This window comes from Podarcis liolepis (genome assembly GCF_965112155.1).
Source record: "Podarcis liolepis genome assembly, chromosome: 9".
Taxonomy (NCBI): Eukaryota; Metazoa; Chordata; class Lepidosauria; order Squamata; family Lacertidae; genus Podarcis; species Podarcis liolepis.
In genome coordinates, this window is record NC_139564.1 from 66,787,536 (window position 1) to 66,931,714 (window position 144,179).

The 144,179-nt window shown below is 43.1% G+C and overlaps 1 protein-coding gene across 8 annotated transcripts; it reads right to left on the minus strand.

The window, feature by feature from the left end:
- Positions 1–6,039: 6,039 nt before the first annotated feature.
- Positions 6,040–97,381, minus strand: RBPJ (recombination signal binding protein for immunoglobulin kappa J region). 8 transcript variants are annotated; one of them, XR_014515835.1, is made up of 12 exons: positions 50,595–50,695; positions 28,778–28,816; positions 25,297–25,392; positions 22,295–22,460; positions 21,029–21,203; positions 18,209–18,346; positions 17,990–18,102; positions 17,098–17,238; positions 14,843–14,998; positions 14,279–14,382; positions 8,431–11,826; positions 6,040–8,308 (listed from the first exon to the last, which is right to left on the minus strand). XR_014515835.1 is itself a non-coding variant. In XM_083460024.1 (12 exons), exons 4-12 carry the CDS (start codon positions 25,383–25,385, stop codon positions 11,511–11,513), a joined length of 1,398 nt encoding a protein of 465 aa, XP_083316150.1. In that variant the 5' UTR covers positions 25,386–25,392; positions 28,778–28,816; positions 46,259–46,301; positions 50,595–50,636; the 3' UTR covers positions 6,040–11,510. The 8 variants fall into 8 exon arrangements, 7 of the variants coding, with proteins under 7 accessions (XP_083316150.1, XP_083316149.1, XP_083316151.1 ...); XM_083460024.1 differs by adding an exon at positions 46,259–46,301 and having other exon boundaries at positions 6,040–11,826; positions 50,595–50,636; XM_083460023.1 differs by lacking the exon at positions 50,595–50,695 and adding exons at positions 46,259–46,301; positions 46,970–47,923 and having other exon boundaries at positions 6,040–11,826.
- Positions 97,382–144,179: the final 46,798 nt, after the last annotated feature.

A 144,179-nucleotide genomic window follows, 5' to 3' on the forward strand; every position in this document is an offset into this window, starting at 1 on the left:
CCTCGCACGACGGAAAACTCGCAAAACGAAAGGGTTTTTGATTTTTTGAGTTGCTTCGCAAGACGATTTTCCCTATGGGCTTGCTTCGCAAGACGGAAACGTCTTGCAAGTTTGTTTCCTTTTTCTTAAAACCGTTAATACAGTTGCGACTTGACTTCGAGGAGCAGCTCATAGCACGCGGTGTGGTAGCCTTTTTTGAGGTTTTTTGAAGACTTTGGTGATTTTTGAAGCTTTTCCAAAACTTTTCCGACACCGTGCTTCGCAAGACGAAAAAAATCGCAAGACGACAAAACTCGCGGAATGAATTAATTTCATCTTGCGAGGCACCACTGTAACGTTTATTATTCCTACGATCCTTGTTTATAAAATCCAATAAAAAGTTACTTTTTAAAAAGCACCTGAAACTGTCATCAACGCCGGCAGCAGGTTGTCTCACTGTTCCGTTTTCTTCCAAAACAACTCTGATTCTGTGAACTCTCAAAAGGAATGTAGCACAAAGACCAGAGGACGATGACCAACAGCGGCGATTCCAATGAATTGAAAAAAATGTCGAAATATACATTTATCAAGAAACCAGAAGCCTTTCTTCTTGAATTAACAGGATTGGATTAGATTATTTTTGTATGCCACAACGGCTGCTCGAATTTTAATAGCCAAGAATTGGAAAACACAAGAAATACCAACAGTGGAAGATTGGCAGATGAAGATGATGGACTTTTCAGAGCTGGCTGACCTGACTGGAAGAATCCGTGACCAGAAAGAAGAGGAATACCAAGAAGATTGGAAGAAATTTAAGGACTATTTGAATAAATATTGTAATATAAATAATTAGAAATTACTTGAAAGTACCAAATTGACTTAGGATCAAATTAGGTTTTAATTTAATAAATGGGATTTACAACCGTAAGAAAAGTGAATAAGTTAGAGGACAATTGGAAGTATTTTTGCTTAATAATGATATTGGAAAGCTGTTACATCCAGATACAAGGAAACTCAGAAGGAAGGGATTAGGGGAAGTCAATAATATGTTTATAAGGTTGGATCTTTAAAGAACTAAGTTTGTTTTTATTGTTTATTTGTGTATTGTTTTCTTCCTTGATGTACTTTGCTGTCTTTTGTTTCTGTTTTTGTTTGTTAGTTTGTTAGGAGATATTTGTTATAATTGTGGAAAACTTAATAATTTATTTATTTAAAAAAAGAGCGGCGATTCCAGACTAAACCCCTTGTGTGGAAGCACCCGGCTTAAAACACGAACTTGCAACCATGAAGCAGACAGGGTAGTTACAGAAATAAAACAGGGGAAGCATATTCAAGGGACCACCACCAAAACCAAGATAAAAGTTGCCCTTTCGGAGGTCTGGGGGAGAAGCAGGCAGCGTGCTTGAACAGCACTAGTTTGGGATGGAAAATATCCTTGCCAAAAAGCTAGAAGATCTGCTACAGGCAGAGGAGACAATACAGTGGTACCTCTGGTTAAGAACTTAATTCGTTCCGGAGGTCCGCTCTTAACCTGAAACTGTTCTTTACCTGAAGCACCACTTTAGCTAATGGGGCCTCCCGCTGCTGCTGCGCCGCCACACCGTGATTTCTGTTCTCATCCTGAAGCAAAGTTCTTAACCCGAGGTACTATTTCTGGGTTAGCGGAGTCTGTAACCTCAAGCGTCTGTAACCTGAAGCGTCTGTAACCCGAGGTACCACTGTACTAAGCTAGGCAGATTTAAGAGATCACTTTTCGCCTCCAAAATGAGTAGCTCCTCTGCCCCACGGCACTTTAGTATTGTGTTCACCAACGGCACTTTTCTTATTTTGCTTTTTCAGACAGATGTGGTCTAGCTTAAAAAAAGGTAAAGGACCCCCGGACAGTTAAGTCAAAGGCGACTATGGGGTTGCAGCACTCAACTCGCTTTCAGGCCAAGGGAGCTGGCGTTTGTCCACAGACAGCTTTCCAGGTCATGTTGGCAGCATGACTAAACCACTTCTGGCGCAACGGGACACTGTGATGGAAACCAGGGCGCACGGAAATGCCGTTTACCTTCCCACCACAGTGGTACCTATTTATCTACTTGCACTGGCATGCTTTCGAACTGCTAGGTTGGCGGGAGTTGGGACAGAGCAACGGGAACTCACTCTGTTGTGAGGATTTGAACCGCCAATCTTCCGATCGGCAAGCCCAAGAGAATCAGTGGTTTAGACCACAGCGCCACCTGCATCTAGCTTACATTGTACAGTGGTACCTCAGGTTAAGTACTCAATTCTTTCCGGAGGTCCGTTCCTAACCTGAAACTGTTCTTAACCTGAAGCACAACTTTAACTACTGGGGCCTCCTGCTGCTGCCGCGCCGCCGGACCCCGATTTCTGTTCTTATACTGAAGCAAAGTTCTTAACCTGAAGCACTATTTCTAGGTTAACGGAGTGTGTAACCTGAAGCGTATGTAACCCGAGGTACCACTGTATATAGACTATATGGGTCAGTCACTGTCTCAGCCTCAGCTACTACACAGAAATGTTGTGAGTATAAAGTGATTTGGGAGAATCACATGCATAGCTACGAAATTCTTGGAGGTATGGACAAAACTAATGCAGTGAAGGCTTAGGATTTATTTTTAAATGGCCATGTATCAGGTGACATACTCTTTGACAGGGGTGGCTGGGTGGATGGAGAGGAAAGGGTGTTAAAAGCAACTGCAAAGCCATTGCTTGCAACACAAGGCATGTAATCATCTAGCTCTTCTCAGCTAATAAAGCCAGTAATATCGTGTGGTTACCTCGCAATAAGCCCATTACCACCATTTTATTCATTAACAATAATGGAAGCCTGCCATTCACGACCAAAATCGAGTTTCTCCCGCATAGCAGGGAAGGGAATAAATTATGAAATGAAAATAAAAGCAGTAACAATGACCCCAGAGTACTTTCGTGCACTTTGCACAAAACCTCGATTTTTGTTAAGCGCAACGGGGAAATAGTATGTTAAGATAGCTAATATTTGAGAAAGGCTACACTTCAGTTTCACAGAATTTTAAAAGGATAAAAGCCAGGATGATTTATGCAGCCAAACAGGATAAATACGACTCCCTGCCTCCACGTTCCATAAAACGTCAGGCGCATTATTTTTTAGCATGAAAATGGCTTACCGTATTAGAGCTGGTGTAGTAAAGGGAGCATTTCGGGCTAGGAATTCTCCCAGAGTTTGCTCCAGCCACATAAGCGGCAAACAGGATAAAACAAGCTACTCTTGAAATAATACTGGCCTATATTTAAAGGTTATTAATAGGATTAGTAAAGGTAAAGGGACCCCTGACCATTAGGTCCTGTTGCGGACGACTCTGGGGTTGCAGCGCTCATCTCGCTTTATTGGCCGAGGGAGCCGGCGTACAGCTTCTGGGTCATGTGGCCAGCATGACTAAGCCACTTCTGGCGAACCAGAGCAGTCCACGGAAACGCCGTTTACCTTCCCACTGGAGTGGTACCTATTTATCTACTTGCACTTTGGCGTGCTTTCGAACTGCTAGGTTGGCAGGAGCAGGGACCCAGCAACGGGAGCTCACCCCGTCGCGGGGATTCGAACCGCCGACCTTCTGATTGGCAAGTCCTAGGCTCTGTGGTTTAACCCACAGCATCACCCGGTCCCTGCATTACTAGGTGAAAAATACGTACAAATTGCTTTGATCACTTTAAAGTACTCTATAAATGTGCGTTATTCTAACATCACATTCACTGACTTCTCTGACCCTCCTTAGAAATAAGAACATAGTGCATTAAGATGCTGTTTAAAACATGTACCGTATATAGCCAAGAAAACTTAAGTGTAACTGTAGTGTATCAAGAATTCATGAGTACAATCACAGGCTGCTGGTGCCTATGTACTTTGTTGGCAAGACTAGTACAAATATGGCTTTGAACACATGGAATACCCACATGCTTTGAAATGTTTCAACCAGAAGAGAAACCCCACTGCCTGACCATTGATGGTTCTAGCAAGAAAAGACCAAAGTACAGTGGTACCTCGGGTTACATACGCTTCAGGTTACAGACTCCGCTAACCCAGAAATAGTGCTTCAGGTTAAGAACTTTGCTTCAGGATAAGAACAGAAATTGTGCTCCGGCGGCGTGGCAGCAGCAGGAGGCCCCATTAGCTAAAGTGATGCTTCAGGTCAAGAACAGTTTCAGGTTAAGAACGGACCTCTGGAATGAATTAAGTACTTAACCCGAGGTACCACTGTATTAGCAATGGCCAATGTTCCTCTGAGCAGCAGTAGCTAAGGTGCAAGATAGTTGTCATTTGCAGATGGAATTTGAATTATAAACTCTATTTAAACATTTGAAAAATGCTGAAAATAACTGTTTCTTAAAAAAAACAACCACCTGAAGCCTTTCTTTTAGGAATTTTAGGTGCCGAAATCACAATGGAGCAGAAAAGACTATTTATGTGTGTGGCAACAGCTGCGTGGGTGTTATTGGCCCAGAGATATAAAGAAGACAAAGTCCCGACCGGAGAAGAATGACAGATTAAATTGATGGATTATGCCGAAATGGCAAAAATGACTTGAAGAATTTTAATTCTTCATTTTAAATTTTAATAAGGAATGGGGGAATTTTTATAATTTACCTTGAAAACCATAGTAAACAGTTCAAATTGTTATCAGGATTGGAAGAGCACTTGCAGTTTAATGGTGAATTTTGGATATAATGGAGATGTAAAAGATTTGGATTAGTATAAAAGATGCAGGAGGAAATGACTAACAATAGGACCCATAAAGGGTAGGAGGCAAGGCCAGGAGATTCTATGGAAGCTTGTTTTCATGTTGGATGTGTGATTGTCAAATTCTAATTTGAAACACCAAATAAATAAATACTCTTTAAAACATGGGTAGGCAAACTAAGGCCCGGGGGCCGGATCCGGCCCAATCGCCTTCTAAATCTGGCCCACAGACGGTCTGGGAATCAGTGTGTTTTTACATGAGTAGATTGTGTCCCTTTATTTAAAATGCACCTCTGGGTTATTTTTGGGACCTGCCTGGTGTTTTTACATGAGTAGAATGTGTGCTTTTATTTAAAATGCATCTCTGGGTTATTTGTGGGGCACAGGAATTCATTCATTTTTTTCTCTTTTCAAAATATAGCCCGCCCCCCCCCCACAAGGCCTGAGGGACAGTAGACTGGCCCCCTGCTGAAAAAGTTTGCTGACCCCTGCTTTAAACTCTATGAGCTAAAAGTGTGCATTTTACTCCTGCTATGCAAGCATGCCTAGAAAAAAGCGTGTGTGTGTCAGGTGCTGATGGCTCAATTCCATCTTCAAGCAATCAAGTCTGACTGACAGGGAGCAAAGTGGAATGCAGTATTAATTGCATGTAAAAAGGTCAGGACTGACAGATTTCTGTATTATGTACACAAGTGATTCTGTATAAAACACCAGAGGTCCCACAGTTCCTTTTCTAATTCCAGATCTTCATGTTGCCTTAGTTACAAATATGGACCCCCTTAAAAAAAAAGGAAAAAAGCCAACCTTTTGAGAACAGGTTTCTGGGGTTTTAAAATCCCCCACAGTATGCAGACACAGCTGTTTGTATCCCAGCCACATGTTCAGAAAAAAATAGTTCCTTCAGGTTAATCATTGTACAGTGATACCTCTAGTTAATGAACTTAATTCGTTCTGGAGGTCTGTTCTTAACCTGAAACTGTTCTTAACTAGAGGCGTGCTTTTGCTAATGGGGCCTCTTGCTGCCGCTGTGCCGCCGGCGCACGATTTCCGTTCTCATCCTGGGGCAAAGTTCTCAACTCCAGGTAACTCTTCCAGGTTAGCGGAGTTTGTAACCTGAAGCGTTTGTAACTCGAGGTACCACTGTATTCATTTCATAAATTACATTCCAAGGGGTTGATTAATTTCCCTTTCTGCATTATATCCGAACCAGAATTTCAAATGCAGTTGTTTTTTTAAAGTTACCATCTAAACCCAAACCAGAATTAAACCCAAGTTTTCTATGTTTCAACTAGCTAAAGCCAACTTAATTAGCTATTAATTTAAATGAAATTAAACAGTTCGTTTTTTCCTTATTTAATAAATAATATCAAAAAGTGAACTAGTTCATATTTACAGTATTTGAATAAAAAAACAGTCTTGTCTAACTTCTGCAATTTTTTACAAGCTGTATGAAAAGAGATTCCATATCCAGTTTGAGTGGAGTCCAGAGTGCAGTTCCTCACAGAGTTGACTTCTTGCATGGGTATGTTCTGCTCTTCTGGTTACACAGATGACTTCACTGTCAACCAATCCCTTGTGTGCAGAAGCGCACCCAAATTTTAACAAGTTTGCAATCATCTCAGTGTCATACATTTTTTTTTGATTAATTAGTCACAGGAAGAGTAACAGAACATTAAATTTAATCTTGACACAGTTGAGTGAAACGTTTTAAAATCAAATATTGAACGAGCTAATTACACACTCTGTACATGTGACAACACACTTGGTGTGGCATACATTTCACTTTTATTTATTCCTGGAAACTGCTGATTATTTGCAGGCTTTAACTGATGAATTATAAAATCTGAGCAGATTCGTTTTCCTACAAAAGGTATAGCAAAGACTTGATCAGCCTTCTATCTTATTGCTACCAAGTTTGACAGGTGCACGGTTTGCAAAATAAAACCCTTTTGAGGACTGAATGGGCACATACATACACACATACAGATAAACATCACCACAAGAGGCCTGCAACCAATGTTTCGTCTCGGGAATTCCCCATTCCCTCAATCATACGCAATCTTACTCAGAAGTCTTATCAACAGGGGCTTTACTACTGATGCGTGCTTGCAGCCCAAACTGTTTACTTTAAGACTGCATTCCCCGTCTAGGGAAAACTGTGCTCTTCCTGTCTACTGATGTATCTGGTCCTCAGCCGTACAAAAACTCTTAACAGCAGCCAACATCAAGAGATTGCTGCCAGAAGAAATGGCTTCTTAGCAGAGAGCCACAAACAAGCACCAGAGAAGTTCTGACATTCTACGCATATCGTTGAAAGAACATGAAGGGCATTGCGGGGAATGCACCGATGCCTTCAGCCAAGTGATGGAGGAGTTTGACACATGGAGTGTTTGGCTGCATTGCATGTAAGTAGGAAGCTGGGAGAGGGTTATCTAAGGGGCTCTGACTGAGGAAGGGTGCACAAAATGCCAATTTCATTCACAGCAAGAAGAAACTCCCAACTCACTTCCAAATGCACATGTGTATAAACAGATTTCCAAGTAGACATGAGCTGTGAACAAATCTCTCTCCTTCCAGGATGCTGAATGTCCTGTTTGTGGTGATGCTCTATTTCCAAAAGCACAATACAACGTAAGAAGAGTATCATATAAAGCTCCACAAAACAGAACAGAATATTGGGGGGGGGGGCACACATTCACGATATTGGAACAGCTACTCAGTACTGCAGTTTCCACAGAGAGAGAAAAACCTCAGTCCCAAAGGCGTTTAGGGAAACCCAAATTTTGCTTCTAACGCCAAGCTGCCACCCAACCCCACATTTACAGTGTTTGAAAACAAGTTAAAACACCTGGCACAGGAAAAGTACAGACGCTCTACACTCACATAAACCGGTTTTCTAAAGAAAAAATAAATGCCATGATTCATAAGTTAAGTGTTTTGTTTCAGAATGGAAGCCGCTATGAAGCTATTTGGTCTGAAACAGGTTGCGCTAGTGTCGGAGGTGCAATCAAACACATTCTACTTAAGAGATGTATTGAGAGATTTGTAGACGACTTGTACAACCCCTCGAGACTGACCTGTAGAAAATATGTTCCGGAAGGTTTAACGGTGACCTAACATGTAACAGCAGCACTCAGCTGCTTTTTCCATACAAAACAGAGCCTACTGCTTGCTCTCTCACATTGTTCGGAAAGCAATTTAAAGCAATTTAAAAAGTGGTCTGAATCAACTCAAAAATGTTACTTATCCTCCCCAAAGATGCAAGAATAAGGACCAGGTTAGAAAACCAAGTCATATTTCTGCGATGTTCCACTACAAGAGGGAAGGACTGCATGTCTGAATGCTGCCACAGAGGGTGGAGAACTCCTTGAATGCAGAAATATAGTATGAGCATGAGAAAAGGCTGAACCCTCTCCCCTCCATAAGCTGGTTTTATAGGGACTTAAGGTATTTAAAAGCCAAAACAGTCCCTTCCACCTATAGTAGTGCAGTCTCAGAAAAATTATATTCTGATTGTATAACATGGCCCTTAACAGGGTTCAAAGACTATAGCATAACACTCTTATGCCAGCTATGATCATTTTGACTGGTTATTCTGAGGTAGCCCTGTTTAGGCCAGTGACCTTATTCCGAAAGCATTTTGTAGACCGCAGTTTCATTCCACCCCCCCCCCTCAAGTACTGCACATTAGCAGGCAAATTTAGCTCACTACGTTATGGAAGCTGAACAGCCAAACCCATTTATGAAAAAATACGTATCCATCCATCAGCTAAAGAGATTTAGAAAATAAAACGTACTCAGAGCAATGAAAGATTATTTCTAATTTTAGTCTGGAAGACTATTTCCAATATACCAATTTTCCTACCTGAAGATAACAGGACAGCTAGTCCAGAAAAAAAAGGTTACAAAAGCCAAGTGTCCTAAGGTTACAAGGTACTGCTTAAAAGTGAATTTATCTCTCCCCCCCCAAAAAAAAACACTCTCTCACTATCCTGTAGTGTAGAGAGAAAGGCAAAAAGTAGATATAATTCCTTCAGTTCAATTCCTTAAGAGATACAAATATTGGATATATGCCATTTGGGCAACGCAGGGCAAAGAGATTTAAAAGGATGAGATGCAGCTATATGCAAAAATGACGACACTCGGGGTACTGCGAAAGCTGATAAGCTTGTAACAGTTATCAACTGTGTATGCAATTATTAGTTTTGATTTTTCTGAAAACCTCAAACACTAGCATGTGTTGATCCCAAACACATTGAGCGAAAAGTCCGTGAACGAACGGCGCTGCGTAAGTCAATACCTCTTCAGCACACACTATGAAGCAATTTGCACTATGTTACAACCGGGAGAAAATTAAGAACAGACAACGTATACAGGCTTGCAAGTAAATGCCAGTAAACAGCCAGAGATAAGGCCACAGTGAATCCTGCCCTTGGTCACTAAAAAGAGAGAGAGAGAGATGAGGAGAGGCAGTAACTGGCTAAGTATTAAGAACCAACGGCTTGCGACAATGTTGTTGGGGGCGAGTTACACAGTATGAAAAGACAACACAGCGCACTTCAAGGCAGTGGCACCGATTTAACTGGATGGGTTTAGAAGCTACAGCCTTGATGTGGAAAGAAATCTACTCAAAATAAGTAACAGTGCTGATTAAACTTGAGGACTATGTGGAAGTCACTAACATTGCTTACTTGTGTAGTCAAACACTTCCCTTGTGTTTATGGAAGAATGTAATTTGAGGATGAGAAATGCACGCCAGGACTATATCCTAGGAAGTGTAACGGTACTTCTGTGCGTGGAACAAATCAAGAGAGAAATCGCTTCAACACAACCCGTCAAAGTGTGGGTGGGGTAGAGAGATAAGACACGACAACTTCCAAATTTAAGTACCGCCAATATCCAACTAGTGCAACTCAAGATCAACCACTTCTCCACTCCCACTAGTGGGGCTTGGAAATCCTAGCCGTGGGCAGAAAGGCTTGCGACTGGGTCTACTATGTATTGGGTCTTCTTCGCCACCTCAGCCCAACAAATCTTCATCCAATAAACCTCAATCACAAGGATTCCCAGGCATAGGATGGCAGGGGGAAACCCTGTGGCCATATAAGACGGGGGCTTTTCATCCCCTCCTTCCTGAGCAACTTTTGGTCCTCTCAAAAGCTGCTCCTAAAGGTTAGGACAGGCTCTGATGTTTGATGCTGACAGAAAGGGATACCCGCTGCCTCCCTATTGAGGGTGCGGAAATACTGCACATGCACACTTTCCAGAGTGGTAGCCACGTTAGCCTATGTCAGCAAAGACAAGGGTCCCTGTGGGACTCCATCTCCTGTTGCTTTCAACACATGAACAGGTATTTAAGATCCTGGCCCTGGTCACAAAAGTCCCTATGGAGCGTTCCACAAGAAGCTTTGGAAAAGGACTTTGGAGAGAAGCAGTAGTGTCAATTGGCCCTCCATTAACGTGCAATCGGGGAAAGATATGAACCTTGCAGTAGATTATTGGCAACGGAGAAAAGGAAGGAAGAAGTGTAGTCCATATCAGTGCTTTTGCAACCAGCCATTTCTAAGTACTATCATTTAACTGTACAATGACTTCACACTCAAAGAAAGTAATATCATACAAAAGAAGCAGCTCATTAGGTTGGCCTGACGTCTGAGGATATAGCCATGATGGTTTGTGATGGCTCCCAACTCGCAAGGAAGAGATGCACCGACCAATCCTGTTTGTGGCTAATGCTTCGGGGGGGGGGGGAATGTTGCCATATGCCAAAGAGACAGACAAACATGCTGCCAAATGAAGTTATTGGGAACAGTTCACTTAAAAAAAAAAAAAAGAATCACGCACACATTTAACTTACACTTAATAGCAAATTATGTACAAGATTAGCAAAAAATAAAAAAGCCAACCTGAATGCATGTATTGACCGTGAAAGGAAGAACCCTCCGAAACACCAACAGATGCCAGTAGCATGAGCAGTTAAGAAAAACTGCACGAGGCCACATTTGTAATGTAAAAAACCTCATGAATCAACACTATAAATACATAACAAAGGAACACATAGAAAGAGCTGTCCACAATGGCGGAAAGAGGAGCTCTAAAGTTAACATACATTGCATGTATTGCAGGCAAGGCAGAGGCATTTTTTAAAGCTTTTGCACAAACTTCATATCATCTTAAAAAAAATATGCTGGCCTTTACAAGGTTCTACTTGGTGAAAAAAAAAAAAATCAGTTCATAAAAAGTCACAAGACTTCAGTTTAAAAAAATGCAAGTTCCAGCCACAGACCAAAAATATATATATTTTTTAAAAACTGGAAGAGTATGGTGATTATACAAGAATGGTCAGGCTTGGAACCTGAGTATACTTCAGAGCAAACGCTCAGAGGAAAAAAAATAATATATAAACTATTTGGTAACAAAAGCATACTATATGTTGTGATACAAAAAGGTATGGTGAAAATGTACCTTTTATACTAAAGCGTTTCCTTGGTCCATAAAAACTATGTTATGTCCATGTTTTCGAGTTCAACTTGTATCCCAGCCACTTTTATTTTATTTTTTTAAGTTTTGAGCCCATTTTTAAAAGAGACAACTAAAAATAGATTTTGAGTATGAATAGAAATGGGCCTTTCCTCCCCGCGATTTTTTAAGTTGTGGCTTCTACTGAGATCAGCACTTGTAGGTGAAAGACGTTCAAAGAGCAGTGAAGAGTTTTTTCCACCCCACCGGGAAACCACAAAAGTTGTTCAGTTTCATTGTTCGAAGCACTTGAGTTTTTTTTTAGAAGTTCCACATAAAAGAGCAGTGGTTAGGAAACTACTGTTGCCGTGGATGATGTGACGTTGGTTGGATTTGTGCTGACGTTTGTGTAGCTTCCCTCGCTGTTTGTGTTTGTTTCGTTGGACGCCAGGAGACTGGAGTTGGCTCTGAGGATTGCTCCAGCGGCACTACAGTGGGGTCGGGGTCCTGGCTCTGGCGTGTAGGTAAATGTAAGGCTGGTAGAGTAGATTATGCCATCATTGCGCACCAATGTGACTGGGACTTGGACTGGCTGGCGGACCCACCTCCAGCCTTCCCGAAATGCGGAAATGTCAGGAACGACACACAGCATGCTCTCTGCACACCTGGGGAAGAGGGAAGAGACATTAGCTGTCGGAATATGCAGAACTGGCAAATTCAGCTATGGAAAGTAGGGATCAAGGAGAGGCAGCCTTTAAGGAGGACTGGAAACCTTTTGTAGATTACCGTATTTTTCGCTCTATAGGATGCACCGGACCATAGGAGGGGGAGAACAGGGGGAAAAAATTCTCCCTCTCTCTGCTCAGCGCCCCTTCAGCGAAGCGGTAGGAGAAATGGAGCCCCTTCCATTTCTCCTCCCGCTTTGCTGAAGGGGCGCTGTGCGCAGAGGGAAAACTGTGCAGCGCCTCTCCAGCGAAGCGAAGCCTGGAGAGCAAGGGGGATTGGTATGCACCTACCCCTCTCGCTCTCCAGGCTTCAGACGGCTATCCGCAAGCCTTCGGAGCGTAGCGGGAACTCTTGCTGCGCTCCGAAGGCTTGTGGATAACTGCCTGAAGCCCCAGGAGCGCAGCAGGAGTTCCCGCTGCGCTCCGGAGGCTTCAGGCGGCTTCAGCGAAAGCAATGCGAAGCCTCCGGAGCGTGGGGGGAGCTCTCCCTCTGCGCTTCGGAGGCTTCGCGTTGCTATCGCTGAAGCCAAGGAGCCTGCATTCGCTCCATAAGACGCACACACATTTCCCCTTAATTTTTGAAGGGGAAAAAGTGTGTCTTATAGAGCGAAAAATACGGTATTTAAAAAGTGATTGTAAACTTGTGAAAATGCAAGTGGGATTTGAATGAAAAACAGCAGGCACTATGCACCTGAGAATAAGCAGAAAGGATAGGGCACAGAATAATCAAAATACGCAGCAGCACCAGAAATTATGGGGAAACCATGGAGGGCAAGTCAAATGGTAACTGAATACTAATAGGGAAGTGCGTATTTTGTATTAAATTTGTAATAATTATTGTTATTTTATTATTTATACCCCACCCATCTGGCTGGGTTTCCCAACCACTTTTAAAATTTATAAATAAATATTAAGAGCGAGAGAGCGAGAGTGCATTAGCTGACAAACACCTTTATTGCCAAAAAAGAACTATGCAAAGTTGTGGATACTCCATACGAAGTAAAAAACAAAACAAAACAAAAAATCTGAACCCAGGCAATCAAAATTCTCCAACAGGAAAAAAATTGATTCTGCAATCACCATACATTATACCTAGAAAAGCGATCTTTTTCTATTTCACTCTCTGTAAGAGAAATTGCAGAATTTTTTTGTCTTAATTTGTTCTGGCTTTGCTTGTACTGTGGAGCAGGGGACTGGAGTCAACCCCGCCCCCCAAAAAACTTAAAATAAAAATTCCAGCTGTTGTTTCTAGCATGGTTGCCAGATGCTTCTCCAAAGAAAAGTTATTCACCACTAACAAAGCCCTATGAGTCCAGAAAGTATCAGCTTGTTTAACTGATACACCTCCCCCCAAACTGACTTAATTAATTAATTAATTTGGTTTGGGGAAGGTGTATTTGCTGGGAAAACTTTGGTGGGTTGGCATGGCTGTACAGATTACCAGTATACAGTGGTGCCCCGCAAGACGAATGCCTCGCAAGACGGAAAACTCGCTAGACGAAAGAGTTTTCCGTTTTGGAGGTGCTTCGCAAAACGAATCTCCTATGGGCTTGCTTCGCAAGATGACAATGTCTTGCGAGTTCCTGCTGGGGTTTTTTCCTTCCCCCCCCCCTTTCCTAAGCCGCTAAGCCGCTTACCAGCTGATCCGATCAGCAGATAAGCCGCTAAAAGCAGCTAAAAGCCGCTAATAGCGCTAATCCGCTTACCAGCTGATCCGATCAGCAGATAAGCCTCTAAAAGCCGCTAATAGCGCTAAGCCGCTTATCAGCTGATCCGATCAGCAGATAAGCCACTAAAAGCCTCTAAAAGCCGCTAATGGCGCTAATCCTTCAATGGGCTTGCTTCGCAAGACGAAAAAAACTGCTAGACGAAGAGAATCACAGAACGGATTCTTTTCGTCTTGTACACGGAAAAGGATGATCACTGAGGACCAATGGATTGCACTGTAAATCATCGGGAACACCACCATTCTTGCTATGAATATGAAGCTAACTTGTCTTTTTTAAGGGCCTTGAAAGGACTTCATCACAAAAGGCGGTATAAAAGTATTTCAAGCAGATAAACGATGCTTTGGGCAAAATTTTAAGTGGCATGATGAAAGATAAAAGCATTTTTGGTTCCCTGTTTGCTATTGTAATGGGAAATGGAAAAGAATGTTGCAAAGATGGCCTCCTAAACTGTAATTTACTTCAAAAGCAGGCACCTATATTGAAGTTTTGGTAATATGCAAGTTAATTTAAAATTGATATATTATTCAAGGCTAAGTGGTTAATTAACTCTCACACTTACGGTACCTAAACAGATGACAGACTTATCTTTAGAATCCACAAAAAACCCCAACACATTCTGAACTTGATGTGTGAAAAGAAATATCGTAAGTGTGATACCGCACCTGTACATTGTTTCCGCTTCCACATCTCCAAACCAGACGCGTAAATTTGGAGTGAAGTTCTGTCCAGTAAGTTCCAACATTGCTACATCCCCTCCTCCATTCAACTAGGGGGTGGGGGTAGGGAAATGAGATATAAACTTATCAGATACTTGTGAGAAGTGTACAAATCACTCGAGAAATGCACAAAATGCAGCTATGTGCAATAAAATGCAACGTTTTTGAGACCAAGGAGGAAGTTAGCTGAAGTACCAATTAGACTCGATAGAGTAATGCAGTAAAGAAGCAAGAAGCAAAATGGTTACGGCCGATAACCAGTGGCGGCAGCCAAATTGTGCTAACCACCTTTCTATTCTGCTAGTCCTGCTTTTAGTGTAGAACTACAACCCAAGCCAAAGGGTGTCTTGCACTTGCAAAAGACGCTGTGCAGCCCCTAGCACAACTACTGTTGTTATAATTTGGAAGCTACTCCCGTTCTACCACTCGCAGAAGGCCAACTCTTGAACTTAGCATGCTAATGTCAGGTGGGAACTAAATCCCACGATGAGCGCAGGGACGTCAACTCACCTGGAGACTTTCTACAACAGGCACAGGTGTTACTGGAGCGTGGACAGGTCCCATTCCCTCATAAAAGGTGTACTCTGCTTTATCTGTGCTAATGATTGTCCATGAAGCTCCGTCATTAATCATCTCTTTATTTGGTTCTTTTGGACATGGAGTGGCCTTTTAAAAAAACAGAGAAGTAATCAGGTGTCCAAGAATGCTTCATGTTAAAACAAAAACGGAGAATGAATCAACTGTAACACATCAAGCCACCTTTGTCTGGGGAGAGGGGCTCCCCCCCACACCTATTGCAAAAGCATCATTCACATACTAGTTGTGCTCACTTGCAGAATTTGCAAGCTAGGATCCTCAGGGAAGCCCCCTCTACTGTAGTTCCCAAATGTTAAAATTAGGCTGCTTAGCAGTGCACTATACTGAAGCCTAAGTTCAGTATAATGAATACCATGTTAATAATAATAATGATAATAATAATAATAATAATTTATTCTTTATACCCTGCCCATCTGGCTGGGTTTCCCCAGCCACTCTGGACGGCTCCCAACAGAATATATATATATATATATAAATCAAACATAAAAAATTTCCCTAAACAGAGTTGCCTTCAGATGTCTTCTAAAAGTCCTGAAGATAGTTGTTTATTTCCTTGATGGGAGGGCATTCCACAGGGCGGGTGCCACTACTGAGAAGGCCTTCTGCCTGTAACCTCACTTCTCACAGGGAAGGAACTGCCAGAAGGCCCTCGGAGCTGGACCTTATTAGGCCAGATATACAGAGGCTGCAGATAGCAAGTCTCTGGCCATCTAGATATTACTGGACTCCAGGCACTGCAACCAGTATGGCCCAGTGGTCAGGGGTGGTGGCTGTTGTCGTCCAGCAACATTTGGAGAGCCACAGTTACCCCACCACAGAAATCCACCTTCTCTTTGGTCCTTGCTTCTTACTGCAAAGTTTTCCCCAGCCCTTTGCCTCTCCCCGCCCCCAGCGCGAAGCCTCTTCAGGGCAGTACCGTATTTTTCGCCCTATAAGACGCACCTTTCCCCCTCCAAAAATGAAGGGGAAATGTGTGTGCGTCTTATGGGGCAAATGCAGACTCCTTGGCTTCCCCCCACCTCCCGCAAAAGCAGGCAAAAGCCGCGCGCTCTTTAAAGGGGCTCCGCGGCTTCTGCGGGCTTTTCTAGGAGGTGGGGGAATTTCCCCACCTCCTAGAAAAGCCCGCAGGAGCCGCACACCCTTTAAAGAGCGCACCGCTCTTGGGGGCTTTTCCCTGAGGAGGGAGAAGGGACTGACTGGCCGTTTCAGTCCCTTCTCCCTCCCGGATCGAAAAGCCCGCAGGAGTCACGCGGGGCTCCTGTGGGCTTTTGCGGGAGGTGGGGGAATTCCGCCACCTCCCGCAAAAGCAGGGAGAAGGTCTTGGAGTAGCGCACAGGCTGCGTGCAGCCTGTCCACTGCTCCCAGAGCTGCGGGGGGAAATCATATTTTTCCCCTTGATTTCCCCCCCTGGAAACTAGGTGCGTCCTATGGGCCGGTGCATCCTATAGGGCGAAAAATATGGTATTTTTCGCTCTATAAGACGCACTTTTTCCCTCCTAAAAAGTAAGGGGAAACGTGTGTGCGTCTTATGGAGCGAATGCAGGCTGCGCAGCTATCCCAGAAGCCAGAACAGCAAGAGGGATCGCTGCGCAGCGCTCCCTCTTGCTGTTCTAGCTTCTGACTTAGCTGTGCGAAGCCTCTTCAGGGCAGGGGGAGCCTTCATCCCACTGAAGAGGCTTTGCACGGCTATCCCAGAAGCCAGAACAGCAAGAGGGATCACTTGCTGTTCTGGCTTCTGGGATTCAGAATATTTTCCTCCTCCAAAAACTAGGTGTATCTTATGGTCTGGTGCATCTTATAGAGCGAAAAATACGGTAGTTGCATCCATTTCAAGGCAGCTCTCCACCACACTCTAAGCTCCTAACATCTGCCATGCTATGCATCAATTTGCAGCTCCACAGCTAGTTCTAAAATACTTTGCAGGATGAGGCAAGCTTCTGAAACCTCAGTAAACGTATGATCGGCAACAAAGGTGTGCAGTGCTACGTACAATCTTTGCCGCTAGCAGCGAATCTGATCCAGGAATTGCTGAGCCCTGCCACCCCGCTCCTTTCAACAGCTCCAGACCAGGAGCTGGAACTTTGTGTACTCTGTTCCCTTTGGATCGGCACTGCTGCAGTGTGAGATTATGCCGACGTGTAATATTACCCGTTTGTCAACTAACTCACTTGAAATTGGATGATTCGCTCCTGGGAAAGGCACAAGTACATTCGTTCGGTATCTTTAAGGTAGAACGCACACTTATGGAGCTGTGACACTGGATCGTCTGCATCTAGCAATGCGGTCTGTTTGTCCACTTTTCGAATTATCTGTAGATAAAAAAAAGTGCACATAAGACACACTTGGAATCAAAATGCAACTTGTTTCTGGGCACTGAAAAGCGGCAGCAGTGAACTTGTATGTGAATATATTTGGTATCAAAAGAGTGCTTGAGGGATTCTAACTGTGGGAGGGATTCATCAAGTATCAGGAGCCAGTTAAACACATCATCCGTGTTCATATGAAGCTTCTATAGTTCATCAAACCTAACAAACTACAGGAGGCACTTTAATTTAAGCACAATTTAATTTAAGTAAATTGACAATATGGATTTGGACTTTGAAACAGTGCCTTATACTGTTCTACATTGGTATAGCTTGCACAAAACCAAATGTATATCAAAACATACTATAGTTTACAACCATTAACAGCTATGCATAACCAGCCTGGTAGCTTTTAAAGACTGATTATCAGTTAAAAACTATATTCTCAGTTCTCTATTCTTTAACAAGTGTGTGTGTGTACACACACACACACACACACACACACACACGTTATCAAAGGAGTAAAGATCCAGTGTGGTGTAGTGGTTAGCTTGTTGGCCCAGGATCCGAGACCAGGATTCATATCCCTACACAACCATGAAGCTCCCTGGGTGAGCAGCCACTGTCTTAGCCTAAACTACCTCTTGGGGCTTTGTTGAGAGGGTAAATTGGAGAGAGGGAGAACCGTGTACCTTTCTTTGGAAGTAAGGTGGGATATAAATATAATACTAGATCTAAAAATTAAAAACAAATATACCAGTCTTGGGAGTGCCATGCCAGTGACGGAACAAACAAGTTTAACCGTCTGCCCATAATGAATGTAGCCATCTCGAACTGTGAATTCTTCACCTTCCGATTCATCATCATCCACTGCAGAGGAAAAGAAAAGGTTTTAGTATGCAAGGAGATCAATAGATTCCAAAAGCAATCACACAGCACAGACAAGTATGGGTTTTCAATCGCAAGCTTTACTTACAGAGGTGAATGTAAAATGCTCCCCACTGTTGCGAGCTGGCATGGAAGTTTCCTCCCTCCACGTGCAAGTATCTCGTGCTAACTGTTTGCGACCGAAGTCTATTGAATAGTGCCACTTTTGTCCCCGATGCAATGCACACTGCAAAAACAAACCAACAAGCCAGATATTTAAATATGTCAGTCTTTAGAACAGACTGTTAAGCTATAAAGATTTGCATGAAAAGCCCATGCATGCAAAAATAATCTAGGCAGCAACTCTAATAATCTATTGCTACATATTCCTTCCAAAAGTACTTAAATGTTTTTAGTTGCAAAGCTAAAATCCAGAGAATTTGTATATGTAAGAAAGCGCATTCCTGACGGCAACCTACTTCAGAAATTTGGAATGTATGCTTTATTTTAAACATATATAAAATTAAAATTCCTTAAATGTGGCCATAGTAACAGATTCACAAGCCAATTGCAACGGACTGTTTTTCTCCAAAGCAGCAAAAACAAAGCATTTCCTTCGAATTCCAGTGTTTGAAATTAATATGCCAGGTATTCCTTTCAACCATCCTCTGTAGGCCTTATTCCAAATCTTGGCACTGTTTCCCCTCCACCTCCTCCTCCTCTTCCTCCTCCAAATACTAAAATTGTAAAATCAAGTGGCTTCTTTGTGTGCAGCTTTGCCTAGCTGTTTTCTCAGAGTGTCTGGAACCAACCAAAATAGAGGTCAACATGGTCAATATTCTGCACCACACCACCATTCTAACACATCTGAGCACTAGCTTAGAAGTTACTACATTTAGTGGGAAGCAGAAGGGAAGTGACTGACACTTCTGCACTTCCCACTTGGGCTGCAATTTATGATGTAGGATAACAGATCTGATCATCTGCAAACGTTACGAGCTCCAGCTTTGCATTTTATGTGAGTAGCAGGGAAGGCAGCAATATTAGCTATGAGACAGCAACGTCCTGTCCATCTCCCTGGCTGAAATGAAGTGTCACACTTGGCACTTACACCTCTTAAGAGGGTTTCCTACAGGGACTATTTCACCTGGTAATTATGTAACGCTACAGGTAAAATTACATGCTGCCTTACAGGACATCTTCAGGAGAAGAAAATGCTTAGGAGTAAACGCTACACAAATCCAGAATGGAGTCCCTAAGATAGTTGGGTGGCGTTTTGTACGCCGCCTCCTGGCAACTCCAGCAGGCAAGCTGGTGCCAAAGAAGGGGGTATTGTCATCTGGGCAGCCCAGGATCTCCATACACACTGCCCAGTCTTGTGCCCCAGAGGTCACTTTGGTGCTGCTAATGCAGCAAAAGCAACGCAGGAGGCAATTACAGTGGTACCTTGGGTTACATATGCTTCAGGTTACAGACTCCGCTAACCCAGAAATAGTGCTTCAGGTTAAGAACTTTGCTTCAGGATGAAAACAGAAATTGTGCTCTGGCAGCGCGGCGGCAGCAGGAGACCCCTTTAGCTAAAGTGGTGCTTCAGGTTAAGAACAGTTTCAGGTTAAGAACGGACCTCCGGAATGACTTAAGTACTTAACCTGAGGTAAAGGTAAAGGGACCCCTGACCATTAGGTCCAGTTGTGACCGACTCTGGGGTTGTGGCGCTCATCTCGCTTTATTGGCCGAGGGAGCCGGCATACAGCTTCCGGGTCATGTGGCCAGCATGACTAAGCCGCTTCTGGTGAACCAGAGCAGCACACGGAAACGCCATTTACCTTCCTGCCGGAGTGGTACCTATTTATCTACTTGCACTTTGACGTGCTTTCGAACTGCTAGGTTGGCAGGAGTAACCTGAGTTACCACTGTACAATTAACTGGCTTCTGCAGCTACAGCAGTAGCTGTGATTCTCCAGCGGTTTGGCTTCATTCCTGGATGTGCACTCCATTGTCTGTTGAGAAAGATGGATGCCAACAGATGGACCCAGGCATCCACCAGTGGAATGGACACCACTGGTCCAATGGATTTCCCCTACCCCCCCCACACCATCGCCAGTCTGCCTGAGGGCAAGGTGATCTGCTCAAAAGCTGGGCATGTGGAAGGCTACTGGGGGTATGGGAATGACAAAAAAAGAAAACCTGTTACGCAAGCAGTCATTCACTCACACAGCACTGGCTATCACCCTTTGAAAGTCCCGAGTCTCTTAATTTGCTTTTTTAAAAGTTCATTCAAATAATTTCAAAGACTGTAAACTATTTTTTTGGAAACAGATAAAGTACTTTGAGTATTTTGGGGGTGGGGTGGGGGTGGAAGCTATCTTACCAACTTATCCATGTAGTTTTGTATACATAGGGAGCATATTATGTGGGGCAACATTCTCACATTTGACCCTCCCTATAGTCTGAATTGGGTTCTGCCCAGCAAACAATGCACTGCATGTTCCAGAATACTGTAGTGGCAAGTTGAAGAAATCACCCTTTCAAAAGTTAAAGGGTGTTATTGAGGTGTATAGCTCAGTTGGGACACAAGTGTCACTGTGGTCTAAACCACTTTTTTTTTTACATTATTTATAGCTCAGTTGGTTAGACCACAGTACTGATAATGCTAAGGTTTCAAGTTTGATCCTCATATTGGACAGCTCTATATCCCTGCATTGCAGGGGGTCCTCAGGGTCCTTTCCACCTCTACAATTCTATGATGTATTTGTTATAAAGGTTCATGCCCTTCTAAATTGCTAAATCACGTTATCATATGGCAGCACTGCTGTCCCTACATACACACCCAACGCACGATTAAGGGCATTTTCTCATTTGCAAATTATGACATACAAATAAAGGTGGCACTGTGCTGTACAAAGCAGCTTGCAAAATCAATACTTACAATCTGCATTCTTCAGGGACTGTTTCTTTTTAGATGGTTTGGAAATTACTTTGATTCGTTTACTGAGGAACACACCAATATCATCGCTATTGCCATAGAACATTTTTACCGATAACATGAAGTGCTTTCGCTTGTCGGAGTCAGATATGTACAAGGTTTTAGCTGTGCAATAGTTCTGTGGATAAGAACAGGAATCGATTCATTAGAAGTTTTAATTACAACAGAAGGACAAATTATGACTTCAAAGCATTACGTGCTAAGGCAATTTGTTAGCTGATCTGTTCAGAGTTCTGACCGGGCTTTGTGCTCTTCTGAGGGCTTATACAAGACTGGGAGGACTGACTCCAAACGTCACGAGGAATGGAATGGAGGAAATGATCAGTCATGTTCTATGGGATTGTCTGAAGCATATGGGACATATAGGTGGCAGTAACAGGGAAGTAACAGTAAGAGAACTGGGCTGTGGTACCCATGATTAAAGGAAAGCATGGACTTGACTTATTCTGGACTAAGGCATCTCCCTATAATGCAATCAATTAACAAACCCTAAGATTTAGGCAACTAACTACCTACAGGCACAGAACTCTGTTCAACCTTTTTTTCTCTCTGGTTGGTCAGGGAGTGAAATGCTTCTTCATAGAGAAAAGCTAGGACTATGATACTACAAGAGACTTCAATTAATCCCCCTTGACATCTAGGGATGTAAGCAATTTCCCCAGCATCCCAGGTTGCCGTAAATATACCAACATTATTATGAACTATCTTCGTAAGGTCTACGCATGCTGCTTTAAAAATCATACGAAGCTTTTCAAACACTTCAGGGCGCTGTATACTTCCTTAGCAAGCATCACAGATGTGTGGCTACTGAATTATGAGACGTCCAGTTTTTATGGACCCAAGTACAGCATGCTTGGCTGCATTTTTGTTTGCACTAATAGCATTAGAAATACTCATATGTGGAATCTTAATTTTAAACAGATCAGGTCCATAAACGTTCAAATTCTGAAATGCGCCCCCGATCCAAACAGGCTAGTGTCCCCTACTCCAGGCAATCCTTACAACAGGTTTACCCATAGGATGAATTCTTGTACATAGTCAGTATCTACTCGTTTTCCTGGGAACGAAAAGAGTGACCCAGTCAATGACTTACTCCCAAGAAGGAGCGCCACATTCTATGTTTTATCTTCTTAAGCTGGTTTATTGCTCAGAAGGCCTTCAATACATCAGTGGGCTAGCATATAAAATACAGATTTGTACTCATCCTACCTTTCCTTCCAGATTTAACTGCTGCATTTCTTGGTCACTATTACCTATCCCAATAAAGGCGCATGGTTGAGACTCTTGTTCAGAGCAGCCATCCCGTTCCATCTGTTCTTTTTTTTTCTTCCACCCACTACCCATAAGATAGACACAGGGAGGGGGGCAAAAGAACCTGAAGGTGAAAAACAGAGTGTTGGGTTCAAGCTCAATGCATTTGGTTAAAGCTGTGTGCATTCTGTACAAAATACATACAATTCTGAACAAAATCTGAAGCAAGAGAAACTGGGTTCTGTGGTGCACTTGTAAAAGAGTATTGGAAAATGATCCATAATGAATTGAAAAAAATGATTAAAAGTACCTTCCAAAAAACAACAACAACAGAGTCCTTTCTGCTGGGGATAATTCAGACTGAAATTCCCAGGTGTTAAAAAAGGTTATTTATGTATGCTACTACCGTGGCCCGTGTTTTGTTAGCCCCAAAATGGAAAACGAGCGAGGTGCCAACCAAAGAAGAATGGCAACTTAAGTTGACAGAATATGCACCACTTGCAGACTTAATATATAGAACAAGAGAACAAGAAGAACATACGTTTAGAGAAGATCAGAAAACGTTTATTGAATATATGGGAAATAATTGTGTACAACTGAAAATGCTAGCAGCATTAAGATAAATTCAACAGTGTAAATAGGTTTTGATGGATGGAATAATGGAATACTGAATGGTATAGTTTTTGTAAAATATACATGGATTTATGATATGTAAAATGAACCATGGAAAGAGAAAAAGGGAAGTCATATCTTAAGGATGCAAAATGAGTATTTTAAATTGTAAAACAGAAAATTTAATAAAAATTATAGAAAGAGAGAGAGAGAAACTGGGTTCTGTGACCTACATAAATGATATGGCTTGCAGAGATTTACAGTGGTGCCCCACAAGACGAATGCCTCGCAAGACGGAAAACTCGCTAGACGAAAGAGTTTTCCGTTTTGGAGGTGCTTCGCAAAACGAATCTCCTATGGGCTTGCTTTGCAAGACGACAATGTCTTGCGAGTTCCTGCTGATTTCCCCCCTCCCCCTTTTTCTAAGCCGCTAAGCCGCTTATCAGCTGATCCGATCAGCAGATAAGCCGCTAAAAGCCACTAAAAGCCGCTAAAAGCCACTAAAAGCGCTAATCCGCTAATCCGTCAATGGGCTTGCTTTGCAAGACGAAAAAACCGCTAGACGATGAGAAACACAGAACGGATTCTTTTCGTCTTGCGAGGCACCACTGTACTAACTATACATAGTTTTATTTTGCTCCTGCTTAGCCATAAGGAACTAACTATGCAGGACACTAAAACTCATTTCCTACTTTGCAAGGATTTACGAGGCATTTCTCACATTTTCCAATATACTGTGCCAGCTATCAGTATAAGAATAACTATTCAAGAATCAATGTTCTGAGTTTGATTCCCCCCCCCCCCCGCCCCGGCCACTTTCTCCCTGTCTGTTTTCCCTTGTGTCTTTTTTATTATTATTGTAAGCCTGAGGGAAGGGTTTTGGTTTTTTTATTGACTGTATATAGTCTTATGTTAATTGACTGGAAATAAGCCACTCTGGGGACACTTTTGGCTGAAGAGCTCTAAATGCTTAAAATAATGATGATAATATTTTTTCAAAGAGCAATCGCTACAGTTTTAGGATGAAGAAACACACTATTTTTAAAACGAAAACTGAAATTCCTGGATACTCTGTTTTCAGAATCAATAGGAGGCGACTGTGGAATTACAGAGGAACACAGCCTTGGCTCCATAACAATATAAAAGGTATCTGCACTACTGCTTATTGCATGCTTCTAAGCCTGACTGATTTCTATTAGAGACATCAAACATGTACTTAATTTTCCCATTGAAGAAAGACAAATGTAAGACAGGAGTAGGGAGTCTTTGCCATCCCCAGAACTGCATTTTCTTGGAGAAAATCAGTCAGGGGCAGCAGGTCCATAGGGGGCGGGGCCAATGTCAAAAGTGGATCACTCCTCCATCTCTCTAACATCCCCACTCCCACCAAAACCATATTATCTTGGAAGGTGGCAGACTCTCTTTCACTGGAGGGTTTTAAGCAGAGTCTGGATGACCACCTATCAGGATGCTGTGGTAGTGCTTTTCTAGCACTGGCAGGAAAAATATGAGATTTGATGTCCTTTCCAATTCTTATGATTCTATGATTCATTCATTCATTCATTCATTCCATTCCAGTCTCTCTCTTCCCCCTTTCACTTTATCACCTTCTCTCTCTTTCTCTCCTCTCCTTGTCTCCCTGTGCAGCAAATTTATGCTTTTAAAAAAAACAGCTTCCATTGGGGATAATGCAAGCTGTTTAATTGATGCCAGGATGGAGGGTGGGGAGATTGGGATCACAGCATAGAGTTGTAACACCTCCAATAATAATTTTTAAAAATCACCCCCAAAATCACAAAAAACACCTGCTTTTATTCTGTTTTGTTAGGCTGTTTTTGAGCCTAACTGCTGACTTTTAAAGCTATAGGAACAAGGGGAAAACCGGGGAAAAAATTCCAGAGAAGTTAAGATTCTATCTAAAATATCAACTGATACTAAAAGTATCCCCAGAATAATCTCCACTCCAATTTTTCACTTCAGTATACTGAAAACATTTTTGTAAAAAAAACTAATATAGGTTTCATTAGCATTCCTCATTTGGCCAGTTGAAGAACGTCTAAACACCAAGCCAGCCTTTATGTGTACACTAGGTGGAGCTCCACCCAAAGCAAATTTCAGGATTTCGAAGAACCAAGGACACAAACTTACACTGTACAAGTATAACAATTTTAAACAACCTGGAACCAAGCTTACACTGTATTATAGAGCTTTTGAGAAGGCACTACTGAAATCTGGAGAAAAGATACTGTGGATGCCTGAAGTTCTTCTAGATCAGCCAAAGATTGTTTTATGTGTGACATTTCCCATAATGTCTCAAAATGGCACAATAGAGAGCACACAACACTAACCTCTTTTCATTTCCATACGATTTCTGTGCAACCTTTGCATGAAGGATTAGGACTGTTTGATCACCACGCTCCTTTAAATAGTTTCTCATTGCTTCCCTGAGAATTAAAAAGGCACAATAAAATTAATAGAAATACTCTTCATTAAAAAAAACAAGCTGTATGGCAAAGGTAGTCTCCAGGCGTTGCAGCTGTCATTGTCCCTGACCAGTGGCTATGCTGGTCAGGGCTGATGGGAGGTGGGAGTCCAAAAACTTAAGGAGGGCACCATGTTGGCTTTAAGTTTTGATATTTAAAAATATTCCGGCAAAATAAGCAGCCCAAGTGCGTGGAGTACAAGATATCTGCAAGCACATACCTTTATAACCTCAAGTAGCTCACTGGCGGGGCTTACAGAGTTGCCAAGGAGCGTGTAGGTGGCTTAACCTAGTTTCTGAGTCCGTCCTCCTGCAGAAAGCACCTCCCTGTCCTCAGGCAACAGTAGTGAAGTGAAAGTCTAAGAGTTATCCACCACAAGGGTTATAATTAGTGGAATACATGATTTAAAGAAGGACTTGGGATCTGGCCCTTACTTTCTAGCAGAGCTGGAAAAGACATCAGCCTGCCTTTGGACAGTGGTGGATTTTGGGAGTAAACACTACTAAGATAGATGGATCAAGAACCTAACACAGTTGAGGCACTTTCATTTGTTTTGTCTTCACAAGCAGTAGCCTATCTACAAAATCTAGCTCTACTCGGAAAGGATAAACAGCCTCTTTCAAGAGTCGAATATAGTGGTACTTCTGGTTGCGGACGGGATCCGTTCCAGAGGCCCAGCTGGATCCCGACATTTTCACAACCAGAGAGATCACTTCTGCGCACACAGGCATGGCGGAAGAGTGCTTCTGTGCATGCGGCAAAATCCCAGAAATATACTTCCAGGTAGGCCGCTTACCGGGTTATCCCAAAGTTTACGTAACCAGAGGGATACGTAACTGGAGGTACGACTGTATTTTTAAACCTTTTTTTTAAAAAAAGGAGAAAAATGTTAAACTGTTAAATTGTTCAGCCTCAAAGTATACTCTGGTTGGAATTACATGCCTTTTAATGGCTTAACTACAGAGCAAGCAGGAACTCATTCCAAAATACGTTCCTGGATGTATCCCTAATTCTGTATTTGCTAGAAATTTTTCTAAATGCACATGAACCAAAAGCAGCTAAGACAAAGGTGTTAGGATGCTGACATCTGCCTATAGTTAGGGGATTTGCCGCTTAAGATTACCAGTACTTTCCCATTTCATTTCGAACAATATGAAGTTATCATAGGGCAGAACCTGTGGAAATGATTACTTTTCAAAGGCTTCCCTAGTAGGCTACCAAGAGAGGGGAAGAAGCAATAACATGCATGTTCCAGTCCTTCTGAAAATTATGACTAGCATTCCACACTGGTGCTCCAGGGAGTGGGAACAGCCTCTGTTCACAGAACAAAAGGCTGCTTCCATTCACAATATTGAATGCCACCCCATTGTCACGAACTGTAAACTTTAGCTTTGTCCTTGGCTACTAGGAGAGAACCCGCATTGCAAATAATGCTAACATACAGATAAAATAGAACATTTGTCTGCAGGAGGACTGTTTGGAGAATACAAACTAAAGCAACAGGAATAAAGGATTCAAAATCTAGTGTTTTGCCAAGGAACAGGGTATGATTTAACATTGGAAAGACCAGACACAAAATGTACTAATAAAATTGTGAAAGTTACAACTTTAAAAAAGGGGTAGCTGAATATTTCAACAACAGTAAAAGGCATCAAGAAAGTATATATTGTCCAATGGTAAGAAATTCTCATCCAGTTCAAGCTCTTTAGCCCTTTATCAGTGAGTGGTCTAACCTAAGTACAGTGGTACCCCGCAAGACGAACGTCTCGGAAGACGAAAAACTCGCTAGATGAAGGAGTTTTTCGTTTTCTTAGCCGCTTCGCAAGACGCATTTCCCTATGGGCTTGCTTTGCAAAACGAAGCTTGCCCCGCAAGCTCTGGGGATAGCGGGGAAGCGCAGCGCGTCTTCCCCGCTGTCCCCAGACCTCTTTTGAAGCAAGGGCGGCGGGGAGAAGATCGCTTCTCCCCGTTGCCAGCCCCGCAATCTCCGGGGACAGAGATCTCTCCCCGGACCCCTTTTGAACCAAGGGGCGGCAACGGGGAGAAGTGATCTTCTCCCCTCCGCCCCTTGCTTCAAAAGGGGGGACAGAGGGGAAGGCGCGCGCGCCTTCCCCTCTGTCCCCGGACCCCTTTTGAACCAAGGGGCGGCAAGGGGGAGAAGCGATTCTCCCCGCTGCCCCTTCCCTTGCTTTAAAACAGGTCCGGGGACAGAGGGGAAGGCGCGCGACGCTTCCCCTCTGTCCCCGGACGGTCTCCATAGGAACGCATTGATTGATGGGAAACCGTGCTTCGCAAGACGAAAAACTCGCAAGAAGAAAAAACTTGCGGAACGAATTAATTTCGTCTTGCGAGGCACCACTGTATAATGAGGGATACCTAGGCCACTCTGGAAGCTGTTTTAGATGAGGAGAAGATCTACATAAGTAACTAAATGCCTGGATTGTTGTGTGTTTAGAATTTCCATTATTTAAAAAGGTCAAAAAGGCAATCCACAGTGTGTAGGTGCATGCATTTGTGTAATCCAGTTGTAGTCAGGTGATCCAGCCCAGATTAACATGCCGTCACTGTATTCAGAACTCCCCCCAAAAAGGAGTGCTTTTACTGCGCTGGCCTACTGACTTTGGAAAAACCTGCATTTAAACAGAAGGGCTGCAAGACATTTTGTTGTTGTTGCAAACATTTCATAATTTTAGTACTTTATGGGCTGTGAACTGCCTCGGGATCTTATGATGAAGGGTGGCATATAAATCTAATAAATAAATAGATAAATAAATATAAAACATTATATGACTGCATCTTATTGTGCTGTTTAATAGCACACTCACTTTGAAGGCTGAAAAAGATGTCTATAAATATTGAAAATTAATAAATGTGGTACCTTTAGGTTGAAAATTGACCTAATAAAAATGTAGAGGTGAAGAATTATTCCATAGTTGGTTTGACTTGACTTCACCATTCTTTTTACAATACGTTGTCATAAAATTTGTATTTTCAAGATGGGACAAGAAAGGAATCCATTGTGTATTTAGGTCTAGTTCATTCCAATAACAGATGCAATAGTAAAACTGTTCTTAGAGTGTATCACTTCAAATTACAGCTAGGAATAGAGTTACATGGTCAAATGTAATTTCTCCAGGGGGGGAAACATACTTGCACAAACAAATTTAGCATATTGGGAAAAGGCTAAGCTACAACCTGTTTTTATGACAACTAGATCTTCATACATAGTTCAAAAAAACAATGAATTAACAACAGTGAACCATGCAATTGCCTGCCCAAAGTCTGAAGGAACTAAGACACTAATTGCATAAACTAGGATCTAGCAACACAAATAATTATGTCTTACCTGGTGAGCCGTTTAGGTTGAGGTCGCTCACCAAATTTCCTGTAAGCAGAAAAACACACAAAACAGTCATTTGTAACATTTCTTACTCAGAGGTATGGCTCACTGTGTTGAGTATATCTTCCTCCAAGGTATACATGTACAGATTGCAGTTTCAGTCTGTCCACCTAACAGAGTATATGAACTTTTAACTCGATCTGCAAGCCTAACAGAGCAGCACAATCCTGCTAAAGAAGTTTTTAAAATATGCAGTTCTTTACGCTTTCCTGGGTCTCTCCAAACTTTAAAGCCCTATTAAAAATGGCAGATCTAACTTTTTCCAATTAAGCCATTCATTATAGCATGGATGTGCTATGCAGCATAAGTTTTTTTTTAAGACATATGAAAATTCACATTGTTAATGATTTTTTAAAAATTGTGCTTTCTAGATGAATAAAAGAAATCAAAATTTTATGCCTGTTAACATCAGTTAGCAGTTCAAAAAATAGTAACTGCAGTAGAAGAAAACCCAGGACTCAGCTACATTAGTAAAAAAAAGTGATTTGAATGCATTATAAACACGCAACACCAGATGACACCAGAGAGCACAAACCTTTCTATAGGGTTTTTACATAGGGTTTTTCTTTTCTTTTCTTTTGTTATAACGATTTAATTTCTGACTTATTTATAGCGGGGGTTTCCCCCCTGTGTGTAGAACCACCTCCAGATGCATGGCTATTATCACACTATGGAAACAGAACAAACAAACCCCAAGACCAAATTTATACGAAAAATTATTGGGAAAACCTGTTTTCAATACATAGAATAAATATAATTTACAGAAATTCCTTTGCACTAACAAATCCATATCAGAAAAGTAAAGAGCACGAGAAATAAAAAGGAGAATATTTGCTTCACTCCGTAAGCAAGCAAGCAAATGTATGGAACTGTCACTTTGTTCCTTTCTTCACATGAGCAGGCAAATAACTCAGAAAGCCATGACCCATAGCTTTCCACTACGTCTAAACCAGGAAAATGTGGTTAATGGCTGCCAGACATGGAGGCCCTGGCTCTTTTTATTTATAACCAGTGCCAGAAACTAAAGACATATAAGCTAGGTACAAAATTGCTCCTTAAAATAGGGTTATAGTCACCAAAACGGATTGTTTATTTGCCATTTTTGGATGAGATGGCTCAAATATCAAATTTCTCAATACAAGGTTTGGGTTTCTGAAATTCATTCTGATTGTACAGATAAAACATAACAGGATTCTACAGGATGTGTTGCTAGTGTGTGAAAACAGTTAAGATTCAAGGATCCCCAGGGATGCACCTTCAAATGGTGGAGACTTCAGGCACCACCCTGGCACCCAGGCATCTTCACTTGGTCACAAGTGCCTGAAAGCCAGGTGCAAAATGCACCTGTCACCTTTTGAACACTGTTTATAACTATTAACCAAGTTGACCATGCTTTGGCTAACAGAGGTTCCTGGCTTATTTGCTAGCTTGAGTGAAGGACGATGGTAAACAGGTGTGTGGTGTTGCAACCTGTTTATATCTTGGCTTCAAATATAAGATTTGATTGTCTGAAATGCAGCCAATTATAGCCTCTGTTAAATCTTCAACTTTCCCTGTCATTAGGGTGTTTATTCGTCCTTATTCAGTGACTGCTGCTGCAGCCTGGGCTCTGTCAGTCTTAATATCCGTTAACTAATTCCTGTATGTCAGCTATAATCCAATCTTTCTTAAGAAAAGCCTGTAACTTAACAAAAAGAAGATTATGGGGAATATTAAACACTAGTCCTACTCAGAGCAGACCCACTGAAGTTAATGGACATGACTTAGGTTCATTAATTTCAATCTGTCTATTCTACATAAGACTTAATACAACCCTATGCCTCGAACATTTAATTCTCAATCTCACTGAATTTTCAGAGAGCGAGTGTTCAGAAAGAGTTCTGGTGTAGATCTGGATAGATATGTTGATTTCTTACTCATAAAGGTTCACAGTTAGGAAGCTTATGCCTTATTACAGCTTAAATAATATATAATATATTATACCTTAATATAATATATTATACCTTATGACTTATTATTGCTTAAACTGAATCCCAACATTTAAATATTAAGTGCATTCTACAACTATAGTCTGATCCAAATTTTAAATATCCTTTAAAAGGTGGTGTTCGTCTTATGGGATTCTTGTTAATTTTAAGATATATCCTGGATCAAAATGTATTTTCTCTTCCTTTCATTAATGCTTCTATAGTAGCATAGTTTTCATTCTTCAATCAGCTTTCTCTCTCCTTTCACTCAAGCAGTCTACCTTTGAGGCTGAAGATTGTGTTCAGCTTTTAATAGTTTGTTTCCTAGTCTTAAATTTGCTCAGATGAAGTTTTATTTTCTAATTCTCTCTCTTTCATCCAATTTCATTTGCTGCCTCCTTTCTCTCACACAACTATTCTTCCACACCTTTTCTCTCTCTTCAACATCTCCTAAGGGGCTCTGGCCTTGGAAGCTTTTAATTTAATAATAATAAGATTGTACTCTGTTGAAAGTTTTCCCTTGATGATCCTCTTAGACAGTTATTTCTACCTTTTGGGTCATATTTCAATCACCTATTTGTCTCTGAGCTTTATATAGACATCGTTAATTCTAATAAATCAGTTCATAATTCAGATTTTTGACAACCAAGACAAATAATGCAGTTCTAATCAACTACATAAATTAAAACTAGAACTCTCTTAAATTAGCAATTTTAATGACTCCTCCATTTTCATGCATAATGAACTGATCAATTTCCTGACATTTTCTTAACCAAGTAAAAATTGGGAAAATAAAGTGTAAATTCAATTATCTTTATATAAATAATATGTATCCTACCAATTAATCTGTTACTCGTATCCTAGGATTCCTATGTACTTAAATACCACGAAACTCCAAAAATTATCTGTGGTGAAATAATCTATATATGCATACAATATGCAGACATACACCAGCTCAACATATTGACAGAACTTAGTTCTACAACTTGCAGTCCTGTGTGCTAGAGACCAGCTGTGTTAAAACGTACTTCTATAATGTTTGCATTTTTGATAATTTCTTGCAAACAGTTCTGACTGAGTTAAAAATCAGTCCAAATATTTTGGCTACCTCACCTACTCATTGTGACAAACAGATGACCTAAATAAATTTCCAGTTCACCAAAGCTTTCCAACTTGGTCGCCTGAATACACAAGTAATCTGGAAAGTATCTTTGTCATCTCTAAACAGTGTACAAAAAAGAAGCAACAACAGACAATTTAAACAAAACATTATAAGAATAGAGTTACATATTTTAAGTTACATTAATAAAAAGTTGCCAATATATAAAAATCAGTATCAATTCATTTTCCTTCTGATACAACCATCCCCCCAGTTTTTACCAAGGGTCTAAAGAAACTTTCAGCTCACCCACAAAAGTCTCACAATGAGAAGAGTTCCTGCAAACAGCAGACATCACCCTAGTCTCTTACTCTAGACTTGCTTTTTACAGGCAGGCCCAAGGTGGATGGCAGTTCCTTAGGCTGCCCACAACTGTGTCCTATTCAGCTGCACCCAGTTCTAGGTGCAGAAAGTTTGCTGAGATTCCCAGGGGGTCCAAAGGACGGAGAAAGGGGCCCTCTCCACTCACAGCTCTTTCTTCACCCTCTGCCTTTGCCTCCTCCTTTAGCTGCTTTGTGAAAAATAAATGAATGAAGAGTTGTATTTTGATGAACACCAGTGCCTTTGTTTTTTGGATATTAAAAGCCAACACCAGGAAATTACACCCTCTGAATGGAAAGCTGCAAAACCTAGACGGCAAAATAATGACTGCATTGGAAAGATTCTTAGTAAAAGGATTCCAGAAATTATTGATTGATACTGTTTGCATATTTCACCGCAAGTCACTTCAAACAGGGCACTGCAAAGATGCATAGGACTGATTCACACAACCATACTTAAATGGTAACTGTATTATGCTCATTAACATGCCACGTTTCATATAGAGAGCATATGAAGTGTGGTAATGAGTTCAGATATCATGTAAATGCCTCCTACACGTATAACATCACATGTGACACAAGCATTTGCAAATATATAACAATGACAAAATATATTATTACAGGCGAGGTGCATATAACCAAAGTCTTACGTCATGCTTGACATGCAGTAGGCAAGCAAGAACAACCTGAACCCCATTTTTCACAGTATTTTAAAAACTTAAAACAGACATAGTTTCTGCATCTCAGGGAAATTTCAGGAATATTTTCATTCCCCTGTTCAGTTCCAATTGGGAACTATCCCTTCTTTCCCAGCTTGAAGCTTCCCCAAAATTTGTTGACCTCTTGAGAGGTTTCATATCCCACCCATACATATATTTTATATTTTATCTACATAAATCAGACTTGAACAATACGGATAAGCTAACCTGATCTTCCACCACTGCTATTTCAGCCCCAGAAAACAACAGGTTGCATACACAGACAGTTATGTTCAGTTTTGTGGGTCGAACATGTATATCTGAGACAAAATTTACAAGAATAATTCCAGGACTAGAAAAATATAACATCTACCCTGGTTATTAGGAAATCTTCTGGAAATTGTTGATACAATGCAACTAATCAGTTGAAATTAATTTCCATAAACAGTTTTTTTTTAAAAAAGAAGAAAGCAAGCTTAAATAGAAAAGCTGGACAAATTTGAAGATTAGAAACAAAATAAATCAAGACAAAGTATTTCAGAAATCTTTCTCTAAGCTGCATCCTTATTTTCAATATTCCAGGATAGCTGACTTTATCATAAGATTACTCTTTTCTGTGTAACCACTGCAATATAGTGGACAATTTTTAATGTTTTTAATGTGGGAATATCTGGATTCAAATCTCTGTTCAGCCATGAAGTTCATTGGTGGCCTTGAGCAACTTATTCCTCAATACCTCATAGAAATTATGTAAGATAAAATGGGAAAGGGGATTGTGAACCTAATGCATTCTACTTAAACGCCTTGGGAAAACGATAGCAAGGCATATCTAATCAAATAACATTGTGTCCATCCACCTGCTTTACTCAATGTATACTTAAAATCAGTAAGCGGAAAAGTGGGTAGTTTGTATACTTTTGGTCCCCACTCTGCACTCAGCTCTCACCTCCATTGTTCTGTCCGGATACTGAGGTCCAGTGCCAAGGGCCTTCTGGTGGTTCTCTCGCTGTGAGAAGCCAAGTTACAGGGAACCAGGCAGAGGGCCTTCTCGGTAGTGGCACCCATCCTGTGGAATGCCCTCCCACCAGATGTCAAAGAGAAAAACAACTACAGTATTCCAGACTTTTAGAAGACAGCTGAAGGCAGCCCTGTTTAGGGAAGCTTTTAATGTTTGACCGACTACTGTATTTTAATATTTTGTTGGAAGCCACCCAGAGTGGCTGGGGAAATCCAGCCAGATGGGCGGGGTATAATTTTTTTAAATTATCATCATCATCATCACCACCTGTGGCTCCTAGAAGCTCTCAGTATGCAAGAGTAACTATACCCCAGGAAACGGCTCCAACTGGCCAGCTAAACCAGGTGAGGGTAACCAATGGGTCTCAAACCCTCAGATAGGATCTTTCCCTGCATGTAAAGACAGACTCTGGTGAACTGAGCAGACAAGACCGAACAGTGGGTCCAATGGTCAAGAAGGCATTTTTTGAATGAGGGAAGTGAGGGGCAGGTGGGGCTTGCCAGACTGGGAAGGTAGCCCATCTAGGAGATGGAAAACTCTGATCCTAAACGTCCGCTGCCTTGCAGGATATCTTCCGAGAAAAGAAAAGGATAATAATAATAATAATAATAATAATAATAATAATAATAATAATAACAACAACAACAACAACAATTGTAAACCCTACACTAATCTGGAGAACAGTCTCCAAGATGGCTGGATGGCATCTTGTAGCCCTATTTCTGGCAACTACAGAGCCAAGTTGGTGCCAAACACATTGATCTGCTTTCCTTTAGACCACATCAGCGAGGCCAGGACCTCCATACATACTGCCCATGCTTGCACCCCTTGGAGGTCACTTTAGTGCTGGTAACACAGTAATTTGACTTCACCCCTGGAGGCGAACTCCATTGCCTCTTGAGACAGAAGGATGCCAAGAATTTAAAAATCATTTTTGCATTTTAAATTTCCACCCCTTACAGTGGTGCCTCGCAAGACGAAAAGAATCCGTTCCACGAGTCTCTTCCGCAGGAACTTGCAAGACATTTTCGTCTTGCGAAGCAAGCCCACAGGAAATTCGTTTTGCAAAACACCTCCAAAACGGAAAACCCTTTCGTCTAGCGGGTTTTCCGTCTTGCGAGGCATTCGTCTTGCGGGGCACCACTGTATTTCATTTTCCATGTGTAAATCAAATAACCATAGAATGAATATAGCAGTTTGAACATTGTTAATATGAGAAAACAAGAGTGATGATCAACAGTAAGGCCTTTATTTCAAAAGGCATTTTTGTGCATGGCTTGTAAAGATGTCTTTTCATCATTTCTTTGTGGTTTCAAGTGAAAGTCAAGAGTTCACTGTTGTGTGATATTAATCAAATACTACACATACTGAGAGAGAAAGCTCTCTGTCTCATTTAAACCACAAAAAAATTTAAAAAATTGGACTACATGCCCATGTCTATCATAAGATCCACTACCATTTCTATTAAACTGCACTAACCTTTCTATGACCATGTCACCTCAGTCATTTTAGAAGTTCATGGACAGGCAAAATGTCACATCACGGCACTATGTAAAGACAAAAGGACAACAACCGCCATGCCCCAGCAAACTTTTACTCTTACTACAAACAAGTTGAAAAGTCCAAGGCTCCATTTACGTAAATGGCTGCTGTTTTGCTGGAGAACATCAATGCAATAGTAGTGTGCTTTTCACCTTTATTTACGATGGTGTGTTTATTTTTTCTCCCATGGTCCAATTTATTTCTAATGCTACATATTCAAAGGCATTCACTCGTGCTTTAGAGAAGTCACTTTTTCCTCTGCCTGGCATTTAGAAATTTGCCAAAGAGTTCACAACATGTGGTGGTAACGTCTAAAGTGCCCCAGTGGAATTGATCGTGCACCTGTGATCTTCTACAAAACTTAAATATTCTGCAGCAGGCATGGCAACATGGGAAAAGGTTAATCAAATGCAGAATAGTTTTAAAATTACTGCAAAAGGGAATGGAAAGATTAGCAATTGTCTTTTTGTCTTAACAAATGGTAACTAAAAATTCAAAATAAAAAAGTCTTACACATGCTTCCCTATCTCAAAAAGGTGTATTATTTATGGTTTTAGTAATATGCAGTGTACGCTTGAGCCCAAATGCCCCCCAAATTTTGAAGTCCCATTCACTAGTGGTGAAATGGAGAAGCATTCCCCCAGGTTTTAAGAGATATACAGCAAAGTAACCGCCAATGAGAGAGGTGGTTTTTTTTTCAAACCTTTAACAGCTGCAGCAACTTTGTTGTTGTTTACATTATTTTACCACTGGCAGAGGTGGCAGGAAGAACCTAGCTCCAATCTCACTGTCTTAACCACAATTGTCTTTTGCCTACTATACCCTGGATTCACATCTGTATGTCTCACAAAATCAAAAGTCACCCAATAAACCTGAACTAGTTGGCCTAGATAACTGAGCTGATTGATCTGCAATAATATTGGCATCAGTGATGTGATGAATGTCCTCAAAGTGCTTAGCAAACATGATGCAGTGTGCCTCCAAGGGATGTCCAGGTTGCAAAGGGCCCCAAAACACTTGGAAGTGCTTCACTAGTGGTGGACAAAAACTGCTTCTTCACCTCCTTCATGACACAGAATAGGCAAATAGATAATGTGCTCTTGTTTTTGTCTGATTGAACTTATTAGTCCTTCTCCATCTGCATTCTTGCTGTCACCCAAACTGCTTCCCTGCCCTCAGCTCAGGTGTATACTAAGGAGCTTAATGGGCTCTGCTCCTTGCAAAAGGGCACTTGGGAGCGATTATGCTAACTGCCCAAGTCCTCCATCTATATTCCAGAAAGTAATCAGGACTCTGACAAAAATACCAGCCACACTAGCTGAAAATCCCTCAGAATCCATTAGTCTCTGGGATTGACTATTCTAATAGGTTCCTCCAACCATGGAAGGGATAAAGCAACAAGCTAAACCTCCACAGAATGTGGTCCAGTCATAACAAGGGAGTCAATATAAAATCCACCTTTAGACCACCATCCTTCTGTCCAGGATGTGTTAGGCTGATGACATGTTGTAACAGCCCCACAACTGTCATGGCACTCATGAATTTTTCAGCCACCATAGACAAAGCACTTAGCATGGGTGCTGAGCTCCCCCCCAGGGCAATCATCCCAGCAGTCCTCAACCCCAAATCTGAGACTATGACTCCCAGCTCAGCTAAAGAGACTGGTGAGCAGTGGAGTGGGTGATATTCTAATAGGATTCTAATGTTTCCTGAGTATGTAACATAATATATGAACACTCAAAACTGGCACTCAAAGCCAACAGGAAGACTGGAGAGGCAGAATTCTTGTAGAAGACAGCAACTGCTTCTCCCCAACCCTCTAATCTATGCTGATTCTGAAACAAGCACCCAGAAGACCAGAACTGAGAGAGAGCAACTCCATTCAGCTCACTCACCCACATCTTGGTAAAACAGCAACAAAATCCAGCAGATGAAAAAGGAATTTAATCCTAGACAAAGCACCCAGTGAATCACTCCAATAACTACTTTAATTTTTTAAAAAGTGGCAGTAGAAGTTCCAGTGAACTCCAAAAGCTTTGCCACCTCATTCATGCTACAATTCAGCCCAAGGCAGAGAGCGCACACTGCTCCAACCAGAAACAATTACATTTTTTTCAAGACAAAGCACCCGAGTTAATCAAATAATTCATCTACACTCAACCCATGACCCAAAAAAGTAAATGAATGTTTGAGTGAAATAATTAAAATTGGTCTGAAGTGGTAGTACTTGTACAAGCAAAGCAATATATCCGACAATAATTTCATTAATTTCTAATCCATGTTGTTCAACCAGATAAATATTTTTAAATGCCAGAAATGTTTAAAATGACATTACTTATTTTCCCATATTCAACTTTCGCTGTAGGTAACAGCCTTTAGCACATAAAGGTAAATGGACCAATAATGACATGCCATGCTCAGTAATTCTAAATTCATTCAAAATATTGTGTAAAAACAGTGGCAATATCAGAGCTCTTCTCTTTAGCTTCCCCCACCCCCACCCCCACCTGTCAACACGCTTCCCCCAACTTTCCTGAATGCAGTATCATTCTAGGAATTTCGGGGGGGGGGGGGGACAAGCTTTCACAAATAAGCAAGTGGCTAATGCATCTAGGACTTTCTGAAGAAGGAAACTAGCAGCCGCCCCATGCCAGCTACTGAGAGGAGCTCCACTTGTAGCAACTTGTAGCTGCAAAGTTTTTTTAAGCTAAAGAAAAAGGATCCACAGCAGCTGAAATGTTTCCACAAAATTCACCATTTTCAATGGAGCACAGAAATGGGGTGGCACTTGTGCTCAACCCTACCCTTCCCTCCCTGGGCGCAGTGCACCATTCTGATCAGCTGTTAATCACCTGCTTCCTACACCTTGTTGCTGTACCCAGCTGACTGGAAACCCAGGAATTGCATAGCAACAAGCAGTCACTAAGTACAGCTGGAACAAGACAGCACATGTCTCTATCTGAATGAGGGGTTAATGTCAACCCAGACAGACAGGAAGGGAATTCCTGTCTAAAAACAAAACGCCAGCTGTCCAGGGAAGTCTTAACACATGTTGCTGGCTGAAATTAATTGGAAATCAAAGAATCATACAATCATAGAGTTGGAAGGGATCCTGAGGATCATGTAGTCCAACCCCCTGCCATGTAGTAACATACAGCTGTCCCATACAGGGATAAAACCTGCAACCGTGGCATTACAGTACAGTGGTACCTCGGGTTATATACGTTTCAGGTTACATATGCTTCAGGTTACAGACTCCACTAACCAAGAAATAGTACCTCGGGTTAAGAACTTTGCTTCAGGATGAGAACAGAAATCGGGCTCCGGCGGCGCAGCAGCAGCAGCGGAGGCCCCATTAGCTAAAGTGGTGCTTCAGGTTAAGAACAGTTTCAGGTTAAGAATGGACCTCCGGAACGAATTAAGTACGTAACCAGAGGTACCACTGTATCAGTACCACGCTTTAACCAACTGAGCTATCCAGACACAGGCCCCATTCTAGGACCAATACTTTAAACAAAAAATTCTGAACCAGACAGACAGTAATTCCTGACTTCATCTACCTGCGACCTCCCCAGTACCACCTGAAGCAGGTCATTTCACCTTGCTGCATGACTAATCCAGCACTGGAGCAGCTCATCCTCTAACCCGAATCCAAATATTTCACTAAGCTCTTAAAAGTGCTTGGAAACCTAACAGGTTTCCTGTGGTCGTGGTGGTGCAGTAATGTAATATTATAGAAAGGAATTTGCTACCAACCACTGTCAGATGCAGAAAGCCAAGAAAAGTGCAATGTGTTGCCAGATGGGGGAGCTTAGACACCAAAGGAAGACAGAATATCAGCAAAAGCAAGCTCCAATAAAAACCAAAAATTATTTCAACCTAAGCCTGTTTAACTTATTCTTCAAGATCCCACTACAGAAATGATTATATTTTCCTAGCACTTTCAGAATAGTATTTAAAAATAAATAAATTTATTGTTAGTCACTCCAAGGCCTCTTAGGACATGAAGACAGTAGCAATTTGAAAAAATTAAGTCCATTATGGCAAATAAAAGCCACCCAGGAACAACTTGAGAGTGGGTCTAAGGAGTGATTGATTCTCTGTGATGAAGAGGGTGCAGCCAATTGCTCTGGAGATGGTGAGGCTCCTTCTCAGGAGGTCCTACATGGATATAGTGATATTAGGTAACTACCACACAGTCAAAAATGCCCTTTATGGGAGAAAGATGATTGAGAAGGTAGTGATTAGTCAGTCCCAGGTGTGTCTGGATGAAGCAGTTTATCTAGACCAGTGTTTCCCAACCTTTTTTGGGCAAAGGCACACTTGTTTGAAGAAAAAAATCTCGCGGCACACCACCATTACAGCCCCGTGACGTCAGCGCGCAGCGTCACGCCGGGAGGGACGCACGAAAGTGAAAGTTTTCAATTTTTTCCCCTCCCCCTTGCCGGGCAACCTCCAAGCTTTGGGGGTGGGGGGGGAGGAGGCAGCGCAGCAAAGTGAGGGACTGAGGGACGGCGGCAGCTGAGGCAGCGGCGGCTGTTGTGGTGGTGGCGGCAATAGCGGGCGGAGGAGGGGGCGGCGGCGGGGCCGAGGTGGCCGGCGGCGGCGGGTGGAGCAGGAGGGCGGCCGAGGCCGGTGAGGGAGTAGGGTTGCCCGGGGCTTGAGGAGCCGTCGCCGGGAGTTGCTGCTGCTGTTGTTGCTGCTGCTGCCCGGACATGCCGGCCTCCTCCTCGTCCGCTGTCTCGCGCTCCTCCCTTTTGCACGTGCTGCCCCGCCGCCGCCCCATTGGCTGGGTCCTGTCAGCTGATCTTCCTGTGTGTGTGTGTGAGGGGAGAATGGAGAGAGAAACCTCGGCACCACCACCGCGGAGCCGCCCCCGGCTCGACGCGGATCCTCGCCGCCGCCGCCTCTCACCGCCCGAGTCGCCCGCCTCCCTCCCACGGCACACCAGCCAACCTCTCACGGCACACTAGTGTGCCGCGGAACACCGGTTGGGAAACACTGATCTAGACCAGTGTTTCCCAACCGGTGTTCCGCGGCACACTAGTGTGCCGCAAGACGTTGCCTGGTGTGCCGTGGGAGGGAGGCGGGCGAGTCGGGCGGCGAGAGGCGGGGCGGCGAGGAGAGGCCGCCCAGCGCGGGGCTCTCGCCGTCTGCCTGCCTGGCTGCCTGCGTGGCGCTGACGTCACGGGGCTGTAACGTGCCCCACATAGGCACACGCGGGGCGGCGAGCGAGCTCCCTCCCACATCCCATCGCCGGCTCTGCACCAGGTGGTAGAGCTCGGCGAAGTCGCCGCGCTGGAAGGCCAGCAGCACGCGCGCCTTGGCCAGGCTCTCGCCCGCCTGCGCCTCCAGGCACGGCGCCTCGGCGTCGGGCGGCAGCGAGCCCAGGAAGCGGCCCAGCCGGCCGGGGTCGCCCGCCTGCAGCAGCGCCTCGAACACGCACGAGACCTGCTCCGCCGAGAAGCGTGGCGAGCGCGGAGGATCGGGCGCGGCGGAGGCCAGCCCCGCGCTTGGAGAGGACGCAGCAGCCGTCGCCAAACCCGATCCTCCTCCTCCTGCTCCGCCACCGTCCTCTGGCTCTCGGCCGGGAGGAGCCTGCGGCGACGGGGCGGGCGCCGAAGTTGGCAGAAGTTGGCGCGCCTCCTCGGCAGCACCTTCGTCCTCCTCCTCCTGCCTCTGCTCTCCTCCGGCGGGGGGCTCGGCGGGGCCTGCGGGGAAGGAGGCCATGTTCGCGGCGCGCGGGATCGCGGCCCCCCTCGCCCGCCTCCGGCCCGCTCCCCTCCCCCTGCGCGCTGCCCTAGCCGTGCGGGTCTCCTCCCCCTGCGCCGCCGTCCCCTTTCCACATCCTAGCAGCCGCGGTCCGCCTACCGCCCCCGGGCCACGGCGCGGCTCCCAGCCCGGGCTGGCCTCCGCCTCCTGGGACGCGCGCCCACCCCCGCGGCCCCCCAAACTTCGGAGCAACTCTCCAGACGCTTCTCCCCCGCCTCGGTCTCCCTCCTTTCCACTTCTCTTCCCCCTTTCCTTCCCTCTTTCTTTCTCTTTCTCTCCCACCCGCCTTTCCTTCTATTAACTTTCCTTTCCCCTCCCTTCGTCCTTCCTACTTTTACTCCTGGGCTCCTCCCCCCTTTGCGCAGCCACAAATCAATCTGTCTCTCTTGTTTCCCCCTCTCTCTCTTCTTTGCTCAGACGCAAAAAAGCGCCACTTTTTGGAAATCCGGACTGCTGTCCCCGCTGAAACGATACTTTAAAAAAGGAAGAACTCACTGGCTCTTATTTCTGTTTAAAGCAGTAGATCCCGAACTCTTTTGGCCCACTGCCCCCTTGGTTCCACATCCCCCAGTGTCCCGTATGCTTACTCTATAGAAAGCATTACAGGGGTTAACGCGGCTCGCTAAGGAAGATATTAATAGAATTCTGCATTTGGGGGGAGACCCTAACAGTCATCTACCATTACCTTCTATGCTGTTACTATTTTTTTTTTTTTTTTTACATAAGTAAAAAGTGACCTTTCCCCATCTGGCATGGTGGTGTGCCTCAAGATTTTTTTCATGAAACAAGTGTGCCTTTGCCCAAAAAAGGTTGGGAAACACTGATCTAGACCCATTTCATTCTGGCTTCAGGCCTAGGTTCAGCATGGAAATGGCCTCGGTCACCCCGATTGGTGACCTTTTTATCAGAAGAGTGAGACCATGCTAGTTCTCCTTGACTTCTCATCAGATTTTGCAAGAACCAACCATAATATTGACTGGAATGAGTTCTGTGGATTAGGAGCTGGAGGCACCACAATACAGGGCTCTACTCTTCTTATCTGCAGGATCAGTACCAGACTGTAGCAGCTCAGCTCCCCAGCACTTGTGCTGTGGGGTTCCATAAAGTACTATTTTGTCCCCAATGCTTTTTAAAGTTTGTCATCCCGGGTTCTGAAGTACTATGTCATCAGTAAAAACATAAAGGTAAAGGACCCCTGGACGGTTAAGTCCAGTCAAAGGTGACTATGGGGTTGTGGCGCTCATCTCGTTTTCAGGCTGAGGGAACAGGCGTTTGTCCACAGACAGCTTTCCAGGTCATGTGGCCAGCAGGACTAAATCACTTCTGGCGCAACGGAACACCATGACGGAAACCAGAGCACACGAAAATGCTGTTTACCTTCCCACCGCAGAGGTACCTATTTATCTACTTGCACTGGTGTGCTTTCGAACTGCTGGGTTGGTGGGAGCTGTGACAAAGAAACGGGAGCACACCCTGTCGCGGGGATTCGAACCACCGACTTTCTGATCAGCAATCCCAAGAGGCTCAGTGGTTTAGACCACAGCGCCACCCGCATCTGGAGTTGGGTAGAGTGCCCTTTCTGGATTGAGTTGTACTCACCCTGAAGGAGCAGGTAAATAGCTATTGGCAAAACACTGCTATCACTTGAAGCCCAGATAGCGTCAAGGACTGCATATGTCCTTGAAGCCCAGATGGCAAGGACTGTGTATGTTCAGTTCTGACTTGTTCACCAGCTACAGTTGTTCCTGGACCTTGATAGCTCACCTATGTAAATACATGCTCTGGTAACCTCTCATTTAAGCTACTGCAATGTGCTATTTGTGAGACTTTCCTTGAAGTCTGTCCAAAAGCTGCAGGTGGTGCAGAGGAGGCTGCTGACTGCCTATTTGCTACCTGAACTACCGTATTTTTCGCCCTATAGGACACACTTTTCCCGCTCCAAAAATGAATGGGAAATCTGTGTGCGTCCTATGGGGCGAATACAGGCTTTTGCTGAAGCTTGGAGAGCGAGAGGGGTCGGTGCGCCGGGCAGACATCCGCAGCATGGGGAGCCCTGCGGGAGTTCCCGCAGATAGCAGCTTGCTGCCCAGCGCGCGGCGCGCCCTGAAGCAGAGCGCCCCTCGCGCCGGGCAGACATCGGCCAGCCCCACAAGCTTGGGGGACAGCGGGGAGGCGCAGCGCCGCCATCCCGCTGTTCCCCGACCTGGTTTTGGGGGAGAAATAAAGGAAAACATTTTTTCCTTTATTCCCCCCCCAAAAAAAACTAGGTGCGTCCTATGGGGCGGAGCATCCTATGGGACGAAAAATACGGTATTTGCTACCTGAACTGTCTGCCTATTTGCTACTGAGTCAAATTTAAGGTACTAACATTTGTCTATAAAATTCTATACAGCTCCCCTAGTACCTACCAACCAATGGCTTAAGATCTGGAAGAGACCCTACCCAATAGTTCTATTTACAGCTATTTTCTGCAGTGTAGTTATGAAGAACAGGCCTATCTGTTGTGGCACAAAAGATATGGAATTCCTTCTCCATGGGGATAAGATTGTTCCTTATGCTAGCTAATTTTAGGCATCATATTGTGATGCATTAGTATTCTTAGGCTTATAGAAATGATTACTCAAAGAGCTAGGCTGTTGCTGAATTATTATATTTTTAGTAACCTCCGGATATTCTGATCCTTGTTCTATGCATATTTTTGGTTTTATGGTTTTCTTGTGTTAAAGTGTTATTTTAATGGATTGGTGTGTACCATCCCAGGTACACACCTGGAACCCTCTAATTTCTACAGCTTGTATTTAAAAACAGAGCAATGTAATAATCAGTAATTCAGAGTTGACATCCAGGTTCTGCCATCCAATTATGACCAAAATCCTAAGGTGTCTTAGCTCTTGCGCATATTTCCACTCCTGCAACATAAAGTAATATCAATGTTGTACATATAATGGAATGTTTCAGGATCCCAATTAGCTAACACACTTCTTCAAAGACACACAACAGGCACGTTTTAAAGTGATGGTTTTAAATTAAAAAGCTGTAAATAGCTTGTGAACTTTATACTTATAAGCATACTTCTTGCCCCAGTGTATTAGAGTGATCACTACTTCAACATGGCACAAGGCAATACAGAAGAGTAATTTTTTTAAGGATTGCTTCACAATGGTGAATACATTTATTAGTACAAATTCTGAACAGTACATTAGAGAGAGCATGTTTCCTGCCGGTTTTATGTGGTGTAACCTGCCTGAGCATTCCAGAAGCTATTTAAGTCAAACACTGAAGAGCTTTCCATAGCAGGTTACAAAACCTAGTCTCTAGTCACCAACTAAGATTACCAATCCAAAGAACAAGACAAAAGAAATAATAGTTCATTATGACAACACCTGCCAATCTAAATCACCAATGACAACAATAACTAGAAGCAGCAGAACAGGCAAGGTGATGTTAATTGTGTTTATGAATTACCAATCCACTTTTAAGTGCCCGAGATGATGTGCAACAATACACAAGGATGTGTATCACTTGAGTTCAAAAACTTTGTTCCAACAGTTGCCACCTTGCTTCTCAGATGCTAATGAAAAGCATACATATACACTCTTGCCTGCTCCATTCATACCTGCTCTTTAATCAGGTACTCTAACAGTCTGTTCTGTTCTCTATTCCCTCAGGAAAGCTTTCCTTATAACGCTTCCTAGTTTTTACAGCATTTAATAAATATTAGTTCATAAAGAACTTTCTAAAAAGAATATCATGATAACCAGCGTTCTAGGCACATTTTGCGACAAGGAATTTCATTAGCGTGAGCAGTTTCTGAGCTTTGGGCACAGTACTGTGCCTAAGATTTCAGATTAAAACTGCAGAGTGGAAGGAAAGGAGGATCTTTTTCTGCTTCCCCACTTCCAGTCACTCTCTGAAGACTATAGAAGAGACCCTCTTAAGAATATTAGTGGGGTGGACAGGGGAAGCATGGCTTTCTTTTTTGCAGTCTTCAGATCAGGACTAGAGCGTGTGAAAAATGAATATTAAGATTTTAGCTGTTCATTCATTTTCTGCTTTGTATTCTTGTTGTAAAAGAAGTGTGCCTAGACATTCCATTGTTGCGCCCATAACCTAGGTTTAAGGTGCCATTCAGCTGCTAGCTTTCATATCTCAGTCTCTAACACTGATGATAACCTGTAAGATGCATATAAAGCTTACCCAGCTTCAGTGGGGAACTGAATCTACTTCATTTGACAATAGTTCAGTTATTTTTTCTAAAGCCACACTAGATCAGCCATAAACCCATTCTCCCGCTTTTGCTAATTCCTCCCCATTCTGTACTGTTTAATAGAAAGTGGGGAGGGAAGCCTATACCAAATTAACTGTCAAAGCAATGGCTCATGACTTATGCTACTGGGAAGAAGATTTAAGGTCAGAATTTCAAAGGATTGTGTAAATATATTTTTGTTCACAAGGTTTTGTTCCAAATGCAGAAGCAAACAGGTAATACTATCATATTTTTCAGTGATAAAAATTATCTACATTTGAAGACAGAAAAGGTAATAAGTTTGGTAGTAAGTTTATACTGTGGATCCCACAACTACTGCTGCTATCAAATCCACTCTTTAGCACATCATCTTATTTCATTCATTTGTTTTACTATTATTATATTCAGGAATATATTCAATAGCTTTACAGTACCTAACACAATAAAATACCAAGTAATCAACACTTGTAGTACTGTACAGCCAATTTCCTAACCATTCCCTTTGAATAAAAAACAGAGGTGCTTATTTGTTTATTCACATTTTTAGCATGACGAACTACAAATCTCAGTGGGTAGCCAAACGTAATTCACAGTCAATTCAACTTGTAATGGGGTTTTATAACAGAAAGAAAATACATGCAAATAAGATCTGTGCTACCTAAACTCAACTATCAAATAGCAGACACAATAATGATGAAGACTTACTTAGTATTTCTGAAAAATCCTCAGTTTAGGCTCCAATAAATGTCTAGGAAGAAGAGATTCCTAGTTATGAGTCAAGCAATGAAACTCTTTATAAACACCCTGATTCCATGGCACAAAATTAATTCAGTCAGTAAAATATTCTTGATAAATCTTGGTGTGCAAGACAGAACATAAGGAAGGAGGATATTTCTTAGATACACTGGACACAAACCATTATAAAGGCTCGCAAACAACCCCACAAGAATTACAAGCCTACCTGCTTGCCTCCACATGGCAGTATAAGTAATCTGTGATGTATCAACAGCCTGAGAAAACACAGAACTACTGATCCAGATTATAGAAGCCTTCTTATCTCTTCACACAAAGGGAATTCATATTTGCCATGTAAGACATTTTTACAAATGTGGGTCAATACTTAAAAGGCTACAAACCACTATCTATTCCACAAACTTGGCAGTCTCTAAAAAACTTTGAGACATTTTTGTATGAGTTTCATATAGATGTGTAAAGGATTAAGTGGCCTATAAATTAGTTAAGTAAATAAGAAGAAACCAATGCCTTTTTAAAAAAACTGAACCAAGTCAAGATTTATTTGGAGGGAAGTAAACCAATTCAATACAGTATTCTGATCAGAGAGGCAACTTTTACAAACAACACATCACAAGTTTACAGCTATAATTTTTTGTTCTAAGCAGTCTCTTAGAAGCTTACCAGTATCAAACTTCCGTCACTTGGGCTATTTAGAAATCTGGTTACTCTTTCAGGTGTTAACTCTTCAAGCACAATTGACAGAGTCCAGTGCCCTTCATCTCTGTGTGCTGTCACCCCCTCTACCTGTATATATGCACAAGTTGTACTTTTATTTGGGGCATGTAGTCAACTTGCCTGATGACAGATACAGGCAAGGAGAAGTAATACTTGCACTCTCATATTATTTCTTTGCTTCCAAATCCCCTTCCACTGAGGAAGCTGTTTCTTTGCTGATAAATGACTGGTGGGCCACTAGAAAAGGAACACAGAAGAGTCCATCCTCAAGTATACCATGTCTTCAAATACTTTAGAGCAGGAGTGGACAGACTTGAGGTTTGTTGGGTCTACTTTGTTCTCTGTTAGTGCCACAAGATCTACTCAAGAGAGACATAGGGCTGTTTTTTTTAAAAAAAATAGGGGGATGCTTCTGAACACATTCTAAACCTAGGCAATGGTTTTCAGTCAAAAACAAAATTGATATTTTAACCCTTTCCTGCAAAAATACATTCCCGGTTACTTTTATTTATTTCAGCAGTCTTAATTTAGCAAAGAAACTAATTTTTGGTGGTACTGTTAAACAACTGAAAGTACAAAACCCTGACAATCAGTAGATCTACCAGTAGATCTTGATCTACCTTCGGCCCACCCTTGCTTTATAGGGTACAGTTGCCCTAGGAATATTTTGCCCCAGGAACCCCACATTGCAAAGCGGTTTTCTAAGCTTCCAAATGTCCCTCTTCTCTCTGCAACCTGTCCAAGTTCTTCACTGTTGTTTCCACAAGTTTACAGAGGGTACAGTATTCAAACAAACACCGATTATAAAAAGGTAAAGGTAAAGGGACCCTTGACCGTTAGGTCCAGTTGCGGACGACTCTGGGGTTGTGGGGCTCATCTTGCTTTACTGGCCGAGGGAGCCGGCGTACAGCTTCCGGGTCATGTAGCCAGCATGACTAAGCCACTTCTGGCGAACCAGAGCAGCGCACAGAAACGCCATTTACCTTCCCACCGGAGCAGCACCTATTTATCTACTTGTACTTTGACATGCTTTCAAACTGCTAGGTGGGCAGGAGCTGGGACCAAACAACGGGAGCTCACCCCGTTGCAGGGATTTGAACCGCCAGCCTTCTGATTGGCAAGCCCTAGGCTCTGTGGTTTAGACCACAGAGCCACACATGTCCCTAGAAAAATGTGGTATCACCAAATTAAATCCTTAGATGCATCATATAAAAGCCATGGCAATGATCCCCCCCCCCCAATATTCCTGCTGGTGTCCATCCTCCCTCTTAAGTGTGTATCTGCCATGCATTATTTTTCACTGGATGGAATTTCTCCTTAGGTTTCAAAGTAAATTTCAAAGCCTCCCATCAATCAAAGTTTCTCCAAATATGCTGCACTGCTGCTTAAGAAAATGATACCCATGTCTCTAATAATGGTCTCAGCCTAGCATCTGCACAATGAAAGTGTTACATAAAATATTAAATTATGTATGGCAAAGTGCCCAATAATATGTAAGTTATTTTTACAGTGATAAAGCAGCAACTAAGATCCAGCCAGAAGAGGCCCAAAGTGTGAAGAACAGGGTGGGAAAGGAGTTAAATTCTGTCTGCACAAAACAATAGCTCTCAATTAGCAAGGTACTACAATACTGTAACTCCTCTTTTTATGACTTTTCAATGTACTGACAGAAGAACATATTCCACAAGATTTTTGATGTTAACTTTGTGTCAGAAATAGATTAAGGAATATTAACATCATAATAATTAACTGTTCAGTGCAATACTCGATACTTATTCAAGCAGAGAACTAGATCCTGAGGAACACATTTACCTTGCCTTCACTTACAAGCAATTGGAATTTGTAACAATCTAAAGCTAGAAGGAACTACTTTTCAGTTCAGAATGTTAGCAGCAATTGATACTCAACAGTAAAAAAGCGTACCCTGAATACAGGACCAGAATAAAAAGAATCTATAAACCACAGAAAAGCTGAATCAAATAGTCCAAGCCTATTTTCATCTTGACACCCCGACCCTAAAACCTTAAATAATTTGAAATTTGTAAGAAACAATTCCTGCTTTCTTTGGAGAGGAAGGGAGCAACATATTAGTTGCATACTGTGATACTAAAGTGTGTTAGAAAGTGACTTTATTGAAGGAATTTTCTGATATTTTCAACCAAGCTATCAGTGCACTAATTTTAAGATACTTTGTAGAAGTAAATTCCATAATTAATAGAGGTGGTATACTTTCACTTCGCAAATTATAGCGTAAGACTGCAGACACATTCTGAGTTTGGAACAGGATATTGTTTCTGTAATGTCTGAACAACAGAAATCTCTATACAACAAATTCCTACCCAATCACCAAAAAGCATTTGCTTTCAATGAAATCATGTGACCTAAATGACACCGGCTACCTTGAAGGCTAACTCTAAGCCCCAATGGACTGATGCTGTTGCCAGAAGACAACCCATAACTTAAGTCAAGCACAAGTGTGATATGCCGCAGCAACCTTTAATAAAGCCTGGAGGGCCTCGTGAAGCAACACAAAAAGGCATCATCAGCTTCTGAGACAGAATCACAGAGTCCAACCCCCTGCAAGGCAGGAACCTTTGGCCCACTGTAGGGCTCAAAACCACAACCCTGAGAGTAAGAGTTAGGGCCCCTTCAAGGAAAACCGGAACATGCTCAGTATGTCACTAAGACCCAAAGCTCAACTCACCTAGGGGGACGTTCCCATTAACCACACACCACAAAGCAAAGATACGGAAGCCTTTGCTTTCAATCCAACCAACTTCACGCAACAACCTCAGGCACTGCAAGGAAGCTGGGGAAGTTAGTTATGCAATGCAACACAACACACAAGAGGACAGCTTAACCATGCAGGGCATTGGTGGGGGCTTGAAGTGACAGCTCTCACTTGAGGGGGGGGCTGCGCCTCATTCCAGGCACCACCAACACGAGCACCACGCAAGTGTCAAGGCAACGCGATGCAATTCCTCCTTGCATAAGTCAGAAAGGCAGAGGGTAAGATGCACCCCCGAAATAAAAGCAGTCAAGAGCGCGCAGACGTGCCAAGTTCCTCAGAGCCCCTGAAGTGACTTTTACTCCAGACCGCTTTTTACCCCCCTCTCCTTTTTTTGGGGGGGGGTGTGTTAACACCACTGAGCCGGAGACACGCAGGACCAGGCAGTTTTCACGTGTGGGGGTGTTTTGCCTCTTCTCCCCACAGAAGCCCCCCGCTTCTCCCCACAGCGACGAGCTCCGCGCGTCAAGAAGCGCTTCCCCACAGCGACGAGGCTCGAGGCGGGACTTTCCCGCCACCCGGACCCCCGGCCCTTCGAGGGCCCAGGCGACTCGGCCTCCCCACAACCACCGACCGACCGACCACCAGTACCAACCACCGTTCCGGTTCCCCCGCAACCGGAGAAGCGGCAGCGGCCGTGAGAAGAAAGGAGACCCCACCCGAATCCGCAGCTCGAGGAACGGGCGGCGGAGGGGCGAGAGCCGGGCCGGCCGGCTGAGGGACGGGAAGGAAACGGGCCCCTGAGGAACTATGTCGAGAGAGCCACCCCCCCCCCGCACTCACCCTGTCACAACAGGCGCCATCTTCCACAAACTCTCGCTAAAACTCCTATTCTCGCGAGAAGGTAGCCGAGATAGCCGTCGCGCGCGCCTCCCCGCGGAAACCAGCAGCGCGCACGCGCACGCGGGGGAGAGGACAAGCTTATCGCAACCGCAAAGGAGCGAAAGGGGGCGGGCGGCGGGAAACCCCGCCCACTCGCTCACGTCACTTACACACACACACACTGACGGGGGTCTGTGTCGCTCTCGCGTCTCAGAAGTCAGACACAACAGGCGTGGGAACTCGGCCCGAAGACTCGCGAGATCTGTTCGAGGGAAGCGGAGAAGGGATATCGCGAGAAGGGCGGTCATAGGAAGGAGGAGGGGCAGGAGGGGGATTCCCTTTACGCCTGACCTAGCGAGCGCAGAGGCTTCATCGTGGGAGAGAACGGACCGAACCATTCGCGTAGGGCCGCGGGCGAGACCATTTCATTCATTCATTAAAATATATGTATATATATATACTTTTTAGGTTTATGGCATTTCACTGATTTTACAATCATTTTGACATTTCAAAACTTGACCTCCTTCCCCATCTTTCTGCTGTTCCTTAATTTTATTTTTAGTATCTTCTGCTTATTCCAAATTAACTTAATTTACTCATTTATTTATCTTCTTTAAATATATACTCTTAATGAAACTGCATGTTATTACAACAATCCTGCCAATGTGCTTATCTGTTTACAATTTATCTAAATATTCCATAAACCATTTCCATTCCTTTATAAAAAAAAATTTTATCTTGATTTATTCTTCTTCTGGTAAGTTTGCCATTTCTGCATATTCCATAAGTTTTTGTATCCATTCTTTTTAGGGACTTCTGCTTCTTTCCATTTTGGGGCAAGTCGCATTCTTGACGCTGTTGTCGCATACATAAATAAATTTTTATACAATTTTGGTAGTTCTGTCCCTATAATGTCCAAAAGAAAAGCTTCTGGGTTGGTTTGTTTTTTTACAAACATTATTTTAAACATCCTTTTCATTTTATTATATATCATTTCCCAGTAAGCTTTAACCTTACTACAAGACCACCGCATATGATAAAAAGAACAGTTTTTCTCTTTACATTTCCAACACTTGTTTGATTTAGATTTATACATTTTTTGCCCATTTACTCGGGGTTAGATACCATCGATGTATCGTTTTCATATAATTTTCTCTTGGACCATAACATGCTGTAAATTTTATATCCATGTTCCACAATTGTTCCCATGCTTCCATGTCTATATTAGATGGGACCATTTCAGACAGCATGAAGGGGGGCAGGATGGAGTGGACTCCAAATTGCGAGCAGGAATTGCGAGCAGGAAGGCAGCAGCCTGAGGTGTTTTAGGAGAGAGAAGGAAACCAACAATGAAAAGGAGCTTAAATAAACAAAAGGCTCCTTTGTGTGTGTTTCTTAAATCTGCATTTTGCATCCCTCCCCTCAGGTTACCACAGACTACCCTGGTGCATTTTTTAAAAAATGGATTAACTGGTTTTTAATTACATTTGGGTAAGCCTGCATGCGTTGTGCATCATTTGGGTCACTGATGAATTGCCTCTAAGTCAGCCTCGTTGGTTGCAGTAGGGAGAGTGAGCTCAGTTGGGCGTGGGGAGCGATCCTCAATATCTTCTTCTTTGGCAATCACTCTTGGCAAGTAAGATTGTCTTCCATGATCACAATCTTAACAGTGAGTCTGTAAGTGACTGCGGAGGCCAATTCTGGATCCACACGTCCTTCCACAGTAGGGAAATAGGTTTCCGGGTCGAGTTGATCTTGGTGAGGGTTTCCTGAACGTGCCATCCTCCTAGCAAGTTTCTCCCTTTCGTCTTGAGTTCGAGCATCTTCAAAGTCCATGACACCTAGGTAAAGGCTGTTCTCCAATTGGAGCACTAACAGCCAGTGTTTCCCAATTGTCTGTGTTTATACTACATTTTTTTAGATTTGCCTTGAGAGAGTCTTTAAACCTCTTTTGTTGACCACCAGCATTACACTTTCCATTTTTAAGTTCGGAATAGAATAGTTCCTTTGGAAGACGATGATCAGGCATCCACACAACATGACCAATCCCAACAAAGTAGATGTAGAAGAACCATTGCTTCTTCCAAAAATCCATCCCAAACCCCAAACTTACTCGCTGGATCATCACCTTCTTGTGGTGAGTGGGCTTGCACGTTCCTATGACCCTTGTGAGCGAAGCCCTTGGGAGTCTCCTACTCCCAGCAGGGTCACCCAAGGCGGTAAGGTCAAAGGGAAGGAGCTAGACAAAGAATGATCCAAGAAGTCCTCAATTGCAAGATAGGTGGAAGATAACAAGTGGTATATTACAATGGCTGGTAAGGCAGATGAAGGCTGCAGCAGATAAGAATCTACTAGTTGTCATGATGCTCATGCCATCGGACCCTCAATATAATTACCAGAGAACAGGCTCCACTTATGGCGGAAAGACTAGACTTTTACTTTGCTATTACTATTATTTTTAGATTTGTTTGCCGCCCTTCATGTGAAGACCCTGGGGCGGTTCAAAACAGAAAAATACGAAATGAGAACACAGGACATATCGTAAAACAAAAACAAACCAATAAGCTCCACAAACACATTAAAAAAGCCATAAATGTTCATCAGATGAACGTCTGGTTGAAGGGAAACGTTTTAGCCTGGCACCTACAGATATACAACGAAGACACCAGATGAGCCTCTCTGGGGAGAACTTTCCCCAAGCTTAAGAGCAGCAGAAAATAACTTTTAATACTATTAATTGAGGAGAAAGTGAAAGGTGTGTGGGTTTGTGTTTAAATACATTAAAAAAATAGTAGACTTGAATGCAAAAAGCCCCTATCAATGCACTTGTGTTTTAAAAAAAGACACTAATTTGTGTAATGTCTGTGAAAAAACTTGTATTTTTCCTATATATGTGAACTGTGCTAAAACCAATCCTATTTAAGGCATTAAGTCAAGCTAACCAACCTCGATTTTCCCTCTATTTTAATTTACGGGTGAGGTGTAAATATGTAAAATGAATAAAATGAAGTTTTTCTCACTCTTTGTCGTATCTGCATTACTGAAGTTTGTTCCATTCAACGAACATTTCCTGCATTCAATGGACTTTTGCAAATCCTCTATTTAAAGTTCATGAAACAATCCATAATCCTTTTAAGTTCTCTTTTTGAAAATATGTGTCCCTCCCTCTGGGCTCATGCTGCTTCAGTTCAGCTATGAATGGCTTCTGGATTTTTGCCATAAACTGTCTCTAGGTGATAACTTTAAGGGGCCTTTAATTTATGTGTCTTAAATCCAACTGGGAGGAAAACAGGATGAAAAAAAATAGGTCAGCCTTAATACATTTCAAACATTACACACATACCCCAACACACACACACACAATACTAGCATTTATTCATTTGAATGTTTGCTTGTTATTGAAAAAAGCATTTGCCCTGGAAGAATTTCTCAAACTGCAGGGCACATAAAATAAATCTGATGCAAGCCCCAAGTCTTTGTCTGCCAAGGAAAGTTCCTGCTTCATCTATGCAGGATTCATTGCTCTTAACTCTTTGAATGAGACTCAATGGGAAAAGCAGGTAGTAATTCTGCCTTATTGTTATGCTGGGTGTGATTGGATTTTTCAGTCACTCTCAGAGCAGGTATGCAACCTGGTTACTTGCTTAAAGGTAAGGAACGCAGGTAGTGCTGTAGTCTAAACCACCGAGCCTCTTGTGCTTGCCGATGGAAGGTTGGCGATTTGAATCCCCGCAACAGGGTGATCTCCCGTTGCTTTGCCCCTGCTCCTGCCAACCTAGCAGTTTAAAAGCACACCAGTGCAAGTAGATAAATAGGTACCGCTGTAGCGGGAAGGTAAACGTCTTTTCTGTGCACTCTGGTTTCTGTTGCTGTGTTTCCGTTGTGCCAGACGCGGTTTAGTCATTCTGGCCACATGACCCGGAAAGCTTTCTGTGGACAAACGCCAGCTCCCTCAGCCTGAAAGCAAGATGAGCACCGCACTCCATAGTTGCCATTGACTGAACCGTCCAGGGGTCCTTTTAAAATACTCATTTTACATCCTTAAGATATCAGTGACTTCCCTTTTTCTCTTTCCATGGTTCATTTTACATATCATAAATCCCTGCATATTTTACAAAAAACTATACCATTCAGTATTCCATTATTACATCCATCAAAACTTATTTACACTGTTGAATTTATCTTAATGCTGCCAAACGTTTCACAATCTTCTTTAAACATATGTTCTTCTTATTCTCTTACTCTGTATGTTAAGTCTTCGAGTTGTGCATATTCTGTCAACTTGAGTTGCCATTCTTTGGTTGGGACCTCGCTCATTCTCCATTTTTGAGCTAACAAAACATGGGCCGCAGGAGTAGTATACATAAATAAACTTTTTGGACACCTAGGAATTTCAGCCTTAATTATCCCCAAAAGAAGGACTCTTGAGTTTTTTGGGAAGGTAAAGGTAAAGGGACCCCTGACCATTAGGTCCAGTCGTGACTGACTCTGGGGTTGCGGCGCTCATCTCACTTTATTGGCCGAGGGAGTCAGCATACAGCTTCCGGGTCATGTGGCCAGCATGACTAAGCCGCTTCTGGCAAACCAGAGCAGTGCACGGAAACGCCGTTTACCTTCCCGTCGGAGCAGTACCTATTTATCTACTTGCACCTTGACGTGCTTTCGAACTGCTAGGTTGGCAGGAGCAGGGACCGAGCCACGGGAGCTCACCCCGTCGCGGGGATTCAAACCGCCGACCTTCTGATTGGCAAGTCCTAGGCTCTGTGGTTTAACCCACAGCGGCACCCACGTCCCTTTTTGAGAAGGTACTTTTAAACTTTTTTTCAATTCATTATGGATCATTTCCCAATACTCTTTTACCCTTTTACAAGTCCCCCACATACGAATGAATGTTTCCAATGGGTCTCAAACGTTTAGTGAGTCGGGGACTTCCCTGCATGCAAAGACATGAGTTGACAAGACCAAGAGTTTGTCCAACGGTCAAGAAGGTGGTTTCTGCATGTGCTGTAGGGGGAAGCAAGGGGCAGATGGAACTCATCAACCTGGAATGGTCACTCATCTAGGAGAAGGAAAACTCTGCTCCTAAGCCTCTGCTACCTTGTGGAGAAGAAAAGGCTAAGGAGTTAACACTACACAAATCCAGAGTGGAGACCCTAAGACAGTGGGATGGTGCCTTAGAAGCCAGATACCAGTATGGTGTAGTGGTTAAGAGCAGTGGACTCGTAATCTGGTGAACTGGGTTCGCTTCCCCGCTCTTCCACATGCAGCTGCTGGGTGACCTTGGGCTAGTCACACGTCTCTGAAGTCTCTCAGCCCCACTCACCTCACAGAGTGTTTGTTGTGGGGGAGGAAGGGAAAGGAGATTGTGAGCCGCTTTGAGACTCCTTAGGGTAGTGATAAAGCGGGATATCAAATCCAAACTCTTCTTCTTATACTTCTCCTTCCAGCAACTCCTGCAACCAAAGCTGGCACCAAACATCTTGCTCTGCTTTCCTTTGGACCCCATCAGCAAGGCCAAGAGGGGGTTCTTGTCTTCTGGGTAGCCCATGACCTCCATACACACTGCCCAGGCTTGCACCTTGATGAGGTCACTTTGGTGCTGCTAACACAGCAGTTTGATTTCATGCCATTGTCTCTTGAGAACTATGGCAACCACCGCCGTTGGAGAATCTTACTAGTGCAGCACTGCTCAAAGTGGTGGTCTGCAGAATGGGTCTGCCAGTCCTCAGTGACCCCACCACAGCCCAGGTTGGGCGGGGACCAAATGTGGTATGGGTCCTCTGCACATTGCAGGAGGGAAGATGGCTTCACTAGCCAGATAGTCTGAGAAGCACTGCGTTGAGGGGGAGAAGTTTAAGAAAGATTACTAGTTACCTCATTATGGTGCTGAATAAATTTTCCTGTAGCCAAGGGTGTTGTCAAATCTGTCACGCTCTGAGCACCCATTTGCAGTAATTATGGAGCCTTTGCTGCTGCCAACACACTTCCAATTCAAATGCCCTTCTCTTGTGGTCCCCAAATCCTTCTGTCAAACACAAACACACCAGCTGTCTAGAAAGAATCTGGAATTCACAGAGGTGCAGGTTTTTAACCTGGCATTTTATGGAATTTAACAATTGTAATTATTACATGTTATAATGCTATAGAACAACAGATCATTATTTGTGATCATAATCTTGTGGAAATTTAAGGCAAATCTAAGGCCAAGGCAGAGGACAGAGTTAGAGCAGATAGTCTGGAATGCTAATCTCAGCACTGGTTAGCAGATCCACTGTATACATTTCAAGCATATTCAACACATTTAAAGCACATGCCCCCCCCCCAAATATGGGAAGTTTCCACCACACAGAGCTACCATTTCCAGCATTCTCAACAAATTACAGTCCTTAGGATTCTTCAGGGCGAGTTATGTGCTTTAAATGTGAATCAACTATTCCTTAAAGCCTACTGAGGGTTATGTGTATATATTTTAATTCCACTGATGTTTAATCGTTTTTTTGATTATTGCTTTTTAAATATATGTTTTTAGTTGTTTCTATTTTAGTTGTAAGGAATCCTGCCGGGAAGTAAGGTGGGGAAACAACAACATCTGAAGTGAGATATGTATTGCTGTTCAAGAGAATCCTTCGTTTTGCGTTCTGGCAGGACAGTAATGGATTCGGTGCCTCAGGCTTTTCAAATAATTTCCCAAAGAGAAAGGGCACAGCTAATGCTGAAACGGTTTATTGCGGTCTTCTAAAGCTGCGAAGAAATATTATGCAGGAAAGGGGAATGCGTGTGGTGGTTTTCATTTCTTTCTCCTTTTAACACCCGTCGGTTTGGACCTGAGTTGGGAAGCGATCCCCAGCCTCTTACCCCCTGTCCCAGCTCACAGTGTGAAGAACCACAAGCATCCGCATCAAATTTGCTGGGACGAGTTTTTGACTGTCCAGGAGTTGTTCTTAATGGCAGCGCAGACGCCCCTGAAGTGACAGTTAGCATTTTGCCAGCTTTTGCCATGTATACAGCTGTTGTCACAGAAAGGAGGGCAACTCACAGCCCGGCTTCTTTTCAGAAACAAAAAGAGAAGCAGCACAGGCTATTAGTTCCAGCTCGATGGAGACCCTGTACCACCATCTGCTGGGGGTCTGAGCAGTTGTCCAGGTCAGCATCAGTCAGGCACAAACTTGATGGCTTCCGCTGAGCTGCACCCAGCAGTACAGATCCGCAAGAACAATAAAGCAAACCTGCTCCTGGGACACAAGCCGCACGTCTCCAACAAAGGAAACATAACCCCGAGTTAATATGCATCACAAAGGAGGTGCACAAAGCAGGGGAGGTAATTGTGGCCTGAACATTTCAGGCTCTAATGGGATGGAGAGAGGAGCAAAGTGTCAAGGTAGGGACGGAGAAGGGGGAAATGGTCCTCAGCTAGAAATTGGTGGTCGCAGCCATATATACATATATAGGGCCGTCGTGAGAGATGTCTTACCCTAATGATAAGGCTGGCTCTGCAAAAAGAAAAGAAAAAAGGCTGGTTCTGCTGACACCCAGATTAGATGCCCCTGGGAATGCACCCCGCATTTCAGCATATGAACTTAACACAGACAGACATAACTGAAATTGCAAATATTCAAATGGTTGTTATTTCATGAGTCCCTATTGGGTTTTCTATACATTGCTGTTCAAATTCTCTTGTAGCTAGGTAAAGGTAAAGGGACCCCTGACCATTAGGTCCAGTCGTGGCCGACTCTGGGGTTGCGGCGCTCATCTCGCTTTATTGGCTGAGGGAGCTGGCGTACAGCTTCCGGATCATGGGGCCAGCATGACTAAGCTGCTTCTGGCGAACCAGAGCAGCGCACGGAAACGCCGTTCACCTTCCTGCCGGAGCGGTACCTATTTATCTACTTGCATTTTGACGTGCTTTCGAACTGCTAGGTTGGCAGGAGCAGGAACGGAGCAACGGGAGCTCACCCCGTCGCAGGGATTTGAACCGCTGACCTTCTGATCAGCAAGTCCTAGGCTCTGTGGTTTAACCCACAGCGCCACCCGCGTCCCTCTTGTAGCTACCATGCAGCTAATGCTGTGTTTCCTTTTTGTGTGTGTAATGATTTTTATGTGATTTTACAAGTGTAGAGTTATAACAATACAAAATACATATCCACATTTAGAGATTTCTAGAATCTCCGGACTTCCCACCATCAACTCCATGGGTCCTTTTGTCAACCTTTTCAACTGCATATTATTTCATAATCCATGTTTTATATCTCTCCATATTGTCCATGATAATTGCTACATTACAAGTTACAAACATTACTGCTAATGTTTTCATCTGCTTACAGTGGCCTCCCTAACAAATTATAATTTTCCCCCCATTCTTTCTTGAAGTTTTGGTCTTCTTGGTTCCTGAGCTTTCCGGTCAGTTTTGCCATTTTGGCATAGTCCAACAGCTTAGTTTGCCACTCAGTCCAAATCTGAAGGTTCGGTTCCTGCCCCTGCCCCAAGTTCTGATCCTGTTCCCGTAGATGCACCCCCTGAACCAATTCCTGCTCCTGTGTCAAATCCAAAATCCCTAGCTTTCTTTTCCAAGAATCTTATCTGTTCTTCAATTGACCTGATTCGATTTTTCCTTTGCTGGTACAGTGGTGCCCTGCGAGACGAATGCCTCGCAAGACGGAAAACCCGCTAGACGTTTTTCAATGCGCTTCGCAGGACGAATTTCCCTATGTCTTGCGAGTCTTGAGATTTTTTTTCGCTTCCCCCCCTTTTTCTAAGCCGCTAAGCCTTTAATAGCCTTTTAGCCGCTAAGCTGCTAAGCCTTTAATAGCCGCTAAACCGCTAATAGCGCTAAGCCGCTAATAGGGTTGCTTCGCAAGACGAAAAAACTGCTAGACGAAGATACTCGCGGAACGGATTAATTTCGTCTTGCGAGGCACCACTGTATTTAAATGAAAGGCTTGTGGAAATTCCCATCGAGAAAAGAAGTTTTTTCTTCTCAAAGCACTTGTAACAGAGCCTAGGGCTTGCCGATTAGAAGGTGGGCAGTTCGAATCCCCGTGACGGGGTGAGCTCCTGTTGCTGGGTCCCTGCTCCTGCCAACCTGGCAGTTCGAAAGCACGTCTAAGTGCAAGTAGATAAATAGGTAAAGGTAAACAGCGTTTCCGTGCGCTGCTCTGGTTTGCCAGAAGCGGCTTAGTCATGCTGGCCACATGACCCAGAAGCTGTACTCTTGCTCCCTAGGCCAATAAAGCGAGATGAGCACCACAACCCCAGAGTCAGTCACGACTGGACCTAATAGTCAGGGGTCCCTTTACCTTTATAAACAAAGCAATTGAGTGTTGTACTTCAAAATTCTTCTTGTAATGCAATCCCAGAATTTTATCTCTTTGATCCTTTGTTTGGAAGACTACCATGCAATCATTTAAAATTTTCGAGTCCTTTTTACCTCTAGATCCAAATCTATAGGCCTTTACAATTGTAGATTCCACCTCCTCCTTTGTTAGATCCCAAAAGGACACAAATTCCTGGACCAAACACTCTTTCAAATCATAAAAAGTCTTTTCTACTCCTTTTGGATAACAGTACCTACAATTCCTAATAAAAACACTTCTGGTTTATTTTTATAAATGTTATTTTAAATATTTTTAAAATTCTTTATATATCATTTCCCAAAATGCTTTTATTACCTTACACATCCACCACATGTGGTAAAAGGTACCTTCTTTCTCTTTACATTTCCAGCAGGTATTTGTACCCCTAATACTGTGTTTCCTTGCATCTACTCAGTATGTGTTGCCTTAGTAAAGAGCATCTGCCCAGTTTTCAAGTTCATTTGTTGCTCTTGCTGAGGCTGCTGCGAATTGCATAAATTATATTACCGATCGACTGTAATGATTTTCTCTGTCACGGCCACCTGGCCACTTGGAAGGACTCTGAGAGAACAATGAGTCCTACCTCAGAGGCGACTGAACAGACATAAGATGGTAATGACTTTCAGCCGCTGTGCATTCTGGCCACATTAAGATCAGTGACCTAGAGGTGAAAGGCCCTTTATCCTATTACCAGTCCCCAGGGAGAGTCCGTCTGCAAGGCTACCCCCCTTCCCTGCTCCTGTTCAAAAGGAACTATCTAATTTCTTAATTTCCATTCAGAGCATCAGGCTATGCAGGGTAAAAATCTATGAGCACTTAATTTTTTAAAAAATTGATTTTACAAGTATAAAATTATAACAATACAACCATAAACATCCAAATCTCTGGACTTCCCACCTTCCCCTCTGTGGGTCCTATTATTAAACCTTTTCTACTGCATCTTTTTCAGTTGTCCATGTTTTATATAACGCCATTATCCCCATAGTACTTGCTACATTATGAGTGTTATTGCAGTCCTGCTAATGTTTTCATCTGCTTACTGTGGTCTCCAAGGTAAATTATAAACTTTCCCCATTCTTTGTTAAAGTTTTGGTCTTCTTGGTCCCTGAGCTTTCCGGTCAGTTTTGCCATCTGGGCATAGTCCAACAGTTTAATTTGCTCCCTTGGAATATCAGCACCTAGAATTTCTAATAGAAAAGCCTCTGGTGTGTTTTAAATAAAAGTCTTTTCCAGCTCATTATATATCATTTCCCAGAATGCTTTTATAGTGGTGCCTCGCAAGACGAAAAGAATGCGTTCTGTGATTCTCTTCTTCTAGCGGTTTTTTTCGTCTTGCGAAGCAAGCCCATTGAAGGATTAGCGGATTAGCGCTATTAGCGGCTTTTAGCGGCTTATCTGCTGATCGGATCAGCTGATAAGCGGCTTAGCGCTATTAGTGGCTTTTAGCTGCTTTTAGTGGCTTATCTGCTGATCGGATCAGCTGATAAGCGGCTTAGCGGCTTAGAAAAGGGGGGGGGGGAGGAAAAAAAACCCAGCAGGAACTCGCAAGACATTGTCGTCTTGCGAAGCAAGCCCATAGGAGATTCGTTTTGCGAAGCACCTCCAAAACGGAAAACTCTTTCGTCTAGCGAGTTTTCCGTCTTGCGAGGCATTCGTCTTGCGGGGCACCACTGTATTACCTTACAAGACCACCACATATGATTAAAGGTGCCTCCTTTTTCTTTACATTTCCAGCAGATATTTGTATCTGTCTTACACATTCTGCGAACTTACTGGGAGTCAAGTACCATCAGTACATCATTTTTATATAGTTTTCTTTCAACGTACAGTACGCCGAGAATTTCAAATCAGTTTTCCATGACCTTTCCCAATCTGAAAGTTGGATATTAAGCCCCAAATCTCTCGACCCAGTGTATCATTACAGATTTAACCTGTTCATCCTTTGTATGCCATTCCAGAAGCAATCTACAGTGGCACCTCAGGTTAAGTACTTAATTCGTTCCGGAGGTCCGTTCTTAACCTGAAACTGTTCTTAACCTGAAGCACCACTTTAGCTAATGGGGCCTCCCACTGCCGCCACGCCGCCGGAGCACGATTTCTGTTCTCATCCTGAAGCAAAGTTCTTAACCTGAAGCACTATTTCTGGGTTAGCAGAGTCTGTAACCTGAAGCATATGTAACCTGAAGCGTATGTAACCCAAGGTACCACTGTATACATTTTCGACCAAAAATCTACAGGCACTTTGATATCACCTCAAGCCTTTCTGTTCAAAATGGGCTCTGGATGTTTTGGATTAATCTAATCTATTCTACATCCAAATTTAAAAAAGGCAACTAAACAAACATTTTCCCTCCTTTGCAGACATCTTAACCCTCCATAAAGTCTCTCCAAAGGTTTGGAAGATCCTTCTGAACCAGGGGTCAGCAAACTTTTTGAGGAGGGGGCCGGTCCACTGTCCCTCATACCTTGTGGGCAGCTTAACTCTCTCTCTCTATATATATTGGGGGGGGGGGGGAGAATGAACAAATTCCTCTGCCCCACAAATAACCCAGAGATGCATTTTAAATAAAAGCACACATTCTACTCATGTAAAAACACGCTGATTCCCGGACTGTCCGTGGGCCAGATTTAGAAGGCGATTGGGCTGGATCCGGCCCCGGACCTTAGTTTGCCTGCCCATGTTCTGAACCATGTGGGATAAGGTGAAGAGGAAGGGAAGAATGGCTCAAGCTGGGTAATCCTACTTGATTTGGGACAATTCAGCCCCAACTTTTACCCCCACTGCTCAGAAGAGCCCCTAAACTCCAAAAAGGTTTCTTGGTAGTGCAAAGGGAGAGGCGGGGAAACTTTCCTCTTTGAATTTCCTGGAGTTGACATCTTTCCATAAACTGCCCTTTAAAACCCATTTCCACCTCTACGTAAGGAAATTAATATTTACCACGCAGCTGTAGTAACTAATTGTAGAAACTATTGCATGCTTTAAAAAGGCACGCCAAGAAAATCCCAGGAGATCTGGGCATCCATACAGTGCACAGTTCCATCTGAATGGTGCTCAGTCCCACTCCACCTGCTCGGTTATCAAAGAGAAGCTTGCCTTCTGTTATAATGCAACTTATACAGGGTAACTAAAAATACAGGCAGAATAAGGCCCATGTTTGAGGCATTACATCATTTCCTCGTATCTTCCCTAAGGGCAAAAGACTGGAGAATATGAGTCAGCCTACAGAAAAATAATAATATTGAGCTGAAAACAGCAAAATGCGCTTTTCTCGGCTCAGATAAAGTAAGGAAAGTCAGTTGAATCTTTATCCCAGAGAGCTCAGACGTTACAAAATAATGTATTTTTGAAAATTACCATCCTTGGTTTCTATTATTATTTATTGCTGTTGTCATACGTAATTTTTTAAAAATGTAATAAACCACTGATGCAAAAAAGTGAATAAATGGGTCCCACTGGGGTGCATGGGATGTTAAAAGAGGGATAGCACTTCTAGCGGGAGTCACAAAGTGCTCCCTCTGAGGTAGATGGTCCAGGTTTGGTACCCACCCTGCACTCAGCAGCTCTCACCTGTGTCTCCCAGAAGCTGTTAGCATGCAGTGGGTCTCAACTTGTAGGTCAGAGGTCTGGTTTAACCAGTGGCATGTGGTGAATTTTTTTGCAGGAAAACAGTCAGGGTCAGAGGTGCCAACTTGAGAGGGCAATGGGGGGGGGGGGAGTGCCACATCGCCGGCATGATGTCTTGCCAAAGAAGAGAAGAAGATATGATATGGGCATAGTTCCTCCTTCCATCAGCTGAGCCGAAGCTTCCCAGGCTTTAGGAATGACTACTCCCCACATTAAATGGGGGGGCGCCCTTTGCGTGGTTGCATGCAGCCCCTTGGACCCTATACGGCACCATTAGCACAGGCTTGGCTTCACCTTCTCCAGATGGGATACCTGGAAGTCTCCGCCTACCTCAGCCAGTTGCCCAATCCCACCTGGGGAGGCGTTGCCAAGGTGATCAGGCCAGGTAGGGGGAGGGACTACCTGCCCACACAATAGGGGGAGGATCTTACCTGGGAATCGTCAGTTTGCTCCAGAGCTTCTCCCACCCTACCCACCCTCAGTTAATGTCTTCCTTTGCAGGTTAACTTTTCTTCATAGGTTTTGCAGGTTAACTTTTCTTCACAGGTATGCAGGCGCTGCTACGTTAAGGTCGTTGCGTGTCGAGGACCCCCAAGACACCCCTGAATAAAAACACGTTCACACATCATTTTGTTTTTGGTTTTTGGCATAATTTTGGACACAACTTTATTGAATTACAGTAAGCGAGTGGTTGCTTAGACATTGGTTAGTGACTATCTGTTCCCACTTGGAGGTAGGAACAGAACTGACAACCACACCCGGGCGGAAGTCAGTAAAGGTAAATAGACCCCTGACCATTAGGTCCAGTCGTGACCGACTCTGGGGTTGCGACGCTCATCTCGCTTTATTGGCCAAGGGAGCCGGCGTACAGCTTCTGGGTCATGTGGCCAGCATGACTAAGCCGCTTCTGGCGAACCAGAGCAGCGCACGGAAACGCCGTTTACCTTCCCTATTTATCTACTTGTACTTTGATGTGCTTTCGAACTGCTAGGTTGGCGGGAGCAGGGACCGAGCAATGGGAGCTCACCCCATCGCAGGGATCCGAACCGCCAACCTTCTGATCAGCAAGTCCTAGGCTCTGTGGTTTAACCCACAGCGCCACCCGCATCCCGCGGAAGTCAGTAAGGGTAATCAATTTTGGGGAGAGAAAAGGCTGGTTGCCAGGCTCACACCTCTCCCCAAATGCTCCCTGGGGCTCTCGCATGGCCCTAGCCCTTTGTCAGGGATACGGACAAAAGCATGGCGAGCCCTTGAATTCCTTTAACGGAATACCCTTGCAGGAACGTTTAGAGGACTAGCTTAGTCCCTCCAATCCACTAAACAACATGCCACTGGTTTCCACCTCTAAAGTCCTAAATGGCCCAGATTAACCAAAGGGCTGGCTTTTCCTTTATCACCTGCATTGGAAGCAGGAGGAATGACATCAAACAGAACTCTCTCTCCACTGATTGCATTCCTATGGTCTATCTCCGCCTATCTAAAAATTTATAGCTCTATGGTCGTTAGCCCCTAGACTTACTAATTGACAAGAATCCCCATGACAGGGTGAGCTTGGTCCCAGCTCCTGCCAACCTAGCAGTTTGAAAGCACGTCAAAGTGCAAGTAGATAAATAGGTACCACTCCGGCGGGAAGGTAAACGGCGTTTCCGTGCACTGCTCTGGTTCGCCAGAAGTGGCTTAGTCATGCTGGCCACATGACCCAGAAGCTGTCTGCGAACAAACATTGGCTCCCTCAGGCTATAGAGTGAGATGAGTGCCACAACCCCAGAGTCGGCCACGACTGGACCTAACGGTCAGGGGTCCCTTTACCTTTACTATGCATTGTTAGATTTGACTGCAAATATCCCACTTCCGTGTGTATCATGGAACTTCCTCTTCCTTTCCTGATCCCTCCAGCACCATCAAAATCAGCTTTGGAGGGTTGAGAGGCCCTCCAAAGCAGACTGAGGACATGTGGTGGAGGAAGAGGAAATGTAAGTCCCACTGGGAAAACAGAACTCCACTCACACAGCTTTGGATACAACCCAGCGTATTTATTACTTCCAAGTTGAACCAAGCCTTGCCAAACAAGCTTTGAATAGCTCTCATTGTTTTTACAAACATGGGACACAAAAATAGATTTTACAAATGCCGGAACAGAAAAGCTAATGGTAACAGTCAAGGCGAGTGTGGGATCCTCATACTAGATTAGGTGGGACATCGGTCTGATTCAACTGGATTCTTCTCATGTTCATCTGCTAGTTTCTTCCTGGGTAAACAATCTCCAGTGGTTAATAGGAGGTCTCTCATTGGGTTTTAATTTTTTTGCTAGTTAGTGAGATTCCCACAGATGGTGAGAATGCTCGTGGAAATGTGACTTGTGGATGGATGAGATCTTGTACAATTATCAAAATGTATGCTCTGCCCCTCCCTGCTGCTTCCCAGGTAATAATAATAATAATAATAATAATAATAATAATAATAATAATAATTATTATTATTATTATTATTATTATTGCAGTGTACCTCAGGTTACATATGCTTCAGGTTACATACGCTTCAGGTTACAGGCTCCGCTTACCCAGAAATAGTACCTTGGGTTAAGAACTTTGCTTCAGGATGAGAACAGAAATCGCACGGTGGCGGCGTGGCAGCAGCAGGAGGCCCCATTAGCTAAAGTGGTGCTTCAAGTTAAGAACAGTTTCAGGTTAAGAACGGAGATCCAGAATGAATTAGGTATGTAACCAGAGGTATCACTGTATTATTATTATTAATTCAACTTATACACCGCCCTGTACCCAGAGGTCACAACAAGACCACAACATATAAAATCAAACCAAAAGCAGTAACCCAATAACCCCTCCCTCCAAAAAAGCCACATTCTAAAAGGGTGTTGGATGTCAGTACAGTGGTACCTCGGGTTAAGTACTTCATTCGTTCCGGAGGTACGTTCTTAACCTGAAACTGTTCTTAACCTGAGGAACCACTTTAGCTAATGGGGCCTCCCGCTGCTGCTGCACCGCCGGAGCATGATTTCTGTTCTCATCCTGAAGCAAAGTTCTTAACCCGAGGTACTATTTCTGGGTTAGCGGAGTCTGTAACCTGAAGCACATGTAACCTGAAGCATATGTAACCCGAGGTACCACTGTAAGATCAACCATTCGGTTGCGTCCACATGGTAGCTGTGTGATGGTTACAATGCATAGATTTATTGGTGGTCATTCATGGGGAGACGGTGGCACAGGGCAAATGGTTCTCTCAGAGCTTCAAAACTGGCTGCAGTTCATGTGAGCATCTAAGTTTGAGGTGAGGGCTGATCAGTCGCTAGGCAACTTGATGCGAGTTAGCAGCATGGAATGCGCAGCAGCTACCTGTCAAAGATCAAATAGGTGCGAAAAGAAGGGAAAGGCTGTCATGATGTCACACAGGCAGCCCTGGAGCGATTTTCTGCTCGGTCGCTCCAAGTGAGGAGAAGAAGAGGCTTTGAGGAGAACCTGCCATCGATGGAAAGTCGCAGGCAAACCAAACCCGGCTTCTAAACCCCAACGCGGAACTTCGCTGCCTAAGTCAGCAAGCAGGTCAGGAGGAGAAGGTGGACAAACAAATTTACGGAAGTCGAATATCATATGGGAAGAAAGAGCCCCACCCACCTTGGCTGGCTCAAGCTGAAAAAATGGCTCAAGATGCAATCCTTCATCTAGCCAGACTATAATTATACAAAGCAGTACACACCCGGATTATCTGTATCCCAGCAGGACTAATATCATTCTGGAGATTATGTATTTGTACCTCTCTCACAAGCTTATATAAGACAACAAATACAGTGGTACCTCAGGTTACATACGCTTCAGGTTACAGACTCCGCTAACCCAGAAATAGTGCTTCAGGTTAAGAACTTTGCTTCAGGATGAGAACAGAAATCATGCTCCAGTGACGTGGCGGCAGCAGGAGGCCCCATTAGCTAAAGTGGTGCTTCAGGTTAAGAGCAGTTTCAGGTTAAGTACGGACCTCCGGAACGAATTAAGTACTTAACCTGAGGTACCACTGTATAGAGCCTAAGTAAGATAGCAATCCTATACCATAGGAGCCAACTCCTAGGGGCCAAGGTCCCTTTGCCCCCCTTATAAAATATTTGAGGGAGCTGATCTCCAAGTTGAAGGGCACTGCCATTCAATTAGCGTGCATGTGTTTCATTTTGTCAGCGATTATGGGGAGCGAGGCTTACCTGCCCCACCCCAATATCGTATTCAAGTTGGCACCCCATATGAATTAGAACGAATGAATTTGAAGAAACTTAACTCGGTCAAGGAACAAACTAGAAGCTTCTCTGAAGTACTCAACACAACAGCTAGATCCATCTCAGGATAGGGAACCATGATGTGAAGTACTCCCATCTTTTATTTCTTGCTTTCTGAAAGAACTCCTGTATACGACATGTTCCAGCCTTGAACGCCCATATTTCCTTTTGAGTTCTGTTCTGTCTGTTCAGCTGCTCTATGCAAGAGAGGCTTAAGAATCAATGTCTTCTCTTGCCTCCCAGTCGAACCAAGTGTCAAATGTTTTTGTTTGACTCCATTAGCTAGAATGGCTAATGCTCAGGGGTGATGGGATTTGTAGTCCAAAACCACCTGGAGAGCCACAGGTTTCTCATCCTTGCTTTGGAACAGAGTTTTGTAAAAACGTACATATACATATTGGGATGTGGGCGGCGCTGTGGGTAAAACCTCAGTGCCTAGGACTTGCTGATCGTAAGGTTGGCGGTTCAAATCCCCGCGGCGGGGTGAGCTCCCGTCGTTCGGTCCCAGCTCCTGCCCACCTAGCAGTTCGAAAGCACCCTTAAAGTGCAAGTAGATAAATAGGTACCGCTTTATAGCAGGAAGGTAAACGGCGTTTCCGTGTGCTGCGCTGGTGCTGGCTCGCCAGAGCAGCTTCGTCACGCTGGCCCATGACCCGGAAGTGTCTTCGGATGGCGCCGGCTCACGGCCTCTTGAGCGAGATGAGCGTGCAACCCTAGAGTCAGACACGACTGGCCCGTACGGGCAGGGGTACCTTTACCTTTACCTTACAAATACATATACTCTTACTCTTTTAGGAACTCTCTGTACCAGAAACTGCAGGCAGCAGGAGAAGATCTGGGTCTCTCACTGAACTCTGTGAAAATGATGAGCACTGGTGAAATTTTGTAATAAAAATTAATATCATTCTAACAAATTTAAAGCTAAGCAAATTCAGGTTATAGTATCGTGGAAGGCTTGTCTATAAAATTTATACACTTTGTGATTGTTAAAAAAAAGAAAAACCTCAAAAAGAAAAACCCTCAAAGCTATTTACAAAAAGAAAGACAACTATTTACAACCTTAAACAAATTAAAATCAGTGATTAAAAAAACAGATTAAGACATCAACATTCTACATAATGGGTGGAAAACAGAAAAACAAGACATTTTGCTGATGCATCAAACATCTGTTTCAGAAAATTAAGAACTAAGGGGCTTCCAAATGCGTATTTATTGTGATTTGTTGCTGCTCATACATGCAGGTTTTCCCCAGCATCCACACACCATCATGGGCATCAAAATGCCAGCCAGTATTTCCTACTGCCATTTAATCCAGATTAACCCATCTCTGCAGAAAACCCAGTGATTTTTTAAAAAAGAAAACCTCTAGCTTCCAATATCCAAATAACCCATTTGCAATATTAAGAACCCCTTCATGGATCACTGCCCCTTCATGGATCACTGCCTTGCCGTGGCGAAGGGGCTTGAAGAACTCAGAGAAGCTATGAACTACGCCGAGCAGGGCACCCAAGATGAACAGGTCATAGTGGAGAGTTTTGACCAAACGTGATCCACCTGGAGTAGGAACCGGCAAGCCACTCCAGTATCCCTGCCAAGAAAACTCCATGGACAAAGACAACAGGCATATAAAAGTTATGACGCTGGAAGATGAGCCCCTCAGGTCGGAAGGTGTCCAACATGCTACTGGGGAAGAGCGGAGGACAAGTACAAGTAGATCCAGAGCTGATGAAGCGGCTGGGCCAAAGCCGAAAGGACGCTCAGTTGCGGATATGCATGGAAGCGAAAGGAAAGTCCAATGCTGTAAAGAAAAATATTGCATAGGAACCTGGAATGTAAGAACCATGAACCTGGGTAAGTTGGATGTGGTCAAAAATGAGATGGCAAGAATAAATATTGACATCCTGGGCATCAGCGAGCTAAAATGGACGGGAATGGGCGAATTCAGTTCGGATGACTATCATATCTACTACTGTGGGCAAGAAACCCGTAAGAGAAATGGAGTGGCCCTCATAGTCAACAAAAGAGTGACGAAAGCTGTACTGGGATGCAGTCTCAAAAATGATAGAATGATCTCGATACGAATCCAAGGCAGACCTTTTAACATCACAGTAATCCAAGTTTATGCACCAACTACTGGTGCTGAAGAAACTGAAATTGACCAATTCTATGAAGACTTACAAGACCTTATAGAAGTGACACCAAAGAAGGATGTTCTGCTCATTATAGGGGATTGGAATGCTAAAGTAGGGAATCAAGAGATAAAAGGAACAACTGGCAAGTTTGGCCTTGGAGATCAAAACGAAGCAGGGCAAAGGCTAATAGAGTTCTGTCAAGAGAACAAGCTGGTCATCACAAACACGCTTTTCCAACAACACAAGAGACGACTCTACACATGGACATCCCCAGATGGGCAACATCGAAATCAGATTGATTATATTCTTTGCAGCCAAAGATGGAGAAGCTCTATACAGTCAGCAAAAACAAGACCTGGAGCTGACTGTGGCTCAGATCATCAGCTCCTTATAGCAAAATTCAAGCTTAAACTGAAGAAAGTAGGAAAAACCACTGGACAGGTAAGATACAATCTAAACCAAATCCCTTATGAATACACAGTGGAAGTGAGGAACAGGTTTAAGGATTTAGATTTGCTGGACAGAGTGCCTGAAGAACTATGGGTGGAGACTCGCAACATTATACAGGAGGCAGCAACTAAAACCATCCCAATGAAAAAGAAATGCAAGAAAGCAAAGTGGCTGTCCAACGAGGCCTTACAAATAGCGGGGGAGAGAAGGCAAGCAAAATGCGAGGGAGACAGTGAAAGATACAGGAAATTGAATGCAGATTTCCAAAGAATAGCAAGGAGAGACAAGAAGGCCTTCTTAAACGAGCAATGCAAAGAAATAGAGGAAAGCAACAGAATGGGAAGAACCAGAGATCTGTTCAAGAAAATCGGAAATATGAAAGGAACATTTCGTACAAAGATTACCATAATAAAGGACAAAAGTGGTAAAGATCTAACTGAAGCAGAAGACATCAAGAAGAGGTGGCAAGAATACACAGAGGAATTATACCAGAAAGATATGGATGTCTCGTACACCCCAGGTAGTGTGGTTGCTGACCTTGAGCCAGACATCCTGGAGAGTGAAGTCAAATGGGCCTTAGAAAGCACTGCAAATAACAAGGCCAGTGGAAGTGATGGTATTCCAGCTGAACTGTTTAAAATTTTAAAAGATGATGCTGTTAAGGTGCTACACTCAATATGCCAGCAAGTTTGGAAAACTCAGCAGTGGCCAGAGGATTGGAGAAGATCAGTCTACATCCCAATCCCAAAGAAAGGCAGTGCCAAAGAATGCTCCAACTACCGCACAATTTCACTCATTTCACATGCTAGCAAGGTTATGCTTAAAATTCTACAAGGAAGGCTCAAGCAGTATGTGGACCGAGAACTCCCAGAAGTGCAAGCTGGATTTAGAAGAGGCAGAGGAACCAGAGACCAAATTGCAAACATGCGCTGGATTATGGAGAAAGCTAGAGAGTTCCAGAAAGACATCTACTTCTGCTTCATTGACTATGCAAAAGCCTTTGACTGTGTTGACCACAGCAAACTATGGCAAGTTCTTAAAGAAATGGGAGTGCCTGATCACCTCATCTGCCTCCTGCGAAATCTCTATGTGGGACAAGAAGCTACAGTTAGAACTGGATATGGAACAACTGATTGGTTCCAAATTGGGAAAGGAGTACGGCAAGGCTGTATATTGTCTCCCTGCTTATTTAACTTATATGCAGAATTCATCATGCGAAAGGCTGGGCTGGATGAATCCCAAGCTGGAATTAAGATTGCCGGAAGAAATATCAACAACCTCAGATATGCAGATGACACAACCTTGATGGCAGAAAGTGAAGAGGAATTAAAGAACCTTTTAATGAGGGTGAAAGAGGAGAGCGCAAAATATGGTCTGAAGCTCAACATCAAAAAAACGAAGATCATGGCCACTGGGCCCATCACCTCCTGGCAAATAGATGGGGAAGAAATGGAGGCAGTGAGAGATTTTACTTTCTTGGGCTCCATGATCAGTGCAGATGGTGACAGCAGTCACGAAATTAAAAGACGCCTGCTCCTTGGGAGAAAGGCGATGGCAAACCTAGACAACATCTTAAAAAGCAGAGACATCACCTTGCCAACAAAGGTCCGTATAGTAAAAGCCATGGTTTTCCCAGTAGTGATGTATGGAAGTGAGAGCTGGACCATAAAGAAGGCTGATCGCCGAAGAATTGATGCTTTTGAATTATGGTGCTGGAGGAGACTCTTGAGAGTCCCATGGACTGCAAGAAGATCAAACCTCTCCATTATGAAGGAAATCAGCCCTGAGCGCTCACTGGAAGGACAGATCGTGAAGCTGAGGCTCCAATACTTTGGCCACCTCATGAGAAGAGAAGACTCCCTGGAAAAGACCCTGATGTTGGGAAAGATGGAGGGCACAAGGAGAAGGGGACGACAGAGAATGAGATGGTTGGATGGTGTTCTTGAAGCTACTAGCATGAGTTTGATCAAACTGCGGGAGGCAGTGGAGGACAGAAGTGCCTGGCGTGCTCTGGTCCATGGGGTCACGAAGAGTCGGACACGACTAAACGACTAAACAACAACAATATTAAGAAGTCTCCATCAGGAAGCACACAAATTGTTTGACTAAAGGTGTAATCCTGATTTTTAAAAATGAGATTGCCTAACTGATGTAACATTTCAGGCGGACTGTAAAACATGAGAAGACCTTGGCTATGGATTAAATCAAGATGGGACAGGCAATGATGTCCAGTGCAGTCAGGCAGTCTATAGGATATTATATGCAATAGCATATAGTCTCATTGACTTCTATGAATACAAAGTACAACACACTTAGGCTAGATCCAACCTATTGTCCACCATTACTGATCTTCCTGATATACAGTAATGTTGGTCTCACTCAGTTTGCATGTAGAGATAGGTAGCCACCAGAGTTGTAACCCACAAAAAGGGCGTTTGAACCCTGGAAGGCATTCCAGTGCTGTCTGCAATGGGCATGTGTTTCATATAACAAATTGCTATTAGGATTAAGACCAGGGATCTAAATTACATTGTTGCACTGGTCCATAGGGGTTTGTCCAACCTCCCCCCCACCCCCCACCCCGCAAAAAACCCCTCTTTCTCGAGTTATATTGTGCTAAGAATGCTGAGACATCTAAAAACTAGATAAGAAATGGGAAAATTAATGCCAGCAACCATTAGGTTGATTTACCGGAAAAGAATTTTGCCTAGAATGTTTGGGAATTGAAGAATGCAAGAACAAGCACAAAAGTAATGCTTTGGCCAAGAATGTCTGAGCAACGTGGAAGAATCAGCCAAATGTCAGCATAGCGCATATTGTTTAAATGTCAGCTACGATATTAAAAAAATAAATAAATGCAGCCCTCGGCAAGAATGGACACTAAGTTTGTTAGTTTCCATGTCACCTACAACTAGTTCTGAAAAATACGTCTGTAGGGAAGGCAGCGAAATAGATCAACAACAGATGGGTACGGCTGAGCATTGTCTGAAGCAGTTTCCCAAAGGAGAAGGACTGATAGTCAGGGAGGGGGCCATTTTTCAGTGGTAAAGCACCAATTTTGCATGTTGAAGGTCACAGGTTCATTCCCTACCTGCGTCTCTAGCATAGCTGTCAACCGTCCCTTATTTGGCGGGAAAGTCCCTTATCCCAGCGCCCTGTCCCGCTGCTGTCCCTTATTGATGATGTCCCTTAAATTTCCCGGGTTTCAAAGGAATCAGCACCTCTCCCTCCCTCCCTGCCGGCCAGGGAGGAGGGAGGCTCCAACTGTGTTGCTTGGCTGCGTTGCTCACCCAATAAGGAGTCTAAGAACGACTGGGGGGTGGAGATTGCATGCCTTGTGCCGATCAAACAGGCCGCGTTGCCTGGGGACTCGCCTTTGCTCAGCGCTTTTCAGCGGAGAGGTAATGGTGGTTTTCCTTGCTGCATCCACTTTGCCGGGTTGCTGTGCTGTGGGAACCACCACTTGAGGCTTCGTTTGGCTGTTGGCTGGGCTTTCTGCCTTTGGCTCGGAGGGGCTCAGAAGTTGCCCAGAAAATCCCTTATTTTGGCTGCTGATCCCTTATTTTCGAGGCTGCTGGTCCCTTATTTTCAAATCTGTAAGTTGACAGCTATGGTCTCTAGAGTTAAACGCATTGCATAAACCAGGGGTGGAGAAAGATCCTCTGTCCAAGATCTTGGAGAGCCACTGCTAGTAAAAGGTAAAAAAAGGTAAATGATCCCTGGTTGGTTAAGTCCAGTCAAAGGTGACTATGGGGTTGCGGCGCTCATCTCGCTTTCAGGCCAAGGGAGACGGCGTTTGTCCACAGACAGTTTTCCGGGTCGTGTGGCCAGCATGACTAAACCGCTTCTGGTGAATGGAACACCATGATGGAAACCAGAGCTCATGGAAACGCCGTTTACCTTCCCGTCACTGCGGTACCTATTTATCTACTTGCATTGGTGTGCTTTCAAACTGCTCGGTTGGCAAGAGCAGGGACTGAGCAACAGGAGCTTACCCAGTCATGAGGATTTGAACTGCCGACCTTCTGACCTGCAAGCCCAAGAGGCTCAGTGGTTTAGACCACAGCACCACCCGCGTCCCTAAACCTTTGCCACTTTACCTTTGCCACTGCTAGTCACTCACAATAGACACCCCTGGGACAGATCAACCATTCGCAAGCTGAGTTTTGGAACACATTAGTGTGACACATAAGAGAATTGCTAGTATGCTGTGTGGGCAAAAAAAACTCCCTACAAATAACCCCACAGTCAATTATTTAAACACTTCTGCAAGCTGGCTGTGTATGCACACTAATATATTTTGCATCCAGTGCACTTCCACTGGTTGTTTGGGAAGAATTGTGCTTATGCCATTAGCCACAATCCATAGCTTTCCTGCATCTCTCTTGTTTTTTCTTGAGAAATGCTGTGTTTTGATGCCTTTCCCCCCAACCCACGAAAGCCTCTTGACTTTCCCCCCTTTTGCTCTCTGCTTCAACTGCCCCAAGGCTTTCATGGTTAAGAAAGGGCAGCGATAAGGTGGAAGCAAACATACAGCACAAACACAGGTTTCGCTTGCAACGCAAATGTGATGTGGGGGCTCTGAGACGACTGGCTCTCCCCGACAAATGCCTCCTGCTCCCTTCAGCAAACATGAGTTTAGGTCTGGGATCACGTGTTCCTTGAAGCAATGTAGTTCTGCCTTAGTACAAGCTTGTGGGGATTATATTTTTTAATGGAGTAATGGGAGAAACTTTAACCAAAGCTGTACTACCATTCTGGCTCTAGCAGCACATTGACAGCTTGATAAACTACTGTAACAAAGGAGACAGTTGTGCTGTCTTGTTTGCTATTATTATTATTATTATTATTATTATTATTATTATTATTATTAACAGAGATGGACACTTTAGTGATAAACCCAGATGTCTAGTCAGAATATCTAGACACTTACCGTATTTTTCACTCTTTAACACGCACCTGACCAAAACACGCACATAGTTTTTAGAGGAGGAAAACAAGAAAAAAAAATCTGAATGAAACAGTGGATGTATCATTTTTGTGCTTCATGCTGTGGCCACAGACATGTGATTTGACGGTGAGTTTGGGGTAGCCCAATGCAAAAATCCTGAGAATCCATGTGGATCTGTGCTTTGTAACCACATTTTTGCACCATTGCAGCCCCAGGCAACAGTGGGTGCGTGATTTTTTTGGTGCAGGCTGGAGCCATAGACATGCTATGTGATCTGATGGTGAATTTGGGGTGACCCTGAGGCAGAATGCAGGAAAGCAGCAGCCTCCTCTACAGCTTTCCCTCCTCCGTGACGCGGGATCTGATTTTTGCCTGATTTTTGCCCCTGCACTCGGGCCAGTCTGCTCCAGGGACCACACATTCGCTCAATAACACGCACAGACATTTCCCCTTACTTTTTAGGAAAAAAAATGTGAGTGTTATAGAGAGAATAATACGGTATTTATTGGAGAACTGAACGGAGTTTGAAAAAGCCACCGATTCCTACAGCCAACAATTTTGTCTTATTTGTACTTATAGTTAAGCAGGGGTGGTTTTTTTTGGGGGGGGGGATACAGCAACTTGCAAATCCTGTTTAGGTGAATGGAGGGGCTGTCTTTCAAGCTGCCTTTAGTTCTTATGGGGGGGGGGGTCTGTCTTCACGTATGCTGCTTTCAACCTGCTGCAACAGTATTTCTTTATGCTCTTTATCTTTTATTTTTGTTTGTTTGCTAATAAAATAAAATTTATTTCAAAAGTTGGTAAATAAACGGATGACCTGGGTTCACTTCAGGAATAGCTTCCTACCATTTAGCTGCTTCCGGATGCCAGAGAGAGAGAGAGAGGTTTGTGCCTAACCAAATCAAAACGGAGGGTTGCTCTTGATAAATTAGTTCTGCCAGGGGTGTTGTTTGGTGGAAGAAGGAGGCAATTTCCATCCTCTATGCCAGGGGTCAGCAAACTTTTCCAGCAGGGGGCCGGTCCACTGTCCCTCAGACCTTGTGGGGGGCCGGACTATATTTTGGAAAAAAATATATGAATGAATTCCTATGCTTCACAAATAACCCAGAGATGCATTTTAAATAAAAGCACACATTCTACTCATGTAAAAACACGCTGATTCCTGGACCGTCTGCGGGCCAGATTTAGAAGGCGATTGGGCCGGATCTGGCCCCCGGGCCTTAGTTTGCCTACCCATGCTATATGCTTATAGCTGGTTCATTCTCCAAATGTGCGTCCTTATGCCATCAAAACAGCACCATCTGTATGGAAGAGGGAGGAGGCACTGATGTGTGTTGGGCAATCCCATCATTTGCAGCTGTAAAACAAATATTTAGAGAGGGGAAATGCTGGTGGGGACTCTTATGTACTGTCTTAGATCAATAGGCAAGTAGGATCCTAGAAGACAGCAACCTGATTGGCTTGCAGAACCCACTCAATCAGGCCACAATAGGATACATACTAAAATGCTACATCCAATTGGCCTGCAGGAGCAGCCCAATCAGGCTCCAGAAGGGGAGCAGAATCAACCAATCACGCGGGACCCCGTCACGGGGATTTGAACCGCCGACCTTCTGATTGGCAAGCCTGAGGCACTGTGGTTTAGACCACAGCGCCACCTGCGTCCCATGATGAGCTGAAATAGAGAGCATGAAATCACTACTCAACTCTGAGTATATTTCAGGGACCCAGCAGCTACCACCACAAAAACCAGCCTAAGACATGCTCCGTGACCACAGAATGCTGGTTGTTTGTTGGAGAGAACAGGGTAATGACAGCAGAAACCTGGAGTGGAGAAATGGAATGGTGTATCCTGGAAAAGGGGATGTCTGTCTGGCTAGAACCCTGAAACTGAGCACTCCACCCTGCTGCAAGCACCACTTATAGATGACAGCTAATTCGGTAACCGGGAGAGGGTGTGCCCATTGCCTCTCAGCTGCATTTGCTGCCGTGGCCTTGTCTGTTTCCAATTATCTCTGCATCGCGGGATAATTGGATCACGCAGCAGGATTACCTGCTCTCAGAGGAGGAGGCTGCGTGTGGCATCACTGCATGAGTCACCGCTGTGAGCTTGCTGCCTTCTAAATCAGGACAGACACATGCTCAGAAGAGACTTCGGCAGAGAAAGAGGCAGTAGCCTTCTCCAAAGTCACACCTGAAAGCTAAATCGTCACTGGGCTCCAGAGTGACAGGCAGACCTAATTTTCATTTGGATAGAATGGCTCAGCTATCGGATGTGTGGAGAGAAAAGTACTTTTGATTTATCATGAAAACGACCATTCAAATATCAGCTGAACGCTATGACGAAAGAAAGGATTGCCTTCCATTCAGAGATGGAAAAATCTGGCTATTTCTGTTTCTCCCAGTTCCTGTCCCTGTTCCACCATCTTCAATTCAGAAACATTACACAGTTCACTATTGTTGTTGCTGTTGTTTGTTGTTGTTTAGTCGTTTAGTCGTGTCTGACTCTTCGTGACCCCATGGACCAGAGCATGCCAGGCACTCTTGTCTTCCACTGCCTCCCACAGTTTGGTCAAGCTCATGCTGGTAGCTTCGAGAACACTATTCAGCCATCTTGTCCTCTGTCGTCCCCTTCTCCTTGTGCCCTCCATCTTCCCCAACATCAGGGTCTTTTCCAGGGAGTCTTCTCTTCTCGTGAGGTGGCCAAAGTATTGGAGCCTCAGCTTCACGATCTGTCCTTCCAGTGAGCACTCAGGGCTGATTTCCTTCAGAATGGATAGGTTTGATCTTCTTGCAGTCCATGGGACTCTCAAGAGTCTCCTCCAGCACCATAATTCAAAAGCATCAGTTCTTCAGCGATCAGCCTTCTTTATGGTCCAGCTCTCACTTCCATACATCACTACTGGGAAAACAGTTCACTATATTACATTTTAAAAAAACTTTTACAAAACATTTCTGAGCATTTTAGTTTTGTACTGGATACACATTTCAATGCAATTTTGCTTAATGTATGATATTTACTAATTACTGCAGTTTTAGGTAGACTTTCTACCCACCTTTGGCTGGAGAACTTCACTGCAGAAGTGTGAGTTTCAAAACATAGATGTGCTTCAGTTTATATTATTTAGAAAAGTACAAGAATCAAACTGATTTTCTGCTTCGATCCTACATTGAATTGCAGATGCAGGAAATGTGAAAAGCAATTCAAACATAACGGGGTTGCATTCTGCTCAGTCCTGCTCAAAGTAGACCCATTGAAATAAATGAACATAAATTACTTGTATCTACTAACTTCAGTGGGTCTATTCTGATTAAGACTACCATCCCATGTGAAGAAGCATACTAGTTTCAGGACAGCATCAGCTACACAGCAGCGCCTTAATTCAGAACCATACAATTTCAGGACTCGATACAACTGTGGAGGAAAATGAATGTATAGAACTGAAAAGGTTATCTGAATGTTTACTTGCAGTGACCTAGTGTTCCCGTTGCAACCAAAAGCGAGGCATGGTTTTTTCTGGAAAGCTAAATCCTCTCATTATTATAGTTTTGAAAATCCTTGGAGCTTTGCTTTGAACTTCAACCAAGAAAAACCCAGTCTTATAAATAATAGCGTTTGTTGATTGGATGAAGGACTGGGTCAATATTGGTTTTGGCAAGTGGTTCTGGCTGCATTTGCTTGGAGAAATATGTTGGTCACAGTGCTAAAAAGTTATGTCAGTATGTGCCTCTTTTCCTTGGAGCTCTGCTGCGAAGGGGGGCGGAAATAGTTTCCAAAGTAACTTCCAGAATTTAACCTAGTGTTTGGACACTCACACACATATATGAATGAGATGCCTTGGACAAAAGTAAATTTTACAGGGGTGAGAGAGGAGAATTCAGTGCAGGATATTCAGTTTTCAGCAGCAGTCCCATATTTAGAGAGCCAGTGTGGTGTAGTGGTTAAGAGCAGTAGTCTCGTAATCTGGGGAACCGGGTTCGCGTCTCCGCTCCTCCACATGCAGCTGCTGGGTGACCTTGGGCCAGTCACACTTCTTTGAAGTCTCTCAGCCCCACTCACCTCACAGAGTGTTTGTTGTGGGGGAGGAAGGGAAAGGAGAATGTTAGCCGCTTTGAGACTCCTTAAAGGGAGTGAAAGGCGGGATATCAAATCCAAACTCCTCCTCTTCTTCTTCTTCTATTCATGCTTGCTCTCCCATATTTTGCCTTTTGGAGAGACTTTGGGGTTGCCAGGCTAAGGAGCTCAAGGCTGTTGGTTAAAAAAATCCAACAACCTAAGTTACACATCATGGCAGGGAGGAAAGGACAGTGGTATAGCCCTTATCGAGGCTGGAGTCACAGGGAGGCAAGCTGTGCCCAGGCTGGGCCTTCAGTGCTTGGGTGACAGCGGTGCCTCCTTCTCATGGCTGGCCAAAGGAGATCTGTGTGTGCCCCAACCCTGGGCCAGTTGAGAGGGAGGTACCGTATTTTTTGCCCTATAAGACGCACCTGACCATAAGACGCACCTAGTTTTTAGAGGAGGAAAACAAGAAAGCAATGCAAAGTCTCTTGAGCAAAGAGCTAGGAGCGCTCCAGCTGCGCTCAAGAGGTTTTGCATTGCTTTCACTGAAGCCAGGAGAGCAAGAGGGATCGGTGTGCACCGATCCCTCTCGCTCTCCTGGCTTCAGCGATAGCTGCACAGCCTGCATTCGCTCCATAAGACACACACACATTTCCCCTTACTTTTTAGGAGGGGGAAAGTGTGTCTTATAGAGCGAAAAATACGGTAAATAACTCCCATATTTATTGGTTGGTGGAAGGAGGGAATGGAAGGGATGTGACTACAGTCATATCTCGGGTTACAGATGCTTCAGGTTGCGCGTTTTTGGGTTGCGCACCACACAGAACCCGGAAGTACCAGAACGGTTACCTCCGGGTTTCGGTGCTCGAGCATGCACAGAAGTACTAAATCGTGACCTGCGCAGGCGCGGCGCTGCAGGTTGCAAATGCTGCGGGTTGCGAACATGCCTCACGCATGGATCACGTGCGCAACCCAAGCATCCACTGTACAGGCACAAAACCTTTCTCATTCTAAGTGCATTCCACCTTTGGTGTGGATAGGAAAAAGCACAATCGTCCTCCTAAAAACAGTGACCAGTGGTGTGGATAATCCTATTCACTCCCAAAACATTACAATGGCCCCCTAGACTCCTTTTAGCACAGTCCTATGCCAAATGCAGTCCTATACATGCATGTTGCTTTCTCCCCTCCATGTTTAGTAAATCGGTAAGAATTCAGGTATGATATCAATGGAAGATCCAGTTGCAACTTTGGTAGGGCAACTGAAAGGATGTTCTCCAGGGAGTAAGAAGAGAATTGACTGGTAATTTATGGCTGGGGTGACTTTTGAGAAACAAGAACTGTGCCTGGAATGCAAGTTTGGCTAACATCTGGGAAAGCTCAATTATGCTAAACATTTCCAGTTATATAAGACTGAGTCAAAACTCACTGAGGGGAAGGAGAATTAGAAGCAAAATGGAAACCTTCCAGAGCTTCTTAAGTTTATGGCAGCGAAGTGTAGGAAATGAGTTTAATATGTTCAAATTTAACGCTACTTTTAAATTTCTTAAGGTGAATAAGATGGGATCCAAGAAGCTACTTTATGTTGCTTACATCCTCCACAAATGCTCAGGGCACGATTTGTAGGTTTTGTCCTCAAAACAACCCAGATTTGGATGACAGATAGCAAATAGCCAAGGTCACCCTCTGTGCTTCATGGCTTAGTAAAGCCTGAACCTATATCTCCTTTCAGTACTGTACTATTTTCCTCCTGCTTCACTTCCAGTCAGTGCATATCCCATAACATTCTGCTGAAATTCCATAATTTTTCAATACCACAAATATTCTGATTTATTTTGGTCCTGCTTTTGTTGTGCTGGGCAGCAATAATGTGGCAGCATTGGGGAGCATTTTGCGATGAACTAAAGCAGAATTAATCCACCACTCGTCCACCATTGCTGTCTCAAGAATTTACTTGTTGATCTGATAAAATTAATACTGCAGGTACAAACAGTATTGAAAGTGTGACAAACCTGAAAAACATCAAGAAATAAGGCATTCAGGGGAAACGAACTGAAAAGCATTTTGGTACACAGAAGAATCCGAAACATAACATTTTAGGGAAAGTATAGTTGTTGTGTTGGTCGCGGAGTGTTTATTTTCCTTGATCTGTGTTGTTAACCTCTGGAGTGCTTTGAGGCCTGGCACAGGCTGAGAGAAAGGATATTTTTGAAAGCAATTGGCTTTCCGTGTGGAACGCTGCACTTGGCTTTGACTCTTTACACACAGTACGCTATGGTAACTAATTAGCATAGAAATCCAAATATTGTGTCCATTCCTTAGGGCAAAACTACATGTCAACAGAAAACCATAGATTTCCTGGAGCGAAGTTATCCTCATAAGTCGAATGCTGTGGTGGGAATGCTTGCAGGGAAAATCACTAGGTAGGAACATGCAGGCCAATTCTGAGTCAGGCTCCCTTTGGCTATGTACACATTAGCAGCTTAAAATGGAGCAAAGTCGTCGTCCTGCCTCCCCTCCCCCGCATTTCAAGTCATATTGTTGCATTGCTGTGCACACCAGGGAGAGGCTGAGGATGGCTTCATCCGATGTGCGTTACCTGCTCAGTAAGAAATATTCACTGTTATCCATAAAACAGAATGCACTTCCATGTAAAATGAGGAGCAAGGTGGCTGAACGAGGGTGTGCCAATGATGATGTTACTGTTACAGACCCTCCAAGTGTCCCTATTTACCAGGGACAGTCCTGGATTTACAGAAGCCATCCCAGTTTCTGATTTGATCCTGGAATGCCCCACTTTTCCTTAGGCCATCCCTATTTTCATCAGAGAAATGTTGGACGGAATGGAGTTATGCAACCCCTGAGCCAAGGAGATGAGTATATAGCTTTTAAAGGTAAAGGGACCCCTGACCATTAGGTCCAGTCGTGGCCAACTCTGGGGTTGCAGCGCTCATCTCACTTTATTGGCCGAGGGAGCCGACGTACAGCTTCCGGGTCATGTGGCCAGCATGACTAAGCTGCTTCTGGCGAACCAGAGCAGTGCATGGAAATGCCGTTTGCCTTCCTGCCGGAGCGGTACCTATTTATCTATTTGCACTTTGACGTGCTTTCGAACTGCTAGGTGGGCAGGAGCAGGGACCGAGCAACGGGAGCTCACCCCCTCGCGGGGATTTGAACCACCAACCTTCTGATTGGCAAGTCCTAGGCTCTGTGGTTTAACCCACAGCGCCACCCTCATCCCCTATCTTTTAGAAGACATCTAAAGGCACCCCCTAGCTTTTATAAGACATCTTAAGGCAGCTCTATGTAGTGAAGTTGTTTAATGTTTTATTATGTTTTAAAATATGTTGGAAGCTACCCAGAATGGCTGGGGCAACCCCATCAGATGGGCAGGCTATTATTATTATTGAATAGGACGTCCCTGTTTTCTTTGATATAATTCTACTCAGTATTGATCCAGAGTAGATTCCAATGTATAGTTAGCAGAGTAAAAACTTAAACACGTTGCAGGATTCCCAAAAAACAGACCAGTGGCGATTGCATTTCATCCAGCACAGCTTTATTGCTACTGAAGGCAAATGAGCATCATGGTCACAAATCCAATACATTCAGGATTGGCGCTGTCCATAAGAAAACCAGTTGCAGCAGACTTAACTTAAACTTACAATAACTTACAATAAGTCTAAACCTTAACACTCAGCATATTATGTACAGTATGACCTTGACAGAAAGAGATAACAGAGTCAGTTTAATCAAGCTGTACTCAGCTTCTCTAAAGGTATAACCCAAACATCATGAACCTTCTGCTTGTTTCTTTCACACAGAGAAGCTTCGTGAACCCTCTTGAATTAATTAGAATAGGAAAGATCACATCAGATCAATGCTTTCTGTTCTAAGAAATGCAACTGGCATTTTCCTCAGAGAACTGCTGGAGGGTATGGTTTAATTTTTAAAGCGCTTTGTGGGTTTTGTTTCACTTTCTTTACAACCAAGTCATATGCAAGTGGTTTCGTGTGCCCATACCTGCACCCACCCACCCCAAACTCTCACTGTCGTCAATACATGCGTTGTCATTTGCATATGCACAATGGCAGTCTGGAATGTGCACACCTCAGCTGGAATACAAACTGAACTTAGCTCAAATCGGATGGAAGCCAGTTTAAGGAGAAATACGTACATTGAACGGCAGCATTTCTCAAGAAAGTACAGGCTAGATAGGGATTGTGGATTGTGCCTATATGGCTTCAGACACCAGCAGTGGCAGTGCACTGGAGCCAGAATAAATTGGTAATGTGCACACAGCCTTGGTGTTTGCACAAGATAATTAGGAGGATCCATGATGTTAGATTTCTGAAATTTTAGGCATCTTTTGCTAGACTGGAGACTTCAGTTACAAATATATTTTTAATGCCTTCGAAGTGCTTTTAAAAGAAAAAGCTTGTGGGATTTGTGGAATTAGAGTACCTTAATAATAATGAGATGAAAGGATCTGTGAATTTGCACCCCTGAGCTGAATAATCTATTTTTATCTAGCAGAGAATTCTCTGCAGAGAATTCTGTAGAGAACATCAGGCACCAGAATGAAAGTTTTTAAAGCAATTTTCAAAAAAATTATATTTGTTTATTTGAGCTGTGGATGTTCTCCAGGTAATTAGTTACACATGTTTTGGTTGTGCCCCAGGGTTAGTAAGTTCTTGGATGAGGTAATAAATAGATGGTGTGGCTTTGGAAACTGACAACCGCAATACCCCAAACATCCAGTAAGTAAGAACATTTGAATCTTTAAGAACTTTGAAATCCAAAGAAACCACAGAGGGGAAAAGGAAAATCCAGCCATCGCATTACATAGCTGTTCTGTGAAGGAGAAAAATACTATAAAAAATGGAAATCAGAACCAAACATTCTTTCACCATCCTGAAGAGCTGAAAACAAGAAGGAGACTATTTGCCAGGGGGCAATTTACCCCAGCATTTCTGCATAAATCATTGTGTGCAGCGATGACAGTTTGGTTCCTGCCTGGACTTTTGTGGGGTAGGGACTCAAAGGGTTCTCAAGGCTTGGCTAAGCTAGGCTGCCTAGGTCTCTCCTGAGGCATCTTTCCCAGGACAAATACCTTGGGGTGATCCAGGTCAGAGAGCTTCCCAGTGGCAGCGAATCCATGACCATTAGAAAAATTGTTGTTGCTGTTGTTTAGTCATTTAGTCGTCTCCGACTCTTCGTGACCCCATGGACCAGAGCACGCCAGGCACCTCTGTCTTCCACTGCCTCCCACAGTTTGGTCAAACTCATGCTGGTAGCTTCGACAACACTGTCCAACCATCTCGTCCTCTGTCGTCCCCTTCTCCTTGAGCCCTCCATCTTTCCCAACATCAGGGTCTTTTCCAGGGAGTCTTCTCTTCTCATGAGGTGGCCAAAGTATTGGAGCCTCAGCTTCATGATCTGTCCTTCCAGTGAGCACTCAGGGCTGATTTCCTTCAGAATGGATAGGTTTGATCTTCTTGCAGTCCATGGGACTCTCAAGCGTCTCCTCCAGCACCATAGTTCAAAAGCATCAATTCTTCAGCAATCAGCCTTCTTTATGGTCCAGCTCTCACTTCTATACATCACTACTTGGAAAACCATAGCTTTAACTATACGGACCTTTGTTGGCAAGGTGATGTCTTTGCTTTTTAAGATGCTGTCTAGGTTTGTCATTGCTTTTCTCCCAAGGAGCAGGTGTCTTTTAATTTCGTGACTGCTGTCACCATCTGCAGTGATCATGGAGCCCAAGAAAGTAAAATCTCTCACTGCCTCCATTTCTTCCCCTTCTTTTGGCCAGGAGGTGATGGGCCCAGTGGCCATGATCTTCATTTTTTTGATGTTGAACTTCAAACCATATTTTGCGCTCTCCTCTTTCACCCTCATTAAAAGGTTCTTTAATTCCTCCTCACTTTCTGCCATCAAGGTTGTGTCATTTGAATATCTGAGGTTGTTGGTATTTCTTCCAGCAATCTTAATTCCAGCTAGGGATTCATCCAGCCCAGCCTTTCGCATGATGAATTCATGCGCAGTTTCTACTTGCTGCCCGGGAGATGAGCTATGCACTTGGTCCCACTCTGCACCTCCGCATGAATTCTTAGCCATGGCATTGAGCAGAGGGCATAGATTGGCTCCTAATTCTTTCTCCCGCTTTGAGCTGGGCTGTGAGTGTCAGCTTGCATTTCTTAGTACAGAGAGCATTGATCTGATGTGTAGAGATCTTTCCTATTCTAATTAATTCAAGAGGGTTTTGGAAGCTTCTCTGTGTGAAAGATACAAGCAGAAGGTTCAAGATGTTTGGGTTATTCCTTCAGAGAAGCTGAGTACAGCTGGCTTAAACTGGTTCTCTTATCTCTTCTGTCAAGGTCATGCTGACTATAATAAGAGGCCAGAAGGAGTCCGGGTTTTGCTTTCTCTTTCTACCTCTCTTCCTTCTGGTGTGCTGTTCTGTTCATAGTATGCTTAGTGTTAAAGTTTACACTTATAAGTTATTGTAAGTTTAAGTTAAGTGTGCTGCCATTCCTGAATGTACAGTGGGACCTAAGGTTACATACACTTCTGGTTACATACGCTTCAGGTTGCAGACTCCGCTAACCCAGAAATAGTGCTTCAGGTTAAGAAGTTTGCTTCAGGATGAGAACAGAAATCGTGCTCCGGCGGCACGGCAGCAGCAGGAGGCTCTATGAGCTAAAGTGGTGCTTCAGGTTAAGAACAGTTTCAGGTTAAGTACGGACTTCCGGAACGAATTAAGTACTTAACCTGAGGTACCACTATATTGGATTTGTGACCATGATGCTCATTTGCCTTCAGTAGCAGTAAAGCTCTGCTGGATGAAATATTAATTGCCTCTGGTCTTATTTTTTGGGAATCCTGCAACCTGTCTACGTTTTTACTCTGCTAACTATACATTGGAATATGCTCTGGATCAATACTGAGCAGAATTCCATGACAGTGAGTTCACAGCATACTAAGCGAGGGCTGGGGGAAACTAATTTGCTTCTCAGAATCTCCTCCACTGAACACTCAACCTTAAAGACATCCACATTTCATTGGGTGTAAAACAAATTATTGTTTTAACGGGGATGGGGTTTTCAACTTGGGTGGGTGCTGTGTTGTTTGGAGGGTGGGGCTGTTTTAAACTGTTAAATGTTATAGGTTAATTTTTGTACTTGTGTGCTGGAGTATTGTTTAGGGACATTTGTTACATGTGCATTGTTTATTAGCATGTATACATTAGTATTATTGTTTTGATTGTTTTGATTATGTTTTGATTATTTTTATTAACCTGTGTGGAAGACTTGCAACGTATCAGCATGTGTCTAGGGCTTGTTACCCAACATAACTTTGACTAGCATGGATTTTTTGAAGTAAAATAACAGCACATAATTCTCATGGGAAGAAACAAGACCTTTTAACTGCTATGATCACACCCATTTTATCGTGTCCTAACAGATCTTGCACAGAAAAGCGCCAAAAAATTAGTCACATTTAATAAACAAAGTGCAAAGATGGAAGGGGTGTGCGTGAAATATCATTCTTCTCCCCTGGCTATACGCATATTCTTTCATGATTTGTACTGTGCTGCTAAATGCATAAATATTTGGGGGGAGGGGGATTACCTCACACTAGATGTCAAAGCAGCATTTCCCCAGCGAATTTTCCCATAACTCGTTGCTGTTCCTTCCCTCACTTTTGCTGGAGTAATTTGCAGCTACTTCTATTTCCACATGGGACGCGGGTGGTGCTGTGGGTTAAACCACAGAGCCTAGGACTTGCCGATCAGAAGGTCGGCGGTTCGAATCCCCGTGACGGGGTGAGCTCCTGTTGCTCGGTCCCTGCTCCTGCCAACCTAGCAGTTCGAAAGCACGTCAAAATGCAAGTAGATAAATAGGTACCGCTCTGGTGGGAAGGTAAACAGCGTTTCCATGCGCTGCTCTGGTTCGCCAGAAGCGGCTTAGTCATGCTGGCCACATGACCCGGAAGCTGTACACTGGCTCCCTCGGTCAGTAAAGCGAGATGAGCGCCGCAACCCTAGAGTCAGTCATGACTGGACCTAATGGTGAGGGGTCCCTTTACCTTTTACTATTTCCACATATGTGATGTGCTCCAATGTCTCTGCTAACCAAAACCACTGATTCCCAGTAAATCCCAGCATTCGAGGACACTTATTTGGTTAGTCAGTTTCATACAATTTATATACTGCTTGGTTGCAAAATAAAAATAAAAACCCATCAAGGCGTGAAGCAGAGTTATGACAGGACAGCCATCCTTCTTGTCCCCGTGCTTTCATTGCACTTCTCCAACTTTCCCTCCACTCAGGAATAACGACAGAGAGAAAAACTATGTCCCTTCAATTTACTTTTCCAGAGACCGGGCAACCAATGTTGGTGACCTTGGGCCAGACATGGCACCAGAAACTGAATGGAGACTGTCAAGAGGAGAGACTATACCCCTACCCCATTACATTGCATAATATTCACTTCAAAGCCTACTGGTGCCCAGTGTTTCCTCTGTGAATTGGCCAGGAATTTCGTAGAGTTATATGGAAGAAGAGATAGAAGTTCAGTAAGGTGCCGAAATCCTAAGGGAGCAGAAAAGACCACTTATGTATGTGACCACAGCTGCACAGATGTTATTGGCCAGGAGATGGAAAGAAGAAAGAAAGAAGAATGGCAGATCAAGTTGACGGATTGTACCAAAATGGCTCAAATGACCGGAAGAATCAGAAATCAGGAAGACCAAAATTTTAATAAGGAATGGGGGACATTTATAACCTATCTTAAAAACAATTGTAAACAGTTAAAATCAATAGTAGGATTTGGATATCCCTTGTAGTGAATTCTGGACACAAGGGAGATGTGAAAGATGTGGATGATCATACAAGATGCAGGAGAAAAGGACTAACCATAGGACCCACAAAGGGGAGGAGGGAAGTCCTAGAGATTTTTTGGAATCTTGTTTCTATGTTGTATTATAATAATAATAAAATTTTATTTATATCTCGCCCTCCCCAGCTGAAGCCGGGCTCAGAGCTGCTAACAACAGTAAAATGATACAACATTCTAAAATCATTTCATTATAAAATCAGTTCAAATTAGATTAGTGGCAACTATTGGGCTAGAGTTCTGTGAAGATTGCCAAAGGAGGGGGTCAGGCTGTGCCCTGGCCCAAGGCCTGGTGGAACAGCTCTGTCTTGCAGGCCCTGCGGAAAGATGTCAAGTCCTGCAGGGCCCTAGTCTCTTGTGACAGAGCATTCCACCAGACTGGAGCCACAGCCGAAAAAGCCTTGGCTCTGGTTGAGGCCAGCCTAACCTCTCTGTGGCCTGGGACCTCCAAGATGTTTTTGTTTGAAGACTGTAAGGTCCTCTGTGGGACATACTAGGAGAGGTGGTCTCATAGGTACGAGGGTCCTAGGCCATATAGGGCTTTAAAGGTTAAAACCAGCACCTTAAACCTGATCCTGTACTCCATCAGGAGCCAGTGCAGCTGGTATAGCACTGGGTGAATGTGATCCCGCAGCGAGGACACCATAAGGAGTCTCGCCGCGGCATTCTGCACCCGCTGGAGTTTCTGGGTCAGTCTCAAGGGCAGCCTCATGTAGAGTGAGTTACAATAATCCAGTCTGGAGGTGACCATCGCGTGGATCACAGTGGCTAGGTCAGGACGAGAGAGGTAAGGAGCCAACTGTTTAGCTTGGCGGAGATGAAAAAATGCTGCCTTTGTTATAGCTGCAATCTGCGCCTCCATGGAAAGGGAGGTGTCAAATATTACACCCAAACTCTTAACGGACGGTGCTGGCACTAATTGCGCCCCCGCAAGAGATGGGAGTTGCCCCCCCAATCCCATATCGTCCCGACCCAGCCAAAGGACCTCTGTCTTCGAAGGATTTAACTTCAACCGGCTCCCATGTAACCATCCAGCTATAGCTTCCAAACATCTGATCAGTGTGTCTGGGGCCGAGTCAGTATGTTCGATATGTGACTAAAAGGTTTTAATCTGAAAAACCAAATAAATAAACATTTGGGGGAGGGGGGGGTAGAAGCTCAGTGAAGAAGGTAACTCCAACAATGGAGACCAGGTGGATTCACTTAACAGGGAGAAGCAGCAGCAGCACTTCAGAAACCTAACTACAACTGGAATAAGAACACCACTAAATACATCTGGACCAATGTCGTACCCCATAAATTGCTGCTATATGAGGATTGAACTGCATTGTGTTGTGTTGAGAAGCAAATTGCTAGATGTCGCAAAAGCTTCCTTTGTGGTTGAGGTCCATCAGGATCTTGCCTTCCCAAGGCAGGTGAATATAAGCCAGACAGAGAAGACCCATACCTTTCAAGATCCATACCTAGATAGTCTCCAGTTGTCTGGCTGCCTAGCAAAATAAACTTTCCCTCCCTGGGTGGGTCTTGAACAGGACGACTTTGTGAGCTTTCTCCAGGCATCCTGCCCACTGAGTTACGCAGGTGCTGTGTTGTATTGGCTCTCTTGCTCTCCTGTACTGGGATTTGAACTCCTGGATGTAGGGATGCCTTGGCACTGTCAGTAGTGGGGTCACTACTATTTTCCTTGTCACTTCCTTTTATCTTTCCATTTTCCTTTTATAAAGGTCTCTATCCAAAGGGAGATCTTTGGTTTAATGTCACCCTAGAACAGTGTTCCCCAACTTTGGGCCTCCAGCTGTTTTTGGACTACAATTCCCATCATCCTTGACCACTGGTCTTGCTAGCGAGGGATGATGGGAGTTGTAGTCCAAAAACAGCTGGAGGCCCAAGGTTGGGGAACACTGCCCTAGAACATGGGTAGGCAAACTAAGGCCCGGAGGCCGGATCTGGCCCAATCGCCTTCTAAATCATGAGCAGAATGTGTCCTTTTATTTAAAATGCATTTCTGGGTTATTGTGGGGCATAGGAATTCATTCATTCCCCCCCATATAGTCCAGCCCCCCACAAGGTCTGAGGGACAGTGGACCAGCCCCCTGCTGAAAAAGTTTGCTGACCCCTGCCCTAGAACATTATTTTTTATTACCGTATTTTTCACTGTATAAGACGCATCAGACCACAAGACGCACCTAGTTTTTGGAGGAGGAAAACAAGAAGAAAAAAATCTGAATCTCAGAAGCCAGATCAGCAAGAGGGATCGCTGCGCAGTGAAAGCAGCAATCCCTCTTGCTGTTCTGGCTTCTGGGATACCTGCGCAGCCTGCATTCGCTCCATAAGACGCACACACATTTCCCCTTACTTTTTAGGAGGGAAAAAGTGAGTCTTATAGAGCAAGAAATAAGGTAATTTTAATTTTTTTTGCTTTTTTCGGTTTAAAAATAATCGTTGGGACCACACTGATTCTCAGGCAAAGCAATAACATTGGACTTATTTTCAGGTGGACATAACTGGGTGTGGCCTAATACAGTGGTACCTCGGATGTTGAACGCAATCCATTCCGGAAGACCTTTCGACTTCCGAAACGTTCAAAAACCAAGCTGCAAAGGGCGATCTGCAAATTCAATGGAGAAAATCGAGGGAGGAGGACTCAGCGAAAGCCGTTCAACTTCCCAGGCATGTTCAAAAATGGAAGCATTTACTTCAGGGTTTTTGGTTTTCGAAAACCGAAACATGTGGCTTCCGAGATGTTCAACAGCCGAGGTACCATTGTAATCCCAATTACACACACCTGGTGCTGTATAGAAACATGTTTAGGGGATTGTGGCGTGAAAATCTTTAAAGACTGAAAGCGTTAGGATGACAAACCACAGTCGTCTTCTTTTGTAGACTGGCATTAGCAGTGATTCTGACTAATAAGCAATCACTCAACGAATGGTGAAAAGCCTTTGTTGAAATAAATGCAGCCAAATATTTCATCACAATGCACTTGCAAGCCACAGTTATGCAAGCATAGGCCACATGTGATATATTTTACAGAGCTTTAGAGTGGAAGAATTCCTTGTTATGAATGTCAAAGTCAATTGATTTTATTTTTTATTTTTGAAAAGGATTCCCGGCATTTCGTTGTGGCTTCAGACTTATTCTGTTTCAAAAATAAAATGGTTCCCAACCGATTCTATTGCTCAGGACCACAATACCTCAAAGACTCCCTCTTTCCATATGAATCTACCCAGACCCTGAGTTCATCAACTGAGGCCCTTATTTGTTTGCCTAAATGTAAACAGAGAAACTAACCTGGTAATTGCCTAACTGTGGCTCGTTCCATGACAAGCCTTTGCAGTTTCATCCAAAGGGAACATAGCAGTGTCGTGTTAGCCATGTCATTTTCGTGTGAATACTGTGAATACTGAAGAAGACATTTAACCCTGGTGCTCTGCAATGTCAGCTCCTCCTTGCTCGGCAGATTTTGCTTCCAGTAACATCGCCTATTCTGCCATTCAGCATGCTAAGGTCTCTGGAAATGGACTTTTCTAACTGCCTTCTTTGGTAGTTCTCATGGCTACTGCTGCCACTCTCAAAGTTCATTTCTTTAGGCTTTCAAGTCAACGTTTGAAGTTAGTGCTGGCATCATAGGGTTGTCAAGTCTGAGTTTTCAGGTTCTCCCAGTCCTCTAGGATATATGTAAAGGTAAAGGACCCCTGGATGGTTAAGCCCAAAAGCGACTATGGGGTTGCGGCGCTCATCTTGCTTTCAGGCCAAGGGAGCCGGTGTTTGTCCACAGACACCTTTCTGGGTCATATGGCAGGCATGACTAAACTGCTTCTGGCGCAACAGGACACTGTGATGGAAACCAGAGTGCACGGAATCGCCGTTTAGCTTCCTGCTGCACACACACATATATAATTTTTTATTAAATTTTCTGTTTTACAATTTAAAATACTCATTTTACATCCTTATCTGAAGAAGTGTGCATGCACACGAAAACTCATACCAATAACAAACTTAGTTGGTCTCTAAGGTGCTACTGCAAGGAATTTTTTAATTTTACATCCTTAAGATATCAATGACTTCCCTTCTTCTCTTTCCATGGTTCATTTTACATAGGATAAATCCCTGCATATGTTACAAAAACTACAGCATTCAGTATTCCATTATTACATCCATCAAAACTTGTTTACACTGTTGAATTTATCTTAATGCTGCCAGCATTTTCAGCTGTACACAGATATTTCCCATATATTCAACAAACGTTTTCCAATCTTCTCTAAACGTACGTTCTCCTTGTTCTCTTATTCTATATGTTAAGCCAGCAAGTTGTGCATATTCTGTCAATCTAAGTTGCCGTTCTTCTTTGGTTGGGACCTCGCTTGTTTTCCATTTTACCCTTTTACAAGTCTACCACATATGAAAAAACGTTCCCTCCACCTCTTTGCATCTCCAGTACTTATCCGATTCAATCTTATACATCTTACAATTTTTGCATTTTGAATACTGGCAGAAGAAATAAACAGTCTGGCTTTGGAGGCTATGGGGGAAATAATGCTAGTGCCAAGAGATTTTTGGCTATCAAAAGCAACTTCTGGGATGCTGGGATACTTGAGCTGATGCAACCTGAACATAGCTGTCAAGCGTCCCTTATTTGGCAGGAAAGTCCCTTATCCCAGCGCCATGTCCCGCTGCTGTCCCTTATTGATGATGTCCCTTAAATTTCCCAGGTTTCAAAGGAAGCAGCTCCTCTCCCTCCCTCCTTACCGGCCAGGGAAGAGGGAGGCTCCAACTGTGTTGCTTGGCTGCATTGCTCACCCAATAAGGAGTCTAAGAACGACTGGGGGGGGTGGAGCTTGCATGCCTTGTGCTGATCAAATCGGCTGTGGTGCCTGGGGACTCACCTTTGCTCAGCACTTCCCAGCGGAGAGGCGACGGTGGTTTTCCTTGCTGCATCCCCTTTGCTGGGTTGCTGCGTTGTGGGAACCACAGTTTGAGGCTTTGTTTGGCTGCTGGCTGGGCTTTCTGCCTTTGTCTCGGAGGGGCTCAGAAGTTGAACATACCTGTGCTCTGAAAATCCCTTATTTTGGCTGCTGATCCTTTATTTTTGAGGCTGCTGGTCCCTTATTTTCAAATATGTAAGTTGACAGCTATGAACCTGAGACCTGGTACTGATGGCATGAGTACTTGTTTTCCATTTGTTCAAATTGTGTATTTGCAAATGAGCTGCTTATCTGAAAAAGAACCACACATCTCCAGTGCTCTCTCCTAGCAAGGAGGCTAGCTCTGCAATTTCCCAGCTTTGGGGGCAGATTGACGTGAAAAACGCTAATATTATTATTACCATTATTACCATTTATTAAATTTGTATACTGCCCTACATCCGAAGAACTCGGGGCAGTTCACAGAATAAAATTACAAGATAAAAACACAAAATACATAATAAAAACAAGAAAAAAACAAACCAAACCAATAATGTCCCCTTCCACAAACACATTTAAAAGGATATAGGATGCTAATAAACTTTAATTCTTTTAATTTGAGTTCCCTTTTAAAGAAAACAACATGTTTGAATGCACTAAATGCGGGCATAATATGTCAGACATATGACTCACGTAAAAGCTGAGAGGAATTCCAAGAAAAATGAACGTGAAATTGAATGACATCCAGGATGCTGCAGCTTGTTTACGCTTGCAAGAAAACAGAAGTGAGGGAATAAAACCACACTGCTGGCCACAAGGGTCCATTGACTGGTTTTACTTGTGCTAGAGTCCAAGCCACTTGGTGAAGACTTTTGCCTTGAAAATCAAGATATAACTCCTTGAATAAGAAATTTTAAAAAAGCAGAGAGAGAAGCACAAGCCAAGAGGGCATTTGAATATATATTGTCTGCATGAGCCTTTGCACTGGCTCTTAAATAGGTGTCTGCACCTAAGAAGGAGAACATAGCATCGCTTTGCCACATTTACTAGGCTTGGAAATATGAGAGAGTTACGCTGAGCTGCCTCTCCCCTCGCACTGCCCACTGAGGGAAGCTGATGTGACTCTTCTCAGCACCCTCAGTGAGGGAAGCCACCTTTGCCTTCACAGCACTTTATATGTGAAGATGCTTAATTTATTTTTGGCTGCTATTCTGTTAATGTTGTTAATATCGTTTGCTGATTATATATTCTGTATTGATTTGTTAATCATGTAATATGACTTTTGCTTCAGTTGTGATGTTGGGCTTATTTTTTAGTTGTTGCTCTGTTAACAGTGTTTTATAATTGCAATTGTTTCGCTGAGTGAAAAATGAGATTCCAGAATTTCCTATGTGGGTGGTGAACTAGGGGGTGGGGGGGGAGAGCAATATACTGATTTTTTTGAGGTGGGGGGAGATGGTAATTCTCTCTCTTTTTTTTAATAAGATATTTATTGAAATTTTCAGAAAATAAGGACAGACAAAAAATAGAAAAATACAAGAAAAATGAGAAAAAAAGGATACAAAAAAGGAAAAAAACAGATAAAAATAGTTTAAAAAAATTTAATCCAATCATCACATATATTTCATTAACTTATTTCCCAGACCTCCTCACGCCTCCCTCCTCTGTATTCCAATTCATAATTATTCCAGCAAATCCTTCCCCTCTTTCAAATCCTAACCCTAATTCCTAATATTCTATCATCCCTTTACCTTAATCTATTTCATCTTATCTTATACATATATATAAAAGAAAAAAAACCTTAAAATTTGAAACTTAAATCTTAATTTTCACCAGCTTTTCCTGACCATAACCCTCTTACCTATTTCTTTAGACATTTTTATAAGAGCCAAATAGATTCCTTTCAACATTCTCCTAACATTCATCAATTTTATAAAACAGTCCTAATGGCAAAAATAAAAATAAGCAATCCAATATTCATCCAGCGTCTCTTCCTCCTGGTTCCGGGTTTTGTCAGTCCTTTTTGTCTTGTTAATCTAGCACATTAACCTGGCCACCTTATATCCGAGGCCCTCATGTCTCTTCCATGTCCCTTCCGCTGCACTTTTTCATATTTTCCTTTTATTCTTGGGTACTCCAGCTTGGTGATGTTTTCGACCCTTTTCAACAAATCCATCCCTTTTCCACAGTCCAGACTAAACTCGATGTAGTTTTTAAAATCGTGTTCCAGATTCCCTTGAAAGTTAAGAGCCCACCCTGCTCCAAACATATGGCGGCCCCTTTCCAAACCCGAAAAGCCCAAATCTCCCTGTACAGGGGGGTCTATCCAGCCCCCCATTTCCAAACCAGACCAGATTTTACCTTTCCCAGTCTGGTTTTCCCCAAGTTCCTTTATCAAGTCCAAACATTTATAATCCCGCTGGGCCGCTGCTCTCTCCGTCTCTGATACCCAAGATTCAGCAAAACCCTCTTCTCTCAATTGTTCTGTCATGGGACACTCCTGTTTTAATTCCTGAGTGGGCTCCATGTAGTTTCCCACTACCTGCTCAAAGGTTCTGGCCGCATTAGTCATAGAATCCATCTTCTGGCTTAACTGATCCAGTAGGGCACTTATTTTACAAAAAGCACCCAACAGTGCTTCTGAAGACATTGTTCCACAAGGTCACCAAGTCCTTTCCCACAGTTATAATCAGTGGCAGCTGCAGTTCCCAAGAATTCCCAGGAGTTTGTTACAATTTCACAATTCCCCTCTAGGGGGAAAAGTTTCTTGTTGTTCTTTCTCTTAAAACAATAGCAATAAAGTTTCTTTTTTATGATACCTTGTCCATATTTGTTCTTTAAACAGACGAAAGGAAACAATGGAGTAACTATGTTTCTCTTCTTTTAACTATCTGACAAAAACCTTTATTTCTCGTCAATGAGCTTCAAAATGTCAATTCTGACACCCCACTCCAGGGTCAAGACGGTGGAAAATTACTTTACTTTAAGTTCACTTCTGCAGGTCTAAACAAGTCAAAAAGGCTCCCCCTTCTTCTCCTGCTACCGAAGGGGGGGGGGTTCAGCAATTTCAAGTGGTGAAAGTCGATCCTTTAAAGTGGTTTTTTAAGACTCTAGTTTATGTTGTCTTTGCTTTGTTCTGGCTACAGGGGAACGGAAGGGTGACTTCCTGTTTGGTCCTTTCCATTTCAGTACCAAATTAGGGTAGATTTCTAAGTCCAAATTCCTTTTAATTTCACCAATTCTTGTTTAAAATCCAGACATTATATGTTCCAGTACTCACGGTTGATTATTTTAGATGCCAAATTGTCCCAGGAAAAAGGCAGCGCTCTCCGGCAATGGCTATGCAGCTTCGCTCTGCAGAAAAAGCAATTGACTCACAGCACCGCGCCACTTCCCCCTCTTCACTTCGGAGCCCGTTTGTGGGCTCCTTTGCGGTTTAGGGGGGGCGCTAAGGGTGCCCGCCGAGTCCCACGGTCACATGCTTCATCCGCCTGTGATTTCCAGAAGGGTCCCCGCTTCGCCGTAGCGGAAAAGACCCGTTTCATGCGGAGCTGGTCCCTCCAGTTCAGAGGGAGTCCGCCATTGCCGGTGGTGCCACCCCGGAAGTCGGGAGATGGTAATTCTCCTGACATTTGGATGGAGACAAATGAAATAATCAGAAAATTAGCTAGAACACTCCCTAGGCGCATGGGATTTATGAAGGTCAAATAACCAAGGAGCATCTTTTAAAACTGCCAAAGGGGGGAAGGGAAGAACAAGGCTTCAGAATGTCTCCCCTCTTACCTTATCTTCTGTGGCAGCAGGGGAGGCAGAAGACCATTCTCTGGGCTTTCAACTGAGCCAAAGATACTTGTTTGAAGGAGACAGATGTTTCCGATGTCAACTGATCCAAAAAAAAAAAGACAGTTCTCTGAAGCAGACAGACATCTGCAGTGTCAACCGATCTGAAGGGAAACAGCTGAAGGAGCTTTTAACTGATCTCAGGATCCTTTCAAACAACTCACCTGGTTTCCTGGGAAACAAAACATTCTGCAGCCCATTGTGAAGTCAGATCTTGGCCAAGGCCTCACCCAATGGACTGTGGGCTATCTCTCTCCATCTCAGGCCCATGTCAACACTTGGTATCTTCATCCACCTTCCAAGCCCCTTGATTTACCCCTCACTAGGGGGGCCAGGGCATCTGGAGCTGGGCTTCCCATAGTTCCCCACCCCCTGCCTCGCATTGCTATGGGAATCAAAGGGAATAAGGTGGGCCCTGACTGTGATCCAGTTTCCAACACCTCATGAAATTTCACCTGACTGCCCAGGGTGTTGGGTGGCCAGCTGTTCCTCATTTAGTCATTGTGTGTTATCGGTTCCAATGGTTTGAAAGTTCTTGCCTTTTCATTTTAGTGTGTGGGCTACAACTTCTCTTTCCACCTGTCTAACTCACCACCTCTAGGTAGCTTTCAAAAAACACATTTGTACTTTCAGGGGGTTTTACTTGGTGCTTTATTTTCACTTGAAAACCCACCTTTCCTCCAACGAACTCAAAGTGGTATATATGGTGTGCTTTCCCTGTCCAAATTATCCTCGCAATAACCCTCTGAGGTAAGATAGGAAAGTTTTTAATGTTTGAAATTGTATTCTGTTTTAATCTTCTGTTTAAAGCCCCCCAGAGTAGCTGAGGAAACCCAGCCAGATGGGTGGGGTAGAAATAAAATTATTATTATTATTATTATTATTATTATTATTATTATTATTATTATTATTATTATTATTCTCAGTTCAAATAACCAATTACAACTGGGGAGGTGGAGCCAGGGGGCTGCGGAGGGGCCACGTGGGGGCCTCAGGGACAAAGATAAGTCGTCTTCGCACAGCCTGCTCATTCCCCTCACTTCTGTGCTTGGCGCTTCCCGCACTCCCGGCAGCTATGTGGGCCAGGGGGAAGAGCCATGCCACCTCGCGCAGCCGCCGCCTCCTTCCCCTGTGCCTGCTGCCCGGGAGGGAGGGAAGGCGGTCTGGCATGCTGCCCAAAGACACTGAGTCTGTCAGCTGTCTCTCCCCTGATGCTGCTTCTTTCTGCTGTTCCTCTCCCAATATTTCCCAGCTTCTGCCCTCTGCAGTCTCTGAGTAAAATATACTGGGAGTCGAGAGTGGATTTCATGCTCTTTATTCAGCTCATAGTGATGAGGAGGAATGGAAGTTCCCCCAGAATGTCTGCTTTATATATATTATTTATACAATGGGCCCCATGTGATTGGCTAATTCCGGGATTCTCCTGTAGGCCAATCAGGTTGCGGATTCACTTCCACCTAGAGTGGATTGGGTGGCTCCTGTGGACCAATAAGACTGCTGCATTCTGAATCCTATTGTTCTAGGACCAATCAGACTGCTGCATTTTGGATCCTATTCAACTCAGTACATAACACTGAACTATGGCCTTCTGCAAACCACTCTTCTAAATCTATACTGTTGTTATGTACTAAGCTTGGATCCTAGAACAATAGGCAGCTAGGATCCTAGATTGCAACAACTGATTGGCCTGCAGTAGCAGCCCAATCAGGCTTCAGGAGGGAAGTAGAATCAGCCAATCAGATGAGACCCATTGTGTAAATAACATATATAAAGCCTGAGGTTTAGGGGGAACATCATCCACTGTTTACGAGCTGCAATAAAGAGCATGAAATCACTATGCGATTGCAAGTATATTTCAACTGCCCTCCTGTTTTCGGGAGGGTTCAGGAGAAGGGGGAAGCCCCCCACCATTCTTCCTCAGTCCAGTCCCTGACAGTAGGCCAGCACACACACAGGGCTGCTTTGCATGCATCTGGTGGGTTGTGTGTGCGTTATCAACAGCAGAGGGATGCAAACCCACTCCATCAATGCATGAGGGATGTGCACATAAATTCTCCCATTGCATTCAAAGTAAGTGGGAATGTAGCTGAAAAGTAAACACTTTGTTGTTGTCACTTAGTCGCTTAGTTGTGTCTGACTCTTCGTGACCCCATGCACCAGAGCACGCCAGGCACCCCTGTCTTCCACTGCCCCCCACAGTTTGGTCAAACTCATGCTGGTAGCTTCAAGAACACTGTCCAACATCTCATCCTCTGTCACCCCCTTCTCCTTGTGCCCTCCATCTTTCCCAACATCAGGGTCTTTTCCAGAGAGTCTTTTCTTCTCATGAGGTGGCCAAAGTATTGGAGCCTCAGCTTCAGGATCTGTCCTTCCAGTGAGCACTCAGAGCTGATTTCCTTAAGAATGGAGAGATTTGATCTTCTTGCAGTCCATGGGACTCTCAAGAGTCTCCTCCAGCACCAGAATTCAAAAGCATCAATTCTTCGGCGATCAGCCTTTTTTATTTTCCATGCTAGAAAGGGCTTCAGGTTGGATTTCTGCCTCTCACACACCTGTTAGTCAAAGGCACAAGAAACCTGTTTTCCCCAGTGCTAACTGTAAACCTAAGCCTTGACTGCAATCCTGTATCCACTTAACTGGGAGTAAGTCCCATTAAACACAAAGAGACTTACTTCAGTGTAGGCATGTATACCATTGTGCGGTGAATTCTTAACTGCTACCTGGTCTTTAGGCTCCTGCACAGCAGAATATATTTCTGGGTTTGCTGTGTTGCATGTGTGTGTAGTCAAACATGTATTGGATGTCCCTAAAACAGTCGCTGCCTGCATTAAAATTAAATTGAACCACAAAAGACCTGTTTATTTGCAGAAATTAATTTCCTCCCTGCATTAGCCATGCATTTTCCCATCTTAGATTTCAAGTGATGCTCACAAAGTGTTTGGCTAGTAAATTTTGCCTTTGTGTATGTAGATCAGGTGAGAGATATTGTGCACCATATCCTACGTTGCCCTTTCCATAGTTCACCTAGGGACAACTTCCTCTGTTCATTTCAGAATTTTCTAGATCAGACAATTTCAAAATTAGACAGTTGCGGTTTGATGAAGACAAGTTTGTTACCTACAGGATAGCTTTCTATGCATTAGCAACAGGAAAGTTGATTTTTAAAATTCCAAAACAATGTCAACTGCCAATGGAATTGTTTTGATCTAAATAATTTAGGGAAGTTTGAATTCTGATAATTTACAGTTCAGAAAATTGATAGGTTTTTAACTTACTCTGGAATTATCGTGTTTGCATTTTGTGATTTCTGTTGCAATGGCCATTGGCCTCAAAAAAATAAAAATCTGACTCATTTTATTACACATGGCAACTCATACGCAAGGACACATCTTCCTTGTGCAATTGTTTCCCACAGACACACAACATAGTAGTATCATTCTGAGAGAGTCGGGGAAGATAAAGGGCAGCGACTTGTTTGTGTGGCCAGGCTGTGTAGTGACACACAAGGCAGGAAAGATGTCACCTTGGTGCGGTGAACAGTGTGAAACCAATTGTCCTCCTAGAATTGCATTTGTTGTTTGCGGTGGGTGGGGAGAAAATGTAGGCAGGAAGTTAAAAGCACACACCTATGCATTTGCAAGTGGGCAGAGAGTTTTAGTTCTGCTAGACAGAAGCGGAAAACCCAGACAAGTCTTGAAGGAGGGAATGATGCACTTATGCCGAATGATTCTCCTTCTGCCCTCCATCTTTCCCAACATTGGGAAAGATTGTTGTTGTTTAGTTGTTTAGTCGTGTCCGATTCTTCGTGACCCCATGGACCAGAGCACGCCAGGCACTCCTGTCTTCCACTGCCTCCCGCTGTTTGGTCGAACTCATGCTGGTAACTTTGAGAACACTGTCCAACCATCTTGTACTCTGTCGTCCCCTTCTCCTTGTGCCCTCCATCTTTCCCAACATCAGGGTCTTTTCCAGGGAGTCTTTTCTTCTCATGAGGTGGCCAAAGTATTAGAGCCTCAGCTTCAGGATCTGTCCTTCCAGTGAGCACTCAGGGCTGTTTTCCTTCAGAATGGATAGGTTTGATCTTCTTGCAGTCCATGGGACTCTCAAGAGTCTCCTCCAGCACCATAATTCAAAAGCATCAGTTCTTCAGCGATCGGCCTTCTTTATGGTCCAGCTCTCACTTCCATACATCAGTAAACACTTAGCTATCTAAATAAGCTTGTGTGGTATAGTGAATGCTGAATTGGACTGGATCCAGGAAGATGTGAGTCTACCTGTAATACCTGGTTAGAAAGTTCATTATCTCTCAGCTTAATGTACCTCAATAGGTTGATGGGAAGATACAACTAGGAACACTCCCGTGCTATGCTGTCCTGAACTCCCTGAAGGAAGGGTGGGTTATAAGAAATCCTTACAGGGCTGCCATGAATTCTTCTTTTAAAACGACAGACTTCTAAGCTGTGTACCTGTTTTATATGGGATTTTCCCTCTGGTTTTCCAAGTAAGCAGCCTCCCTATTAGTCATGATGTATGAACATGAGCCAAGCTGGAAGGAAGACTAAAATCAACTCATAAAAATAGGCTATTCCTTCCTGTCATTTGTAATACTTTTAGTCATCAGAGGAAGAAATAGAAATGCAAATTATTTCCAAATGGGTATATTCTCCAGTGAGCACTGCATAGCGCCCTTTAAATGTGCAATTGGATGTAAAGGCTATTAATCTATTAGCTGTTATTCCAAAAATAATAATCCATCACTCTAAACAAATTTATTCCACCAATTAATTCTGTTGTGCATGACTTGGAATCTGTTTGTCTAAATTCTTATTTACTGAGCTTCCTAAAGAGGGGTGGTGTGGTTTGGCCCCCTGGAAATAGGAAATATTTTAGGCTGTTGATACTAATGGAAGCGCATTTGATCCTTGAAACACAGTTTGGATTTCAGTTGGAACTGAGCCTTCTTCAAAATGCAGTAGGGTGGAATTCCAATAAACGCAGAAAAAAATGTGAACTGTCATTGGATAAAAGGGTGGGCTCAGATTTTCCACAGCTGGTAAGGATATTTGGATCATGCGCTATAGCTCTGGTATTTCCATTTGGAACATAACTTTGAAATGAAAAATGCTACCCCTTGACTTTATCATGCTCTCAGTACTGCTTATTCTTAGACTTAAATGCAATGCCAATCGGTACAGAATATTCAGGAGGCGGGACAATCACAGAACCACCAGGGGACCCCTGAGCAAAGTCCTGTGGTCCGTTTTAGTGAAAAGGACAAAATCATTGTATGTGTTGTGATAGTACTCCATCATCTGGAAACTAATAAAACAGTCGCTCCCTAACAAGGGCTACGATGTAAACTCTGTAACCCTTGTTACTGAAAATGGCTTTCCAAGGAAAACTGGGAACAATTTTACAGATGGTATTTATCACCACAAATCTTGCAGTGTTCATCCCCTTTTGCCAAGGTAAAAATTTGACTTTATCAGGACTTAACTGGTTGTTCTAAGATCTTAATTTAAAAGTGATGTCTCTTTACTAAGTACTAAATACTCCCTTAAGTTGGGGACGTGGGTGGCGCTGTGGGTTAAACCACAGAGCCTAGGACTTGCCGATCAGAATGTTGGCAGTTCGAATCCCCACGACGGAGTGAGCTCCCGTCACTCTGGCCCAGCCAAAGGAATGCACATGGCAGATAGCGGGTCTAAACCACTGAGCCTCTTGGGCTTGCCGATCAGAAGATCGGCAGTTTGAATCCCCGCAACGGGGTGAGCTCCCGTTGTTTGGTCCCTGCTCCTGCCAACCTAGCAGTTCGAAAGCATGTCAAAGTGCAAGTAGATAAATAGGTACCGCTCTGGTGGGGAGGTAAACAGCATTTCCGTGCGCTGCTCTGGTTCTCCAGAAGCGGCTTAGTCATGCTGGCCGCATGACCCGGAAGCTGTACTCTGGCTCCCTTGGCCAATAAAGCGAGATGAGCGCCGCAACCCCAGAATCGGTCACGACTGGACCTAATGGTCAGGGGTCCCTTTACCTTTTTACTCCCTTAAGTTAGATCAGGGTCTGCAAACCAGTTCCCCATGTTAATATTACTTTTGTCTGTATGAAACAACATGCATTTATATGCCATGCGATGGGTCCCTGAGGCATGTTTGGAAATCTAATGAGCTGTTGCGGGCACCACAAAACACCCATTTCACAGAAGATAACTGGAGACACTCAGAAAACACACAGAAGAAGAGGCACAATGCCTGGGCACAATCGATAGCAGACAAAAACAAGAACCAGAAAACCACCCCCCAAAAAGCAGTCAGTCTAAAACATATGCACAAGCAAGCACACTTACAACATACAAACAAGGAGGCCAACAAATGGGTGATGCTGGGGAGATGCTTCTGGTGCCCACACCATGTTGGCAGGGGGCAGAGTAATGCCATGGCTGAGCTCACATGCTCCACTACCGCTCCAAATTACTGAAGTGACATTACAGATAATGCCAAATGATTCATTGTGAAGCTGACAGCTTGCAGTCCCAACCCACTGTCTGGAGAACGAAGACTTCTTCCTCCACACACTCTGGTCCTCTAAGACTACAGCACAGAGCAGAGCTTTCCAAATTATTCATGTTGTTGACACCCTTTTTTAAAGATGTGCATCATTTTGCATCATTTTGCGACACAGTAATTCAGTTTTACCAGCAAACCAGAGGTTAAACTAACGCCTTTCCACACACACACACACACAAACATATGCTTTTCAGGTTTATACATTTCACTAATTTTACAAACATTTTAACATTTCAAAACTTGACTTCCTTCCCCTCTTTCTGCGGTTCCTTCAATTTTTTAAAAATATATTCTGCGTATCCTAATTAACTTAATTTGCTTATTTATTCATCTACTTTAAATATATACAGTACTTTTATAAAACTGCAGATTATTACAGTAATCCTGCCAATGTTTTTTATCTATTTACAATTTATCTGTAAATATTCAATTAGCCATTTCCATTCTTTTATATAATTTTTTTTATCTTGATTTCTTAATCTTCCAGTAAGTTTTGCCATTTCTGCATATTCCATCAGTTTTGTGTCCATTCTTCCTTTGCTGGGACTTCTGCTTCTTTCCATTTTGGGGTGAGAAATGTTCTTGCTGCTGTAGTAGCATGCATGCACAATCTTCTATACAGTTTTGGTAGTTCTGTCCCTATAATTCCCAATAGAAAAGTTTCTGGGTTGTTGTTTTTTACAAACGTTATTTTAAACACCCTTTCCAATTCATTATATATCATTTCCCAGAAATGATAAACTAACCCTTTTCCAGCCCCGGGAGGAGCGCTGGGAGCATTCATGCGACACACCACCGCAGCCGACACTAACGTGTCACAACACAGTTTGGAAATATGTGGTATAGAAGTTCACTAACCTCCTGTTTTCGGCTTACACACCAGCTACGGTCAAATCTGCAAACTAGTCAACAAGAGTCCATGGGTCTCTATTGGATGATGATGGTGTCTCTCAGAATTGCCATGCTACTGCCTACAGTGCTTGTCTTATTTCAACAAATAAGAGGACTGTACTGACCAAGCTGACAAGGGACGCGGGTGGCGATGTGGGTTAAACCACAGAGCCTAGGACTTGCCGATCAGAAGGTCGGCGGTTCGAATCCTTGCGACATGATGAGCTCCCGTTGCTCGGTCCCTGTTCCTGCCAACCTAGCAGTTCGAAAGCACGTCAAAGTGCAAGTAGATAAATAGGTACCGCTCTGGCGGGAAGGTAAATGGCATTTCTCTGCGCTGCTCTGGTTTGCCAGAAGCGGCTTAGTCATGCTGGCCGCATGACCCGGAAGCTGTACGCCGGCTCCCTCGGCCAGTAAAGCGAGATGAGCGCCGCAACCCCAGAGTCGGTCACGACTGGACCTAATGGTCAGGGGTCACTTTACCTTTACCTTTTACTGACCAAGCTGTTGTGTGTCATTCTACTCTACTTTGAGTGCTATATTTAACCCTGGAAGCCCTCACACTGTCACTGGCCTTAAGAAAGCCGGTAAGTGGAAGGGGCAAACAGAATATAAAATGGAAGAATGGTATAAAAAGGTGTGGGATATGGCTATTGTTGAAAAATTAACATGTGCCATTAAGGCAAGATGGGGAATATGCAGGAAAAATAATTTCAAGGAGATATGGAGGGTGTTTGTAGAATTTGTACTGTTAAAACGGAAAGGGGTCAAACCATCGCGAGAGGTGTTGGAATTTTGGGAGGCTGAATCAGGGGCGTCTTCCCATAGAGGCAAGTGGTGCGGGGCGCCAGGGAAGAGGTGGAGGCTGGGTGTGGCGCCTCCCGGCATCAGCTTGCCGCCCTCGCCTGCCTCACTGAAGCAGCACTGCGCCTTGAGCCTCTGCCTTTTCCCCACCAGGGGAGCCACCCTCCAGCTGCTGCCCGCCTCCTCCAGTCCCTCAAAGCTGCTGGAAGCGCAGTAAAAAGGTCCACAACTCTGGAAAACAGGGGCAGTGGCGTAGCGTGGGTTGTCAGCACCCGGGGCAAGGCAAGTCATTTGCACCCCTAACCCGATAGGGGCAGAGAGCTGCGAGTGCGAGCGTGCCCCCCCCAGATGTTGCGCCCAGTGCGGCCCGGCCCCCCTGCACCCCCCACGCTACGCCACTGAACGGGTGGGGGGAGGGATCTTTGCACCACGGCACCGGATATACTTAAGACAGCCCTGGGTTGAATAGTTACAATGGAATGGTCTCGGGGGTGGGGTGCACATTTTTATTTCTATTTATTTATTATCATTACTTTGTCAAAACAAAAATAAAAATAAAGACCTAAATGCTACAAGACAAACACATTTTGCTGAGAACAGGAGAAGCTTTTCAGTGAGGCCAGACACAGCACCACTGAGAACTGTCAAGGGCCATATTTTTGATATATCCTACTAAGGGAGGAGGCTGCTATTTTTTTTTGCCTGAGGATGTTTAATTCAGTATATGTATTCTTGTGGAGGTCACACATCACTAGGAAATGAATACGAAAACTGTCTGAAACATGCTTTGTATACAGAGTGGAATGGAAGCATATTTTGTTGCTATTTATCACAGAAAACAGATGTCATTAAAAACTCTTATGCCTTGCCCTCCCCCCCCCCCCAAAAAAAAAAAAGTGAGAGGGGATAATTTTTCTAGTGGTTCGAATATTCCCACAAAAGAACAAACCATTGTGTTGGCCAAAGCCAACGCTCTGTGAGTCTGCCACAGTGCACAGCAAGATTAGCCTTCTCTGCAAAGAAGGGTCGTCGTCCCCCCCATAGCAACATCTGCACTGTTGAATTTCTTCTCTTCTGAAATTCATGAGACCAGCTCTACTGAAATCTCTAGGAGGTCTGGGCATTTTTTATTCAGCAATGCTTCCTGATAACTGCTCATTTTACCATGGAACGAGCTACTGTTTGTGTTTTTTGTCTTCATGCATTCATGATTTTATTGTACAGTGGTACCTCAGGTTACATACGCTTCAGGTTACAGACTCTGCTAACCCAGAAATAGTGCTTCAGGTTAAGAACTTTGCTTCAGGATGAGAACAGAAATCATGCTCCGGCGGTGTGGCGGCAGCAGGAGGCCCCATTAGCTAAAGTGGTGCTTCAGGTTAAGAACAGTTTCAGGTTAAGAACGGACCTCCGGAACGAATTAAGTACTTAACCCGAGGTACCACTGTACGGCAACTTGCTTTGAGGGCCTGTGAGACAAGAAAAGGCTTCAAATGCTAATTATGGGAGAAAGTAAATACCCCTTAGAACATGTAGCAAGCTGTTAATTGAATTAATTAACGTATAGCCATCATGACTGGTAGCCATTGACTGGCAGCCATTGACATTGACTGGTGCACAACACATTAAGCCATCATATGCACGACTCCTCAGAAGTAAGTCCTACTGAGTTCGGTGAGACTTACTCCCAAGTATCAGACTGCAGTCTTACGCACATTTACTTAGAAGCAGGCTCCACTGACCACATTTATGGTTACATCTAAAAAACATGTGTAGGATGAATCTGTTTAGTCTACGCTTATCTGGGAGTAAGTCTCACTGAACTCATTAGGTCTTACTTTCAAGGGGTCGTGCATGGGACTGCACGATTGGTCACCAGCACTTATTCCAGGGAGACCTGGCAATTTACACACACACAGCAATGTAAGCAACTGCACATGCATTTGCCATTTAAATTCAGACGTTTTCATATCTGTGTTTCACATCTAAAGCATGACTCATTTCTTACTGAAAAGCTTTAAAGTGGAATGAATAACCTGAAAGTTAGTAGCATCACAGGAAATGCCAACATATCATGCCACCTTGCAAGTAAACTTGTGAGTCCCTTTGTCTCTAGGGGAAAAAAGCAAGAATGTATTTATTTTATTTATTTTATTTTTATTATTTTATTTTATTTCATAAAAGGATGTCTGCTCTTTTTAAACCCCAAATGTAAGGATCACAACCTAGGAAGAGTGGGAAGCAAAATCTCCCTCTGTCGAAGGCAGAGATGGTTTCTAGTTACCAAAGCAATTCAGTTAAATCATAATTAACTATAATTACCCTTAAATGAGGGGCACGAGTGGTGCTGTGGTTTAAAACTAGAGCCTAGGGCTTGCCGATAGAAAGGTTGGCAGTTCGAATCCCCGCAATGGGGTGAGCTCCCGTTGCTCGGTCCCAGCTCCTGCCAACCTAGCAGTTCGAAAGCACGTCAAAGTGCAAGTAGATAAATAGGTAGCGCTCCGGCGGGAAGGTAAACGGCATTTCCATGCGCTGCTCTGGTTTCGCCAGAAGCAGCTTAGTCATGCTGGCCACATGACCCAGAAAAACTGTCTGTGGACAAATGCCGGCTCCCTCGGCCAGTAAAGCGAGATGAGCGCTGCAACCCCAGTCGTTCACGACTGGACTTAACTGTCAGGGGTCCTTTACCTTTACCCTTAAATGATCAGTCAATATTTTACCAGGAGCCGACTGGTTCAGAAAGACCCTTGAATCATTTACACTCATGAAAACACCAACAAATGCAGTCTTAGCCAACATGGATAGCTAACTCTTTGCAGGTGTGAGGCAGGCACCCCAGGGCTTCTGCCTGGCTTCAAGGGCATTTCCCAGCCAAAGGAATGCACATGGCAGATAGTAAACTCTTTATTGTCAAAGGGACGCAGGTGGCGCTGTGGTCTAAACCACTGAGCCTCTTGGGCTTGCCGATCGGGAGGTCAGAGGTTCGAATCCCTGCAACTGGGTGAGCTCCCGTTGCTCAGTCCCTGCTCCTGCCAACCTAGCAGTTCAAAACCATGCCAGTGCAAGTAGATAAATAGGTACCTCTGTGGCGGGAAGGCAAACGGCGTTTCCATGCGCTCTGGTTTCCGTCACGGTGTTCCGTTGCGCCAGAAGCAGTTTAGTCATGCTGGCCACATGACCTGGAAAGCTGTCTGTGGACAAACACCGGCTCCCTCAGCCTGAAAGCAAGATGAGTGACGCAACCCCATAGTCACCTTTGACTGGACTTAACCGTCCAGGGGTCCTTTACCATTTACCTTATACCTTTATTGTCAAAGATAACACAGTCACAGGTGTGGATGCCTATGCACACCAATCTAGCGTCCAGGTCCATGCTCTACAGAGCAGTTGCAGCAACATTCCCCCTTCACCAGTTTATGTACCTTCACCTGACAGGCTGCATGCATACAACCTGAGTCTGTGCCTGCGTGGAAACGTCCTCTGCTCATCCCTTTTCAATCCTCTCCTGGTACTGGGAGACACCGATGCAGTGGTGCTTGCAGTGGTACAAGCCCTTCGCTTGCCTAACCTGCCACTTCCTCCTCTCCTTCCGATCCATCCTGTGCTCCACCCTCCAGCTCTGAAGCTTCCTCTGCCTCTGACTATTGCTTCCTGGCTGGTACAGTTCCCCACAAATCACTAAACCCCTCTATCGAGTCAGACTTCAGCTCCCCTTCTCCTACTCACCAGCATCCTGCCAGTCCCTGACACCAGGATTCTGAAATATTAATGTGGGTATTGAGGTCTTCCTCAAATACAGAATAATAATTATAATTAATTAATATTAATTAATTTATACCCTGCCAACTGGCTGGGTTTCCCCAGCCACTCTGGGCAGCTTCCAACAAAGTATTAAAAAATCAACCATTAAAAACTTCCCTAGACAAGGCTGCCTTCAGATGTCTTCTAAAAGTCAGGAAGTTGCTTATTTCCTTGACATCTGATGGGAGGGCGTTCCACAGGGCAGGGGCCACTACAGAGAAGGCCCACTGTCTGGTTCCCTGTAACCTCACTTCTTGCAGGGAGGGAACCCCCAGAAGGCCCTCGGCGCTGGACCTCAGTGTCCAGGCTGAACGATGGGGGTGGAGACACTCCTTCAGGTATACTGGGTTGAGGCTGTTTAGGGCTTTAAAAGTCAGCACCAACACTTTGAATTGTGCTCGGAAACGTACTGGGAGCCAAACGTACTGTAAGTCTTTCAGGACCCATGTTATGTGGTTTCAGCGGCCACTCCCAGTCACCAGTCTAGCTGCCGCATTCTGGATTAGTTGTAGTTTCTGGGTCACCTTCAAAGGTAGCCCCACGTAGAGCGCATTGCAGTAGACCTAGCGGGAGATAACCAGAGCATGCACCACTCTGGCGAGGCAGTCCGCAGGCAGATAGGGTCTCAGCCTGCGTACCAGATGGAGCTGGTAAACAGCTGCCCTGGACACGGATTTGACCTGTGCCTACATGGACAGCTGTGAGTCCAAAATGACTTCCAGGCTGCACACCTGGTCCTTCAGGGGCACAGTTACCCCATTCAGGACCAGGGAATCCTCCACACCTGCCCGCCTCCTGTTCCCCAAAAACAGTACTTCTGTCTTGTCAGGATTCAATCTCAATCTGTTAGCCGCCATCCATCCTCCAACCGCCTCCAACAGTCATCAGTCTAGCTGCAGAATTCTGGATTAGTTGTAGTTTCGGGGTCACCTTCAAAGGTAGCCCCACAAAGAGTGCATTGCAGTAGTCCAAGCGGGAGATAACTAGAGCATGAGAGAAGAACTTTGCGCAAAAGAAATGCAAGCCGACAGTAAGGGAGGGGAGAAATGGATTTTGAGGAACGTATTGCTCAAATCATTTAAGAGCAAGGGTAAAGCATTATTTAAGTACATCAGAAACAGGAAACCATTTGGTGACAAAGTAGTGAAAGGTTTGCTAAAGGGGAAGAAGGGGACTGCAGAAAAGCTGCTTCACTGGGGCAGTCGTAGGGCAGATCCTTGTAACTGAACCAACGTTTTCAGCATTGACCTCCAGCTCTATGTATTTTCCAAGAGGGGAAAGAAAGACACACTCATCTCATGATGAAGGGGACAACAAGTGGGATGAAGGTGTCTGTGGCACAAGGGAATTCCTCAAGGTTTCCACCTGCGGGCACCACATTGGTAACCTTCCTGCTAATCTGTGAAAATCCAACCCAGCACGTTAACCCTGGTTTGTTTTCTGCTAGCAAATCACGATGCGAAGCCATGATTTGTCATTGGCTTACAAACCATGGCTCATCTCAGCTAAGGTTTGGTGTTATGTCTGAACCCAACCACCTTCCTTAAGGGCGACCAAATAATTGCAGGACTGGAACAACCTCTCCTATTAGGAAAGGATACAACTTTGGGGGTTTTCAAAAAAAAAGGTGTGGGGGACAGATGTGAATGAAATTGTGCAGAGTGCGTAGGGCCAGATTTAAGTCTGATGAGGCTCTAAGCTACTGAACGTAATGGGGCCCTTTATATGTCCAGCTGTCCTTTGTCAACAACAAATTGTCGCTGTTTTTTGTGTTGAATGTATGCTATATGGTAATTTATGGACCTACAGTGGTACCTCAGGTTACAGACGCTTCAGGTTACAGACGCTTCAGGTTACAGACGCTTCAGGTTACAGACTCCGCTAACCCAGAAATAGTACCTCGGCTTAAGAACTTTGCTTCAGGAAGAGAACAGAAATCGTGCGGCGGCAGCGGGAGACCCCATTAGCTAAAGTGGTGCTTCAGATTAAGAACAGTTTCAGGTTAAAAACGGACCTCCAGAATGAATTAAGTTCTTAACCGGAGGTACCACTGTAATGGGTATCAAAAGCAATCTGTATTTTATCAAAGTAATTGATATAGAAATGAGCAAACCAGTGATATTTTAGGGAGCAGGCTAGCAGGCGGGGACCATTACTTACATCATAGGAGCCTACACAACACAAAACACTGTTGATGTATGTAGGTTTTATTTTATTTAATTTTATCTTATATTTTGGAAATGTACACCCAGTTGGAAATGTACACCCAGTTTTTTTCCCCTTTAATTTTTTTTGGAGCCCCCAAGAGAGTGGGGCCCTAAGCTATAGCTTGTTTAGCTTATACGTCAATCCGGCACTGATAGTGTGGAATGAATCTATGGGGAGAATCGTAAATAATAATACAAAACCCAGTGTCCCCTTCATCTCTTCCTCCATGCCTTAATTGGAATAAGGACCACAAGGGTCCTTTCTCAGAGTGAGACATTCCCTGCATGATAGCCAGGATAGGGCTTGCACTTCTGCCTGGAGTGCCGCACTCTGAGAAAGGGCCCCTGTGGCCCTTCCTCAGAACAAGGCACTGAGGCAGAGAGAGGCGACAGCTGAGAAACTGTCCACTACTGTAGAGGGGGGAAGAGGGGAAGTAATGAGGCAGTAGCAGGGAAGAAGAATACAGTGGTACCTCGGGTTAAGAACTTAATTCGTTCCAGAGGTCCGTTCTTAACCTGAAACTGTTCTTAACTTGAAGCACCACTTTAGCTAATGGGGCCTCCTGCTGCCGCCAGGCTGCCAGAGCACAATTTCTGTTCTCATCCTGAAGCAAAGTTCTTAATCCGAGGTACTATTTCTGGATTAGCAGAGTCTGTAACCTGAAGCGTCTGTAACCTGAGGTACCACTGTAGTAGCAACCCAGTGAAGAGGACGCTGGGAGGTGGCAGGAATAAGAGTGGGGTGAATGCAAAGCCATCGTCTGCCGCAGGCACTGTGCAATCCCTCGCGCCGACCCTGCTGCCTGCTCCCCCGGTGCAAAGTTAGCCAGTTCACAAATAGCAATTTTGAAACCACAATCATTTTCCAGTCCTCCCTCCTCACGGAGGAACTGACCCCGTAAATAGCTGCCCCTGAAACTTCCTACCCATGGAGGAAGTGGGAACAGCAAAATAATATTTTCCACAGGAGGGTGAATGAGAAGAGCAGCCAGAGAAAGACCAAAAGGCAGGTCTGCTTTGTGCGAGTGCAAAGTTAACCTTGACATTTTTCATTCTTTAACAAACATTCCAACTTCATCCATAGCCGTCTAGAAATGTTTTGAAGTTGTCCATGCCTTAATAAGGCCAGAATTACAAGAGAGATAGATGACTTCAACATTTCCTACCAGACATTTACCTCTCACATATCCTGAAAGGAAGAAAACAGAGTTTATTATTGTTTCCTCACCCACCCGTGGTAAAATGAACGTTAGAATGACTGGACCATTAGAAATGCATTAGAACTATGGCTTTTTTAAAAAAATGATATTTATTACTTTTCGAACAATTTCAACACAAGACTACAAACAAAAAAAGAAAAGAAAAAGAACAATACAAATACAATACAAAAATACTACATAACACCAACAAATTAAACTAACAAAACAAAGCAAAAGCAAGCAAAAACAGTTTAAAAACACCTCAAACAGTTTCAATATCTTATCTTTCATTCGCTTATTTCCAGCGACCTCCTCACACCTCCCTTTTTGTATTCCACTTCTATTAATTGTTTCAGCAAATCCATCTTCCTCTGTTTTCTATCCTATAATTATCTTAACACATTCTTGTCTTATTTTTTCCCTTTAATTTTCTATTAATCTATTTATACTTAATTCCTTATAACATTTCTACTAAAGCCATATAACTTCATTCCAACATTCTTCTAACATTCATTAATTTTACAATATTTCTATAAATAGTCTTTAAACTTTTTCCAGTCTTCTTCCACCGACTCTTCTCCCTGGTCTCGGATCTTGCCAGTCATTTCTGCCAATTCCATATAGTCCATCAACTTCATCTACCATTATCCAACACTTCAGTGCTTTCAAGAAGCAGCCATTCTCTCAGCCAGCAAAAAGCAGATGATTCGCAACAAAGTTTAGGGGTCTGGCAGGGCAAGTCCACCTCCTTCTTTGGCATCTGTCAATATCTTAAATTTTACTTGAGGCTTCCTGCCCTGTCAAACAAATCTAGAAACATCCCTCTGCCACCTCCTGAAGCAATCCATCCCATCCAAAGCTTGCAATGTTTGAAACAAAAGCAACATCCCCGACAACACAGCAACCCTCATCCCCACCACAGCAACTCGGCCCAACAATAACAACTTCAGATTTGTCCATATTTCCAAATCCCCCTTCTCTTCAATCCAACGTCCTTCACAGTTATCCTTGAATAGATTCACATTTTTGGCGGTCATACTAACCCCCAAATACCTCTCTTTCTCAACCGATGTTAGTCCTGTCTCCTCCTGAAACTCTGTCAAGCTTTCCTTTTCCAATTCAGGTAGGGCTCTGGTCCTCAAATTCGTCTGTTTTTCTTTAAGTTCAATCGTAACAAATGTCAGCTTATGTTCATTAAGTTGTCTTTGTATGGATGGGACTCTCTCTCTCTCCAGTTGTATTGCTTTACATTCAGCAGCAAGGGTTTTCTCCCTGACTTCATCCACAGTTTGCCGTATCAGAGTAGATTCCTGTATCAATTTCTGGATGGTTTCTGTATTGGTATTCACCTTTTGTCCCAGATTATTTAAACTTTCTACAATTTAAGTCGATTTTAATATTTGTAGCATCCACTTTCACATTTATCATGTCTGTTTTCTTGTGAAGCTGTTCCAGCGAATCATTTATTTTCACTAATGCGACCGCTAAGGCCTCTTCTGTCGACATTCCGTCTGTTTTTCCCTTTCCATTTGCCATAACACTTAAGAGATTCAAGGTCAATTCCAAAGTCTCACACTTTTTTATCTTGCAGCTGGAAATTCCCCTAGCCCAGCTCCTGTAGAGCAACCAATTTCAAAAGCTTCCACTAGGGGAGAAACAGTTTCTATTTGTATTAGTCAGTAAAGTCCTCTTTTAAACACAGTTCCAATAATCCAAAGTTAGTTTCAATTTTCAGTTACTTTTACTCCTTTTTTTTTTATTATAAAAACAGCCGGAGACAGTAGAAACAATGTATTCTCTTGTTTAGCTACCTGTCAATGAACGTTCTAAACGCTGTCAATGAACATTCCAAAAGACATCAATCCTGCTAGCAGCCCGTTTCCAGGGTCAGAGCGGCAGTATTTTAACTCTCTTGACTCTCTCCTACAGGCATATTCAGTCCACCACTCCCCCCCTCTTCTCCTGTCTCCAAAGGGGGGGGGGTTAGTTCTTTGCCGATGGAGATTTAGTCTTTTACAAAAGGCTTTCCAAGACTTCAGCTTGCAGCCTCATTGCTTCAGTTTATTTACAAAAGGGGGAGGCGGACTTCCTGTATTGAACCTCCCCGTTTCGATACTAAATTAAACGTTTAAAAATCCAATTCTCCGACTTCAGCTCTACTCACGGGTAATTACTTTAGAGTCAGATTGTCCACAGGAAAAAGTCAGTGCTCTCCGGCAACAGCTATGCGGCTTCGCTCCATGGAAGAAACAGATCATTCGAAGCACCGCACCACTCACCCCACGTCGCTCCGGATCCCCGAAACCGGGTTTCCCCACAAGTAGGGGAGGTGCAAAAGGTGCCCGCCGAATCCCACGTTCACAGGCTTCTCCCGCCTATGATTTTTACAGGTCTCCGCCTTCGCCGTGGCGGTACAGACACGAATTCCCACGGGGCGAATTCCTCCCAATCAGAGGAATTCCGCCATTGCCGGAGGCACCAACCCGGAAGTCTAGAACAATGGCTAAAATGCTGCACATTCATTGAAAACTATCAGTTCTAATGAATAACACTCAACAAAAATTCTGACTATTTGGCTTAATCTAGTGGTTTTGATTAGGGTTGCTATCTGTCCCTAGAAAAATGGGATTGCCCCTATTTGGACAAAAGTGTCTCCTGTCCTGTTCAAACGGGAGGCCTCCCCCCACCCATTCAAGTTTGGCTGGCCCAAAATGGCGACCATTATTCTGCCCTTTATTTTGCCCGACACGTCACATATTTGGCCCAACCAAAGGTGGCAACCCTAGTTCTGATCCAACTAAAGTTAGTTACAATGTGCAGCCCTCTCCTAGGAATGTGCATTCAGAAGTGTCATTCAATTCAGTGGGAGGTATCATGGCCACTGGGCCCATCACCTCCAGGCAAAGAGAAGGGGAAGAAATGGAGGCAGTGAGAGATTTTACATTCTTGGGCTCCAAGATCACAGCAGATGGTGACAGCAGTCACTAAAATAAAGACACCTGCTTCTTGGGAGAAAAGCGATGACAAACCTAGACAGCATCTTAAAAAGCAGAGACATCACCTTGACAACAAATATCCGTATAGTTAAAGCTATGGTTTTCCCAGTAGAGATGTATGGAAGTGAGAGAACAATTTCCGCAAAAATCTGATATTCTCCAATTCACTCACAAATGGTGCCAAACGGATGCAAATGCTCCCCTGAAAGGTTTGGCGGTCGAAACAGAAGGCTTTTTAGCACAGGAGAAGAAATCAGCCGTGCACAACTTGACCAGCGGAAAAAGATTTTTTTTTGAAAAAATCCCTAAGCCCCGGGCTCATAATTTCCGCAAAAATCTCAATTGCTCCAATTGACTCTAAAATGGTGCCAACGGTTGCAAACGCTCCCCTAAAAGTTTTTTTTTTGAAAAAAATCCCTAAGCCCCGGGGTCACAATTTCAGCAAAAATCTGACTTTTGGCAATTCACTCAAAAATGGTGCCAAACACTTGCAAATGCTCCCCCGAAAGCTTTGGCGATGGAAAAAGGAGGCTTTTTATCACAGGAAAAGAAATCAGCCCTCAACAACTTAAGTGGCGGAAAAGATTTTTTTAAAAAAATCCCTAAGCCCCGGGGTCACAATTTCAGCAAAAATCTGACTTTTGGCAATTCACTCAAAAATGGTGCCAACCGGTTGCAAATGCTCGCGTGACAGCTTTGGCGATGGAAACAGAAGACTTTTTATCACAGGAGAAGAAATCAGCCCTCAACAACTTAAGCGGTGGAAAATATTTTTTAGAAAAAATCCATAAGCCCCGGGGGTCACAATTTCAGCAAAAATCTGACTTTTGGCAATTCACTCAAAAATGGTGCCAGAAGCTTGCAAATGCTCCCCTGAAAGCTTTGGTGATGGAAACAGAAGTTTTTATCACAGGACAAGAAATCAGCCCTCGAAAACTTAACCCGCGGAAATTTTTTTTTTGAAAAAATCCCTGAGCCCCGGGGTCACAATTTCAGCAAAAATCTGACTTTTGGCAATTCACTCAAAAATGGTGTCAGAAGCTTGCAAATGATCCCCTGAAAGCTTTGGCAATGGAAACAGAAGGTTTTTTATCACAGGAGAAGAAATCAGCCCTCAACAACTTAAGCGGCGGAAAAGATTTTTTTGAAAAAATCCCTAAGCCCCGGGGTCACAATTTCAGCAAAAATCTGACTTTTGGCAATTCACTCAAAAATGGTGCCAACCAGTTGCAAATGCTCCCGTGACAGCTTTGGCGACGGAAACAGAAGGCTTTTTATCACAGGACAAGAAATCAGCCCTCAACAACTTAAGCGGTGGAAAATATTTTTTTGAAAAAATCCGTAAGCCCCGGGGGTCACAATTTCAGCAAAAATCTGACTTTTGGCAATTCATTCAAAAATGGTGCCAAAAGCTTGAAAATGCTCCCCTGAAAGCTTTGGCGATGGAAACAGAAGTGTTTTTATCACAAGACAAGAAATCAGCCCTCGAAAACTTAACCGGCGGAAAATATTTTTTTGAAAAAATCCCTAAGCCCCGGGGTCACAATTTCAGCAAAAATCTGACTTTTGGCAATTCACTCAAAAATGATGCCAAAAGCTTGAAAATGCTCCCCTGAAAGCTTTGGCGATGTAAACAGAAGGCTTTTTATCACAGGACAAGAAATCAGCCCTCGAAAACTTAACCGGGGGAAAATATTTTTTTGAAAAAATCCCTAAGCCCAGGGGTCACAATTTCAGCAAAAATCTGATTTTTTGGCAATTAACTCAAAAATGGTGCTAGAAGCTTGCAAATGCTCCCCTGAAAGCTTTGGCAATGGAAACACAAGGGTTTTTATCACAGGACAAGAAATCTGCCCTCAACAACTTAAGCGGCGGAAAATATTTTTTTGAAAAAATCCCTAAGCCCCGGGGTCACAATTTCAGCAAAAATCTGACTTTTGGCAATTCACTCAAAAATGGTGCCAAACACTTGCAAATGCTCCCCTGAAAGCTTCGGCAGTCAAAACAGACGGCTTTTTATCACAGTACAAGAAATCAGCCCTCAACAACTTAACCGGCGGAAAAAGATTTTTTTGAGCAAAAATCTGACTTTTGGCAATTCACTGAAAAATGGTGCCAAACACTTGCAAATGCTCCCTGAAAGCTTTGGCGATGGAAACAGAAGGCTTTTTATCACAGGACAAGAAATCAGCCCTCAACAACTTAACCGGCGGAAAATATTTTTTTGAAAAAATCCCTAAGCCCAGGGGTCACAATTTCAGCAAAAATCTGATTTTTTGGCAATTAACTCAAAAATGGTGCTAGAAGCTTGCAAATGCTCCCCTGAAAGCTTTGGCAATGGAAACACAAGGGTTTTTATCACAGGACAAGAAATCTGCCCTCAACAACTTAAGCGGCGGAAAATATTTTTTTGAAAAAATCCCTAAGCCCCGGGGTCACAATTTCAGCAAAAATCTGACTTTTGGCAATTCACTCAAAAATGGTGCCAAACACTTGCAAATGCTCCCCCGAAAGCTTTGGCGATGGAAAAAGGAGGCTTTTTATCACAGGAAAAGAAATCAGCCCTCAACAACTTAAGTGGCGGAAAAGATTTTTTTTAAAAAATCCCTAAGCCCCGGGGTCAAAATTTCAGCAAAAATCTGACTTTTGGCAGTTCACTCAGAAATGGTGCCAACCGGTTGCAAATGCTCCCCTGAAAGCTTTGGCGATGGAAACAGAAGGTTTTTTATCACAGGACAAGAAATCAGCCCTCAACAACTTAACCGGCGGAAAATATTTTTTGAAAAAATCCCTAAGGCCTGGGGTCACAATTTCAGCAAAAATCTGACTTTTGGCAATTCACTCAAAAATGGTGCCAACCGGTTGCAAATGCTCGCGTGACAGCTTTGGCGATGGAAACAGAAGGCTTTTTATCACAGGACAAGAAATCAGCCCTCAACAACTTAAGCGGTGGAAAAGCAAAAATCTGACTTTTGGCAATTCACTCAAAAATGGTGCCAACCGGCTGCAAATGCTCCCCTGAAAGCTTCGGCAGTCAAAACAGACGGCTTTTTATCACAGTACAAGAAATCAGCCCTCAACAACTTAACCGGCGGAAAAAGATTTTTTTGAGCAAAAATTTGACTTTTGGCAATTCACTGAAAAATGGTGCCAAACACTTGCAAATGCTCCCTGAAAGCTTTGGCGATGGAAACAGAAGGCTTTTTATCACAGGACAAGAAATCAGCCCTCAACAACTTAACCGGCGGAAAATATTTTTTTGAAAAAATCCATAAGCCCCGGGGTCAAAATTTCAGCAAAAATCTGACTTTTGGCAATTCACTCAAAAATGGTGTCAGAAGCTTACAAATGATCCCCTGAAAGCTTTGGTGATGGAAACAGAAGGTTTTTTATCACAGGACAAGAAATCAGCCCTCAACAACTTAAGTGGCGGAAAATATTTTTTTGAAAAAATCCCTAAGCCCAGGGGTCACAATGTTAGCAAAAATCTGACTTTTGGCAATTCACTCAAAAATGGTGCCAACAGCTTGAAAATGCTCCCCTGAAAGCTTTGGTGATGGAAACAGAAGGCTTTTTATCACAGGACAAGAAATCAGCCCTCGAAAACTTAACCGGCGGAATTTTTTTTTTGAAAAAATCCCTAAGGCCCGGGGTCACAATTTCAGCAAAAATCTGACTTTTGGCAATTCACTCAAAAATGGTGTCAGAAGCTTGCAAATGCTCCCCTGAAAGCTTCGCCAGTTGAAACAGACGGCTTTTTATCACAGTACAAGAAATCAGCCCTCAACAACTTAAAAAAGATTTTTTTCAGCAAAAAATTGACTTTTGGCAATTCACTCAAAAATGGTGCCAAACACTTGCAAATGCTCCCCTGAAAGCTTTGGCGATGGAAACAGAAGGCTTTTTATCACAGGACAAGAAATCTGCCCTCGAAAACTTAACCGGGGGAAAATATTTTTTTGAAAAAATCCCTAAGCCCCGGGGTCACATTTTCAGCAAAAATCTGACTTTTGGCAATTCACTCAAAAATGGTGCCAACAGCTTGAAAATGCTCCCCTGAAAGCTTTGGTGATGGAAACAGAAGGCTTTTTATCGCAGGACAAGAAATCAGCCCTCGAAAACTTAACCGGCGGAATTTTCTTTTTGAAAAAATCCCTAACGCCCGGGGTCACAATTTCAGCAAAAATCTGACTTTTGGCAATTCACTCAAAAATGGTGCCAACCGAATGCAAATGACCCCCGAAAGCTTTGGCAGTCAAAACAGACGGGTTTTTATCACAGTACAAGAAACCAGCCCTCAACAACTTAACCGGCGGAAAAAGATTTTTTTCAGCAAAAATTTGACTTTTGGCAATTGACTGAAAAATGGTGCCAAACACTTGCAAATGCTCCCCTGAAAGCTTTGGCGATGGAAACAGAAGGCTTTTTATCACAGGACAAGACATCAGCCGTCAACAACTTAACCGGCGGAAAATATTATTTTGAAAAAATCCCTAAGGCCCGGGGTTACAATTTCAGCAAAAATCTGACTTTTGGCAATTCACTCAAAAATGGTGTCAGAAGCTTGCAAATGCTCCCCTGAAAGGTTCGCCAGTTGAAACAGACGGCTTTTTATCACAGTACAAGAAATCAGCCCTCAACAACTTAAAAAAGATTTTTTTCAGCAAAAAAATGACTTTTGGCAATTCACTCAAAAATGGTGCCAAACACTTTCAAATGCTCCCCTGAAAGCTTTGGCGATGGAAACAGAAGGCTTTTTATCACAGGACAAGAAATCAGCCCTCAACAACTTAACCGGCAGAAAATATTTTTTTGAAAAAATCCCTTAGCCCCGGGGTCACAATTTCAGCAAAAATCTGACTTTTGGGAATTCACTCAAAAATGGTGCCAACAGCTTGAAAATGCTCCCCTGAAAGCTTTGGTGATGGAAATAGAAGGCTTTTTATCACAGGACAAGAAATCAGCCCTCGAAAACTTAAGCGGCGGAATTTTTTTTTAAAAAAAATCTCTAAGGCCCGGGGTCACAATTTCAGCAAAAATCTGACTTTTGGCAATTCACTCAAAAATGGTGTCAGAAGCTTGCAAATGCTCCCCTGAAAGCTTCGCCAGTTGAAACAGATGGCTTTTTATCACAGTACAAGAAATCAGCCCTCAACAACTTAACCGGCGGAAAATATTTTTTGAAAAAATCCCTAAGGCTTGGGGTCACAATTTCAGCAAAAATCTGACTTTTGGCAATTCACTCAAAAATGGTGCCAACTGGTTGCAAATGCTCGCGTGACAGCTTTGGCGATGGAAACAGAAGGCTTTTTATCACAGGAGAAGAAATCAGCCCTCAACAACTTAAGCGGTGGAAAAGCAAAAATCTGACTTTTGGCAATTCACTCAAAAATGGTGCCAACCGGCTGCAAATGCTCCCCTGAAAGCTTCGGCAGTCAAAACAGACGGCTTTTTATCACAGTACAAGAAATCAGCCCTCAATAACTTAACCGGCGGAAAATATTTTTTTGAAAAATTCATAAGCCCCGGGGTCAAAATTTCAGCAAAAATCTGACTTTTGGCAATTCACTCAAAAATAGTGTCAGAAGCTTACAAATGATCCCCTGAAAGCTTTGGTGATGGAAACAGAAGGTTCTTTATCACAGGACAAGAAATCAGCCCTCAACAACTTAAGTGGCGGAAAATATTTTTTTGAAAAAATCCCTAAGCCCAGGGGTCACAATGTTAGCAAAAATCTGACTTTTGGCAATTCACTCAAAAATGGTGCCAACCGGTTGCAAATGCTCCCCTGAAAGCTTTGGTGATGGAAACAGAAGGTTTTTTATCACAGGACAAGAAATCAGCCCTCAACAACTTAACCGGCGGAAAATATTTTTTTGAAAAAATCCCTAAGCCCCGGGGTCACAATTTCAGCAAAAATCTGACTTTTGGCAATTCACTCAAAAATGGTGCCAACCGGATGCAAATGAACCCCGAAAGCTTCGGCAGTCAAAACAGAAGGCTTTTTATCACAGGACAAAAAATCAGCCCTCAACAACTTAACCGGCGAAAAATATTTTTTTGAAAAAATCCCTAAGCCCCGGGGTCACAATTTCAGCAAAAATCTGACTTTTGGCAATTCACTCAAAAATGGTGCCAACCGGATGCAAATGAACCCCGAAAGCTTCGGCAGTCAAAACAGAAGGCTTTTTATCACAGGACAAGAAATCAGCCCTCGAAAACTTAACCGGCGGAATTTTTTTTTTGAAAAAATCCCTAAGCCCCGGGGTCACAATTTCAGCAAAAATCTGACTTTTGGCAATTCACTCAAAAATGGTGCCAACCGGATGCAAATGAACCCCGAAAGCTTCGGCAGTCAAAACAGAAGGCTTTTTATCACAGGACAAGAAATCAGCCCTCGAAAACTTAACCGGCGGAATTTTTTTTTTGAAAAAATCCCTAAGCCCCGGGGTCACAATTTCAGCAAAAATCTGACTTTTGGCAATTCACTCAAAAATGGTGCCAACAGCTTGAAAATGCTCCCCTGAAAGCTTTGGCGATGGAAACAGAAGGCTTTTTATCACATGACAAGAAATCATCCCTCAACAACTTAAGCGGCGGATAATATTTTTTTAAAAAAAACCCTAAGCCCCGGGGTCACAATTTCAGTATAAATCTGACTTTTGGCAATTCACTAAAAAATGATGCCAAAAGCTTGAAAATGCTCGCCTGAAAGCTTGGGCAATGTAAAAAAAAGGCTTTTTATCACAGTACAAGAAATCAGCCCTCGAAAACTTAACCGGGGGAAAATATTTTTTTGAAAAAATCCCTAAGCCCCGGGGTCACAATTTCAGCAAAAATCTGACTTTTGGCAATTCACTCAAAAATGGTGCCAACGGGATGCAAATGACCCCCAAAAGCTTCGGCAGTCAAAGCAGATGGCTTTTTATCACAGTACAAGAAATCAGCCCTCAGCAACTTAACCGGCGGAAAAAGATTTTTTTCAACAAAAATTTGACTTTTGGCAATTCACTGAAAAATGGTGCCAAACACTTGCAAATGCTCCCCTGAAAGCTTGGGCGATGGAAACAGAAGGCTTTTTATCACAGGACAAGAAATCAGCCCTGAACAACTTAACCGGCGAAAAATATTTTTTTGAAAAAATCCATAAGCCCTGGGGTCACAATTTCAGCAAAAATCTGACTTTTGGCAATTCACTCAAAAATGGTGCCAACCGGTTGCAAATGCTCCCCTGAAAGCTTTGGCGATGGAAACAGAAGGGTTTTTATCACAGGACAAGAAATCAGCCCTCAACAACTTAAGCGGCGGAAAATATTTTTTTGAAAAAATCCCTAAGGCCCGGGGTCACAATTTCAGCAAAAATCTGACTTTTGGCAATTCACTCAAAAATGGTGCCAACAGCTTGAAAATGCTCCCCTGAAAGCTTTGGTGATGGAAACAGAAGGCTTTTTATCACAGGACAAGAAATCAGCCCTCGAAAACTTAACCGGGGGAAAATATTTTTTTGAAAAAATCCCTGAAAAAATCACAATTTCAGCAAAAATTTGACTTTTGGTAATTCACTCAAAAATGGTGTCAGAAGCTTGCAAATGCTCCCCTGAAAGCTTCGCCAGTTGAAACAGACGGCTTTTTATCACAGTACAAGAAATCAGCCCTCAACAACTTAAAAAAGATTTTTTTCAGCAAAAAATTGACTTTTGGCAATTCACTCAAAAATGGTGCCAAACACTTGCAAATGCTCCCCTGAAAGCTTTGGCGATGGAAACAGAAGGCTTTTTATCACAGGACAAGAAATCTGCCCTCGAAAATTTAACCGGGGGAAAATATTTTTTTGAAAAAATACCTAAGCCCCGGGGTCACAATTTCAGGAAAAATCCGACTTTTGGCAATTCACTTAAAAATGGTGTCAACCGGATGCAAATGACCCCCGAAAGCTTTGGCAGTCAAAACAGACGGCTTTTTATCACAGTACAAGAAATCAGCCCTCAACAACTTAACCGGCGGAAAAAGATTTTTTTCAGCAAAAATTTGACTTTTGGCAATTCACTGAAAAATGGTGCCAAACACTTGCAAATGCTCCCCTGAAAGCTTTGACGAGGGAAACAGAAGGCTTTTTATCAAAGGACAAGAAATCAGCCCTCAACAACTTAACCGGCGAAAAATATTTTTTTGAAAAAATCCATAAGCCCCGGGGTCACAATTTCAGCAAAAATCTGACTTTTGGCAATTCACTCAAAAATGGTGCCAACAGCTTGAAAATGCTCCCCTGAAAGCTTTGGTGATGGAAACAGAAGGCTTTTTATCACAGGACAAGAAATCAGCCCTCGAAAACTTAACCGGCGGAAAATATTTTTTTCAAAAAAACCCTAAGGCCCGGGGTCACAATTTAAGCAAAAATCTGACTTTTGGCAATTCACTCAAAAATGGTGCCAGCTGGATGCAAATGACCCCCGAAAGCTTCGGCAGTCAAAACAGAAGGCTTTTTATCACAGGACAAGAAATCAGCCGTCAACAACTTAACCGGCGGAAAATATTTTTTTGAAAAAATCCCTAAGGCCCGGGGTTACAATTTCAGCAAAAATCTAACTTTTGGCAATTCACTCAAAAATGGTGTCAGAAGCTTGCAAATGCTCCCCTGAAAGCTTCGCCAGTTGAAACAGACGGCTTTTTATCACAGTACAAGAAATCAGCCCTCAACAACTTAAAAAAGATTTTTTTCAGCAAAAAAATGACTTTTGGCAATTCACTCAAAAATGGTGCCAAACACTTGCAAATGCTCCCCTGAAAGCTTTGGCGATGGAAACAGAAGGCTTTTTATCACAGGACAAGAAATCAGCCCTCAACAACTTAACCTGCGGAAAATATTTTTTTGAAATAATCCCTAAGCCCCGGGGTCTCAGTTTTAGCACAAATCTGACTTTTGGCAATTCACTCAAAAATGGTGCCAACCGGATGCAAATGACCCCCAAAAGCTTCGGCAGTCAAAAAGAAGGCTTTTTATCACAAGACAAGAAATCAGCCCTCAACAACTTAACTGGCGAAAAATATTTTTTTGAAAAAATCCATAAGCCCGGGGTCACAATTTCAGCAAAAATCTGACTTTTGGCAATTCACTCAAAAATGGTGCCAACCGGTTGCAAATGCTCCGCTGAAAGCTTTGGCAGTCGAAACAGAAGGCTTTTTATCACAGTACAAGAAATCAGCCCTCAGCAACTTAACCGGCGGAAAAAGATTTTTTTCAACAAAAATTTGACTTTTGGCAATTCACTGAAAAATTGTGCCAAACACTTGCAAATGCTCCCCTGAAAGCTTTGGCGATGGAAATAGAAGGCTTTTTATCACAGGACAAGAAATCAGCCCTCGAAAACTTAACCGGGGGAAAATATTTTTTTGAAAAAATCCCTGAAAAAATCACAATTTCAGCAAAAAACTGACTTTTGGCAATTCACTCAAAAATGTTGCCAACAGCTTGAAAATGCTCCCCTGAAAGCTTTGGCGATGGAAACAGAAGGGTTTTTATCACAGGACAAGAAATCAGCCCTCGAAAACTTTAGCGGCGGATAATATTTTTTTGAAAAAATCCCTGAAAAAAATCACAATTTCAGCAAAAATCTGACTTTTGGCAATTCACTCAAAAATGGTGCCAAAAGCTTGCAAATGATCCCCTGAAAGCTTGGCGATGGAAACAGAAGGGTTTTTATCACAGGACAAGAAATCTGCCCTCAACAACTTAAGCGGCGGAAAATATTTTTTTGAAAAAATCCCTAAGCCCCGGGGTCACAATTTCAGGAAAAATCTAACTTTTGGCAATTCACTCAAAAATGGTGCCAAAAGCTTGCAAATGATCCCCTGAAAGCTTGGCGATGGAAACAGAAGGCTTTTTATCACAGGACAAGAAATCAGCCCTCAACAACTTAAGCGGCGGAAAAAGATTTTTTTCAGCAAAAATTTGACTTTTGGCAATTCGCTGAAAAATGGTGCCAAACACTTGCAAATGCTCCCCTGAAAGCTTTGACGAGGGAAGCAGAAGGCTTTTTATCACAGGACAAGAAATCAGCCCTCAAAAACTTAACCGGTGGAATTTTTTTTTTGAAAAAATCCCTAAGGCCCGGGGTCACATTTTCAGCAAAAATTTGACTTTTGGCAATTCACTGAAAAATGGTGCCAAACACTTGCAAATGCTCCCCTGAAAGCTTTGGCGATGGAAACAGAAGGCTTTTTATCAGAGGACAAGAAATCAGCCCTCAACAAATTAACCGGCATAAAATATTTTTTTGAAAAAATCCCTAAGGCCCGGGGTCACAATTTCAGCAAAAATCTGACTTTTGGCAATTCACTCAAAAATGGTGCCAAGCGGTTGCAAATGATCCCCTGAAAGCTTTGGCAGTCGAAACAGAAGGCTTTTTATCACAGGACAAGAAATCAGCCCTCAACGACTTAACCGGCAGAAAATATTTTTTTGAAAAAATCCCTATTTTTCAGCAAAAATCTGACTTTTGGCAATTCACTCAAAAATGGTGCCAACTGGTTGCAAATGCTCCCCTGTAAGCTTCGGCAGTCAAAACAGACGGCTTTTTATCACAGTACAAGAAATCTGCCCTCAACAACTTAAGCGGCGGAAAATATTTTTTTGAAAAAATCCCTAAGCCCCGGGGTCACAATTTCAGCAAAAATCTGACTTTTGGCAATTCACTCAAAAATGGTGCCAACAGCTTGAAAATGCTCCCCTGAAAGCTTTGGCGATGGAAACAGAAGGGTTTTTATCACAGGACAAGAAATCAGCCCTCAAAAACTTAAGCGGCGGATAATATTTTTTTGAAAAAATCCCTAAGCCCCGGGGTCACAATTTCAGCAGAAATCTGACTTTTGGCAATTCACTCAAAAATAGTGCCAAAAGCTTGCAAATGATCCCCTGAAAGCTTGGCGATGGAAACAGAAGGCTTTTTATCACAGGACAAGAAATCAGCCCTCAACAACTTAAGCGGCGGAAAAAGATTTTTTTCAGCAAAAATTTGACTTTTGGCAATTCACTGAAAAATGGTGCCAAACACTTGCAAATGCTCCCCTGAAAGCTTTGACGAGGGAAGCAGAAGGCTTTTTATCAAAGGACAAGAAATCAGCCCTCAACAACTTAAGCGGCGGAAAATATTTTTTTGAAAAAATCCCTAAGCCCCGGGGTCACAATTTCAGCAAAAATATGACTTTTGGCAATTCACTCAAAAATGGTGCCAACAGCCTGAAAATGCTCCCCTGAAAGCTTTGGCGATGGAAACAGAAGGCTTTTTATCACAGGACAAGAAATCAGCCCTCCACAAATTAACCGGCAAAAAATATTTTTTTGAAAAAATCCATAAGCCCCGGGGTCACAATTTCAGAAAAAATCTGACTTTTGGCAATTCACTCAAAAATGGTGCCAAGCGGTTGCAAATGATCCCCTGAAAGCTTTGGCAGTCGAAACAGAAGGCTTTTTATCACAGGACAAGAAATCAGCCCTCAACGACTTAACCGGCAGAAAATATTTTTTTGAAAAAAATCCCTATTTTTCAGCAAAAATCTGACTTTTGGCAATTCACTCAAAAATGGTGCCAACTGGTTGCAAATGCTCCCCTGAAAGCTTCGGCAGTCAAAACAGACGGCTTTTTATCACAGTACAAGAAATCAGCCCTCAACAACTTAACCGGCGGAAAAAGATTTTTTTCAACAAAAATTTGACTTTTGGCAATTCACTGAAAAATGGTGCCAAACACTTGCAAATGCTCCCCTGAAAGCTTTGGCGATGGAAACAGAAGGCTTTTTATCACAGGACAAGAAATCAGCCCTCAACAACTTAAGCGGCGGAAAATATTTTTTTCAAAAAATCCATAAGGCCCGGGGTCACAATTTCAGCAAAAATCTGACTTTTGGCAATTCACTCAAAAATGGTGTCAGAAGCTTGCAAATGCTCCCCTGAAAGCTTCGCCAGTTGAAACAGACGGCTTTTTATCACAGTACAAGAAATCAGCCCTCAACAACTTAAAAAAGATTTTTTTCAGCAAAAAAATGACTTTTGGCAATTCACTCAAAAATGGTGCCAAACACTTGCAAATGCTCCTCTGAAAGCTTTGGCGATGGAAACAGAAGGCTTTTTCTCACAGGACAAGAAATCAGCCCTCAACAACTTAACCGGCGGAAAATATTTTTTTGAAATAATCCCTAAGCCCCGGGGTCTCAATTTCAGCAAAAATCTGACTTTTGGCAATTCACTCAAAAATGGTGCCAACCGGATGCATATGACCCCCGAAAGCTTCAGCAGTCAAAACAGAAGGCTTTTTATCACAAGACAAGAAATCAGCCCTCAACAACTTAACCGGCGAAAAATATTTTTTTGAAAAAATCCGTAAGCCCCGGGGACTCAATTTCAGCAAAAATCTGACTTTTGGCAATTCACTCAAAAATGGTGCCAACCGGTTGCAAATGCTCCCCTGAAAGCTTTGGCGATGGAAACAGAAGGCTTTTTATCAGAGGACAAGAAATCAGCCTTCGAAAACTTAACCGGGGGAAAATATTTTTTTGAAAAAATCCCTGAAAAAATCACAATTTCAGCAAAAATCTGACTTTTGGCAATTCACTCAAAAATGGTGCCAAAAGTTTGCAAATGATCCCCTGAAAGCTTGGCGATGGAAACAGAAGGGTTTTTATCACAGGACAAGAAATCTGCCCTCAACAACTTAAGCGGCGGAAAATATTTTTTTGAAAAAATCCCTAAGCCCCGGGGTCACAATTTCAGCAAAAATCTGACTTTTGGCAATTCACTCAAAAATGGTGCCAACCGGTTGCAAATGATCCCCTGAAAGCTTTGGCAGTCGAAACAGAAGGCTATTTATCACAGAACAAGAAATCAGCCCTCAACAACTTAACCGGCGGAAAATATTTTTTTTCAAAAAATCCCTAAGCCCTGGGGCTTACAATTTCAGTAAAAATCTGACTTTTGGCAATTCACTCAAAAATGGTGCCAAACACTTTCAAATGCTCCCCTGAAAGCTTTGGCGATGGAAAAAGAAGGCTTTTTATCACAGTTGAAGAAATCAGCCCTCAAAAACTTAACCGGTGGAATTTTTTTTTTGAAAAAATCCCTAAGGCCCAGGGTCACATTTTCAGCAAAAATTTGACTTTTGGCAATTCACTGAAAAATGGTGCCAAACACTTGCAAATGCTCCCCTGAAAGCTTTGGCGATGGAAACAGAAGGCTTTTTATCACAGGACAAGAAATCAGCCCTCAACAAATTAACCGGCATAAAATATTTTTTTGAAAAAATCCCTAAGCCCCGGGGTCACAATTTCAGCAAAAATCTGACTTTTGGCAATTCACTCAAAAATGGTGCCAAGCGGTTGCAAATGATCCCCTGAAAGCTTTGGCAGTCGAAACAGAAGGCTTTTTATCACAGGACAAGAAATCAGCCCTCAACGACTTAACCGGCAGAAAATATTTTTTTGAAAAAATCCCTATTTTTCAGCAAAAATCTGACTTTTGGCAATTCACTCAAAAATGGTGCCAACTGGTTGCAAATGCTCCCCTGAAAGCTTTGGCAGTCAAAACAGACGGCTTTTTATCACAGTACAAGAAATCAGCCCTCAACAACTTAACCGGCGGAAAAAGATTTTTTTTCAAAAAATCCCTAAGCCCCGGGGTCACAATTTCAGCAAAAATCTGACTTTTGGCAATTCACTCAAAAATGGTACCAAACACTTTCAAATGCTCCCCTGAAAGCTTTGGCGATGGAAAAAGAAGGCTTTTTATCACAGGACAAGAAATCAGCCCTCAACAACTTAACCGGAGAAAATATTTTTTTGAAAAAATCCCTATTTTTCAGCAAAAATCTGACTTTTCGCAATTCACTCAAAAATGGTGCCAACAGGTTGCAAATGCTCCCCTGAAAGCTTCGGCAGTCAAAACAGACGGCTTTTTATCACAGTACAAGAAATAAGCCCTCAACAACTTAACCGGCGGAAAAAGATTTTTTTTAGCAAAAATTTGACTTTTGGCAATTCACTCAAAAATGGTGCCAAACACTTGCAAATGCTCCCCTGAAAGCTTTGGCAATGGAAACAGAAGGCTTTTTATCACAGGACAAGAAATCAGCCCTCAACAACTTAACCGGCAGAAAATATTTTTTTGAAAAAATCCCTAAGCCCCGGGGTCACAATTTCAGCAAAAATCTGACTTTTGGCAATTAACTCAAAAATGGTGCCAACCGGTGGCAAATGCTCCCCTGAAAGGTTTGGCAGTCGAAACAGAAGGCTTTTTATCACAGGACAAGAAATCAGCCCTCAACGACTTAACCGGCAGAAAATATTTTTTTGAAAAAATCCCTATTTTTCAGCAAAAATCTGACTTTTGGCAATTCACTCAAAAATGGTGCCAACTGGTTGCAAATGCTCCCCTGAAAGCTTCGGCAGTCAAAACAGACGGCTTTTTATCACAGTACAAGAAATCAGCCCTCAACAACTTAACCGGCGGAAAAAGATTTTTTTCAACAAAAATTTGACTTTTGGCAATTCACTGAAAAATGGTGCCAAACACTTGCAAATGCTCCCCTGAAAGCTTTGGTGATGGAAACAGAAGGCTTTTTATCACAGGAGAAGAAATCAGCCCTCAACAACTTAAGCGGCGGAAATTTTTTTTTTGAAAATTTCCCTAAGCCCCGGTTCACAATTTCAGCAAAAATCTGACTTTTGGCAATTCACTCAAAAATGGTGTCAGAAGCTTGCAAATGCTCCCCTGAAAGCTTCGCCAGTTGAAACAGACGGCTTTTTATCACAGTACAAGAAATCAGCCCTCAACAACTTAAAAAAGATTTTTTTCAGCAAAAAAAATGACTTTTGGCAATTCACTCAAAAATGGTGCCAAACACTTGCAAATGCTCCCCTGAAAGCTTTGGCGATGGAAAAAGAAGGCTTTTTATCACAGGACAAGAAATCAGCCCTCAACAACTTAACCGGCGGAAAATATTTTTTTGAAATAATCCCTAAGCCCCAAGGTCTCAATTTCAGCAAAAATCTGACTTTTGGCAATTCACTCAAAAATGGTGCCAACCGGATGCATATGACCCCCGAAAGCTTCAGCAGTCAAAACAGAAGGCTTTTTATCACAGGACAAGAAATCAGCCCTCAACAACTTAACCGGCGAAAAATATTTTTTTGAAAAAAATCCGTAAGCCAATTTCAGCAAAAATCTGACTTTTGGCAATTCACTCAAAAATGGTGCCAACCGGTTGCAAATGCTCCCCTGAAAGCTTTGGCGATGGAAACAGAAGGCTTTTTATCAGAGGACAAGAAATCAGCCTTCGAAAACTTAACCGGGGGAAAATATTTTTTTGAAAAAATCCCGGAAAAAATCACAATTTCAGCAAAAATCTGACTTTTGGCAATTCACTCAAAAATGGTGCCAAACACTTTCAAATGCTCCCCTGAAAGCTTTGGCGATGGAAAAAGAAGGCTTTTTCTGACAGGACAAGAAATCAGCCCTCAACAACTTAACCGGCAGAAAATATTTTTTTGAAAAAATCCCTATTTTTCAGCAAAAAATTGACTTCTGGCAATTCACTCAAAAATCGTGCCAACTGGTTGCAAATGCTCCCCTGAAAGCTTCGGCAGTCAAAACAGACGGCTTTTTATCACAGTACAAGAAATAAGCCCTCAACAACTTAACCGGCGGAAAAAGATTTCTTTCAGCAAAAATCTGACTTTTGGCAATTCACTCAAAAATAGTGCAAAACACTTGCAAATGCTCCCCTGAAAGCTTTGGCGATGGAAACAGAAGGCTTTTTATCACAGGACAAGAAATCAGTCCTCAACAACTTAACCGGCAGAAATTTTTTTTCCCGGAAAAATCCCTAAACCCCGGGGTCACAATTTCAGCAAAAATCTGACTTTTGGCAATTCACTCAAAAATGGTGCCAACCGGTTGCAAATGCTCCCCTGAAAGCTTTGGCGATGGAAACAGAAGGCTTTTTATCACAGTTGAAGAAATCAGCCCTCAACAACATAACCGGCGGAAAATATTTTTTTGAAAAAATCCCTAAGCCTCGGGGTCACAATTTCAGCAAAAATCTGACTTTTGGCAATTCACTCAAAAATGGTGCCAACTGGTTGCAAATGATCCCCTGAAAGCTTTGGCAGTCGAAACAGAAGGCTTTTTATCAGAGGACAAAAAATCAGCCCTCAACAACTTAACCGGCGGAAAAAGATTTTTTTCAGCAAAAATCTGACTTTTGGCAATTCACTGAAAAATGGTGCCAAACACTTGCAAATGCTCCCCTGAAAGCTTTGGCGATGGAAACAGAAGGCTTTTTATCACAGGACAAGAAATCAGCCCTCAAAAACTTAACCGGTGGAATTTTTTTTTTGAAAAAATCCCTAAGGCCCGGGGTCACATTTTCAGCAAAAATTTGACTTTTGGCAATTCACTGAAAAATGGTGCCAAACACTTGCAAATGCTCCCCTGAAAGCTTTGGCGATGGAAACAGAAGGCTTTTTATCACAGGACAAGAAATCAGCCCTCAACAAATTAACCGGCATAAAATATTTTTTTGAAAAAATCCCTAAGCCACGGGGTCACAATTTCAGCAAAAATCTGACTTTTGGCAATTCATTCAAAAATGGTGCCAAGCGGTTGCAAATGATCCCCTGAAAGCTTTGGCAGTCGAAACAGAAGGCTTTTTATCACAGGACAAGAAATCAGCCCTCAACGACTTAACCGGCAGAAAATATTTTTTTGAAAAAATCCCTATTTTTCAGCAAAAATCTGACTTTTGGCAATTCACTCAAAAATGGTGCCAACTGATTGCAAATGCTCCCCTGAAAGCTTCGGCAGTCAAAACAGACGGCTTTTTATCACAGTACAAGAAATCTGCCCTCAACAACTTAAGCGGCGGAAAATATTTTTTTGAAAAAATCCCTAAGCCCCGGGGTCACAATTTCAGCAAAAATCTGACTTTTGGCAATTCACTCAAAAATGGTGCCAACAGCTTGAAAATGCTCCCCTGAAAGCTTTGGCGATGGAAACAGAAGGGTTTTTATCACAGGACAAGAAATCAGCCCTCAAAAACTTAAGCGGCGGATAATATTTTTTTGAAAAAATCCCTAAGCCCCTGGGTCACAATTTCAGCAGAAATCTGACTTTTGGCAATTCACTCAAAAATAGTGCCAAAAGCTTGCAAATGATCCCCTGAAAGCTTGGCGATGGAAACAGAAGGCTTTTTATCACAGGACAAGAAATCAGCCCTCAACAACTTAAGCGGCGGAAAAAGATTTTTTTTCAGCAAAAATTTGACTTTTGGCAATTCACTGAAAAATGGTGCCAAACACTTGCAAATGCTCCCCTGAAAGGTTTGGCAGTTGAAACAGACGGCTTTTTATCACAGGACAAGAAATCAGCCCTCAACAACTTAACCGGCAGAAAATATTTTTTTGAAAAAATCCCTAAGCCCCGGGGTCACAATTTCAGCAAAAATCTGACTTTTGGCAATTCACTCAAAAATGGTGCCAGCCGGTTGCAAATGCTCCCCTGAAAGGTTTGGCAGTCGAAACAGAAGGCTTTTTATCACAGGACAAGAAATCAGCCCTCAACAACTTAACCGGCAGAAAATATTTTCTTGAAAAAATCCCTAAGCCCCGGGGTCAAAATTTCTGAAAAAATCTGACTTTTGGCAATTCACTCAAAAATGGTGCCAAACACTTGCAAATGCTCCCCTGAAAGCTTTGGCGAAGGAAAAAGAAGGCTTTTTATCACAGGACAAGAAATCAGCCCTCAACAACTTAACCGGCGGAAAAAGATTTTTTTTCAGCAAAAATCAGACTTTTGGCAATTCACTGAAAAATGGTGCCAAACACTTGCAAATGCTCCCCTGAAAGCTTTGGCGATGGAAACAGAAGGCTTTTTATCACAGGACAAGAAATCAGCCCTCAACAACTTAACCGGTGGAAAATATTTTTTTGAAAAAATCCCTAAGACCCGGGTCCCAATTTCAGGAAAAATCTGACTTTTGGCAATTCACTCAAAAATGGTGCCAACCGGTTGCAAATGCTCCCATGAAAGGTTTGGCAGTCGAAACAGAAGGCTTTTTATCACAGGACAAGAAATCAGCCCTCAACAACTTAACCGGCAGAAAATATTTTTTTGAAAAAATCCCTAAGCCCCGGGGTCACAATTTAAGGAAAAATCTGACTTTTGGCAATTCACTCAAAAATGGTGCCAAACTCTTGCAAATGCTCCCCTGAAAGCTTTGGCGAAGGTAAAAGAAGGCTTTTTATCACAGGACAAGAAATCAGCCCTCAACAACTTAACCGGCAGAAAATAGTTTTTTGAAAAAATCCCTAAGCCCCGGGGTCACAATTTCAGCAAAAATCTGACTTTTGGCAATTCACTCAAAAATGGTGCCAAACACTTGCAAATGCTCCCCTGAAAGCTTTGGCGATGGAAACAGAAGGCTTTTTATCACAGGACAAGAAATCAGCCCTCAACAACTTAACCGGCAGAAAATATTTTTTTGAAAATATCCCTAAGTCCCGGGGTCACAATTTCAGCAAAAATCTGACTTTTGGCAATTCACTCAAAAATGGTGCCAACCGGTTGCAAATGCTCCCCTGAAAGCTTTGGCGAAGGAAAAAGAAGGCTTTTTATCACAGGACAAGAAATCAGCCCTCAACAACTTAACCGGCGGAAAAAGTTTTTTTTTCAGCAAAAATCAGACTTTTGGCAATTCACTGAAAAATGGTGCCAAACACTTGCAAATGCTCCCCTGAAAGCTTTGGCGATGGAAACAGAAGGCTTTTTATCACAGGACAAGAAATCAGCCCTCAACAACTTAACCGGTGGAAAATATTTTTTTGAAAAAATCCCTAAGACCCGGGGTCCCAATTTCAGGAAAAATCTGACTTTTGGCAATTCACTCAAAAATGGTGCTAACCGGTTGCAAATGCTCCCCTGAAAGGTTTGGCAGTCGAAACAGAAGGCTTTTTATCACAGGACAAGAAATCAGCCCTCAACAACATAACCGGCAGAAAATATTTTTTTGAAAAAATCCCTAAGCCCTGGGGCTTACAATTTCAGTAAAAATCTGACTTTTGGCAATTCACTCAAAAATGGTGCCAAACTCTTGCAAATGCTCCCCTGAAAGCTTTGGCGACGGATTAAGAAGGCTTTTTATCACAGGACAAGAAATCAGCCCTCAACAACTTAACCGGCGGAAAAATTTTTTTTTTCAGCAAAAATCTGACTTTTGGCAATTCACTCAAAAATGGTGCCAACCGGTTGCAAATGCTCCCCTGAAAGCTTTGGCGATGGAAACAGAAGGCTTTTTATCACAGGACAAGAAATCAGCCCTCAACAACTTAACTGGCGGAAAATATTTTTTTGAAAAAATCCCAAAGCCCCGGGGTCACAATTTCAGCAAAAATCTGACTTTTGGCAATTCACTCAAAAATGGTGCCAACAGGTTGCAAATGCTCCCCTGAGAGGTTTGGCAGTCGAAACAGAAGACTTTTTATCACAGGACAAGAAATCAGCCCTCAACAACTTAAGCGGCAGAAAATATTTTTTTGAAAAAATCCCTAAGCCCCGGGGTCACAATTTCAGAAAAAATCTGACTTTTGGCAATTCACTCAAAAATGGTGCCAAACACTTGCAAATGCTCCCCTGAAAGCTTTGGCGATGGAAACAGAAGGCTTTTTATCACAGGACAAGAAATCAGCCCTCAACAACTTAACCGGTGGAAAATATTTTTTTGAAAAAATCCCTAAGACCCGGGGTCACAATTTCAACAAAAATCTGACTTTTGGCAATTAACTCAAAAATGGTGCCAACCGCTTGCAAATGCTCCCCTGAAAGGTTTGGCATTCGAAACAGAAGGCTTTTTATCACAGGACAAGAAATCAGCCCTCAACAACTTAACCGGCAGAAAATATTTTTTTGAAAAAATCCCTAAGCCCCGGGGTCACAATTTCTGAAAAAATCTGACTTTTGGCAATTCACTCAAAAATGGTGCCAAACACTTGCAAATGCTCCCCTGAAAGCTTTGGCGAAGGAAAAAGAAGGCTTTTTATCACAGGACAAGAAATCAGCCCTCAACAACTTAACCGGCGGAAAAAGATTTTTTTTCAGCAAAAATCAGACTTTTGGCAATTCACTGAAAAATGGTGCCAAACACTTGCAAATGCTCCCCTGAAAGCTTTGGCGATGGAAACAGAAGGCTTTTTATCACAGGACAAGAAATCAGCCCTCAACAACTTAACTGGCGGAAAATATTTTTTTGAAAAAATCCCAAAGCCCCGGGGTCCCAATTTCAGCAAAAATCTGACTTTTGGCAATTAACTCAAAAATGGTGCCAACCGGTTGCAAATGCTCCCCTGAAAGGTTTGGCAGTCGAAACAGAAGGCTTTTTATCACAGGACAAGAAATCAGCCCTCAACAACTTAACCGGCAGAAAATATTTTTTTGAAAAAATCCCTAAGCCCCGGGGTCACAATTTCAGCAAAAATCTGACTTTTGGCAATTCACTCAAAAATGGTGCCAAACTCTTGCAAATGCTCCCCTGAAAGCTTTGGGTAAGGTAAAAGAAGGCTTTTTATCACAGGACAAGAAATCAGCCCTCAACAACTTAACCGGCAGAAAATAGTTTTTTGAAAAAATCCCTAAGCCCCGGGGTCACAATTTCTGAAAAAATCTGACTTTTGGCAATTCACTCAAAAATGGTGCCAAACACTTGCAAATGCTCCCCTGAAAGCTTTGGCGAAGGATAAAGAAGGCTTTTTATCACAGGACAAGAAATCAGCCCTCAACAACTTAACCGGCGGAAAAAGATTTTTTTTCAGCAAAAATCAGACTTTTGGCAATTCACTCAAAAATGGTGCCAAACACTTGAAAATGCTCCCCTGAAAGCTTTGGGGATGGAAACAGAAGGCTTTTTATCACAGGACAGGAAATCAGCCCTCAACAACTTAACCGGCAGAAAATATTTTTTTGAAAATATCCCTAAGCCCCGGGTTCACAATTTAAGGAAAAATCTGACTTTTGGCAATTCACTCAAAAATAGTGCCAAACTCTTGCAAATGCTCCCCTGAAAGGTTTGGCAGTCGAAACAGAAGGCTTTTTATCACAGGACAAGAAATCAGCCCTCAACAACTTAACCGGCGGAAAAGATTTTTATTGAAAAAATCCCTAAGTCCCGGGGTCACAATTTCAGCAAAAATCTGACTTTTGGCAATTCACTCAAAAATGGTGCCAACCGGTTGCAAATGCTCCCCTGAAAGCTTTGGCGATGGAAACAGAAGGCTTTTTATCACAGGACAAGAAATCAGCCCTCAACAACTTAACCGGCAGAAAATATTTTTTTGAAAAAATCCCTAAGCCCCGGGGTCACAATTTCAGCAAAAATCTGACTTTTGGCAATTCACTCAAAAATGGTGCCAGCCGGTTGCAAATGCTCCCCTGAAAGGTTTGGCAGTCGAAACAGAAGGCTTTTTATCACAGGACAAGAAATCAGCCCTCAACAACTTAACCGGCAGAAAATATTTTTTTGAAAAAATCCCTAAGCCCCGGGGTCACAATATCAGCAAAAATCTGACTTTTGGCAATTCACTCAAAAATGGTGCCAAACTCTTGCAAATGCTCCCCTGAAAGCTTTGGCGAAGGAAAAAGAAGGCTTTTTATCACAGGACAAGAAATCAGCCCTCAACAACTTAACCGGCGGAAAAAGATTTTTTTTCAGCAAAAATCAGACTTTTGGCAATTCACTGAAAAATGGTGCCAAACACTTGCAAATGCTCCCCTGAAAGCTTTGGCGATGGAAACAGAAGGCTTTTTATCACAGGACAAGAAATCAGCCCTCAACAACTTAACTGGCGGAAAATATTTTTTTGAAAAAATCCCAAAGCCCCGGGGTCCCAATTTCAGCAAAAATCTGACTTTTGGCAATTCACTCAAAAATGGTGCCAACCGGTTGCAAATGCTCCCCTGAAAGGTTTGGCAGTCGAAACAGAAGGCTTTTTATCACAGGACAAGAAATCAGCCCTCAACAACTTAACCGGCAGAAAATATTTTTTTGAAAAAATCCCTAAGCCCCGGGGTCACAATTTCAGCAAAAATCTGACTTTTGGCAATTCACTCAAAAATGGTGCCAAACTCTTGCAAATGCTCCCCTGAAAGCTTTGGCGAAGGTAAAAGAAGGCTTTTTATCACAGGACAAGAAATCAGCCCTCAACAACTTAACCGGCAGAAAATAGTTTTTTGAAAAAATCCCTAAGCCCCGGGGTCACAATTTCTGAAAAAATCTGACTTTTGGCAATTCACTCAAAAATGGTGCCAAACACTTGCAAATGCTCCCCTGAAAGCTTTGGCGAAGGATAAAGAAGGCTTTTTATCACAGGACAAGAAATCAGCCCTCAACAACTTAACCGGCGGAAAAAGATTTTTTTTCAGCAAAAATCAGACTTTTGGCAATTCACTCAAAAATGGTGCCAAACACTTGAAAATGCTCCCCTGAAAGCTTTGGCGATGGAAACAGAAGGCTTTTTATCACAGGACAGGAAATCAGCCCTCAACAACTTAACCGGCAGAAAATATTTTTTTGAAAATATCCCTAAGCCCCGGGTTCACAATTTAAGGAAAAATCTGACTTTTGGCAATTCACTCAAAAATAGTGCCAAACTCTTGCAAATGCTCTCCTGAAAGGTTTGGCAGTCGAAACAGAAGGCTTTTTATCACAGGACAAGAAATCAGCCCTCAACAACTTAACCGGCGGAAAAGATTTTTATTGAAAAAATCCCTAAGTCCTGGGGTCACAATTTCAGCAAAAATCTGACTTTTGGCAATTCACTCAAAAATGGTGCCAACCGGTTGCAAATGCTCCCCTGAAAGCTTTGGCGATGGAAACAGAAGGCTTTTTATCACAGGACAAGAAATCAGCCCTCAACAACTTAACCGGCAGAAAATATTTTTTTGAAAAAATCCCTAAGCCCGGGGTCACAATTTCAGCAAAAATCTGACTTTTGGCAATTCACTCAAAAATGGTGCCAGCCGGTTGCAAATGCTCCCCTGAAAGGTTTGGCAGTCGCAAACAGAAGGCTTTTTATCACAGGACAAGAAATCAGCCCTCAACAACTTAACCGGCGGAAAAAGATTTTTTTTCAGCAAAAATCAGACTTTTGGCAATTCACTGAAAAATGGTGCCAAACACTTGCAAATGCTCCCCTGAAAGCTTTGGCGATGGAAACAGAAGGCTTTTTATCACAGGACAAGAAATCAGCCCTCAACAACTTAACCGGTGGAAAATATTTTTTTGAAAAAATCCCTAAGACCCGGGGTCCCAATTTCAGGAAAAATCTGACTTTTGGCAATTCACTCAAAAATGGTGCCAACCGGTTGCAAATGCTCCCCTGAAAGGTTTGGCAGTCGAAACAGAAGGCTTTTTATCACAGGACAAGAAATCAGCCCTCAACAACTTAACCGGCAGAAAATATTTTTTTGAAAAAATCCCTAAGCCCTGGGGCTTACAATTTCAGTAAAAATCTGACTTTTGGCAATTCACTCAAAAATGGTGCCAAACTCTTGCAAATGCTCCCCTGAAAGCTTTGGCGACGGATTAAGAAGGCTTTTTATCACAGGACAAGAAATCAGCCCTCAACAACTTAACCGGCGGAAAAAAAAATTTTTTCAGCAAAAATCTGACTTTTGGCAATTCACTCAAAAATGGTGCCAACCGGTTGCAAATGCTCCCCTGAAAGCTTTGGCGATGGAAACAGAAGGCTTTTTATCACAGGACAAGAAATCAGCCCTCAACAACTTAACTGGCGGAAAATATTTTTTTGAAAAAATCCCAAAGCCCCGGGGTCACAATTTCAGCAAAAATCTGACTTTTGGCAATTCACTCAAAAATGGTGCCAACCGGTTGCAAATGCTCCCCTGAAAGCTTTGGCGATGGAAACAGAAGGCTTTTTATCACAGGACAAAAAATCAACCCTCAACAACTTACCCGGTGGAAAATATTTTTTTGAAAAAATCCCTAAGACCCGGGGTCACAATTTCAACAAAAATCTGACTTTTGGCAATTAACTCAAAAATGGTGCCAACCGCTTGCAAATGCTCCCCTGAAAGCTTTGGCGAAGGAAAAAGAAGGCTTTTTATCACAGGACAAGAAATCAGCCCTCAACAACTTAATCGGCAGAAAATATTTTTTTGAAAAAATCCCTAAGCCCCGGGGTCACAATTTCTGAAAAAATCTGACTTTTGGCAATTCACTCAAAAATGGTGCCAAACACTTGCAAATGCTCCCCTGAAAGCTTTGGCGAAGGAAAAAGAAGGCTTTTTATCACAGGACAAGAAATCAGCCCTCAACAACTTAACCGGCGGAAAAAGATTTTTTTTCAGCAAAAATCAGACTTTTGGCAATTCACTGAAAAATGGTGCCAAACACTTGCAAATGCTCCCCTGAAAGCTTTGGCACTGGAAACAGAAGGCTTTTTATCACAGGACAAGAAATCAGCCTCAACAACTTAACCGGTGGAAATTTTTTTTTTTGAAAATATCCCTAAGCCCCGGGGTCACAATTTCAGCAAAAATCTGACTTTTGGCAATTCACTCAAAAATGGTGCCAACCGGTTGCAAATGCTCCCCTGAAAGCTTTGGCAGTCAAAACAGATGGCTTTTTATCACAGTACAAGAAATCAGCCCTCAACAAATTAACCGGCGGAAAAAGATTTTTTTCAGCAAAAATTTGACTTTTGGCAATTTAGTGAAAAATGGTGCCAGCCGATTGCAAATGCTCCCCTGAAAGCTTCGGCAGTTGAAACAGACGGCTTTTTATCACAGTACAAGAAATCAGCCCTCAACTACTTAACCGGCGGAAAAAGATTTTTTTCAGCAAAAATCTGACTTTTGGCAATTCACTGAAAAATGGTGCCAAACACTTGCAAATGCTCCCCTGAAATCTTTGGCGATGGAAACAGAAGGCTTTTTATCACAGGACAAGAAATCAGCCCTCAACAACTTAACCGGTGGAAAATATTTTTTTGAATAAATCCATAAGCCCCGGGGTCACAATTTCAGCAAAAATCTGACTTTTGGCAATTCACTCAAAAATGGTGCCAGCCGGTTGCAAATGCTCCCCTGAAAGGTTTGGCAGTCGAAACTGAAGGCTTTTTATCACAGGACAAGAAATCAGCCCTCAACAACTTAACCGGCAGAAAATATTTTTTTGAAAAAATCCCTAAGCCCCGGGGTCACAATTTCAGCAAAAATCTGACTTTTGGCAATTCACTCAAAAATGGTGCCAAACACTTGCAAATGCTCCCCTGAAAGCTTTGGCGAAGGAAAAAGAAGGCTTTTTATCACAGGACAAGAAATCAGCCCTCAACAACTTAACCGGCGGAAAAAGATTTTTTTTCAGCAAAAATCAGACTTTTGGCAATTCTCTCAAAAATGGTGCCAAACACTTGCAAATGCTCCCCTGAAAGCTTTGGCGAAGGAAAAAGAAGGCTTTTTATCACAGGACAAGAAATCAGCCCTCAACAACTTAACCGGCGGAAAAAGATTTTTTTCCAGCAAAAATCTGACTTTTGGCAATTCACTGAAAAATGGTGCCAAACGCTTGGAAATGCTCCCCTGAAAGCTTTGGCGATGGAAACAGAAGGCTTTTTATCACAGGAAAAGAAAACAGCCCTCAACAACTTAACCGGTGGAAAATATTTTTTTGAAAAAATCCCTAAGCCCCGGGGTCACAATTTAAGGAAAAATCTGACTTTTGGCAATTCACTCAAAAATGGTGCCAAACTCTTGCAAATGCTCCCCTGAAAGCTTTGGCGAAGGAAAAAGAAGTCTTTTTATCACAAGACAAGAAATCAGCCCTCAACAGCTTAACCGGCGGAAAATATTTTTTTGAAAATATCCCTAAGCACCGGCGTCACAATTTCAGCAAAAATCTGACTTTCGGCAATTCACTAAAAAATGGTGCCAACCAGTTGCAAATGCTCCCCTGAAAGCTTTGGCGAAGGATAAAGAAGGCTTTTTATTACAGGACAAGAAATCAGCCCTCAACAACTTAACCGGCGGAAAAAAATTTTTTTCAGCAAAAATTTGACTTTTGGCAATTCAGTGAAAAATGGTGCCAGCCGATTGCAAATGCTCCCCTGAAAGCTTCGGCAGTTGAAACAGACGGCTTTTTATCACAGTACAAGAAATCAGCCCTCAACTACTTAACCGGTGGAAATTTTTTTTTGGAAAAAATCCCTAAGCCCCGGGGTCACAATTTCAGCAAAAATCTGACTTTTGGCAATTCACTCAAAAATGGTGCCAACCGGTTGCAAATGCTCCCCTGAAAGCTTTGGCAGTCAAAACAGACGGCTTTTTATCACAGTACAAGAAATCAGCCCTCAACTACTTAACCGGCGGAAAAAGATTTTTTTCAGCAAAAATTTGACTTTTGGCAATTCAGTGAAAAATGGTGCAAGCCGATTGCAAATGCTCCCCTGAAAGCTTCGGCAGTTGAAACAGACGGCTTTTTATCACAGTACAAGAAATCAGCCCTCAACAACTTAACCGGCGGAAAATATTTTTTTCAAAAAATCCATAAGCCCCGGGGTCACAATTTCAGGAAAAATCTAACTTTTGGCAATTCACTCAAAAATGGTGCCAAACACTTGCAAATGCTCCCCTGAAAGCTTTGGCGATGGAAACAGAAGGCTTTTTATCACAGGACAAAAAATCAACCCTCAACAACTTACCCGGCGGAAAAGATTTTTTTTGGAAAAAATCCCTAAGCCCCTGGGTCACAATTTCAGCAAAAATCTGACTTTTGGCAATTCACTCAAAAATGGTGCCAACCGGTTGCAAATGCTCCCCTAAAAGCTTTGGCAGTCAAAACAGACGGCTTTTTATCACAGTACAAGAAATCAGCCCTCAACTACTTAACCGGCGGAAAAAGATTTTTTTCAGCAAAAATTTGACTTTTGGCAATTCAGTGAAAAATGGTGCAAGCCGATTGCAAATGCTCCCCTGAAAGCTTCGGCAGTTGAAACAGACGGCTTTTTATCACAGTACAAGAAATCAGCCCTCAACAACTTAACCGGCGGAAAATATTTTTTTCAAAAAATCCATAAGCCCCGGGGTCACAATTTCAGGAAAAATCTAACTTTTGGCAATTCACTCAAAAATGGTGCCAACCGGTTGCAAATGCTCCCCTGAAAGCTTTGGCGATGGAAACAGAAGGCTTTTTATCACAGGACAAAAAATCAACCCTCAACAACTTACCCGGCGGAAAAGATTTTTTTTGAAAAAATCCCTAAGCCCCGGGGTCACAATTTCAGCAAAAATCTGACTTTTGGCAATTCACTCAAAAATGGTGCCAACCGGTTGGAAATGCTCCCCTGAAAGCTTTGGCGATGGAAACAGAAGGCTTTTTATCACAGGAGAAGAAATCAGCCCTCAACAACTTAACCGGCGGAAAATATTTGTTTGAAAAAATCCATAAGCTCCAGGGTCACAATTTCACCAAAAATCTGACTTTTGGAAATTCACTCAAAAATGGTGCCAAACACTTGCAAATGCTCCCCTGAAAGCTTTGGCGAAGGAAAAAGAAGGCTTTTTATCACAGGACAAGAAATCAGCCCTCAACAACTTAACCGGCGGAAAAAGATTTTTTTTCAGCAAAAATCTGACTTTTGGCAATTCACTGAAAAATGGTGCCAAACACTTGCAAATGCTCCCCTGAAAGCTTTGGCGATGGAAACAGAAGGCTTTTTATCACAGGAAAAGAAAACAGCCCTCAACAACTTAACCGGCGTAAAATATTTTTTTGAAAAAATCCCTAAGCCCCGGGGTCACAATTTCAGCAAAAATCTGACTTTTGGCAATTCACTCAAAAATGGTGCCAACCGGTTGCAAATGCTCCCCTGAAAGCTTTGGCCGTCAAAACAGACGGCTTTTTATCACAGTACAAGAAATCAGCCCTCAACAACTTAACCGGCGGGAAAAGATTTTTTTCAGCAAAAATTTGACTTTTGGCAATTCAGTGAAAAATGGTGCCAGCCGATTGCAAATGCTCCCCTGAAAGCTTCGGCAGTTGAAACAGACGGCTTTTTTATCACAGTACAAGAAATCAGCCCTCAACAACTTAACCGGCGGAAAATATTTTTTTCAAAAAATCCATAAGCCTCGGGGTCACAATTTCAGGAAAAATCTAACTTTTGGCAATTCACTCAAAAATGGTGCCAAACACTTGCAAATGCTCCCCTGAAAGCTTTGGCGAAGGAAACAGAAGGCTTTTTATCACAGTACAAGAAATCAGCCCTCAACAACGTAACCGGTAGAAAATATTTTTTTCAAAAAATCCATAAGCCCCGGGGTCACAATTTCAGGAAAAATCTAACTTTTGGCAATTCACTCAAAAATTGTGCCAACCGGTTGCAAAAGCTCCCCTGAAAGCTTTGGCGATGGAAACAGAAGGCTTTTTATCACAGGACAAAAAATCAACCCTCAACAACTTACCCGGCGGAAAAGATTTTTTTTGAAAAAATCCCTAAGCCCCGGGGTCACAATTTCAGCAAAAATCTGACTTTTGGCAATT

What these genes read in the sequence shown, in the direction of transcription:
- RBPJ (XM_083460021.1), bottom strand. Translation starts at nt 50,614, where the DNA reads ATGGCGCCTGTTGTGACAGG. An exon ending in AGCATTTTACATTCACCTCT is followed by an intron (nt 18,103 to 18,208) that starts GTAAGTAAAGCT and finishes TTTCCTCTGCAG; the next exon opens with TGGATGATGATGAATCGGAA. An exon ending in CTGTTGTAGAAAGTCTCCAG is followed by an intron (nt 14,383 to 14,842) that starts GTGAGTTGACGT and finishes CCCACCCCCTAG; the next exon opens with TTGAATGGAGGAGGGGATGT.